The sequence below is a fragment of the Loxodonta africana genome, chromosome 6, assembly GCF_030014295.1.
Source record: "Loxodonta africana isolate mLoxAfr1 chromosome 6, mLoxAfr1.hap2, whole genome shotgun sequence".
Lineage (NCBI taxonomy): Eukaryota > Metazoa > Chordata > Mammalia > Proboscidea > Elephantidae > Loxodonta > Loxodonta africana.
Window position 1 is genome coordinate 26,749,335 of NC_087347.1, and position 139,841 is coordinate 26,889,175.

Genomic DNA, 139,841 nt, shown 5'->3' on the forward strand with positions numbered 1-139,841 from the left:
CCCGCCAAGAGCCAGGCTGGGAGCAGATGGAGCTGGCAAAGCGGAAAGCAAGCCAGGGCTGGGGCTCGGCAGGGACCGAGGAGAGAGCAGGCTGCCGGGTGATCATCCTCCAGGCCTAGGGTCCCTATTTTCTGGGCTTGCCGCTTGCACCCCACTTCCCGACCAGAGTCCTTCTCCTTTGCCTTTGGAAACCTGGCATCAAGAGCCTGAGCCAGGCCCAGTGAAGGGGAACAGGCAGGCATCAGCAGGGCAGGGGTGAAGGCGGGACCCAGGAGGCTGCAGCTCCTGGAGGTCCTGCCTCTGGAGCAAGAGGCTGAGGGGGTGGGAGGGGAGACTTACCAGGGCTCTGGATTCATTATTCATGAGCCCGGAGCAAGGACTCCAATTTAAATGCTAATGTGGGGCGGGGGGCCTGACTCAGCTGCCCCCCCTTCTGCCCCCACCAGCCCATGCACAAGCGAGAGTAGGTGCTGGCTCCAAGGTTCACGGGGTTTATTAGCGAAAAGGGAGGGAGGCCGGAGTCCCAGGGCCACCCACATTGCTCCCAGCCTTGTGCTGCTCCCGCCTGGCTTCCTTTGGGCCTTTCTGGACAGAAGACGGCCAGGCAGGCAGGCAGGAGCTGGAGAGGAGCAGGGAGGAGTGGGGAGGCCTTCCAGTGGACCCTCTCAGAGGATGATCTGGTTGGTGAAGCTGCGGCTGAGCTCCTTGTGTGGCAGAACAATCGAATTCAGGATGAGCACCTCGGCGGGGATACGGACACGGCAGCCTGCAGCAGGACCAGGGCACCCCAGGAGGTCATGAGAAGGGGAGCTGGGGGCCATGGCCATAGGGAGGCATCCCTCCCTACCCATCTGTGCCCTGGCCTTGTGCCCCCAATGACTCACATGGGGCCTGGCACGCAGCAGGCATTCAGCAAATGTTTGCTAAACAAATAAATACACACACTCTAGAACAAATGCTCCCACAGAGCATGGCCGGGACCTGTGGAAGTTTCTCCTGACCTCACAGCCCTGGGCCCCAGGAGGCTGTGCCCAGGGTGGTGACCATACCCAGGATGGTGATGGCTGGCAGCAGCTTCCCATCCTTGAAAAGGCTCTCGCTGTCCATGTGGGCTCGGGGGTCGTTGGGGTTGGGGTCATTAGGGGTGCCCTCCACGCGGGCCCAGCGCCCTACAGTGCTCCCCCAGCCCACGATGCTATGCAGCACGCATGTGTGCTCCTGCCAAACAGGACAGTGTGGGTGAAGGCGGTGCTGGGTGAAGAGCCAATGCAGGGTGAGGAGGGTGCAAGGGGATGCAGGGTGGGAGGCAGCAAGAACTGTGAGAGAAGAGGCCAGATGCAGGGCCGGTGGGATTCACCTTTCTGTGCCCTGGGGTGGATGCCCAGGCCCTCCCCTCAGCCTCCTGGGGAGCCACACCCTGCTGCATGCGCCCAGGTGCCTACCTGCAGCGTGGCTCCATGAAGGACAATGCACTCTCGAAGCCGTACACCCTCGCCCACTGTCACCCCCTCCCCAATGGAGACATTGGGCCCCAGCTGTGGAAAGGAGCACATATCATGAGCCTTGGAGGGACTTGAATCCAATCCCCACAACAGATAAGGGCGAAAGGAGCTGCTCAAGGTCCCACAGCAGGTTGTGACAAAGCAGAGAGGCTGGCACCGAGGGTTTAGGAGGTATCTGAAACCCCTATCCATCCTGACAGCCACCCTGACTCTTCTGGGGCTGGACCCACCACTTACCACAGCAGATGGGGCCACCTTAGCCGTTGGGTGGATGTAAACATTTCCTAGAAGCAGAAGAGAGGGCCTGGGGGCTAATACCCCAAACTGTATGCAGAGCGGGTGGGGCAGGGACTGAGACTTCAACCCTGGGATCAGAGTTGGGAGTCAAGGCTCAGAGGGCAGAGAAGGCTGGCTGGGGGCAAGGGGAAGCGCTACGGCAGGGTGGTACCTCGGATCCGTGGACCCCCTGGGGTGTGCTTGGCCAGCCGTTCTGGATGAGTGAACTGGTATCGGCCCAGATAGAGGCGGGAGGCATAGAGGGCTGAGCTGGGGGGCCACACAGTGGGGGAGGGCTCAGGGGCCAGCATGGCCTGTGCCCACCACTCCAAAGTCTCTTAGCCCTGGAAGAGCCCACCTCCCTTTTAGAGCCTTCTCCCTGCCACATACCCTGCAGACTTGATCTGGCTCCAGATGCCATCAGTGAGGTGCACGTATATCTGGCCCTGCCCGGCCAGTGCTGAGAACACATCCTGCTCCAACCGAATGGTGCCTGCCCCTGGCCAGAGGCCTGGAGAGTCCTCCCTGTTGGGAAGGAAGGACAGCCATTCCCCAGCTGAGTCCCAGCTTGTGGGGGGCAACCCAGTCTGACTGGGACAGGAATCAGAGGGGTCTCCCCATCTCCCTGGGCCCCTCCCCAAGACAGGTAAGACCCTGTCCGGAGGGGCGTGCCCATCCCAGTCCCTTCTACCACCCCCACGCACATCACTCCCTGTTATGGATTAAATTGTGTCCCCCTAAAATGTATTGTAATTCCCAACCTCTTTTTTTTTTTTTATGCCTGTAGTCATAATCTCATTTGGAATGGGTTGTCTTTGTTATGTTAGTGAGGCAGGATTAGTGTAGAGTGCATTTTGAGTCAATCTCTCAAGATATAAAAGATAGTAAACAACCATTCGAAAAGCAGAGATGAGGAAAGAGAGATGCTAGGTCACATGAAGATCGCCCAGGAGCAGACACTCAAAGAGACAAGGACCTTCCAGAGCCAGCAGAGAGAGAAAGCCTCCCTGTAGAGCCAACACCCTGAATTCAGACATCTAGCTTCCTAAACCGTGAGAAAATAAATTCCTTTTTGTTAAAGCCAACCACTTCTGGTATTTAGGTTATACCAGCATTAGAAAACTAAGACAGAATTTGGTGCCAGGAGAATGGGATGTTGCTCTAACAGATACCTCAAATGTGCAAGCAGTTTTGAAATTGGGTAATGGGGAGTTTTAAGGTACTGAATAGTAAAAGCCTAGACTGCCTCAAAGAGAATGTTGGTAGAATTTATGGACATCAAAGGCAATTCTGGTGAGGGCTCAGAAGGATGTGAGGAGAGCTATAGAGAAAAACTCTATTGTCTTAGAGAATACATATGGTGCCAGCAACAAAATGTGGCTAGAAATGTGGACACTAAATGTTACTTCTGGTGAAGCTTTAAAAGAAAATAATGGACATGTGATTGGACAATGGATGAAGGGCAATGCTTTTTATGCAGTGGCAAAGAACTTGTCTGAAGTATGTTCAAATGTTTGATAGGAGGTAGAACTTGTAAGTGATGAACTTGGATATATGGCTGATAAGATTTCTGACCAAGATCTTAAAGGGGCCATGTGGTTTCTCCTTGCCACTTACAGCAAAATGCGAAAGGAAAGACATGGACTTAAAAATGAACTGTGCAAAACGAAGACAGCACTTAAAGATTTGGAAAATTCTGTTGTACAAATTAAGGACACATGTCCTAGAATGTTCACCAAGCACACAGCTACACAATCTTTTGCTAAAGAGATTAAGTCTGTGACTGATCTATCCAACTACCACAGTAGAAAACCCATCAGCTTAGACTGAAGGGGACAGAAAAAGAACAAAACAAAAGGGAAGAAAGCTGTCTGCCTCTTGGAATCCTACACTCAGGAAACAGGTCAAAGGAGCTACATCTGTTGTCCTCCAAGAAAAGAAAAAGACCATCCCTAGAGCAGCTTGGAGGTCAGCAGAACTGTTGGAAGGAACACAGGAAGCAGGGCCTTCTTGGTTTCAAAGGGTGGGGCCATGGTCTCCTGGATCTCAAAGCGGGGGGCCACAGCCTTCTAGGTTTCAAAGAGTCCAAAGTGTGGGGCTACCATTAAAGTGTGCCAGGGGGATGGGGTCACCACTGCCATTCAAAGTTGAGGGAAAGGGGCTGCCATGCCCAAGAGGCAGAAGAATGGGGCCTGCCAGGGTTAAGGAAGTAGGGTTACCACTCAGATGGACAAGGAGAATGGGACCACCCAAAGCCAAGGGAGCAGAGATGTTATCCCTGTGGGCCTGGAAGGCAGAGCTGAAGCCCAGGGCCGAGGGGCCTCCTCCACCCAGAATCCAGAGGGTGTAGCCAACACCCAGAGTCTAGAGGGCAGGGCCATTGCTGACATCATCTCAGAGAACAGATGATTATTTTCGAGACTTGAGAACTAATGTAAATTGTTCTGCTGGGTTTTGGACTTGCTTGGTGCCCATGATCCCTTCTTTCCCTCCAATTTCTCCCATTTGTAATGGAAATGTCTACCTTGTGTCATTTCACCACAGAACTTTGGAAACAGATAATTTGTAATCTAGATTTCACAGGTTCACAGATGAAGAAGAATTTTGCCCCAGGATGGAATACGCCTAAAGTCTCACCCATATTTGATTTAGATGATTCAGAAGATGAGCTTTTGCACTTGGAGTTTATTTAAGACTTTTGGGATGATGTGATGGGGTCAATGTGTTTTGCATGTGGGAAGGACATGAATTTTTGAGGGCCAAAGGGTAGTATGCTACGGATTGAATTGCATCCCCCCAAAATATGTGTTGTAACTCCTAACCTCTATGCCTGTGGTTATAATCCCATTTGGAAATGGATTGTCTTTGTTAATGAGGCAGGAATGGTGTAGGGTATGTCTTGAGTCAATCTCTTGAGATATAAAGGAGATTAAACAAGATTCGAAAAGCAGAGATGAGGAAAGAGAGATGCCAAGTCACATGAAGATCGCCCAGGAGCAGAAGCTCAGAGACAAGGATCTTCTTCCAGAGTTGGCAAAGAAAGAAAGCCTTCCCCTAGAGCCAGCACCCTGAATTCGGACTTCTCTAGCTTTCTAAACCATGAAAAAATAAGTTTCTTCTTGTTAAAGCCACCCACTTGTGGTATTTCTGTTATAGCAGCACTAGATAACTATGACACCCCATCCCCCAGGCTGGGATCCCATCACGAGGGAGCCCCAGGTACTTACCTGCTTCCCACCCCTGTCCCATGTCCAGGAGCTGGACCAGACCTGGGTTCCCCCACTTTCACATTCCTCTCCCCCCATTCACTCCTCTCACCCTCAAGGTCACCCTCCCATCACTAGATGGAATGACATACAGACAGACTCACCCAAGAGCAAGGCAGCTGCTGAGGGCAGAGACAGTCACAGAGAGAGGGAGAGAGAGATGGTAGAGATGCCAGCCCCGCAGAAACAGAGACAGAGGCCAGGAGAAACGGAGAGAGAGCAGAGAAGTGGGTGGGAGTGAGAAGATGGCTCCGAACCGATGAGGTGGGAGATAGGGAGATGGGCTGGGGAAGCGAGGAAGGAAGGCAGGGGATGCAGAGAAGGGTACAGGCCATGGCCCAGGAGGACACCCCTGGGACTGAGCAGAGCTCTGGGGTGCCTCAGCCCGAGAGGACACACGCGTATGTCTGCACCCGAGCATGTGTGCGCCCGGGTGTGTCTTGCCGTCTGTTCCAAAAGATGTCTCTGGGATACTCAGGGCTTGAGAGAAATGGACCAGAAGGGGAGTGGGCAGGCAGTGACAGAAAAGGAACTGGAATGGATAAGGAAGAGGGACAGAATGAGGTTAGAAGGGGAGGGACAGGGGAGGCTCGGGCTGGAGATGACAAGTGGAGATAGGAGAAGGAGGAAGAAGGTGAGCAGGTTGAGACGGAGCCTGCAGAGACTGGGAGGAGAGGCATCTGTGTCTGGGGGTTCTTGGGGGTAATGGGGCCATGGGGCCTGCCTCACAGTTGCCCGTCCTGCTGATTACGCTGGAAGACATCCCGAAGGGGCTTCAGGGCTTCCGGGGAAAAGAGGTAGATGCCGCAGTTGATGATGTCACTGACAAATGTGCTGGGTTTCTCCACATAGTGCAGAACCTGAGGATAGGGTGGTGGGGTTTAAGAGAGGAAGGGACCACTGCCACAATCCCCTAGCAGGTTCTCTGATCACCGGCCCTCCCGCCCCTCCTCCCTTTGGCCAGAAGAGTCTTCCTAAAATACAGAGCATATCCACTACAGCCTGGCTTTAAACCCGTGGTGACTGCCCTTCATGTTCACCTTCAAGACTAAGTTCCCTCCCCGCCCCACCTCCCAGCACTCCCGGAACACAACTCCATGCCATTGCATGCTGCTCACTAAGCCTGGAATGCCCTTTCCCACCTCTTCATCTGGAAAACTTACCTTCTAAAACACTGTCACTCTCGGTGCCTGCCCAGAGTTAGCCATTCGGGCCTGGGTACCCCTGGGCCCTGGTCACACCTCACCTGTGTCTTTTGCAATGGTTGGTTTTTGACTCTGTTTCTCCCACTAGACTGAGGGTCCTGTGAGGCAGGGATTGTGTCCTTTTTGGCTCTGTTTCTCTCACACTTAGCTGATGCCTGGCACAAGACTTTAAAAACATGTATGTACGTATATGTGTGTATATATGTACGTATGTATATGTGTGTATGTTCATATATGTAAGTTTTACACTGAAGCATGGACAGATAAAGGGGTGTGTGGGAGTCAGACTCATTGGCAAGGAGTTTCACAGACAGGGACACAGACCCTCTGCCTTGTTGATCATACTCCCACCTCCATAATTGTGGAGGCACTAAGCTGTTTACAAGGAGCCCTGGTGGTGCAATGGTTAAGCACTCAGCAGCCAATCGAAAAGCCAGGGGTTTGAACCCATGAACAAACCCACCAGTGGCTCTGCAGGAGAAAAGACCTGTAAAGATTGCTGCTGCTGTTGTCTGCCACTGAGTTGATTCTGACTCACGGCGACCCTATATGACAGAGCAGAACCGCCCCCATAGGGTTTCCTAGGCTGTAATCTTTATGGGAGCAGATCGCCAGGTCTTTTCTCCTGAGAAGCAGCTGGTAGGTTCCAACTGCCGACCTTTTGGTTAGCAGCCAAGTGCTTAACCACTGTACTACCAGGGCTCCTTCTGTAAAAATTACAGCCTAGGAAACCTATGGAGAAGTTCTACTTTGTCACTTGGGGTCGATATAAGCTGGAATTCGACTCAATGGCACACAACAACATGCTGTTACCTGCCTCCGGTTCTTTGCACACATCGTTCCCTCTGCCTACAATACCTTCCTGTTCCCTTCATCATTTAGCCGAATCCAACTCAGCTTCTCCATGAAGCCCTCCCCATTCCCACCCAGGCAAGGCAAGGTTGCGCACTCTCCCCTCAGTGTGCCACATCTCTGAACATTAACTGTTATCCCTTCTCCCTTGCCAACCTCTCTGAGGACATCACTACTTAAAAGGACATAAGAGATGACTATGGAATCCCCAGGTGGTACAAACTGTTAACACGCTTCGTTGCTAACCAAAAGGTTGGAGGTTTGAGTTCGCCCAGAGGTGCCTTGGATGAGAGGCCTGGCAATCTACATCCGAACAATCAGCCATTGAAAATCCTATGGAGCACAGTTCTACTCTGCCACATACCAAGTCGCCATTAGTCGGAGTCGACTTGATGGCAACCAGTTAACTGGTAAGAGATGATCAAGACTGAGGGTTCCTTTCTGGGGCTCGTTTCATAGCATTCCACATTCTGTAGAGGCCAAGGGGTGGGAAGGACAATGACACACAGGGTAGGCCCCACCCAGCCCCCTCTCTGCTTTCACCTCATGTGTCTGTGGATTCTCAACGATGCAGCCATAGTTGAGGGATTGCGTCCTGTTAGCCTGAAAGGCAGACACGCCGGAGACAGTGACCCGCCTGCTCCAGGGCAGCGAGGCCTGTTTTCTCTTTCTTCCCTCACCTCTAGCACCTGGCACACAGCTCCCACTGACAGGCCTTCAGCAAGAGTGAGAACTGACAGCAGCCTTCCCCCTCCCTACACAGAACAGCCAAAGGGCTCAGGGCTGTCACTGAGACCTCCATTACCGCTGGGGCTTCCAGCATGTCTCCAACTCCCCAGGCTGCTCCTGCCTCCCTGACACTTTGCATCTCAGGAACCTCTCTGGGTCATTCCCCCACCCCCCAACCCTCCCAGCCCCCTCACCGTGGTGCCTAGGAGTAAGAATGGATGGGGCTGGCGTCTGTGGGCATCCAACATAGCACTCAAGGGGAAGTCAGAGCAGACATCAGCATTGAGAACGAAGAAGGCCTCAGGGCTTCCAGCCAGGATCTGGTCTCGGAAATGGTAGAGACCACCCCCCGTGCCCAGGGGAGCAAATTCCTGCAGGTACCTGTCCCCAGGGACCCCAGAGCCAGCTTGGTGAGATCAGAAGAGACACATAACAAGAGCCTGGTCACCTGTGCCTGCTCCCAGAGGGGCTCCTGCCCAAGCCAAACAGGAAGTGCAATATATTCAGGGATCCAGAGATGCCCAAATAAGAAATTCTCCTAGTGTACAAGGGTGAACTCTGGGAAGTGTTAACTCAATTTACTCTCGAGAACTCAGAGGTCTGGGGCACCCCTCCTGGTATGCATGTGCGTGCAAACACCTGATCGGAAGGTTAAACTCCTGCTGGGCAGCTTCTAGGAAGCGGGTGAGGGACTCATCAGGTTGGTAGAAGCCAATGAGCAGAATCTCCTGCATTCCAGGAACCTGAGGGCAGGGAAAGAAATTGGGAAGAAAAACATCTGATAGGAGGCAATTTTGGGCAAATCCTTGGTACTGGCTCAGAAGTCCAGAAGCCAGTTTTAGTCTCAGCTGTGAGGACCCTGGGCACTCACTTAATCACTCTGACCTATTTTATTCTCTTATTATTTCCCCCTCCCTCACCCACCTGGATTGGGGCTCCCATTGGAAAGATTCTGCCTATCAAGCTGCATTAAAGAACAATCCATTCATTGTGTTCCATTTTTATTATCTGCCAATCTGATCAGCACGAGGAAAGGGCAACCACTCACCACCAAGTGCCTGGCAACCAAGGAAACTGAGGCTCAGAAAGGTTGAGAAATTTGCTCAAGGCCTTACAGCAGGTATGTGGCAGAGCCTGGATTTGAACCCACGCTTGCCTGTCCCAACACCAGAAGCAATAAAGAAATGATATCCATGGTGAGCAAGGGGATGAGTTCTGTGCTTTATTATCTTTAAGGTTCCCCAGGCTATGGCTTTAGATTGATCCTCGTCAGATCTCACATTCCATAAAAATAGGAGTGAAATCTGAGCAGGAAGAGGCCAGATGAGAGAATAGATCAGGTGGAGAAAGCAGGGCAGCTACACTGCAGACCTCCAGGGGGCGCAACTCCTACTGTCATCTGTGAATGGTGGTCCCTGGAGTTAAGCCTAGTGGGAAGAGATCATGTTTGGAAAGGGGAAAATGCGGCGTGAAGGAGATGTACAGGAGAGGGGGTGCCTATGGGGTTACCTGGGCACAGGCCTCTATGTGGTGCTGGATCATAGGAACCCCTGCCACAGGGAACAGCGGTTTGGGCACCTCGAAAGACAAAGGCCTAAAGCGAGTCCCTGAGAGAGGAGAGAGAATATTTCAGTCTCCTGCTTCCCTCTGCCCTGCCCCACCACACCAACCACTCCAGTCCACCCCACCCCCAGCACCTACCATCCCTGATTTCTCACCCTTTTGGGGGCCTCCAATCAGGATCACAGCTTTGAGCATGATGGTGATCGCTACCTAAACCTCAAATCCCAACAGAGAAATCAGGCTCAGACCTCACACCCCAAACCCCAATTTACACTTAGCCCTCTCCCAGGGCGGTCAACCCAAAGTTCAGTATGGTACATCCCCGGACATACACCTCACAAATCCCACACACCTCAAATACCAACTGAGATTCCAGTCAACTCCCAAACCTCACTGATTCCTTCCAAAACTCACACCCCACAATTTGAACCCCAAAAGACTTCCTTCTGGCCACGAACTAATTGAGCAAACTCAGCCAAGACCCCTTCCTCAGACCCCAAGCCTCAGAAAAACTGAAGCCCCAAGCCCACCAACAGATCCCCAAATCTTGGTATCCCCATTCTAGACGTTAAACCCTGAATCCCAATAATGAACCCCGAATATTGAACCGCAAACCCTAAGTGAGCCCCAGATATTTAATTCAATCCTAAGAGTGAGCCCCAAGTACTGAACGCTGATCTGCACCTGAGGAACCCTAAGTTCTAGCGAAACCCCTCTAGATGACGAATCCTGAATCCTAAACTCTGACCTCCAGGAGATGAACGGCAAATCAAAAGACAAGTTCCCTGGCATCCCAAACACTGAACCTACCAACCTCCCAAGTCCCGATACTGACGATTGGTGCTGAGCATCCGGATTCGGTGGATTTATTGCCGACCCTCTGAACCCCAAAACTAACTCTGTTCAATAAACCCTGGCCCCGCGTAGCCGGGGTCATGGGATCAAAACTGGCGTAGACATGCCGGCCGGGGCCTCCAAGCCCATCCTCCCTCTAGGGGCCGTCCCCCACTCCCTACCCCTTTCACCACCCCACCATCAGCTTTCTTTACCACTAGCACCCTTTACTCCAGGTCTGCTGCCGGATTACTGATGGCTCCTTTGGCGCACGTGTCTTCTCGCAAATCGCGAGAACTTCTTCGCAGGGTCTGCCGGGAATTGTAGTTCTAAAGGTTTTTGTTTGTTTGTTTGTTTAATTCTAACCCTGGGAAACCTTGGTGGCGTAGTGGTTAACCCGCCAGGCGCTCTTTGGATACTCTATCGGGCAATTCTACTCTGTCCTATAGGGTCGCTGTGAGTCGGAATCGACTAGACGGCACTGGGTTTGGTTTTTCGGTTGGGTATTCTAACTCTGGAAACCCTGGCGTAGCGGTTAAGAGATCCGCCGCTAACCAAAAGGTCGGCTATTCGAATCCACCAGCCGCTCCTTTGAAACCCTAATGGGCCGTTCTCCTCTGTCCTCTAGGGTCGCTGTGAGTTGGAATCCACTCAATGACAACGGGTTTGGTTTTTTTTTTTTTTTTTTAACTCTCTGAGAAAGGATAAAAGTGGAATTTATGGGAGGATGCGGGGCGTGGCCAAAAGATCCAGGGGGCAGGTCTAGGTGAGAAGAGGGGTTGGGGCCTGAGAAGCCGAGGCTGGGACCTAACGTTAGCAGCAGCCCGAAGTGTCTGAGAGAGAGCTAGCGCAGGGGCAGCACTCCAAGTAGAGAACTAGGTCCCAGGGAGAAGCGGAGCTGGAAATGAGGGGGGGTGTGGCCAATGCCGAAGGGCCTGGGCCAGAGCGCGAATGGCCGCCAGGGGTGGGGCTGGAGCGATACGAACCGCGAGAAGGCGGAGTCACTGTTTCCACTGCCCACCCACCGGGAAGTGTAGGAGCAAGAGACAGTGGAGAAAGTCCGTCTCCGGTGTACTACCTGTAAAACGAAGCACTGGGGTACGCACTCTTCGAAACTCCCTCTGACCCCAACGTTCCGTGACCTTGGTGGGTATGGAATAATTGTGGGTGCAGGTGTTGGATCTGGGGAGAGGGAATGGCGACGCTAAAGAATAGAACAGACGAGGGGGTCAGAGGGAACAGCTTTATTAAACAAGACGAAGGAAGATTGTGGGTCCCACTCGCCCCTGGACTTGGAACCAGGGAGAGGTCTGCGGGACCCTTTCAGGCCACGTCCACGCGAGCGAAGCTCTGGTCCATGCCCAGGCTGTTCTCCACAAACACCTCATACTTGCCGCTGTCTTCCGGAGTGGCCCTGCGGATGGTCAGCGTCGTGGTGGTGCTGCCGATCTCGAAGAACACCCTGGGGGCAGGGCAGGGCCTTGGGTCAGCTTAAGGGTGCTCTGGGCCCGGATATTAACCAGCTGTGTTCATTTGCCTCTCCTTTGCCCCCCGTCCCACTCCCGCTGGGCTACTGGGCCCCGTCCCTGTCCAGGCCCCAATCTCAAGTCCCCGCCCTTGCCTGTCATCCTCCTCGATGTCCTCCCGTCCTTGCTCCACCCCACGTCTGGCGCAGGCTCGCCCATGATCTGCGCAGTCAGCGTCACCGTGGTGCCTGTGCGCGCCTTGGTGTTATCCGGTCCCTTTTGAATCTTCGCCGGGACTAGAGAAAAAGAAGGGGAACACGATACAGAAAGGGACCCGGAGGTGAGCCGGGGCAGGGGGCTCAACTTCTCCAGCCAATACCCGAACCCTAAAAACTAGCAGTCTGACCTGCATCTAAACTCGCAGCCGACAGGTCATTAACCTCTGGGGCTTTTCCTCCTCAACTGTTAAACGGGACTGATAATCCCTGCCCCTCCTACTGCAAAAGGTTGATTACAGAATCAGAGATACAGAGGGGAAAACTCGGAATCTCGGTTCACATCTCGTGGGGCCTTGGAAACAGCTCCCGGTCGTGGAAATTGCCCTGGATCAGGCGCCAGAAGACCAGGGCTTAACCCTGGCTCGGCCTCAGGCTCGCCTTGTGACCCTGGGGCCCTGCGATGGAGTGATCGAAGCCCACAGCGACGTCTCAGCTTGGAGGGGTCGGATCCCGAGGCAGAGAAGGACATGCACGGCGGGCACGGCGCTGCGCCCTGACCTGCGCTCCAGGCTCTGCCAGGGCTGGGCGGGCCACGACCCTATCCGGACTCGGGTAGGCCCAGCGGAGACGCGCGCGCTGGGCGGGGATGCGGTGCGCAGGGTGCGCCGGTACCTTCTACGAGGATGCGTGCCGAGTCGGAGCACTGGCCGAAGGGACTGGTTACGTTGATCTGTACTGGCCCAGGTCAGCCAGTTCTCCGTCACGCACCACCAAAGCCACTAGGTCAGGATCCTCGAAGACGTAGCGGTACTTGGGCCCGTCGCGTAGCTCCTTGCCGTCCTTGCTCCAGCGGATGAACGGGTCCGGGAAAGCCGAGATGCGGCAAGTCAGCTCGGCCGCGCTGCCCTCGATCAGTCTTTCAGAGGCTCCAGCACCCGCGGCGGCCCCTTCTCGCGCAGCTCCTTCCGGGACCTACGCACGGGCTAGGTCAGGGCCCAGAGCACCCCACCACATGACTCCCGCCCGCCTGCCGTCCGGTCCGCCCGGATATTGGACCCTCCCGACTCTTCAGCCCACCAGACCCCTAAATGGATGGGGGGAAGGGACTGCTCCTGGACTGTTATCATGAAATGATTCACTCTGGTCGGCCCCGCTTCACACGTCAATAACTGCTCTTCCCCAAGCCCAGTGACCCAAGGGTCCCTGCCACTGTGCCCATCCTCGTCTCCTCCTCCACCAATGCAGGAACATGCCTCTGCAGCTCCAATTCCCTTCTTCCTGAGGACTCCCTGGCTCCCCCTCACCTGTGGCCGCGGTAAGAGGCCTGGATGCGAATGGCCGCGCTCCGGACCTTGGGGTCCTTGATATCCAGGGTACAACCCGGGGGCGGGGCCGCAGGCGCTGGTTTTTTGGGAGGAGCTGCTTTGGACATCTGAGGAGCGGACAACAAATATGAGGACAGGCTGAGGGAGAGGCTCCGACCTTCAGCCCTGTCCCAGCCTTGTCAGAACTTCCTGAGGATGGGAGAGTTAGGGGCTGGTCTGGAGATCGGGACTCACCGTGGAGGGGCGACTTTGGGACTTGGGTTGACCGGCTGGGTAGCTGGCTGCACCGAGCCCTTCCGAATGGCACAGTGGGGCCGCGGGCAGGTGCTCAGCCCCGGGCCTCGGTTTTATACATCGCTCCCCTCCTTGCCTTGTTTGACGTGGTTGCGCTTAGCCCCCCCGGCACCCCAGCCCCAGCTCCCTGACCTATGCGGTCTCCTTATTTAGCCCAAGAACGCCTGCGATGCTGGTTCAGCCGCTGCAGCAGACCCGGGGGGGAAACTCGAGCGGCCTGGGGTGCATCGAACAGCTGCACAGCTGGACGCGGCCCCATCCCTTCCCAGGACGGGGGTATCCATCCCACTCGCGGGGGGCCAGGCACGGCCCCTAGCGGACAGGAGATTCAGGTCACTTCTGGGGCCACACTCAGGCCTGTTCCCGGGCAGTTGGACCACACGTGCTCCCGGGACACCGTCGGATAAGGGGGTGCGAGTGTTTGTCGGGTGTCCCTGAACGAAGCCTGAGTAACAGCAGAGTTCTCTGTCCTTATAGCCAATCACGGGAGGGCCACGTGGTTGTCAGGACCAATCGGGAAGCGCCTTACTTCCAGGGGAGTCATTTCCAGACTGTGCCCCCTGGCGGTAAATCGAGATAAACAGAGAAGGGACTGGAAAGGTTTTTAAGAAAGCCCTCTTCTCAGCTCCACTGCTCTCCCCGCCCCGCAACATGGCAGGGTCCCTGTAGATTAGCACTACTCCTACCAACGCTCCTCCTCTAGGTCACCCAGTCCTTGCTTGGGACATAAACTGGTGCTGGGGCATCAGACCTCGGGGCGAAGGGGCTCAATTAGCTCCCTTGGGGCTTACCTGGGGTCCAGTCTGCCAGGCCAGGGCACCGGGTGGGAGCAATGTTCCATTTATTGTCACTGCCCACTCGGATGTGGAGTTCTGTCACCTTTTGCTCAGAGCAATTTTGACATAGCTGTACTGACATAAATTACCTTCGCTACTCTGGGCTTGGAACAAGCAGTTCGACATGCCGTTTCCAATGGGGATAGGAAGAAAGCTGAAGATCAGAGGGGGGACAGGAGAGGAATTTTACCATTTATCGAGATATGAGTTTAGCCACCTCATTTTTATATGAAAATACTTGCAGTGAGGAGGGGATTAGAGATCCTCACAGGCAGGCTGTATATCTTCATCGATAAAATGACAGGTGGGCAAGGTGTCTGTCTGGTCCCTTCCAGCTGGCTTTAACATCCTGTTATTTTATGATGATGGGGCTTGCCCCTTCCCTGGGGTCCTGAGAAGCCAGAGAGGCTGAGCTAGGCTGGGAGGGAGGTTGGCTGCTTGGGCTGGAGCCAAGGGGCCCTCAACAATTAGCAGCATACAACAAGCCTACTCTTTCTGCTCCTGGTGGGAGGTTTGTTTCCTTTCCCCTTGAGGAGATCGAGTTTCCAAGGTGGGGAGGGGGAGGAAATAATCCCTCTGGGCACAGGGGGGCCTAGCTTTCCCCCCAGCCCTTCTCAGGACACAGCAGCTCAGTTCTAGGATCCAGAATTCTGTGGCACTGCGGGGGAGTGGCTAGAGTCGGGATGCCTTGACACCAACAGACACCCTAGTTTGCTGTGGGGACAAAGAAGCCCAGGCTGATGTGTTTTCTCAGCTCCAGGAAAATACTCGTCTGTGACCCCATGGCAGCAGACATGGTCAGTTGGAGCACTCACAGCTGCACTGGACAGCTGGTGCTCATGTGCCAACCTGGGTTCTAACATTGAAAGCAAGGGGTGGGGCCTGCTCTGGTTTCCTCTGCAGTGCTACATGCCACCTGCTCTTGCCAGTCATCATGATGAAACCTCCTTTTCTCCAGGGTCAGGACCAGAGCTGCCCTGTCTCCTGGGCAGAGTGAAGGTGGCTAGACCAGGATTGGGGTTTGGCCTGGTCTATTACTCTGGTCTGTGACTCAGCATCCCCCAAGGTGTGATGGGGGGACATGTGAAAGGAGGTGGGGGGTGCTACCAGAGTCTGGTTAGAGGGTTGGGGGGATTCAGTGGTTCTGGCAGGACCCCAGAAACTGCAGGAAGAGAAGCAGACTGGGAATAGAGGGGAGGGGCCAGCGGGGCTAGGGGAAGGTATGGAGGGTCCCAAGCTGCTAGCTGGTATGTGCCCAAAGGTGTGTGTGGCCAGGAGGCCTTGGCTTTCACTGGCCCAGAGAAGGCTGAAATGCCCATCCCAGGACTCAATGCCCCTCCACCCCCAGCCACCCCTTCCCAGAGACCACACATAGGTCCTGCTGCTTGCTGTTTTTATTCTCCTTGTGACAGACAGACAGCTACACAGGCAGCTGAATGGTTGGGGGGATAGGCAGGACAACATGGGCAATAGGGAAGGGAAAACTTCATAAAAGTCAATAAATAAATAAATATGAATGGGAAGAAGGTCAAAGGCCATGAAAGGGGTGGTGGAGACATCCCTGGGCCAGCACGGAGCTCCTGGACACGGGGACAGGAGACACCGCAGGCCTGAGTGGCCACTCCCCTCCAGCCTCTCTCCACCCTCCAGGCTGCCTACCCTCAGCCAGTCCTCTCTCCTCTCCTTCCCCCACCTTGATGCCCTTCCTCATGTCCTGCTCTGTGTGATTCCTGTCCCTGCTTCACTGATACCCACTCCTAGCCCATCGCCCTGACGCCCTGGCTCCCCTCCTCTACAGCCACTCCTGTGTTCTCCCCCCACGCACGGTCCCTCCTACCCCCAGAACCTTCGGAGAGGCTCCCCTTTCTCATTCCTCACCCTCTTTTCCTCTTCACTTCCCTGTACCCCTCTTGTCCCTCTTCCTGTTCCCACCCACACCCACCAGCCTGGCCAAGGGCTCTCCTGCTCCACCAAGGCTGGTGGCAGGCCCAAGCCCCTGGCCTCTGTCCCCCAGGTCCATGAGGTAATAGCCTGGCTGAATGTTGCTGCTGGTGGTGTCCGAAGCCCCGGGCCCATCCGGTGCAGTGTGGGCCCTGGAATGTCCCATAGCATAGCAGGAACTGAGTCAAAGCCTGAGGCTGGGCTGTGGTCCATGCCACTAGGAGCTGCCAGGGTAGGAGCGGAGCAGCACCTTGTGGCGGGTGGCGGCCTCAGCCCTGCGGCGCCGCTGCTCGCCCAGGAACTCCTTGAGCCGGTTGGTGGTGAAGGTGAGCGTCTGGCGGCGCAGCTTCATCAGGTAGGCGTCCTGCAGCCACGGATGAGCCAAGCAGTCCTGCAGGGAGGGCCGGTTCCTGCCCAGCCAAGCCAGGAGCAGTGAGCCAGGAAGGACAGCTCCCGGAGACCCATGTTCCAATCGTGAATTGACCCTGAGTGACCCATGTTCCAATCCTGAATTGACCCTGAGTGCGTGATCTCGGGCTACTCTCAGGCTCAGTTTCCCCATCTCTGAAATGGGGATGGTAATTCTGCCTATCTCATAGGTAGGCAGTGCAACCATCAGTAGTACTAGTAGTAAACCAGTTGCCATCAAGTTGATTCTGACTTATGGAGACCCCGTGTGTGTCAGGGTAGAATTGTACTTCACAGGGTTTTCAATGGTTGCCACCTTTCAGAAGTAGATAGCCATCCTGAGGTACCTCTGAATGGATTCGAACCGCCAACCTTTTGGTTTGGAGGCGAGCGCTTAACAGTTTGCACAACCCAGGGACTCCTAGTAGTAGCAGCGGCACGTCATTAGGGGCAAGGGAGGAGTGGGGGATCTTTGGGCAGGCGGTCTGAGGCCAGGGACAGGAAATGCTGGGGCCTGGCAGGTGTGAGGCCACTCACCAGGGATGCACCGAGAGGACCTTTCGCAGGAAGAGAGAGGCGCTCTGGGAGGTGTTGGGGTATAGCTGGAAGGCATCAAAGCGCCCCCCCACAATTCGAGCCTCTGTTTCCTGGGGGTCTGGCTCATAGAATGGAGAGCGTCCGCTAAGCCTGTTGTGGGAGACAGTTCAGTTGCACACATGGACCAAGGCCAACTCCCAGGCAAGGGGACATGAGTGTGGTGGCTCTGAGGGCCAAGTGCCCCCTGCCCCGGGGTGTGTAGGAAGCAGGAGCCGTGTGTGTGCATGTATGCATATATGTGTGTTGAGGGTGGGAGGAGGCTAGTCGGCAGAGGTGGGTCCTGGAGTCATGGTGCTGAAGAGAGGGCTGGGTAGGGCCCGGGGCACTCACATGATGTAGGTGAGCACGCCCACTCCCCAGATGTCTGTAGCAGAGCCGATCGGTTCTCCCTTCACCATCTCAGGAGCTGACAGGAAACAGAGGCCAATCTGACCCAGCTTCCTGGTGGCAGGGGAGCGGGGAGAGGCAAGGGGAGCCTCTGGGGGCCTGAGGAGCAGGGACAGTGCCCAGGTCACCAGACCATGGGTACCACCAGAACTGTAGGCCCTGGATACCAGTGGGCAGGACAGGAGCGGGGTGGCCCCCAGGGTCTCCCCCAGGGTAGCTGAGGAATGACCCCAGGCACTAAAAGGTGGGGACCCCAGGACTCCAGAGGAGCTGAGAACCAGGGTTACCAGCCCCCTTGGATCAGCTCTGAGGCAAGTGGCTATCACAGAGTGTGGTCAACACCCAGATTTCAAAAGCCTTTGAGTCAGCCTGACGGGTTCTACCCCAGGCCTGCCCTTTCCTAGTCAGCGGACCCTGCCTGGGCAATTAAAAAAAAAATTTTTTTTTTTCTCTTTCTCCAGCTTTGTCAAATTCCAGCTCCACCATTTATAACTCTCTGATGTTGGACAACCTACTTAACCTCACAGCACCTCTGTTGCTTCATCTGTAAAAAAACGAACAAAGCAGTCACCATCGAGTCGATTCTGACTCAGGCTGACCCCATGTGTGCAGAGTAGAACTGTGCTCCACAGGGTTTTCATGGCTGTGACCTTTCAGAAGCAGATCACCAGGCCTTTCTTATAAGGCACCTCAGGGTGGGCTCAAACCTCTAACGTTTCACAGTTAGCAGCCGAGCACACTGAGTGTTTACACCACCCAAGGACTCTTCATCTGTAAAAGGGGAGCAATATTATGCCAATCGCCGGGAATATCGTAAAGACCAATGACAAAAAATTCAGATAAAGGATTTAGCGCATTGCTTAGCATCTAGTAAGTGTTCAATACACGAATGAATGAGACCCCATCCCAGAGTGTATGTGGGTGAAGTGGGGGGACCCCTGGCTACTGTCCCTCTAGCAGCACATCAACCACCCCCCTCCCCGGATGGCAGCCTGGTCGCCTCACCCATGAACTCCAGCGTGCCCGTGCGGTGGCCCAGGGGCCGCAGGGCCTGGGGGTTGTAGGGCTGAGCGCTGCCAAAGTCCACAATCTTGAGGGCGTTGTCAGGGGCCAGCAGTAGGTTGTCTGGCTTGATGTCCAGGTGCAGTACATGGTGGCCATGGAGGTAGTCCAGGCCTTGGAGCAGCTGCACCACATAGGTGGCCACGTCGTCCTCTGAGTACCGGAACCTGGAGGGAGGCAGGTGACATCCCAGCACAGCTGGGGCCCAGCCTGGCCCGGCCCTGCCCACTCCCCAGGAGGGCCCCCGCTACCTGTCGCTGAGCCCACAGAGCAGCTCCCGGTTGCCACAGCTCTCAGCGATGAGCACTAGGTAACGTGGGGTGATGTAGGCCTCGTGCAGGGACATGAGCCGCTCGTGGTGCAGTGTCCGCAGCACCTCATACTCCTGCAGGACCCGCTGCTTGCCCTCGGCTGCATAGGGCACGATCTTGGCCACAAACGTCCGGCCTGTGGCATTCTCCCGGCATGCTCGCACTACGCCAAAGCGGCCCCTATATGGGGGAGGCACCAAGGCTCAGGAGAGAAGGGGACACCTGGGCCAAGAATGGCTCTGAGTGTGGGCTTGAGCTGACTCCTAGGAACCTGGGTTCAAATCCTAGCTCTGCCATGCTCTGGCTTTGTACCTTAGGCAAGTCCCATAGCCTCTCTAACCTCAGTTTTCCCATCTGTGAATGGGTAATGATAATTCAGTGTCTCCCTATCAGAGCTGTTGTGAAGATTAAATGAGATCACAGCTAAAGAGCTCAGTACAGTGCCTGGCACAGAATAAAGAGCTCCATCGTGCTAAGGACTCAGAATTCAGCACCTTCTTCCCCCAGCCCTGGCCAGGGCAGCCTGGCCTTCTCTCCTGTGTTCCCTACACTCCACCCCTCCCTCCCTGTGCCCCCCTCAGCCCTGCTTGCCTGGCCTTCTCTCCTGTGTTCCCTATTTTCTGCCCTTCCTCCCTTGTTCCCCCGCACGCACTGCCCCAGCCCTGCTTGCCTGGCCTTCTCCTCCAGGAAGGTGTAAGGTTTCTGAGGGGGGCCCTGTCGAAGTGTGGTACCCTCCGGCCTGCGAGAGCTGGGGGGACCACTCCCAGGGGAGCTGACCGCCTCCTTGCCTGGGCTGAAGCTCCTCGCAGTCACTTTGGTGAGCTCAGGAGGGGGCTCAGGGGCTGGGGGCTCGGGGGCTGGTGGTGCAGACACAAAGGAAGTCACCATGTACTGGGGAGTAGAGGAAGATGCGGGCTTAGCCCCTTGAGGGGTAGAGGCTGGGGCTGGGGTCCCAGTGTCAGGGACGGAAGACTTGGGCTCACCAGGCAGGACCTGGCCATTGGGTGGGGTGGGCTCTGCTGGCCGTGTAGCCAGCAGGCCCCTGTGCTTTCGTGGGGGGGTTTGGGGTGGTGGACCCACGGTCTTGAGTGAGGACAAGGCCTGGCTGGGGGGTTTGGGGGGAGATAAGGGGCTGAGAGAGGCTGCCTGGGGGCCTGGGGGAGCTGGGGTCGGGGGAGGCGATGGGGCCAGTGAGGTAGGAGAGTCAGAGTCAGGAGGCGGGGCCCTGGCTGGCCCTGAGGTAACAGGGGCATCTTGGAGAGCAGCTGGCGGCAGAGCTGAGGAATCTAAGTGATGAGAAAGAAAATCTTCACCTTGGCACCCAGGGCCAAATCGCAGGACTCCAAGGAGGGATGGCCCCGGGCGCAGGGTCCCCTTCCCTCTGACCTTGAGTGCCCCTGACGAGAACCTTCTCAGAAGGGTTGCTGAAGGGCCCCTGCCCGGCACGGTTGACACAGGCCACGCGGAACCTCACGGTCACACCAATGGGCAGGTGGGTCACGTTGTAGTAACAGTCAGGGATGCCCGAGCCCACGGGGTGCCAGGCCGACTCCCCTGCAGGCAGCATGAGGGAGGGGCTCAGGCCGCCGAAGGGGTGGCCAAGCTCTGGTGCAGTCTGTGAGGAGCCTGGGGAGGGGGCTTCTGCCTTGTGAGGGCACTTGTCTCCCCCGGTCTGCTGTCTCCCTGGGATTCTCCCTCTTCCTCCTGACCTGTCCCCTGCCCTCACCATCCACACGCCGCTCCAGGGTGTACGTGCAGGGTGCCCGGCTGTCTCCCGGCTTCCACAGCACCAGCGCTGTGTCCTGGTAGGTCTGGGGTACCTCGGGAGGCGTGAGCTTCCCTGGGATACCTGACACAAGGAGAAGAGTCCCAGTGAGCCCTATGCCCCCGCTTAGAGCCCAGCATCCCACACCCCATTACAACCCCCCCATCCCTGCTCACGGGCCACAGCCACAGTACAGGAGCTGGTGATGCTGCCCAGGGCATTGGTGGCTGAGCACTCATAGAGCCCTGAGTGCCTCTTGCCCACCCGGGGGATGCTCAGCAGCTGCCGTCCATCTTTGCAGGACACGATGACCACCGAGGGCTCAGACTGCAGGGACTGCTTGTCTGGGGGCAGGAGGAGCAGGAAGGGCTGCTGAATGAAGCGGCAAGGGGGTCCTCATCCAGGCCCCACCCCTAGAATAGCCCCTGAGCCTCGCCCCCCCCCCCGCCCCAAAGCATAGCCTGTCCTAACCCAAGGGCCTGGGAGCACGTGTCCAGCCCTCTCTGTATGGGAGCAATGGTCTTGGGCACCTACAGCATCTTTACCTTTCATCCAGGAGATGTGGGGTGCAGGGCAGGCCGCCGGCAGGCAGAGCAGAGTGGCTGCCTCTCCCTCCAGCAGCACCTGGTCCTTGAGTTTGATGTGGAAGACTGGGGGGAAGTCTGGAGGGAGAGCAGCGGTGGCGTGAGTGTGTGGAGACCCTGGCCCACTCACCAGTCAGCGAGGGAGGAGGAGCGTGAGGGCTGGCACGGCCCACAGGGAGCGGAGTGAATGGCTGTCTCTTTCCCGTGGGATGTGGGAAGTGGAAGCCCACGCCACGTCTTTAAGTATCTTCCTTGGAGACAGCATGAGTTTCCCAAGACTCACTGTGTGTGGAACTATCTTTTCCTTCCACTGACTACTGAAGCCACTCGGTACCTACCTCGTTTGTAAATTGCTCAGAGCAGGGAATGCTAAGTACAAGCTCTATAAACATTTGTTAAGAAAAACAAAACAAACAGGTATTGAAAAGCTATAATGGTTAAGATCCTGCAATGCCCCAGTGGTGTCACTAGGGGGGTGCAGCAGGTGCAGACTGTACCTGGTGACACTGTTGGAGGGGGTGACACCAAAATGACTGTCCATAAAAATATCCATGGAGTTAGTTATAACAACAAAAACATTTTTCATGAGCCCGGCTTACGTGTGTCCGTATACTTACAAGGCTAAAACTTCATTCTAATTTACTTTTTGAACCTTCTAATATACTCGACGGCACTGGGTTTAATATACTCTGGTGGTACAGTGGTTAAGAGCTCGGCTGCTAACCAAAAGGTTGGAGCTTGAATCCACCAGCCACTTCTTTGGAAACCCCATGGAGCAGTTCTACTCTGTCCTTACAGGGTTGCTAAGAGTCGGGATGCACTCGAAGGCAATGGGTTTGATGCACTTTGGTCGGAGCTGTCATTATTACCCTATTACAACGATGCCTTCAGCCACGTGGTTTCATCTGTATGTGCTCCAAGCAGGGCTATTGTTTTTGTTGCTGCCGGTTTTTAGAGACGCTGATTTTGTCAAATTTTCTGGTGTTTTAGCTACAATATGGTGGTAATTAGTACTTGTAAACCTGTATCAATACCTTTTTTTGAGACTGAAGTAGTAATTAAAGGAAAAGAAAAAGTGATATACAGGGATTACAGTTTACGAGTAACATTAGTACAAAAAACATTACTAAGGATTCTGTCTGGTCTGGTATGAGAGGAGACCCATGGGGGGGTGTGACAGCATGAACTACCTCACTGGGTGACACCAACCCTAGTGATGCCACTGCAATGCCCACTCCCTTTGGGGCACTGTGGGGGCAAGAGAGAGAAGCAGGAGGAGCAAGTGGTCTGAGCTGAGCTGAGATTCCACATAGACCACAGGAGATATCCAGTCTCAGAAGATCCAAAGTCAAGGGGCAGATCCCGGAAGGGCGTCAGCTTCCCCTCCCCCTCCTTCTCCTGGGGTCCACCGAGAGCTTCCTAGGTCTCCTCCACACTTCTTCCGGTCAACTAATGGGTGAGAGCTTTTTTGAAGAGACAAGAGACAATATCTGCATGACCCTGGATGAGTCATTTACGTTCTTAAAAGCACCATTTCTTGTCTGAAAATTAAGAGTGTTTTGAGAATTAAGGACACCCTGGTTGCAAGGTGGTTAAGAGCTACAGCTGCTAACCAAAATGTCGGCAGTTCAAATCCACCAGCTGCTCCTTGGAAACCCTATGGGGCAGTTCTACTTTGTCCTATAGGGTTGCTATGAGTTGGAATCGATTTGATGGCAATGAGTTTGGTTTGTTCGAATTAAAAGAGGCATGTAAAGTGCTTCGCATGTGTCTAGCATACAGTAAATACTAACAAATGTTAGACTTTATTGTTGTTGGAGCCTTGGTGGTGCAAAAGGTCGGCGGTTTGAATCCACCAGCTCCTCCTTGGAAACCCTATGGGGCAGTTCTCCTCTGTCCTACAGGGTCGCTATGAGTCGGAATGGATGCAATGGCAACATGTTTGGTGCTTTTGGTGACTGTTGCAAGAAGTCCTGGTGGTGCAATGGTTAAGCGCTTGGCTGCTAACCGAAAGTTTGGTGATTAGAACCACCCAGCAGTTCTGAAGAAAGACATAGATAGCAATCTGCTTCCCATAAGATTACAGCCTGGAAAACCCTATGGGGGCAATTATACTCTGTCACATAGGGTCACAATGAGTCGAAACGGACTCGACGGCACCTAACAACAACATCGTGGTTATTATTATCTCAGTAATATGCCCGGAGAGGAGCCAGATGTACAACCCTGAGAAAGGCTGTTTCAGCAGAGTGGAGAAGCCACCTTCCCAGCTGGCCAGTGGGCACCTGTGAGGGGCCGAGGAGGGGGCCAGGGTCTTTGCTTCAGTGCAGCTAGCCTGTGGCTCCTGAAGGCCTTGAGGATTTAAGTTCATGCCCCCTGGCAACATCCCTCTAGAAAAATCCCGGTCTTGTCCTGGCCACACAGAGGGAGAGAAGGATTTTTTCACCTGAGCTGAGAGAGCTGAGGAGGGGTGGGAACCCCTGAGAGCTCAACAGCTGCCTGCTGAAGAACCAGGAGGGCTGAGGGTGCAGACAAGCTTGGCAGGAGAGAACCGGGCAGCAGGAGTGGATGAACAGGACAGCAGCGCTCCTCCCACTGTACCCCAGTGTTCCCCAAGGAGGAGTCCCACACTGAGGCGCCAACAACATAAAGTGAACACAGTTTCCTCAATGGCAGCCTCCAGACCAAATGAAGGTACTGGGCGGGGGTTAAGAGAGGGAGGCGAGGCAAGAGGGTGAAAGGTGATGCCCAGCTCTGCCAGCTCCACCCCCATCCTCCCAGGGGCCAGACCTGCAGGGAGGAGGCAGAGGATGAGGTAAGGGGACACAGCCTCGGCAGGAAATCAGCTGTACCAGCAAAATGCACAGCCGGGAGGGAGGCCCCAGGTGGGCAGGGATCAGCTGTCCGCAGGCCTCCATCCTGGCTTCTCTCTCTTTTTCCTCCTTCTTCTCACACCCCCTCCCCCTCCAACTGGCCTTCCCTTCCTCCTCTTCACTCACCATAGACCCCACTGGCCTCTAGTGAGCTGCCCCAGCTCCCCTGGCCTTGGCTGGACACAGTCCCCTCAGGCCCAGCGGAGATGAGGCCAGAACCATTCTGAGGATTTTCCCAGGAACTGGGGAAGAACAGAACTGGTGACTTATAAAGATCCTCTACACCCTGGCCTGGGGCCTGATTCTTTCCTGCATGGGGGTGGAAAACCTGGCCCTTTGCCTGCAGGCCTCGAGTAAAGCCACCTTTTCAGGTGGGGATGGGGTGACCCGGGTGGAGAATCTCTCCCTCCCTGCAGCCTCAGGATGCTTGGGCAGCGCAACAGACCAAGGCAGACCCCAAGACCCTCAGCTCCCAGTGGAAAGCCCTGAAGGCTGCCCTCTGTGGGGAGGAGAGGAGCAGGGAGGGGCAGATGGGTGTTTGGGCTATAGAGAAACGGAGAACTGGACACAGCCCAGATGTGGGCCTGTAGGCTAGGGGAGAAAGCGCAAGCCTTTGGGTGCACCCTCAAGCATACATGGATTTCAGGGGAGGCTCTGGGGGTCGGGGAAGCCAGCCAAAGAAAGGTCTAAGTACAGTGTGTGGGAGCCACTTCTGGGGCCTGCTGCAGAGAGTCACACAGTCCACCTCTCAGGCTGCTCAGTCCTCTTACTAGCTCTATGACTTGGACAACTACTTAGCCTCTCTAAGCCTCTGTCTCCTCATCTGTAAAATGGGGATGATGATAATAGTCCTAAACAATGTAGGAGGATTGAATGAGACAGAGCTTATAAAGTGCTTAATACAGCAGTTGGCATTATCAAATAAACGGTAGCTGCAGTTATTGCGTTTTGGATTCCAGACCCCTTCCACCACAGCCTAGGCTCTGCAAGGTGGCCCATCTCCCCCGCCCCGCTTTGCCTTTACGGGTCAGAGGCTTCTCACCTCCCTGAGAGTGTGTATGTTGAGCGCGTGAGGCAGGGAGCGGGTGGGGTGGGGAGGGAGCACTCACCCTGCCTGGCCCCTATTACCTGACTCACTGCGCAAATACTGCTGACCCAAGTCCTCCCGGACACCGGCAGAGAGGTTTGGCTGGGATTGCCCCTTGTCCTTGCGCAGCCGAGAGAGGCCCCAGCGCAGGCGGCTCCGTCTTTCTCCTGGAGCTGTGAAGACCCGGGCCCAAAAGCACGAGTCCCGTCAGTACCAGGAAGCCCTCTGCCCCCTACGGTCCTCAACACAGAGAAGGCGGACAGTGGAAAAGAAGCTCCAGGCCCACCCCACCCCCCTCTATCCCAGCCTCCCACCCCTCCACTTCCGCCATTCCATCCTCAAGTCCCCCTAGCACCACGCCAGTCTCTTTTTGGTGCATATCCCCAGCCTTCTCCTCCCAGAGCCTCTTTCCAGCGCACCCTACCCTCTTCCCCATTCTGCACTCGTCAGCCCAGCCCTGCACCCTAGTCCCTTCACACTCTTCTTCCATCCTTCCTCACCCGAGGAGCCTGATGTGGCGCTGGCCTCGGAGCCCAGGGACTCTGCTGACGGCGTGGTGGCGCCGGCCTGGGCTGCCAGCTGGTTGTGCGGGAGGCCGAGGCGCCGCAGACTCTCGCCCTCGGACGTGGCCCTGCGCAGACGCCCGAATAGCGGCGTGCTGCGGCCCGACGCGCCGCCGGAGTCCTCGCTGCTGCCGCTGCGCTGCAACCGGCTCGACAGCCGCTCCAGCGTGGAGCTGAGCCGCCTGCGCACCACCAGTACCGGGGAGCCCCGCGCCGAGCTGCCGCCCTCCGAGCTCTCCCCGTCCCCGCCGCGGCTCTCCCAGGCCGGGTGGCGCTGCGCGGGCGGGGTCCGCCGCAGCCGCTGGGACAACGACAGCGAGAGGCGGCGGACTAGGCCGGGCTCCCCGGCAGCCCTGAGGTCCTGCACTGACCGCGAGCGCTCCGGCCGTCGCACCAGCTCCAACGGGGTTCCCGCAGGGCTGGGCCTGTACATGCCGTCGTCCTCCTCTGCCCCGCGGAATGGACCGCGCTCCTCCGAGCGCGAGCGACTCAGTAGCCGCAGCCCCCGCGACAGGGGCGACTCGCGGCTGCGCTTGAACTTGGCCTCGAACACAGCCTCTGACTCCAGGTTCTCGATGCTGCTGCCGAGGCAGCTGCCGGCCCTGCGGGGCACCGTGGGCACCCGGGCTTTCTCGGCCACCCCTGGGGGTGCCCCAGGTGATGGTACGCGCTTCTCGGGGGTTACGGGGGATGGGGAGGCCACTCTGGCGAACACGGCCGCGTGGGGTCTGGGCTCCTGAGAGGAACCTTGGGCATGGCCCGGCACCTGGAGCGACTGTATGATCTGGGCGTAGGGCGTGAGCGGCAGCGCCAGGCTTGGCAGGGCCGCCGGGGGCTGCGCAGGCCTAGGCGCCCGGACTGGTTCCGGCGCCGGCTCGGGGCCCCTCTCTTGGGCCTGCTGGGGCGCCAAAGGCTGCGGGGAGTCACTGGGTGTTGCGGTGGGGGGTTCTGCAGACTTTGGGACACTGGGCTTCGGGGCGCTGTGCCGCGCGGGGCTAGGCGGCTGGGCCTCGCTAAGGGCGGACAGGGAGGGGGACTCCTGCAGCTTACGGGCCCCGATGCGGGCCACGGGGATCTCGAGGGGCGCCCCAGCGCGGCGATGCCGGCCTCGGGGCTCCGCCTCCCCCTGCGAGAAGCTGCTGCTCTTCTGCAGGCCTCGCGCCTCGGGCGGGGGCTGGTGGAGGGGCGCCGCCTCGCTGGAGGCCGCCCGCGCCAGCCGGGGGTCTCGGGTGCGGCCGCCCAGGCTCTCCAACAGGGGGCCCCTGAGGCCACTGACCTTGCCGTCCTCAGGGCCTCCCCGCAGCAGCCGCTGGTGCAGGGCCTGCAGCCTCTGGGCATACTCGCCCTCCCCCAGGCCGCCCCGGGCCAGGCGCGTGGCCCCCGGGCTGGGGCTCCGGCGCTGCGGCAGCTCTACAGACGCCGCCTTGTGCAGGCCCCGGCCCGGTTCCCGCGGCCTGGCCTGGGGCAGGGCGCTCTCAGCCGAGCTGCCCCTCCGGAGCTCACCCCGTCGGGGGCTGGGCCCATCGGCGGGCTCCTGGCCTGGGGAGGGGAGGACCTGGGGGCTGGGGGTCTCCTGCTCCTCAGCGGGTATCTTCCCCTGCTCCTGCCAGTCCATGGGGGTGGCAGCCCCCGCCTCTGGGGTCCCCAGGGCCTCATCCTCAGTGGGAATGTCAGTGAGGGACACCCGGGAGCCTGAGAACTCCGGCTGCAGCGGGCGAGGTACTGAGGGCAGCTCCTCCAGCTCTTCTTCTTCTGAGTCCGAGGAGGATGACAGGCCCCCATTCGGGGGTGGGCGTCTGGGCACAGCCACCCACACCCGCTCTGGGGGGGCCCGTAGCAGCTCAGGGATGGGGCGCAACACCAGGTGGCACTTGTAGCTGATCTGGGAGCGCTGGAGACAGGGCAGTCGAGTCAGGCCTGGGGGATCCCTGGAGCAGGATTGACCCACCCAGGTCCACTCAGGCTCAGACCTAACCCCAGAGGGGAAGCTGGGAATGGGGGGTGGGCGGGGAAGCGGAGAGCTAGATGAGCAGAAGGTGAGGGCACAGGAAGGCAGGGTTAGAGAGAGGCCTAGAGAATGAGAAAGTGCAAGGGGCAGAGGCAGGGCCTGAGCCAAACTCACCTGCCACCTGCGCCGGGAGAGGAACAGCTTCAGGTGATCAGTGCTCACCTCTGCACCCTTTGCCTGTGTCTGCAAACCCGGGAAAGAGGGCATGAGGAAAAGCCCTCAGTCACCCTAACCCCTCAAGGTTTGACAATGGAGAGACGGAGTCCATGGGAGGGGCAGTGGGTGGAGCGCCATGAAGCCTGGGATCCTGGGGGTCCCCTTCCCCTTGGTCTGTCACAACAACTCCCATAGTCAAGGAACCCACTGGTGGCAAAATCCCCTGAACCTGAGTGCAGAAGCAGAAAACCAGTGGCTCCCAGGGGCCAGCTTCTGGCCCCCACAGGGAGCTTGCACCAGGGCTCCAGGCCCTGTCCCAGAATACTGGGTGCCCTAGAAGGCCTGTGCCCTGGGCTTTGGGTGCCAGCAAACCTCTTAGGCCTCTGGCCTGGGTCCCAGCTCCCCAGCTCACAGCCTGTCTCCTAGGACCAGAGGCCCAGCCACGAGGAGCCTTGGCTTTGGCAGTCCAGACCAGGACAGATGCCTCCCTCAGCCACCACCCAGGCTTTTCCTTTCGGACTGAGAGGAGGCTCTTACTCCAAGGACTGATGCCAGAATGACTTTGCCCTTCAGTCAACTGAGCACAAGGCTCAGTGGAAAGTTCATTCAGTCCCTCTTTGGACTCAATTTACTGAACTCCCGGTGTCCTGGCTCCGGGTCCCACAATGCTGGAGTTTGCAGAGGAGCAATGAGAACCTTGCCCACCAGGAGGCGCTCATAACCAACCCACCAACCACTGTGCATGGGACCAGTGCAGGACAGAGGTGGGCACACAAGACTCAGGAGAGTCAGGGGAACCTAATGAGGGCCCCCAGGATGAGGTCTGGGGCAAGATCCTAGTCTAGACTCTGCAATTTGTAGTTTACGATACCCAGCTCAACCAATGATTTGAACCTCAGCTTCCTTACCAACAAAATGGGAATAATACGTTCCTTTGCAGAGCTGTTGGGAGACTAATACATCGGTGTGTATAAAATGCCTGTCATGGTCTCTGCATATTGTAGGCACTAAATAAATGGAGCTGTTAATAATAGTCTCTCTCCCTCCACTCCTTGTACCACCCACTTTATGGGATGGACTCACTTTGAACCAAGGATGTTCTAGGGTCTCCTCTGCAGTAGGCCTCCTGTAAAGGGATGAGGATTAAGAAGGAGCCAGAAGAGTTTTATCATGCATTCATTCATTCATGCAGTCTGTCAGTCCATAAATGTTTGCAAAAATATGGCCTCTAAGGAGTGGGAGAGTGGATGTCTAAGGGGTAGAGGGAGGGGGATGCTGCAGTGGGGTGCTCCTCAGGGCCTCTACTCACAGCTGGTCCCGCACCAGCACTTTGATGAGGAAGCCCCGGGCCTCCCTGCTTAGGCTCAGGAATGTTGTCTCCTCAAAGGCCACGTTGTAGTTTCGGATGTTCATCAATGTTGTCCGATCATTTTCCCCAACAAATGGGGAGATTCCCGTCAGACTGCAGGGGAGAGGGCTGTTGTGAGAGCTGGGCAGGGGCTTGGGCTGAGGCAGAGGTAAAGTGGGGTGCCAATGTGTGGACAGAGTTGGGGACAGGTGGAGATCCTGGGTAGAGGGGAGGCTGAGCAAGAAGCCAAAGCTTTCAGACCCTTGCCTGTCCTGTCCCCACCCCCGACCGTGGGTGGGCTGGGAGGCAGCACTACCCTTAGCCCTGGGCAACCAGCCGTGCATGGCCTCTCCATGAGGCAAGGAGTCTGCAGGCCAAGGGGTTTTGCCCACCCTGAGCCCAAGGACCCCTGTGCTTCTAGACCATGTTCTGGACACTCAGGGCCTTGTAATTTCCTGCCCAGATGGCACTGAGCCTGCACAGGCCTCTTTCCATCCATCCTCCCAAGTGTACACCAGTGTGCCCACCCGTAGGCCTGAGGGGTGGCTGTTCATGGGGCTGACAGAGCTTGGACATGCAGACTGGGGTGTCCACACTCATGCACTGAGGAAGAAGCAGAGGTAGGGGTGGAAGAGAAGGGGGTGGTTGCAGGCCACAATGGCACTCTTGCCCCAGGCCCTGCAAATGTTAGGGGCGAGCTTGTGAGGAGGCTGCTATAGGACTGGGGCCCTGAGTGCAGAGGGTCCTTACCAGAGGAAGGCCACGACGCCCACAGGCCTGTGGGAAAAGAGAACAGGTGAGTAAGAGAAGAGCCCACCTCCCGATAGAGGTGAGCCGTTGTTTGCTGCCGCTAGCCTGAAGGAGACGTGGCCTCCCTGTGAGCAGTGAGTGGACAAGGAGCCCAGGGATGCCTCCTTCATTGAGGACCCTGGATTCAGAGGTCCAGACATGCCTTGAAGAGTCAAGGGCCACAGCAGGGCCAGCCCAGGAAGCCCGGAGGAGTCTCGGGGCCCCTGGGGCCATGCCTTTCTCACTGCCGGAGATGTGGCAGCTGCAGAAAGGGAGGCCAGCCCCCCAAGGCCCAGCACCCAGGGGAGACAAAGAGCCAGGGACTGACAGGGCTGAGGCACTGGCTGGTCAGGGGGTCATATGGGCAGGAGACCCCGAGGGCAATGCCATCACTGGCTATCTGAGGAGAAGAACCTGGGCTCAGTAAAGCTCTTCTCTGGCAGCAAGCAAGTCCCCAGCATAGTGCTGAGGGCAGCTGCCTTGGCCCGCCCCAGTGGCCAGCATGCCAGTGTTACCAGATGTCAGTGACTCCGGACACGGGGGTCTGGTTGACAATCTCAGGGGCCACAAACTCAGGTGTGCCGTATTGGCAGTACTGGGGCTCTCCCGGAGTCAGCTCCTGAGCATTCCCAAAGTCACAGATGCGCACCTGCTCTTCACCCTCGGCACCGTCCCAGACCAGCAGGTTCTCGGGCTACAGGACATAAGGCAGTGAATGGGACCTAAGTGAAGAGGATGCCCAGTGGCCTGGCTCCCACAGGGGGCTGTCCGATCCCTGTTCCCACCTGCACCTCACCTTGACATCCAGGTGCAGCACATGGCTCTGGTGCAGGTAGCATATTCCCTCTAGCACCTGCCGCATGAAGGTCCGGATCTGTGAAAACAGGCAGTTCAGAGTCCATGGGGATAGTGGGGTGCTATGTTTGATCACCCTCAGAGATGTGACAAGAGGCCGGGCCACGCCTCTGGAGTGACCCTCAGATGGCTGGTGGCAGGGGTTGAAACATAGGTTTGGGGTTGCTGAGATCCAGGGGCACCAGGTACAGCTGCACAGGTTGGACACAGCATAATTCTATAGCAGGACCACTTGCATTGTAATGAATAGACCTGTGCAGTATATAACCTATGCAGCCTTACACGGCAGGAGTACAGAGAGGCTGAAAGGGCATGAATACGCTCCTTCTGGGAGAAATGTTTGGGCAATATCTACTTGAAGAAGACTGGGAAACAACAGAGTTAGAGGCTGCGGTGAGTCTGCTGAGGTTTACAGAGGGCAATGCAAGCCCCAGATAGATAGGGTTCTGGTCTGATCAGGAGCGGGGGACTCTGTTGCCTGCCTAACAGTGCTCTCCACCCCCACCCCTGGCCTCCTCGTGGGCACAGACGGCCTTCCCAGGACCCACCCATTGGTGCTGAGAACTCAGGTGGGTGAAGGCTGGTGCCAGCCTGGTCCCTGCCTCCTACCGCCCTCACCTCAGACTCACACACCACGGGTTTCCTGGCCATTCGCTCCAGCAGCTCCTCTGTGCAGCTATGTCACAGATCAAGGAGAACACTGACCAGTGCTGACTGCCTGACCTGCCCCTGGGAGTGCCCTCCACCCCCTGTTCTCAGTGTCCTGGCTCAGGACAGGGCTTGCCTTCCCTTCCAGCACATCTGATACCAGCCACAGACTATCTTTACCCTCCCCTGTTATCTGGGTACAGAGATGGGACAACCTGGCTCAAACACACTGAGGGATCTTGGGTAAACCACTTAACCTTTCTGAGCCTAGGTTCCCTCAGGTATAAAACTGGGATACCATCTCCTCTCCTGCCCACCTTGCAAAGTATTTTATAGGGATCAAATTAGAGCAGACTTTTGTTGACTGTGTACAGAACTTCTTGACTCTATTTGAAAATGGCTCAGAAGGTCAATGAAATGCAGTCATTTTGCTGAGGCTTGGTTTGAGCAGTGCAGACTGGGAGGCTGGTGTGCAGGACATGGTCACCCTGGCGGTGGGTGTGACAAGCTCACCGCCAGCAGCCTTACTTCAAGTGCCTTTGTTTTACAGTAGTTCTTATGAAAGAATAAAAGCTGTTCTTTTTATGAGAAGAGCCTCCCAAATAAAGTATTGACGCTCATATACTCTCTCTGTATATTTGTTGCCATTGAGTCGATTCCAACTCATAGCGACCCTATAGGACAGAGCAGAACTGGCCCATGCGGTTTCCAAGGAACGCCTGGTAGATTTGACCTGCTGACCTTTTTGTTAGCAGCTGTAGTTCTTAACCAATACACCACCAGGGTTTCCACTGATGCTTGTAGGGTCACTTAAATGTTCAGATACACTGTACTGTATTTTGTGATGGAAATCATATGCCATCTGTTAACTGCAACCTCAGGCAAATTACTAAGCCTTTTCATACCTCAGTTTCATCATCTGTAAAGTGGGGATAAGAATATTCCACGAGGTATGTGTATACGGGAATCCCTGGGTGGTGCAAAGGCTACGCGTTCAACTGCTAACCAAAAGGTTGGAGGTTAGAACCCAGCCCGAGGCACCTCGAAAGAAAGTCCCGGTAATCTGCTTCCTAAAGGTCACAGCCTTAAAAAGTCTACAGAGTTCTACTCTACACACATGGGGTTGCCATGAGTCAGAATCAACTGGATGGCCAAAGGTTTTGGGTTTTAGGGGGACATGAGGATTAAATGGGTTAATATCTGTAAAACTCTCAGAACACTGCCAGACACGTAGTAAGTGCTAAGCAAATTTAAGCTAAAAAAAAAAAAAAGACTAAAAGATGCTGGTCTTCACGTAGTCTCCAGACTTATCCCTCACAATTGTCAATGGGACAACTTTACAAACTGGAAAATATGTTGCCAACAAGGCATGTGTCCCCCCACCCCAGTCATCATCCATCCCAGGATACAGCTCGGTGACAATGACCAGTCCTCGGCGCCTCTCGAAGGCCTCATGGAAGTAGATGATACAGTCATGCTGTAGCCGGGCCAGCAGCCGGGCCTCCCGCCGTGCTGATGCCTTTGGCTTGGCCTGGCTGGGGATGAACTTGGCTGCAAACTCCAGGCCAGAGCTACGCTCCACCACGCGGCGCAGGTAGGAGAAAGCACCCCTGGGCGACACAGGTAGGGGAACAGGAACAGGGCTCCGCTGTCACTGCAGACCTGGCTCTCCACCCCCTCCTATCCCTTCATCCCAGACCCAGTCCTCAGACACCACGTCCCCTCCTTGCCCCACACCTTCCAATCTCCTGGTGGATGTCATAAAAGTCACTAAGCCTCCTTCCTCGCTGCTCCTCGTCTTCCCCAGTCCCCTCGACCTCCATAGCTGTTGGAACTGGGGAAAAGATGTTCTGGTGTTAGGTGGGGAGGGCAAGGAAGGGACGAGACTGGAACAGGTGGGGACAGGTAAGGGAGATGGAAGAGGAACAAAGTATTAGGGGTGCAAGGAGGGATACAGGGCCGGAGGATGCAGTGGCTGTGATGTGAGGGACTGAATAGGGCCCCGCCAGATCCCTAGGGGTCCTCTCCTCAAGCCCAGCACACCTGGAAGCACAGCCAGCTCTGCCTTGCAGGAGACCTCACCCGCCAGGTTGCGGGCAGTGCAGGTGTAGACACCTCCATCCTGGGCCCCGGTGCTGAGCACCACCAAGGAGCACTCGTTCTCCTCGTACACGAAGCTCACATGGCTGCTCTCCGCCAGCAGCTCCTCGTCCTGAGGAGCTGGGTGTTACCTCCAGCCCCAGCCTGGCTTCACCTCCACTGAGCCCCAGCCTCTCCTGTCCCTCAGGGCCAGAAACCTCCCTACCCCAGGTCCACCCTTATCTCCATTGAGGGCCCAGCACCCCAGGACCCAAAATCAGCTCTACTCATATCTCCCACTAATAGCCTCATTAGTTCTCTGGTCCCCCAATCCTCCACCAGAGTCACATCACACCCCAGTTCCACGTCTTCCTCCCAACTATTGCTTTGGCAACCCCTTTCCTCTTCTCTGCTCCAGCTCCCCCAGGGCCTCCCAGGAACCCCCTTCATGCCCAGGGATTCCCCCATCCTCTGCCCTCAGCCTCCCGGCCAGCCCCAGTAATCACCCCCTGACCTTGTACCACATGACATCCGGCAGGGGTTTCCCTTCGACCACCACAGCAAAGCGAGCAGTCTCCCCAGCCCCCACCTCCATGTCTTCCATGATAGACTCAAACCTCGGGGCCTCTGAAACACGAAGGGACAGGGTGGGTGCAGAAGGGCTGAAAAGGGGGTGTCACAAAGGCTTGCCTCCTTAGCCCCTCCCCAAACTCCCTCAGTAACTGGCTCAGTGTGAACCCCACCTCCTAGAACCCCACCACTGGGGCTCTCCACCTCAGCCCCTGAGACGCCAGAGTTTCTTGTCTGGATCAAGCGCTCTCCCCATAAATCTGAACCTGACGTTTTCCAAATCTCAGAAAACCTAAGTCAGAGGATGCAGGATTGCTTTGCTTGGTTTGACCCTCAGTGTTTATCTGTCGGCTTTAAAACTACGAGATTTTCGTACACAAAAGAAATCCTGGATTTCTGGCCTCTTGAAAATTCAGGACTGGCCCTCCTGTGCTAGCTTCCCTCATTACATCAATCACAGCGCTAAGTGGCTCAACACTGCCCCCTGTGTGCAGTTGCCCTTCCTCACATTCCTGCCAGCGGCTTCACTCAGACTTTGCCTATATTTGGCCCCTGAGGCAGTTCTGTCTTGCCCCCATGGGACCATCTCTGTCTTAAAGTTTTTCTCTTTGAAACTTACTTAAATGTTTAGGAGGCCTTCTATCATCTGGAAGATGGCAAGATGAACAAACAGGTAACCCATGAGTATTAAGCAAAAACTTAGATGCTGATTTTCAATTTCGGTTCTCCCACTTGTGGCTGTGATTTATTCTTTGCGCATATCACATGGTCATATTATTTCCTGGTACAGCAGCTTCTAATTCTCATGATGGGATTGAATACATATTCAAATATGTTTTCTGAGGAAGCCAATGACTTCCAGGCGCCCCCATCCAGAAGAGGGTGGGAATGACCAGGAGGAGGAGCAGAGGGCACCGGGTATGGACCACCGCCTACCACAGGCACACAGCTCACTTTTATAGTGAGGGGGAGGGCATCCTGGAGGTGGGAGAGATGCTATGGTGGGTGGATGTGGAGAAGGGCCATTCTACTGGTCCTGCCTTGGTGGTGGGTTGGGGTGAGGTGCAGGGAGATGTAGGTACCAGCCCCAGGCCTGTCCTAGCACTGCCGGGTGGACAGGCAGTCTCCCTGTTACTGTCCCAGCTGGGCCAGGCTGCAGGGTTCTAGGTGGCCAGGGCTGCCCCAAACCCAAGGACTCCTCTTGCATGTGGGAGAAAAGATGGGTCCTGCATATGGTGCTGTCAAGGGGGGAGGTGAAAACTGGGCAAGACACACCAGAGAAAGCCTCGTGTAATCACAGGGGTGAGGAGGAGCCAGGCAAGGGGAAAGACACAGAAAAGGGAGACCAGGACCCAGAGGACTCGGGGCTCTACCTCATCCTACCATCCTCACAGCAGAGCCGGTAGGGTCCCCCATCTCTTCCTCACACACCTTACTGCTAATTCTCTTCCACTTTAAAGAGCTCCCCCTCTAGGAAGGAGTGCTGGACGGCATCCCCACCTACATTCAGCTGGCTCAGGACCCTGGCCCCCCATTCTGCCTGGTGGGGGTCTATGAAGATCAAAGCACACGAAGCTTCTAGTGAGCGCGAACAGTTGTGTTTTTTTTTTTAAACACCAGAAAATGTACGCTTACACATGGTAAGATTGTATGTGCTAACTAAAATGTCACTTTCTTTGCATTTGTTTGGGATTGTATCTACTCAGCAGGTAACACTGTTTAACTCATGCTGATCTGAAATTCTAATTGGCAGTTACATATGTCTGGAGTTAATTAACAAATTGGAAAACAAAAACAATTACTCTTGAATACATGCTACAGTTTGGGAGACTACATCTTTAAAGTTAAGGAGGAGAAATTATAAAAAGGTTGGGAGGTTCTATCAAACAGGCTTCTGAAAACGGGCGGCCAGGATACTCAGAGCTGGGAGTCTGGTGATAAGGTGCCCTCATTTGGGCTTTTGTTTGTTTTCAGAATCAGCTTGGTCTCCCTCTGCTTATTATATTTGAGATACTATTTCCTGTTGGGTTTAACACAGGAGCTAAGAGCACTTACTGGCTTTGGAATCAGGTATCTGAGCTTGAATCCCAGCTCCTGTACTCACTAGGTTATGTGACCTCGGGCCAGTTAGCACTCTCTGTAAAATGGGAATAAAAACTGACTCCACCTCACAGGGTTGATGTAAATATTAAATGATGTGATACATGTAAAGTACATGTTATATTCTCAGTAAATATCTTACTAGTATTATTACCAGTGTTGGTGTGATTATAACCATTGGATGGACTGGTCTTGGAGGGAGGACATAAAACTGGTTTTCCAGCAGGGACAGGCAGGTGTGTGCACCTGGGGGTGTGAGGAGAGGGTTGGAGGCCTTGGAGGGAAAAGAGGGAAGAAGGCCCACCTCACCCACCTGCCAGCTCCAGGGTGACCGAGCAGGCCTGTGTGCCATGGCGGTTGCGGGCTGTGCAGGTAAGGGGTCCCAAGTCCCGGCGGCTCACCCGGCAGATCCGAAGACAGTACTGATCGTCATCTGGCTGGCTCAGCTCGTACACACCTGCTCGTGCCTCCAGGAGGGCCCCTCTCCGGCTGAGGAACAGGTGACAGGGAGGTCACCCAGGATGAAGCCGCAGGGAGGTCAGCCAGCTGGAGCTGGGCTGCTACAGCAGGAAATAGTGCGTGCAGAGCGGGGCCCACCTCCTCCAGACGACCTGGGCCTCCACATGGTTGAAGGTGATGGTGACGCTGGTAGGCTGCCCCTCCACCACATATACAACGTCCGGCTTGTCCAGAATGGTGGGGGCCTCCTCCAGGGGTGGGCCTGGGAGGAGGACAGCTTAGGCTCTTGCTGGACTGGATGTAGGACCTTAGCTCCCAATCACCAGGCCAGCTCCATTTGTGCAGATGACACTGAGGCTCAGAGGGGTTTAGGAAGTTGTCTAGGGCACACAGCTAGGAAGCGGCAGGGCTGGGATTGGAACCCAGAGCCTCAGTGTTGCCCACTTGAGTCAGGTTGCTTTTCAGGAGTAACAAGGAAACCCACTGATAGGCTGGGGTCCCACCCAGCCACTCTGTTCCTGCCATAGCTGTCACGTCCAGACCAGCCTGGGCCAGCACAGGGGCCTGTGGGCCTCCACCACAGGACCAAGATCCTTGCCCATAGGAATACCCAGGCTCACCATGCTCTAGCAGCCGCGCAGGCTCGGAGGGGGGTGAGGGCTTGCTGCTGCTCTTGCCACTGGTGCTGAGGACCCGGAAGACATGCTGAATGCCTTTACGCAGCCCCATGGCTGCCCATCCAGGCTCCCGCAGGCCCTTGGCCAGTGCTGTCCACTGGTCTGAGCCCAGCACCTGATGCTGCACTGTGTACGTCAGGGAATCCGGGTCTGCCAGGGGGAGGTGGCTGCTAGAGGCTGGCATGGCTGAGGTGGTGATCCCCACCCTAATTCAGGTGGCCTAGGACCCTGGAACTTATCAGTCTGTTCTGAACCTGCCTGTTTCTCCTGTTGCTCCCTGTCTGCCCTTCCCCAATCACAAGCCTGGCCAGGCTTAGGACCCACAATATGCCAGGCATGGGGTTCAGTTATAAGCATGGAGACTTGCTACCTTAGGTAGGGAAACTGAGGCATGGAATAGGAAGAGAGAGGGCATCCCCAGGATCACGATCCAGACACCCAGTCCCTCAGAGAGCCCTCAGAAGAGAAGGGAACACGGTGGCACCCCATGCCTCCTCTCATCCACCGTGGAGGGAGATGGGACAAAGCTGCCTCCTGGCTGTGCTCCCAGCACTTGGTCCACTCGGCCCCAGCCCATACCTTCTCAGGGCCTTGTCCTGCCTCTCCTGCTTCCCACTATGCCTACTGTCTGAGCCTGCCCCGTCCACACCTCCCTCCCCACCCCACAGCCCTGGGTGGCCCTGACCTACCGATGGCCATGTCTAGACTCCTGGGGGGGTTCCATGTGAGTGTGATCATCCTCCCGGTCACAGCCACCACCTGCGGGGCACCATCTGGAGGACCTGGAACCACATCTGAAAGCCACAGGTTGGACATCCACTGGGTCCTTTAGAACCCAAGGCTATGCAGGATCACCAAGCCTCTGGGGCAGGGGGGCTGGGGCCCAGGGACACAGCCACAGGGGCAGGGACAAGGCCAATTGGCTCCCCAGGGGACTGCCACCCACTTTCTCTTCTAGAAGGGAATGGAGCTGATGTGCAGGCTCTGCCCACGTCCAGCTCTACCCCACCCTTGGCTGGTTAGAGCCGGAGGCTGGGCCTGTGGACACAGCTAACCAGGTGCTTGTCTCACCTGTGACATAGAGGTGGGCGTAGCAGGCAGCCTTGCCCAGCTTGTTGGCGATGACGCTTTTGTAGACACCGGCATGCTGGGGCCCCACAGCGGGGAACACCAAGCGATGTACATCCCTGTCTGGTGGGGGAGGGACAGTGACACCGGGCCTGAGCTGGAAGGATACTTACAGGGGTGGTCCACCCCACACCTGATCCCTCACCCCTACCCACTGCAGGTGGGAGGCGAGGGGAAAAGGGTAGGGCAAGCAGCAAGAAGTGTGTCCATGGTTCAGCAAATCCTGGGTGCAGGCACTCCAGGACTGGCTTCTAAGTCAAGACCAGCAGCCCTGGCCCCTCTGGTGGCACTATCTGCCTGTTCCTCTAGTACTTTATGTCCAGCAACTTACCATCTTCCTCCTATACTGGTCCACCCTCTGTAGGTTCCTAACCTGTCCACTGTCACCCTCATCTCCCCATCTCTGGGGTTTCAACCTCCATGTCAAAGTTCTGACAAGGCTTTATTCCTAAGGCCCCCTCCCTCGGGCCCCTCTTCTCCATGCCCACTGCCATCACCTATCTCCAGCCAGAGCCTTATGGTAGCCTTCTGCCAGTGTCGTCTACGCTCTGTCCATGGCAGATCTGGACAAACAAATCATCTTAGAAGAAACACAGCTAGAATGCTCCTTCGAAGGGAGGATGGTGAGACTTCGACTCATTTACTTTGGACATGTCATCAGGAAAGACCAATCGCTAGAAAAGGACATCACGTTTGGTAAAGCAGGGGGTCAGCAAAAACAAGGGAAATCCTCAGTGAGATAGAATGACACAATAGCCACAGCAATGGACTCAAACATACCAAAGATCATGAAGATGGCACAGGATCAGGCAACGCTTCGTTCTGCTTTACATAAGGTCACCACTAGTCAGAGGTGACTCAACAACTAACAACAACATAGCAGACAGGGAGGCATCCAAAGACCTCAGCTCAAACTTCCTTCCAGCCACATCACCTGCTACCTTCCCCCACCCCACTACCATGTTTTGACCCTGACAAACCATCAGGTCCCCGGACAAGCCAGGTGAGCCCCACCTCCAGGTCTTTGCTCACAAAATTCCTCCCTTCTCAAACACTCTCTTCTTACTTAATGCCTTCTCCTTCAAGACATAGTTTAAGTAAGTGCTGGCCCTGCGGAGGCTCCCCTGACATGTCCCCAGCCCCCTCTCCACTCCTGTCCCCAACTCTTTCCCTAGAACTCCTAGTCCTTTTGCCTGCACCTTTGCTGGGCACCAGGCCCAGGCTGCTTTGGGTGTACCTTCTCTCTACTTGTATATGTCATAGCTCTTAGACAGGGTTGACTTTGTTCCTGTCAGCTTGCCCCGCCAGGCCCAGCAACCTGACGCCTTGCATGCAGTAAGTGCCAAATACATGTTATAAATTAAGAGTTGTTTGCTCTTAAGCTCCTGCTATCTTCCCAGTCTATGCCAGGTACCTGACAGGCATTTTTTTCCCCCAAATCCTTACAACAACCCTGCAAAATTATCCCCATTTTAGCAATGAGGTCAGAGATATTAACTGACTTGCCCAAGGTCACAGAACTAATAAATGATGTCGCTATGGCTTCAGTTTGGTTCCATCTGATTCTAAAGCTCTTCCCCTACATCGTGCTCCCTGAGTGATGATAACGTACTGCCTCTGGCAGGGACGTGAAGCCTCCAACTCGTCAGAGTTGTCCCCAAACACCCCTCCCTTCTCTCTGCAGTTATCTCCGCATGGAACAGTCACCCATTCGTTTATCTCTGCTGACACTATTTATAAGAAAAAGAAGCCAAGGGCTGCCAATGACCCTAGATAGAGCGAGAAGCAGAGACGCCAGCTCAGATGCTGACAGAGACGCCCACCCAGGGCCTCAGAGCAGATCAGGAGACAGGGAGGCTACGGCTGGGGAAAGGCAGCCATGGGAGAGGGCTGAGCGGAAGGGTCAGGCCGTGGGGGTAGCACTGGAGGTGGGGTGGGGAGAGCAAGGCATGGAGACAGAGAGCCTCCTGGTTAGCATGTGGCTGCCAGAGTCAGACAGACAGTCCTTGCTTGCCTTTGGGCAAGTCCCGTACCCTCTTGAGCCTCAGTTTCCGCATTTGTAAGGGGGATGATAGCACCTGTCTTACAGGTCTGTGGTGAAGTTAAGACCATCCACATTCGGTCTTTAGCCCTGGCACTTTAGAAAGCACGTAACAAAGGTGAGATTTTTGCCACATTGCAGCCGTACGAGGCCAAGCAGTGCGTACGAGAGGGTCACCGTGTGGGCACTGTGCTATGGGGGCGGGGGGTCAGTAAACCCTCTCATTCGAGACTCAGATTCCTTCAGGAATGGAGCTGAGATACTCCCATGAGCAAATATCCCAGGCTGAGAGAACAAACACATTCCTCTGAGTTTTCCCCCAGCTCTTTCTTCTATATTTGTTATTTATCAACCCTGGACAGAATATTCTCTGATATAGTGCTGGAAGATGAACTCCCTAGGTTGGAAGGCACTCAAAACACACAGTGGCTGCAACAACAAACGTGAGCTTACCAAACAATGATCATGAAGATGGCACCGGACCAGGCAACATTTTGTTCCTTTAGACATAATGCTGCCATGAGTCGGAGCTGACTCGACGGCACCTAACAAGAACAACCCCAGACCAAGCATCCTTTTGGCGCCAGACATTGCCCGCACTGACCTTTCCAATGACGTTCCTCCAGGAAGGAGTGCTGCTTTATCAACAATAAGGAAAATGGGAGCAACAACATCAACACCACCAACAACGAGAGTTCAAATGTGCTGAGTTCTAGCTCTTGGCCAGGCATTGCTGCAAGTGCTTGATGTATATTAACCGATTTCATTCTTCTAAGAACCCTACTACAGACAAGAAAACTGAGACCCAGAGAGGTTCTGTAACTGGCTGGTCCAGAGCAAACTGTACTGCCTGTCCAGTAAGTGCTAAAGGGGCCGCCAAGGTCAGGTGGTGATTGTCCTCTGCTCTGGCCTTCCCTTCGCAGACAGGAGCAATAGTGGCCTGAGGAGGGAGGCAGTGACCTCAGCCCCTCTGGGCTCCCTGATTCCAGGTGTCCCATCCCTGACCTGGTAGAGAAGGAGGCCCTGCAGGTCCCAAGGCAGGCCTGGAGGGGGAGGAGAGGCGGGGCACTGCAAACACAGGCCCTCAAGGCACGTACACTGTGTCATGCGCCGGTCCTCACTGCTCTGGATGCGGTGGCCGTTGTGGAACCAGCTGATGGTGGGGTAGGGCAGGCCGGTCACCTGACACTCCAACAGGGCCTCCTTGGCCAGTCCCACCTCCAGGTCCTGCAGTGGCCGCAGGAAATCAGGAATGGACAGCCGCTCCAGCTCAGCCTGCTCCGGCTCCTCGGGGATGGATGGCATCTTCTCCAGCTTCGAGCTGCAAGAGCCGCATGCTGCCTAGAGGCTGGGGCTGTGCCTCCCACCCCGGGCCAGGCACTCAGAGGTGGGCCCAGCAGCCCCCAGGGGTCTGAGGAGGTACCTGGGCCCCGAGGCAGCTGTCCGTGGCTCCTCCACATACAGCTGGGCTGAGCAGTGGGCCTGGCCGTGGGTGTTGGTGGCACTGACCTCGTACAGCCCCTCATCCTCGCTGCCCACGTGGGTGATGTGCAGCGAGTGCAGACCCCCGTCCTGCCGCAGTCGCAGGTTCTCATTCTCCTCCACCGGGCGGCCTGGGTAGGGACAGAGGGCAGGATGAGAAGCAGGCACAGCCTCTGAGCGCACCCTGCCCCAGCCTGGGTCCTCAGGGGTCCCCCAACATTTGCAGGGGGTCATACCAAAGTGAGTCCAGGAGACAGAGGGGGGCGGGGTGCCACTGATCTTGCAGTCGAAGCGGGCTGCACGGCCCTCCAACACCTCCATGTCCTCCAGTAGCCGCGTGAACAGGGGTGCCAGTGAGGGCCGCACCGTTAGCCGGGCGCTGCATGTCAGCTCATCTGGGGACGCAAGGGGTTGGCACTGGAACAGGAAGGCCAGGGAGCCCCAGGCACCCCAACCCACAGGCCTGTGCTAAGGCTGGGCAGGAGAGGGAGATGGACCAGGAGCTAGAGTCTGGGCAATAAGGCAGTGGGCAGAGGGCCAAAGACTGGGCCTTCTCAGCAGGGTGAAGGCCAGCGAGGGTGGGCAGCAGGCTTCTGCAGTGGGCTGGGGAGATAGATGGAGCCCTGAGCCTAGCCCCTGCTCCTCCCTCGTCACCTCACTTTGTCTACCCAGGATGAAACACAGCCCAGCTCTAAGAGAGGCTCCTAGAAGCCAAGTCCGCTCCCTCCCCCATGTTCCTTCCCCGCGCCCCCCCATCAACTCCCAGGGAGTGCCTGGGTCGTGCCCACACCCCTCCTGCCTACCTCAGACCTGGACATGTGCCCCTTTGTCCTACTCTATGGCCCTGCTAAAAGTCTCCTGTGCTCATCACCACAACCTGGGGAGACAGGTGTCATTATCTCTGCTCTTAATGAGGATGACCAGGAAGTCAGAGATGCTATTAATAATAACAATAGCTGATGTCTATTAGGTGCCACCCTTTGCCAGGGGCTGTGCTGTGTCCTTTACATACATTAACTCGTTAATCCTGCCCATCACCCTATAAGGTAAGGGTAATTATCGTGATCCCTCTTTACGGATGAGATGAATAGTCTGAAGCTCAGAGAGACGAAGTGACTTGTCCAAAGTCACAGGGCTTGTAGATGGCGGGACAAAAACTTGAACTCAAGTCCAGATTTGTTTCCTACACCTCAGCAGACTTGGCCCTAAGTGTGACAGGTATGATGGAAAGTGATTGCCACGTTATTGGTTAGTTGCAGCTGAGTCGATTCTGACTGATGGCAACCCCATGTGTGCAGGGTAGAACTGCTCCATAGGGTTTTCAAAGCTGTGACCTTTCAGAAGATCGCCAGGTCTGTCTTCCAAGGCTCCTCTGGGTGGGTTCGAACCACTGACCTTTAGGCTAGTAGTCGAACACTTAACCATTTGCACCACCCAGGGACTCCATGCCTTCCACGTTAATTTTATCCACATCCTACAAGGTGGCTGGGCTGTACCATCTCCCCTCCCCGACTGCACTTCCCCCAGGAAATGGGGTCCTGTTTCCGGGGCATGCCGTTCTGCACCCAGCTCGCCTCCCTCGGGCTGTCTGGTGGGCAGCCAAAGCAGCCTGGGTGGGAGGTTACCTTTGGCCGTGCTGAGCTTGCAGGTGTAGACGCCACTGTCGTCCTCATGCACGGAGGTGAGCAGCAACTTGCACTTCCGGCCGTCGAAATGCATCTTGCATTTGAGCAGCGCAGGCTGCAGCAGGCGGCCTCGGCACAGCCAGTCCACCTCCACGTCAGTGGGGCCCGCCACCAGGCACTCAAACAGCGCCATCTCCCCGGCCCCCACATCCACGTCCTGTAGGGGGGCCAGCACGGCCAGGGACCGGCTTTCAGGGTGTGCTGGGGGGAGAATGGCCACAGGTGGCACGCACAGAGACACACAGGACAAGGAAGACACACACATGCACACACAGAGAGACAGACACAGAGAGAGAGATGCATTTTGTTTCCCTGGAAACAGGGAAAGCCCGCCCATCTAGCCAGGATGGCAAGAGACTCCCAGGCCTGACTTCAAGATAGCCACCCACATTGGGCCATGGAGGGCAAACTCTTGGGAAGTGAGAGCGAAATTGAGAGAGGGGAACCGTAGAGGCCACGCACGTGGTGGCAGAGACGGCGGCGGCGGGCGGGGGGAAAAACACACAGCACACCAGCTGGGTACAAACTGGACTTTATTTGAGCTAAGAAATAGGGGTTTCCAAATATCCCCATACCCACTCCAGCAGCCCACCCCACTACCCTGTGCCAAGCTTGGCTACTCTCTCATCCCCAGACAGAGTCTCCCCAGCCCTGACAGTGAACAAGGGAGTCCAACCTACACCTCTAAACCTGCCAGGGCCTGGGAGGATGCTGGGCCAGGGCGTGGCCAGGTCCCCTCAGCACCCCAGGGCCCTGGGGCCTCTGGGTTTTGATCTCTTGTAGAATACAAAGTGTTGTGCCATTTGAAACCTGTTTCTGGAATGGTGAGAGCCCCTGCTCCCCTCTTCTGGAATGGTCAATGTCCTGCCCCCCTCTTCTGGAATGGTCAGTACCCCACTCCCTTCCCATGAGCCCCTGCCCCTCTGGATCCCTCCATCCTGTGGACACCTTGCCTGCCCCTGTCCCCCTCTGTCTCACATGGGCTGCCTCTGAGGCATCCTTTCCTGACTGTCACAGACACACAGACAGACAAACGGATAGACGGACAGTGGCCTGTAGCAGCGGCAGCACATGCGTTCGCTTGGTGCTCCCCTGGGGGGGAGAGACTAGGGGGGTCTTGATACCCCTCGTGGCTGCCCCTTCCCATCACTCAGTCCATCTGGGGGCCTCCTGGCCTGCCCAGCCATATGTCCACTTGGGGAGGGTGGGTCCAGGGGGCCCATGGGCTATCCCAGGGGCTTCATGGGGTCGGGAGGGGAGAGGAGGCTGGGACAGGGTCCGGGCCGGCGGGCCGGCTGGGTCTGTGGGCAGGAGGCAGTGAAACACAGCGAGGTCCGAGGTGCCTGAGACAGGGGCGCAGCTCGGAGGGTAGCGGGGGGAGCGCAGGCGGCCCCCTGAGCTCACTCGCCTGTGTACAGACAAAAACCTCAGTCAGCAAGCGGCAGGTTAGTGCACACGCACACACGCACAGGCACGCAGACCTGGCTAGGGCCCCTGGATGAGAGCTGCCTCAAACTGCCACGTGGCACTGTCACTTCTGTCCCCCAGATCAGCCCTTTGGTGGGGGGGGCACCAGCCAGAGACTGGGTGTCTGGGGTTCCTGGGCAGGCAGAGACCCTGAGCAACCAGGGGAGAGGCATTCACGGGTGTCGGGAGCACCCCAAAGCCCGGGGATGTCAGGAGGAATCCCAAGAGATAGAAGCACTGAGACACTGGTTAACATGGAGAAGCAAGGCAGAGGCAGGCCCTGCAGGGGACAAGCAGGCCAGGGGTGGGGGCTGGGGGGGTGCTGAAGAACTTAGAGACCAAGGAGGTGGCAACGCAGGAATGGAGGCAAGTGGTTTGGAGGCAAGCAGTTTTAGGTGGAGCCTGGTAGACAGGACCAGAACGTTAGGATTCCACCAGGTTCCTGGGGTATCTCCCAAAGCTCTCAGAGCTGGCCCCAGCCAGGCATGAAGGGACAGAGCCTCGTGGGAGGCAGGGATGGACAATGGCTGTGTGCAGAGCTGAGGAGGTTCTCAGCGCGGAGCCATCCATAGGGAAGAGTGAGATGGGAGGCAAGGCAAATAGCCACCCCCTGGGGAGAAGACTCCATCGCCCTGGGGGGCAGCCTGGTTAGGTCCTATCATCCCACTGCCTGAGAGGCTCCCATCCTTATGTCCCCTGATCCTGGGGCCCATCCCTCTCTACATTCCATGGCTCTGCTTAGCCTGGTACCCCTGAGATGTACCATGCCCAAGTTACCCCAAAAGCCCCTCCGAACGGGTCCAGCCACCAGACTCTCCCCACTGCTGCCCCCCAAACCATAATAGCTCTGTACAGCAATGGGTGGGGAAGGGGGTGGGGGGGAAGAGGTGTGAGGAGAGGCCTGGGCAGCTATGGGGCTGGGGGAGAGCAGGGTGACAAGGCTTAGAAGGCTGTGGAGGGAGGACGGTGGTGGCAGGAAGCAGGGTCTCTGGCTAATGTCTGGGGTAAGAACGATCAGGCAGAGGGCAGTACTCTAAGTACTAAGCACGCAGTACTATTTGCTGTGTGGCCTCGGGCAAGTCACTTCCCCTCTCTGGGCCTCAGTTTACCTGACTACAATATAAGGAGGTGGACTTGGGGATCTCTAAGGTCCTTTCAGTCTGGCATCCCCTGAGGTTGTGTGAGAGTTGGAAGTAGGGGCAAGGAGGCGGCAGGGGCCAGGGTGGGGCTGCGCTGAGTGTGAAGGACTCACCTCTGACCTCCAGGCGGGCCTCGCACTGCCGGGCTCCATACTCATTGACTGCTTTGCAAGTGTAGAAGCCAGCGTCACCCCGCTCAGCCGCCAGGATCCGTAGCCGGCACAGCCCACCCTCTGCCTCCTCCGCAAAGCGTCGTTGATCTGGGCGCACAGGCTGCCGGTTTCTCAGCCTGCCAGAGGGGCAAGACCTCAGTGTGGGCCCAGGGCCCGACCTGCCCTCACAGAAAGGTAGGGCTCCAGAACCATGCAGACCTTCCTTCTCCTGCATTGTCTGCCCCCCACCCCCAAACTGTCCCACTCTGACCACTGACAACTCCTGGGTTACAGGGCTAGGGTGTCCTCTGACTCTGCTGTCCCCCATCCAGGAGCTACCAGACCAGCTGTGCCCACCTGGACCTCTCCCTTCTTGGAACCCTACTGCACTTAGAGACATTTCCTCCTATCTTTATTTATTTATAACTGGTAGATGGGATTCCCACTTCCCAAAAGGGGTATGAAATAACTTAGAACGTTTATTAAAAAAAAATCACACTGAGAACCAAAAGATCAATTAAAAATGGAAAACAGAACCCAACTCAATAAAAAATGAGTGAGCTCAGTAATGGATGTCCCAGGGCCCGGGGATAAGCCAGGCGCTGCGGCTGAGATTCACATTTAACTCTGGGCTTCTGGCAGCTCAGCGAAAAATTGTGATTGTGCCTAGCCCTGGGCTGGGTACAGAGCAGGCCTCAAGACATTCCTCTGTCAACTGATGGGGGAAGGGGGTGGGCACCCTTCTGCAGGAGGGGGAAGACTGCTGGCAATTCATCCCAAGTGAACAGAAATCAGCCATTTGGCATCCAAACCCCTTCTCCAGAAAGGGACGTGCTAAACGAGCTGCAAAGGCCAGGGCAAGGGGCAGGGCGTGCTGGGAGGAGGCCACTGTGTAGCTGAGTGACCACCCCCCCTGCAACAGTCAGGGCAGTCTTTGGGAAGTATATAAGGGTCCACTCCCTTCCATCACCCATTTTCACCCAAAATCTAGCCTCAGGGGGACAAGCCTGGTGAGGGGAGGCTGGTGGGTGGGGGTGAGGGGAGGCTGGTGGGTGGGGGTGAGGGTAGTACTCACCAGGAGACCACAGGCTTGGGCTCCCCCTGCACTCGGATGCTCATGGTGACATCCTGGCCTTCTCTTACAGACTGATCCATGAGTGAGACCTGAAGGGGGACCCCAAAGTGTCAGGGACCCAGCAGGGCACAGCCTCAGGCTCCATGGGGGCTGGGGGATCTGGGACAGAGGCCTCTCCCATGCCCAGTCTGATGGAGGTGAGTGCACTATAACAACGATTAACTTGCAAAGCCCCAGGCCATGCTGGAGCTTGGGTCTCAAGGACAAGGGGGCACACAAAGGCATGGGGATCCCCGGGGGTCTGACCTTGAAGGTGGGGGGCGCCTTGGAGCCAGTGTCGGAGGATCGGTGGTTCTGGCTGGGACTGAGCTTCATGGTGGGGGTGGAGGGCCAGGTCTCCCCAGGCTCTGGGAACTCCTCTGGGGGGCTCAGGTACTCCTCGTCAGAGGTGATGGGGCTGCTGAAAGGGGATGAGGACCCACCTGGAGGAGACACAGTGGCTTAGAGAGATGTCGGGGGTAGGGGGACTGAGAAAGCTGGATCAATTGGTCCTAGAGTACTACACAGGATACCTGCCTGCCTCCACCTCCTGGGGCTCCCTTTTACTTGCCATGTGACCTGGATCCCCCAGCTTCCTCTCCCTGAGCCTCCCAGACTCTCCTAGCACTGACCCTCCTGATGCTCCTGGCTGGTGAAAGTGGAGGGAATGGCCAGAGGGAAAGGGCTCGGGCAGTAGAGGGGCTGCTTCTCAGCCTTGTGGGAGACTGGGAATTCCAGTGGAGCAGGGGACCTACATTCCTGGAGTGAATGAGGGGCCCAAACTATCAGCTCCAGGCTCCTAATGCAGGTGGCTCAGGTCTCTGGAACCTCAGAGTGTCACAGCCAGGGCACCTGTTTCTTGGGTGAGCTGGGCCTGGTACAGGGGCACACACACCTCAGAGAAGCCCCATCCTGACCACGGTGCCAAGGCCAATGAGGCGGCACTGTCCCGCCTGCCCTTCCCCCTCTCCCTTCTCAGCTTCCTGCCCCAGATATCCCAGGGGCACCCGATGGCCCCAGCCCTAGAGCACAGACCCCAAAACTCCCAGGGGACAGGAAAGCAGAGTTTGAGCCATCCACAGAGAAGGACAGCTCAGCCTGAGGACAAGGAGGGGGGCACCAGCGTCCGCCCTGGGGGAGGGGTATCCCCCGGGCCCTGACGCCCTCCCTTGCGACTGGCCAAGGGCCCAGGCTTGCAGAGCTGGCTCCTCTCCAACTGCCAAATACAGACATGAATCCTTCACAGCCCCCTAGCCCCTCCTCCTGGTTCCCCCACCCCAAACCCCTATGGCCCGGCCCCCAGCAGGCTGCACCCCAACTCACCCTGAGACTGCATGCGGACCCCAGCCTGCGCCTGTCCGAAGGCTCTGACCTGGCCCCTGGCCCTCCTGCTGCCTGCCCACTGCCCACCCCGTCCCGGCTCCCCAGGGACAGGAGCCTGCCTACCCAGCCCCACGCCCTGCTTCTCGGCTGACCCTGCTGAGGCGCCACACCAAAGGGGCTTGGGGGAGGGGCAGGAGCCTGAGGAGGGGGAGGCGGAGCGGCGGGAGGCTGGGTGGAAGGCAGCTGGCGAGGAAGGTGGTGCTGCTGAGACCACAGGCAGCCAGGCCCTGGCGAGGAGGGGAGGGACGGGGAGGGGCAGGGGCAGCCGGCTGTATTTAGCCACCCTGATCATTCTCAAGCCACTGGATCTGCCTTTTCTCTCCTTACAGCTCTGGACCCTGACAATAACAAAGCCCCCTTAGTGGCATCTCGGCTCAGGGTGCAGGGGCCTTGGTCCCTGAGGCATTCAAGATGTCTACCCTGGCCCATTAGTTTCAATATGTACCACCAAGGGAGGTACCAGTGACCCTTCTGATGCCCCTTGCCCTGACCAAACCACCAAGATGCCTGCTCTGGAAATGATCTGAGTCTCCAGTTCTACAGAGCCAGGCCGTGCCCTGTGTTCTCCAGGGCTGAGTGTCAGAGAACAGTCGTGACCTTCAGCCTCCTTTCCAGAGTTGCCTCCCTCAACCTGAGGGGGCCCTGACAGAAAAGCCCAGAATCCCACCTCTGTTTCCCTATTCCTGCCATGGTCAATTTGGCCCAGCTGCCACCCCAGGGCACTAAGCCTGTACCCAACCCTCCTACAAGCGCACCTGTTGGCAACTTGTCCCTCACCCCATCAGCTCCAACCAGGGCCAACAGTCATGAGAGGGTGCTGCTTCCCTCAGAAGACCCCTCACAATTAGCACCCACTTGTATTTTGTATTTGGGTCAGGGAAAGCAGCTTGGAAGCACAGCAAGAGAGAAGGGGAGTGGTCACATGTCCTTCTCCCTCCTCCTATCACCTCCACCCGCCAGGGCTACATTCCCAAGCTCTGACCTGTGTTTCCAGCATTGTCAGTGAAGGAGGGGTGGGGCCAGGCAGAGGAGGCAGGCCCACTGCTCGGCCTAGCTGTCTTGAGGTGGGGGTGGGGGCGGGGGTGGGGGTGGGGGGTCAGAAAGGTACTTCGTAATCATCTACTAGAGTCTGGGCACCCAGCTGAAACCGAGAGCACAGGTTGTACCCTGGAGGTGGGTGTCCTCCCTGCCCCTTGTGGAGCCTGGAGTCCTGCTCCAGGGTCACCTCCAGGTGGGTAGTGCTGAGGGGGCTTGCCAGCCCAGGGAGTGAGCCAAGAGTGAGATTAAAGGTGGTTTGGGCAAGGTTTTCGGGGGGTTTTGGAGACCCCTGGTGGTGGCTGGGGGAATAGCATTCTGGGTGCATCCAGCTACCAAGGGAGCTGAGGTCCTCAAGTCCCATAAAGAAGGGGCTGTCAGAGCAGTCCAGGCAGGAGCCTCACAGCCCAGAGGGCATGGAACTCTGTACCCCAACACTGCATGGGGACCCCCATCGCTGGCTTCCAGAGGCTTCCTAGCCTCCACACCAGGCTCTCGTGTCCACTCCCCACCTCCAAGCTCTCACTGTGGGAAACACAGTTACGACAGCCAGGGAGGGGGAACAGGTGCCCACCTAAACCTAACCTGCATTTATACCCAACCAGCCCGTGACCAACTCACCATGTAAGCACTTCCCCCTCACACTCACACCCCCACCCCCCCCCACACTCACCGGTTAGCCCAAAAGTGGGTGGTTCAAACCCACCCAGAGACACCTTGAAAGAAAGGCCTGGCTATCTACTTCTGAAAAATCAGCTATGACTAACCCTGTGGAGCACAGGTCCACTCTGACACACACGGAGTTGCCATGAGTCGGAACTGACTTGACAGCAACTGGTCTGGCCCTTTCAACACTGCTCTCAGGTAAAACTTGCTTCATAAAAATAGTGACGTTGGGGAGCCCACAGCTGGGGAGAGCCTCCTTGCCCTGACCAGTGGATTCAGCTCAGTAAAGCTCCTAGCATCCTCTGAGGCGTCCTCACGTCGAACAACTAGTACATGAAAAGCAACACGCAAGCCACTTCGGCCAGGGGTTCTCGGATTGGTTTCTGAATCCCCCACCTCAGGATCACCTGGGAGCTTGTTTAAAATATGGATTCCTGGGCCTTATTCTGACCTCAGAAGTAGGTTTCCTAAATTGGGGGTCAGGGAACTGTATCTTAAAAGGTGTCTCAAGTGATTCTTATGCACATGAAAGTTTAGGGATCACTGTTGATCCTCATGGGTGGGGGACAACCCAATGAGGCTGTCCCATTGAGTCCCATCTCACTTGGCCATTACACTTTGGAGCAAGGGTTTGAACCTACGAGGCTTGACCCCCACAGCCCGCGTGCTTCCCACTGCACCACACGGATGCTTACCTTGAGCAAGGTCTGCAACTCTATGACAGTGGTTCTCAACTCTCGTTGTGCATCAGAATCACCTGTAGGGCTTGTTAAAACAGTGTTTGCTGGGTCCCACTCCCAGAGTTTCTGACTCATTAGGTCTGGGGTGGGGCTGATAATTTGCATTTCTAACATATTCTCAAGGTGATAAGATGAGGATGCTGCAGGATGCTGACCACCGCTCCGTGGTCTCCTCTGCCATCCCACTTCCATTCGTAGGCAGAGCCTCTTACTCTTTGCAGCAGAGTGTCCCATCCAGCCTCTGAGTGATTACCCACGTTGTTCCCACAGCCACAGGAACGTTGGGAAAGTCACAGACATCTCTACCATCCGCTGCCACCTCACACATAGCCGCTGACTATCCAGGAGGGCCTAGAGCTACGGCCACAAGGGCTACAGAGTGGGCAGGCACAGCTCTGTCCTCAGAACTGACTACAAAAGCGAACAGAAAAGATAAGGTCGAAAGAGAGGAGGAAATAAGGCCCATGGCGGTTCTGTGGCTCAGGGAAGAAGAAAGAACTGGAGGGAAGAGGTGGTATTAGAACTAGAGTTTGGTTTAAGAAGGGAAAAGAGAAAAGCATTCCAGGCAGAGGAAACTGTATAAGCAAATGTTCAGAAGCAAAAAAAAAAAAAGCATGTTTGGGTGTGCACGTGCGCGTGCGCGTCCATGTGTACCCGTGCACAGTGGCTCCATCTGTCTGGCTACAGAGCTGGATGAAGAAGTAAGAAGTGGAACATAACAGTGTTAAAGCAGGTGCCTCCTCCTGCTTCAACTGCCTCTGGCCACCCTGGGGTCATCCTCAGCCCTCAGGCACCTCGGGCCCTATCAGTCCAGATGGTGGAGGCCAATTTCAGGAGGGTGGCCTTTACTCTGCAGGTCAAGGGGCATGCCTTAAAGTTTTTGAAGGGACACTAGCAGGCTGAGGACCAGCAGCATTCACATGGGGCTGGCAGTTCACACCCTGCCATCCATGTGCACTGTAGGTTCTCTGTAGGTAACGTCTTAAATGTCCCTGTGAGGATTCCACCGGGGACATGAGGAAAGAGCGTACAGGCCAGCTAAGAGAAAAAACAAAAGCCAAACCCACGGCTATCGAGTCGATTTCAACTCTTAAAGAGGAAAACTTCTCCATAAGGTTTTCTTGGATGTAACCTTTATGGAAGATCTCAGGCCTTTCTTCCACAGCACTGCTGGGTGGATTCAAACTGCCAACATTTAGGTTAGTAGTCAAGTGTAAACTGTTTGTACCGCCCAGGCCAGCGGGTGGGTGGAAATTTCTACAGCATGCTGTCATGTGTATTGTCCCCTGGGAAAGGAGAATAGTTGTGCTGAGAATGTTTTAGTTTCGGTTTAAAATGTACAAGGAATTAGAGAGAATTTGACAGGGTCAGGTTGACCTGGAGAGGAAAGGACTTAACTTCCTATATGCTCCATGTTAGATAACGCATTTGCACCAACAGTAAACTGGGTCTCTGGTTTCCTGAGAGGTTGTGAGGGACAACCTCCATTCCCAGGGAGACAGCCCATCAGGGCAGACCTGCTTCTGGTGGACAGGAGTGGGGAGGGAGGGCTGGGTTCTGGTCAAGAAGTCGATACTGCTTGTTCAGATGTTGTCCGAACCCCAGTCAAGGATGGACAACACGGGCCGAGTGGCATTCCAAGATCCCCTCCTCCAGTGGCAGCCACTGCCACCACAAGGAGGACCTCTAACCTGGCAGCAGCCGGTGCTGGGACAGGGGCAGGAGAAGAGGGGCAGATGCTGTTGCCATAAGCATCTTCCTTTCCTTTGTGTTTGTGATCCCCAATAAACAGCCTCTTTTCCTTTATGAGTCCGTGGGTGATGCAAACAGCTAATTGCCTGACTACTAACCGAAAGGTTGGCGGTTCAACCCCCCTACTCAGAAGTGCCTCGAAAGAAAAGCCTGGAGATCTGCTCCCAAAAGGTCACAGCCTTGAAAACCCTATGGAGCACAGTTCTACTCTGCAACATATGAGGTCACTATGAGTCGGAATCTACTTGATGGCAACTGGTTTTTGCATTTTTGTTTGTTTCCTTTGACAATGTTGATCATGTGAGAGGGACCAGGTTTGGTAAGACGTGTCTCAGGCCATCCCCACAGATGCTCACAAATCTTAAGGCGTAGGTAGCACAGGAGTCCTGATGATCTTCACCTTACAGACGAGAACACAGTGACCAGCTGCCATAAATGATGATGAGGCCAAGGTCTCAGCTAGCAAATGCTAGAACCTTTGGCTCAAGTATATGAGGGGAAGACTGGAGACAGTAAGTAAGATGAAAGCGGAGTGCCTTCTACCTCCCCCTTCCTCCTGATAAGCACCCAGAGGGCCTCCAATCAGAGCCCACGAGGTGGCAGGTAAGCCAAGTGTGCCCACACGAGGCAGGCAAAGAAAGCAGGACCACAGCCGTGACAGCGGTGGGGAGTCAACAGAGGACCCATCCCCAGGGGCCTGTGGACAGTCTCTGCCTCCTCCTCCCGGCAAGCTCACTAACACAATTCTACTGTAACACTGAACTTGCTCAAGTAGCTGGAAAGGGGACAGTGGAGCGCAGTGGTTAGCAGTGTGGGCTTCGGAGATCCAGCGGCAGGGCTTCAAATCACGGCTCCAGCCTTCAACTGGCCCTATGCTTCTAGAGCTGAGCATCCCAGTAGGGTGGGCTCTAGGTATCTGAGACCATTTAAAGGTATATTAATTAAAAAATGAAATAAAAAAATTCAGTTGCATTAGCCACATTTTAAGGGCTCAATAGCCACATGTGGCTAAGGGCTACCACATCTGGACAGTGTACCTATAGCACATTTCCTTCATCGCAGAAAGTTCTATTGATCAGTGCTGTTCTAGACAATTCACTTCAGCTTTCCAAGTCTCTGCTTCCTCATCTGCTGTTGTTGTTAGTTGTCATCGAGTTAATTCCGACTCATGGCGGCCCCATGTGTGCAGAACAGACCAGCTCCATAGAGTTTTCAAGGCTGTGACCTTTCAGAAGCAGATTGCCAGGCCTGTCTTCTGAGGCACCTCTGGGTGGATTTGAACTGCCAACCTTTCGGCTAGTAGTCAAGTGCTTAACTGTTTGCGCCACTCAGAGACTCCTTCCTCATCTGTAACACAGGCATAATGATAGAACCTACTTCACGGAACTGGATTAAATGTGAGAACCCATCGATGCTGGGCCTGGTACACAGGAAGCACTCAGTAATGGTAGCTACTCACGTTATTTTCATCTTTCATCCACACTAAGCTTATTAGTTTCATGTGTGAAAATTTCCACCATCCTAAATCACACGTTGTTTATAACATTACTAGACAGATTGTAGATGTTCTATAAAGGCTGCTGGCCTTGTGCTAACTCCAGGTCACTTCACTCTCCACGTTTCTGTTTTCCCATCTGTAAAATGGGACTATCATCACCTGTCATATGTCCCTCCTAGGAACATATACGGTGTGATACAGCTCAAATAACGGAAGGGATGTCAAAGGGTTTGGAAACAGTATCTGGCCCTCTCTAAACAGAAGAGACTGTTTAGAGGGATGAAGTGCCTGGCACCCGGTCGGTACTCAATAAATGCTTGTGTGATGAATGTAGAGAGCTGCCTAGAATGCTCAGCTCGTTAAGCATAAGGACACTTCTTACACTCCCCAACCACCCACCCAATACAGGCACCCTTTGGGAGTTATTCAGTAGGGTAAGGAGGGGTGGGGGTGGTGGGGTGGTGGGTGGGGCTACAGGAGCTGGTGAGGCTCAAACCCTGCCCACACAGAACCCACCCCTCCAAATCACAGTCACATTCCCTAGTTACCCATTCTCTGGTTTCCATGGCTGCCAATAGGAATTGAGCTCAGTGGGCTCCAAAAGCAGGTCCTGTTCAGGTGGGCACCATAAGAGGGCGCTGGGCAGCCAGCCCTGGTTACCATGGCACTGGGTTGGGGGCAGTGGGAAGCAAGAAGGGGAGGTGGCTTCACACAGGCCTCTTCCACAGGACACCACACACTCCCTCCTTTGACTTTCTCCCCACCTGCCCACAGCCGCACTGCCAGACAAATCCCCTAGCCTGGGACCCCTCCCTCCCCAAACATCTGTGCCATCCACTGGTTCCACCCACTCCCGCTGCTCTCTGGGTCCACTGGCTCCCGTCCAGCCACTCTGGACCAAACAGTGCCTTGTAGGGTAAGAAACACAGAGCCAAAGCCGAGTTTGGCCCTGCATGCTTGCCCTCAGGCCCTGGGGCCTACAAGCCAGCCTGACTTACGGGGGCTAATGCCATGAAGCCTTTCTGGCTCCCCAGGGTGGATGAGGCACAGAGATACGTGATGCGCTAGGGACACAGGGGCTGGGAAATACGCAGGGTCTGGGGGCTGTGGGCCTTGCCAGGGCAGGATTGGACCCCCAAGGAGCAGAAGTCTGAAGAGCAGAGAAGGAAAAGGCAGCTTCCCAGGGCCTCGTGGAAACTCGCACTCCTGTGCGCAACATCACCCCTTAATAACGCTAACAACCAACATTTGTCTACAGCTTTGCAGTTCATAAAGCACGTTCACCTTCATCCATGAGGATGGTATAATTATCTCGGCTTTACAACTGAGGAAACTGAAGCGCAGGGAGCCTCTCCACGGACACACAGAACTCCCGGTCAAGTGCAGACAGCTGCCTTGTCCCAGTCCTCCTTCCCGACCTTAAAAGGCTTCCAAATGGCCCTGTGCCAGCATTTGGGCACTCCCTCCACCCCGTCCCTGGCCAAATCTCAGCCCAAGCCAGGTATCGACTGGAGTCCTGGAACCAGGCCTGGGCCCCCAAAGGGGAGCCGGGAGCTGAGTCAGAGGCCAGATCCCAGAGGTGATGGAAGGACGGAAGCACACTGTGGAGGGATGGGTATGATTCAGTGTCATGGCAGGGGTGAGAAGGAGAGAGCCTAGATCATGGGCACCTGAGAGAGGGGAGTGAGCTGAGGAAGATGAAGACCTTCAGTTCCTCAAAGCTGTAATGGTGGCATCAAAAGGATCTAATTTAGGACTGGGACTTGGATCAGACACACAAAGAACTCCCTTATCACGAAGGTGATGAGGCCCTGAGACCAGAGCAGACAGGCCCTGTCACCTTGTCTTCTGAGGTGCTTATCAAAAGGAAGGAACAGAACAGTTTGTGCTGTTCCCCCTCCTGGCATGTCCTGCCCCCCATCCCCCCAGGTCTAAGTCCCAGCCTCCTCGGGGGCCCAGAGAAAGTCTCAGCTTCTGTAGGAATGCTTCCTTGATGCATCTCCCTCTGTACCTCCCAGAACACTGCTCCCCTGTGCTCAGCCCTGGCTTCATCTGCCCAGCATGGTCTTCTGACCTGGGTTTGGTCACCCAACTGTCATAGCCTTGAGGATTGAGTCTGGGTATTTTGCTACGAGCCCTCACCTGCTGCCACCTCCCTGCCCCCACCCCACAGCCCGGGGTCCAGCAAACTGAATGAGTCGAACTGGCCACGCGCACTGATACAGGTCCAGCCCTGCTCTGAACCAGAAAGAAACTGGGCTTAAACCCAAAGGAAGTAGTCCGACACCAAGTAAGGGCTTTCATAAAAATAGAAAGCAAGGCAGCCTCAGCCACAGCCACCTCCTGACAGCAGCTCTCAGTTGGACCCTCTTCAGGACTTTGGGTTTAACAGAAGGATCAGGTGGGGGGTTGAAGGCATCTCTTTTTACCGGGTGGGCTTGGCCTAGAGAGGAAATGACCCCCAGAAGGCACCTGGTGGCTCACAAGTCCTGTGAGCTGACTGTTTTTCTCAAGGACAATCTGCTCTTCCCACAGGACCCTGTCACAGAAATGCCATGGGAGGACAGCATTTAGTGGACGTGGATGACAAATCTCACTCACTTCAGGAATTGGCCAGCCTGGTGTCTGCCTGGGGAATTTGGCCCCTGCCCTGAGGCCATTTAAAATGCTTTCAGCAGAGCAGCTGACCTCAGAGGGCAGACTGAGCAGACTGGTTGAGAGTCTGAGGTCTAGGCTGAGAGAGAGAAGGGAGCTGGGCCCACAGCCTCAGCACCACTCCAGACGGTTACTGCTCCCCCCCACCTAGCCCTGGCTTGACGGGCTCCCTACCAGGTCTCACAGCCAGTGCGGCTGCACAGCTGGCCTGGCCCAGCTCGTTGGTGGCGGTGGCCGTGTAGTTCCCAGCATCAGCCGCCCAGGCCTCCCTGAGCAGCAGGGTGTGCCGCTCGCCTTCCGCCCGGATGAGAAGGCGGCCATCACTTCGCAGCGCGGACCCATCCTTCTGCCAAGACACTGTGGAGAAGTAGCAGGAGAACCAGCTGGCCACAGCCCACAGGGGCCTGTTGGGGACAATCTCCTCCCCACACACACATCCCACAGTAGCCCAATATACTGTTTCCCACCCCAGGGAATTCTGAGGAATCTCCCCGCACTCACAGAAGCCCAGGCCTGCCCTCGCCTCTCTCAGAGGATTCTGGGAACTCGCCCCCCTTTCTCTCTCTCTCTCTCTCTCTCTCACACACACAGGATTCAGGCCAGATACCATGGAAGAACAATCTCCCCTTCTCCCTTACGTCTCCCTCAGAGGATGCTGGGGAAAATGGGGAGATAATCTCCTCCTCCCTGTCTCGCATGTCCCCCTACCTCAGCCTCAGCCTGGCTGCAGCCCTGGCGCTCACCTTGGGGCGGGGGGTTGGCGGTGATGATACACTTGAGCAGGACATCTGCCCCCGGTTCCACCACCATATTCTGCAGGGGGATCTCAAACACAGGGGCCTCCAGGGGCTCTTCTCCGGCGGACACATAGGAGTCATCCGAAGACTCTGACAGAAACACAGGTTATAGGGTAAGGGGACATGGTCCTTGTGGGGATGACTGGGGGAGAGAGTGTCATCAGCTCCTCATCCTAGAGAACCAAATCCAGAGAGTGGGACTTCCACAAGGCCAGGGTGAGTGAAGGAGGGGTTCTCTCCTGAATGTCTTGTGACAGGGAAGAAGGAAAGCAGAACCGGGATTCTCCAACAGGGCAAGGTAGCTATGACTCCATGTTAGCTTGGCTGCTCCTCAACTTCAGCCACAATTAGAATGTCAGTTTCTAGAGACAAGCAGAGACTATGCTGTATAAGTCTTAATATAAATCAGTCAACATGCAGATATACCAGACCCTGTGCAAGGCACAAAAGGAACCCTGGTGTCATAGTGGTTAATCACTCAGCTGCTAATCAAAAGGTCAACAGTTTAAACCCACCAGCACCTCCACAGGGGAAAGATTTGGGAGCCTGCTCCCTTAAAGATTACAGCTTTGGAAACCCTATGGGGCAGTTCCACTCTATCCTACAGGGTTGCTATGAGTCAGAATCGATTCGATGGCAACAGATTTTTTTTTTTTTTAGTACAAGTCACTCTGAGGGTCACAAGAGTTTACAAGTTTCCAAAACTTACAATCTGTCTGAGAAAAAAGACAAGAAAGAGAGGATAAGCTAACAGCAACCCAAGACTTAAGCAAGAATACTGCAGTAGTGTCACAGGGCAACATGTGATGAACTGTCAAATTAGTGATGTGGGCAAGATGCCAATGGATTCAAAAGGAGCGGCAGGTGGGGTACACAGTGGTCTGAGAGGCCTTATGAAGACTGGCTTTGATTTCCTCCATTCACCCAATAGTAACACTGCACTGATTGCACACCAGGCACTGTATGGGATGGGCGCCAGGGAGATGACAGGAAATAAGACTTAGGCCCTGCTTACAGGAAGCACATTTGCTCAGGAAGACAATAAAATGCCACTGTCATGTATCTCTGGTATTTGTCAACTCTGACATTCTATAAAGTAGTGTAGGTAGTAAAAGCAGTGAGAATCCAAATTCTGCCACTTCTTAGCTATGTAACTTTGGGCAAACTTGATAATTTCTCCAAACCTCAGTTTTGTTATCTGTAAAATGGAGCCAATGCCAACCCAAAATTGGCTGTATTGCAAAACTGGCATACAGATTAAGGTAACATTCCTAAGTGCCTAGCTAACACAATGCCTTGTACGTGGCTGTGTGTATGTGCAATTACGGTTGTTAGTTGGCCAATGGACTTAAAGGAAAAATAAAATAATTTCAATGAAAAGAAAATACAAGATGGTAAGTGCAATGGAAGAGATACTGACAGGGCTTCAGGGGACCAATGGGTAGCAGCATCTAGCCTGGGAAGCTGCAGAGAGTGGGGCCATGTCAGGGATGGCTTCCTCTGCCTCTGAGGGAGGTGAAATAGGTGCCAAGATGAAGGTTCAAGATGAGTAACAGTTGGCAAGGGGCAGGGCATTCCGGCTATTCACCCATGGGAAGGGTGGGAGACAACACATAGGCTGGCATGTATAGAGACCACAGATACAGGTACACAAGGACAGGACAGAGGAGACTACAGGTGGCAGATAGGCCAAGGATAGGCCAGGGTATGGCTGGGGATGAGAAGGGGATCACAGGGCAGAGCTGCTGGCCCAAAGCTTGCCTGTAACAGGGACCTGACAAATGATTTATTGAGACTGGTTATTATCTCATCTCCCACAGACAAGCTGGGGTGTGGAGGGGCTCCATAAATTCCTACCAGTGTCTCATCCACACATGGTCCTTGGCCCAACAGCCTAACAGGCCACTGGACCCAGGGGACCTGTGGCAAGCATCTGGGCACGGTCTTCGCTTCTCAGCCTCACGCCAACTCCTTCAAAACACTCGCACACTGCCTCACCAGCAGGCAGGTTCTAACACAACCCTTCACTCAAAGTGGAACCTGCATCCAGGCCTTCCCCTGTAAAAGGTACCCTCAGTGGGGGGAGGAGGAGGGATGCTCCTACAGAGTAGTCTCAGTCTCGGCCTCCAGGACCCCCCTCCCCAGGTCTCAGAACATTCCCAGCCCTCCCTGAGACCTTACCGAGCTCAGGCGAGGTGGGCCGGGCCCAGCGACCTTTGCCCTGGCTGCGGGCTCCTCGGCGGTCCCAAGCCCCCCACGGCCCATCCTCTTCTGGCCCTCTGCGCAGCCTCTTCTCAGCCTCAGGCCCTGACCTGTTCTTCTCCAAGGTCTGGGGCGCTGCAACGCCCTCCTGGCACGACGTGGCCCAGGGCAGGAAGCGAACGGCCTGCGCCGGAGGCTCCCGCTTCCGACCCGAAGGGGCTTTCGTCCTGACCTCGGGGGGCTCTGGGGCGGCGGGTGGCACAGGGCTCCGACACTCTTGGATGGCTCTGCCCCGGGTCAGCGGGAACTGGTCCCGGCGCCTAACCTCCTGCTGCGGCCCTTCCCCCGGCTCTGTCCTGGGCCCGCGGCTCCGGGGCCTCGCCGGCTCGTCCCCCGGCCTGCCCGCGACGCTCGAAGGGGGCGGCGGGGAGGCGGCAGGGCTCTGGGCGCCCGGGGTTTTGGGCGTGGAGGGCTGAGAAAAGAGCGGGGGCTCGCCGGGCTCCCGCGGGGACGGGGCGCGCTGTAGCGTGGCGCGCAGAGACTCGTGTGAGCGCACCAGCTCGTCCCGCGACGCCGAGCGGCGGATGCGGCCCAGCTCCTGGGCGAAGCGCAGCTCGAGGTCGGAGGCCGGGCTGCGCTGCCGCGTGCGCTCGTCCAGTGAGGCGGCCTTCTGCTGGAATAGGCGGCGCCGCTCCGCCACGCTGCCCCGCGGCACCCGCAGCTCCTCCTGCGAGTCTCCGGGGCTGCCCCACGGCGCAACGCCTTCGGATTTGGGCTGCTCCAGCGAGCGAGCCTTGCGCAGGGGCACCCAGGGCCGCAGCGGCGCCGGCGGCGAGTCGCTGCGCTCCAGGCTGCGCCGGCGCTCCTCGAAGAACTGCAGCTTGTCCAGGATGCGGGAGCCGGCGCGCACCAGCCTCGGCGAGCGGCCCAGAGCGGACAGGCGGCCCGAGGCCTCGCTCAGGGGCGTCTGCGGCCGGGACTCCGCTGTGCCAGCCAGCGAGGGCCCCGATGACTTGGACTTTCTTCCCCGCTTCTCCTCGGTGGTGGCGTCTTCGGGCAGCACCGGCTCCTGACTGCGCCGGTGGGGCGACGTGGGGGGCACCGGGGGCTGGACGCTGGGTCCCGGCGGGGGCCGCTTCCCCACCCGAGGGGACGGCGGGGGGAGCAGCGCGGACTTGGAGGGAGGCGGCAGGGCCGGGCGACGCGGGGCTTCGCTGGCTGGCTGAGGCTGAAGGTCCGGCTCCTCCCTGAGCAATCCGCTCTGAGGGACGCTGCTGCAGAACCAAGACCGGGAGAAGATTTAGGGGAACTCTCCTCCTAGACCCTCAGCTCGTGGCAGGAACTGAGCAGTGGGGCATGCTGGGCAGGCTTGTGGGTGACATGGGCCAGACCCCCCTCCCCGTACCCCCGAGAGGAGAGCACAGCCAGAGCAGGTGCTGGGGAGAGAGGCTGGAGGCTCTGGCACCAGAAGATTGGGTTAGCACTGGGTCCAGGTACAGACTCAGCCCCAGGGGCCCTGGCCAGCCCCTCCCCCCAGCCGCCGGAAGCTGGGAAACAGAACTAAGCATGGAGGTGAGAAAAGCATGAGGCTTGGACCCAAAGAATGAAGTGGGGAAGGAAGCATGGAGGGTGGGGTGGGGAGGGGCCCTCTCAGGAACGCAACTCCCCCTCATTCCTGCCCCCAGCTGGCCCCCACACCCTTGCCCATCCTCAGAGGACACACCCCCTTCACGGTGGCCCCAAGAAAAGCAGCAACTGCCTCTTCCACCAGGCCCCAGCCTTCAGGGAGCAATGCCCCCAACCCTGTGATTGCCTAGTACTTACAAAGAACTTTGAGCTCCCTATGGTCAGTCTAAGGAGCCCTGGTGGCACAGTGGTTAAACACTAGGCTGCTAACCAAAAGGTCGGTGGTTCGAACCCACCAGCCACTCTGCAGGAGAAAAGATGTGGCAGTCTGTTTCCATAAAGATTCACAGCCTTGGAAACCCTATGGGGCAATTCTACTCTGTTCTATAGGGTTGTTATGAGTTGTAATCAACAGCAATGGGTTTTTTAGTTTATGATCAATCTGTCCCCAGTATAGGCTTTTGACCTTGCCCTGGCCCTGGGAAAGGTCCCTTGAGCCCTTGGAAACCCTCCTGAGAACCACAGAAGCTTCCCAAAGGAGTCTGCTCAGAAATTACCAAGTGGGCCTGAACGGGGCATGGAAGGAGAGGAGGCAGGAAGGAGCTGGTCAGCCCAGAGGACTCCTCTCACCTACGTAGCTGCCCAAAAGCTAGGCCTCAGTTTCCCCTGTCTGGGTCCTTGAGAGGCACAGCAAACATAGAAAATTATCAAGAAAAGGAATCTGAAAACTATTAGCATCATACCTGGCACATAAAAAAAAAAAATCCACTGCTGCACATTACAGAGAGCTTAATAAATGCTTGTGAAATGGCTCATGGTGTGTGCCAGGCATATATTATCTCAAATGCATTGCGTTATTTAATCCTCACAGCGATCTTTTGAGATAGGAACTACTATTATCCCATTTACAGATAAAGAAACTAAGGCTTAAAGAGGTTAAGTGCCTTACCAAAGTGACACAGCTAGGAAATAGTTGGTGCTAGGACTGAATTATTGAAACCCAAGTAGTTTGACTCCTGAGCCCTTCCTTGTTCCCTCCAAAATCTCTGGGTTTCTGGGGGCACAGAGGGAGGACAAATAGGGTATTGCTCATGAGCAGAAGTTCTAGGGGTACCTGAGTGTGACGATATTTTAGCCTACCTGGGCAGCGCCTCACACCATAGACCCCACCTCTGACTGGCTGGGGGTGGTAGCAACACAGAGGACCCAGGGAGCAAAACCTCAGCCAGCTATCTGTGGAAGGCAGAATCTCCCCTGGGGGAGGGGCAGGAACCGGTGAAGCATGGAGAGAAATTCGGGACAGTATACGAGAGGCCTCCTTGTGCTGGCAGCTCAGAGCTCCAGGCCAGCCTCTGTACCACAGACATCACTAAGGAAATGGGTTCCTCAGAAGTTGCCATAGCAACTCCGAGCTCAGCTGGGGCCTGGTAAAGAAAGGCAGGGAAGGAAAAGGCAAGTCCAGGGCACAGGGACGCCTGGTTAATGCCAACATGATAAGCCAAGGGACCCTCCCCCACCCCTGGCCTGGACCTGTCCCCTGCCCATCCCTGGCCACTTCATCCGCCCTCAAAACAGCTCTCTTTCCGTGAGATAGGTCCCTTCTTTCTTCTCCATGATGGTAGCTCCCACACGCACCCATACCCATCACAAATCAGGCTCCCTTTCAGCTCCCCAAATACCCCCAATACCTCTATCATCAGCCACTCCCTCTTCTGCTATAGCGCTCCCTCCTGTTATCTGCCAGCCCCCCAAACCTCCAAAAATGGCTCCAGTGCTTCACTCCAACACCTCCGCTCAGTGCCACCTCTGTCAGGACAACCCTGAACTCCCCCACCACCACCCCCCCGCAGGCATTTCCCACAAGGGCTTCACTTGCCTCCTGTCTCCATCTCTCCAAGCCTTCTACCTCCATCCACCCCCTTGTCTCCATCCCCTCCCTCCCCCAGCCCCCTGCCCACTCCCCCACAAACCCCACAACCTCCTCCTGCTTCCCTGGCCCCTCGCCCTGTCTGCCCCCTGACCACCTCACTGGCGTCTCTCTCCTGGTTGCTCTCCTGCTCTCCCAGGAGCTGCCGTTCAGAAAGGTTCCGTTCCTCCCAGAAAAAGGCCCACATGGGAACAGGAATGTGCAGAGAGATGCAAAGGCAGCAGCTGCTGAGACAGCAGGCACGGAGGGGGCCCCCAAGGGGGGGGTGGGAATCCTGGGGACAACTGGAGCCTGAATGGGCGAGGCGGGAGAGGGCCCCGGGGAAACTGGAGAGCTTGGAGGAGGAGGAAGAGACAGAGGGGTCTACAAGACAGTGGCGATGGCATGGTGAGCCAGGACGGGTGGGGGCAGGAGGATGTGGGTGGTGATGGAATGGACGCAAGGAGGACGGAGTGATGTGGGAAGACACAGAGTGGAGGCAGTGGGTGTGGAGAGTGACAAAGGGATGCACGTGGGGGTCTGGGCAGTGCAGGGCTGAGGGGGGTGGAGGCTGATGGGGCAGTGCAGGACAGCGTGGTGAGGTGGGACAGTGCAGGCCACAGTGAGGCCGTTACTTACACGTGGATCGAGAGCGCCCGTCCTCTGTACAGACTGAATGCGCTGCCGTACAGGTCACTGGCCACCGAAAGGCTATCCTCTGACCCCCAGCTTGCGCCCACCAGATTAGCTCGAGATGCCCGCACCAGCGGCTCCACCCCCAGGTGCCGTGGCCCGGCCCCGGCTGCCTGTGCTTGCCTTGGGCTGCCCGGGAGGCGGTGGGTGCCACCGCCACTGCCCGCTTCCTGCTCCAGGACCGTCTGCCCGCTGCCCCACCAGCTCACTTGCTCCTCAGAGGTGCCTGTCACGGAGGTCGGGGGTGTGTCCAGGGAGGTGCCCACCAGCGTGTCAGAGCCCCCTAGGGAAAGGAGCACCGTGAGGCCAAGGCACCTCTTGTGGGAAGCCCACCTGCCTGTTCATTTAGCATCCCAAATAGCTCACCTGTGGGGGTGCTGAAGGCCCCGTCATCCCGAAGCTCCAGGCGCTGGGTCCCTTGCACGTCGCTGATGTCATCCTCACCCGTCTCCGAGTCTGGAGAAGAAGGGGTCTGTGTGGGCAGGGCCCTCCTTCCTCTGACACCAACTCTTCCCTCTGTCGCCTCCTGCCTCCCCCACTGCAGGCTCCATCTTACCACTGGTAAGGCTCCCAGCCCCCTGCCTTCTTCCCTGTTTTGCTCTCCCCACCCCCTGCCATCCTGTGCTACCATGCCTGTGCCCTGGCTCCACCTCTGGGACCTTGGCTACGCACTCTTGCCTTCTTGGGGCCCTCGAGGCCACCGTCCCCACTCCCAACCACTTAATGGATTACCAGGGCCTCCTCATGTCCCATTGCTCCCCTTGTCAGTGATACCTTAAGTCCCTGTGTGGCCCCCAAATAACAAAGGTCTAGGTTCCAAGGCCCTAACTCCTGGGCTCCAGTACCCCAGGACCAAAGGGGAGTCACCTCAGAGTCGTACTGCCAGCGCACTTGACCAGCCGCAGGGCCAGCCTGTCCTCAACCCCAAACCAGCTGAAACGCATCAGGGTGCAGCTGAGGCAGGGTGAGGAGAGGCCAGGGCGAGGCGGGGGACAGGGGAGTGGAGGACGAGGGCAGGAGCCAGTTTCCTACCGTAACTTTGCTTTCTGCAGGAGCGGAAAACTTCGCTTCCATAGGAGCAGCAGGAGAGAGACATGGACAGACTGTTATCAGAGCGTTTGTGGGGTAGGGCATGGTGGGCAGGCAGGACAGAGGAGGCACGAAGGTACCCAGTGCCCAGAGATGCCCTATGGGGATGGAGCAGTGGGGGAACACCTGGGATGGGCACGGTGTCACTCATTCTCTAACTGCCTGAGGCTCGCCCTGTGCCCAGCACTGGGGAGCTCACATGCCTTGGCTGGTTAGTCCAACTGCACCCTTGGCACTCCCTGGTGCTCCCACTGGCCATGCATGCACACGCGTGCGCGCACACACACACACACACACACTCCCGCTAGCACCAGCCCAGTTATAGACCCCAGTCCTCCCATTAAGGACCAAGCTCACCCTCTATTACCATATTTGCATTGCCTCTGACTCCTTGCAAAGCAACCCCCCATCTGCCTGCATCATGATGTGACAGGCACCCTCCTCAGGTCCCTCTCTTCTGCTGAATGATCCTCAAACATGCCCAGTGCTTAGGCTAGGTGCAAAGTTTCCTGGGTGTATTTTCCACTTTCCCAGAGTCAGGTTCTGTGCCTCAGTTTCCCTATGGGCGCCATGATGAGCAGGAGCTAAAGCAAGGCAGTGAGCTCCTCCCCACTCGGCCCCTCATATGGAGAACAGTGAGTCCAGGCCCATGGTGAGGTGTGCTAGTGACCCACCCCATTGCTAAGCCCTCTCTGGACTGCAGGGCACAGGGGGCTTTCTTGGGTGGGTGGGTAGGTGACTGTGTGTGTGTGGGTGGGGGTCCCATATCTTATGGGTTGTCTTCAGGGCCTTGATGCCTCATTAAGGGACAGGGACCAAGAGGAGGCGTGGGCATGAGCTAGCAAAGGGACGGCCACGGTCCACGCACCATGGGTGAGTCGGCCAAAAGCCCGGCGGGAGTGGCCGGTTTTCTGAAAGAGAAAAGCCAGAATGAATTGTTGAGGGGGAGGCTCATCCTTGACATCCCTGTACCTCCTGTCCACACTTGCTACATCAAGCAGCAACTCCTTCTAGGGGCCAGTCGGGGGGAGGGTGGACAGAGACCCAGGGAGCCAGCTTCCCCTGTGGGGAATGTCCCCAGTCTGCCTTCCCATTGAGCCAAGGAGCTAGAGCTCCAGGCTACTCAGCTTATCTCTCCGAGGGAGCAGGAGAAGAAGGAGGGATAGGAGAGCAAGGGACTCCGAGGCTGGACAGAGGCTCACAGGGCTAGGACAGGGCAATACTCCCAGCGACCGAGGATAGGAGACAAGGTAATCAGGATGCTGGGAAAGATGAGATGGGGGGGTGTTTAGGATGACTGGGAGATGTGAGGAGGAGGGCACAGATTCCCACGTGAGTGGGGGAGGGCGGATACGTGGGAGAGGCGTCAAGAGGGCAGGGGTGGGGTGATGGGGGCAGAGGGCAAGGTCCCCCAAAGGGACAGAGCCTCACAAGTGCAGGAAGGAGGCTCAGGTTTGTTGAGGACAGGGCAGGGCTTGGGGAATTTCCCGAGCTCAGCGCAGATTCGTGCGTGTTGCTTGGGAAGATGGAAGGCTCCTGAGTGGGGGGCTGGGGCCAGCCGGACGGGGGGCTGGGGCCGGGGTTGGGCAGAGGCGAGGAAAGACGAGGTGGCCAAGGAGCAAGTGGGGGCTCCACGCCAAGGGCTGCGGAGGGGGGCTCTCGGGGGGTCGCGAGGGCTGTAGGCGAAGATTGTCTGCCCAGCAGCGCCGGGAGGGCCTGCGCTTTTCGGACGCAGCGCGGTGCCCCAGGAACGCGCCCGGCCCGCAGCCCAGTGGGGCTGGGGTGGGGCCGGCGCGGCTCCCCGCGCCCCCTCCCCGGGCCCAGCGGGTGACCCGCCCTCCCCCCGGCCGCTCGGCCCTCCCGGCCCCTCCCGGCGCCGCCCGCCCCCGGAGCCCTCACCTGGAAACGCTTCTTCACCCACAGCTTCTTCATGGCGGGGGAGGGGGCCGAGCCGGCGGCCGGGCGCGGAGGGGACGGCGGGGGCGGGCGGAGTCGGAGGCGGGGCCGGGGGCGCGGGGAGCTGGCGGGCGGTGCCGGTGGCGGAGGGAGCTCCGGCCGCGGAGCCGGGCGGGGGGAGGCGGCGGCGACGGTGGTGCCCAGGACCCGCCCCTCCCCCGCCGGGGCTGCACCTCACCGGGCGCCCCTTCCTTTTCTGCTCCCCGCGTCCCCGGAGGCGCAGCTCACCTGCCCTTCAGCACAACCACCACTCACCTCCCTACGCTGAGAGCCCCGCACCCCTACCCCACATCTGCCTCCTGGGCCCTGGGCACATAGGGAAACTGAGGCACAGAAAGGGGTGCAGTGGCCCGAAGTTCAGGCCACGCTCTCATTGACAGCCCAATGCGTCCTCCTCGCCATCCCCGTCCCGGTCCCACAGGGCCGTTCTGGAAGGTCAGCAGCATCTCGACTTGCTCACTCCACAAACATGCGCACACGCACACCGTGCCAGGCAGCACCCAACTCGCGACAACCCCAGAACGCTGCAGGACATTAGCGCCGGTGAAGGTGGAGGTGGGGGGTACTTAGGTCAGGCACAGGTTCAGGGTCCATAGGGGGAGAGGCTCCGTGTTGACAGGAGCCCAGACCATGAAATCCCAGCCTCCTCAGGAAAGTCAGTGAGGGCCCTAGAGATTCTAGGCCGTAGTTACTCAGCCCCTGCCCCCAGCGCACACACAAGCTAAGATGCCCAGAGGTACACCTATTACTCACACATTCGACCCCCCTTCTCCCTCAAAGGCGCGCACACTCACCACACTTTTTTTGTGCTCCCCATACAACCCCATGCACATGCTTTGCACACACAATTCTACCCCCCCAACACAATCATTATATAACTACCATTTCTTTAGGACTGATTAAGTGTTTTTACAAATGTTACCTCATTCACAACAACTTCATGAGCATCCCCAAACCCATTTAAATGACTAAGTGACTGAGGCTCAGAGAAAGTCACAAAGGTTCTGTGACTCCGTGGTCTGAGTTCCCATCCCAGCATGCACAGGTAGTGCCAATCCTGGTTTCTGAACTGTGACTATGTAGTAATTACTGCTAGTACTTAATGTATGCTTAGTATGCACCAGGCATTTAATCCTCACAAAAAGGTGGGGAGACCGAGGCACAGAGAGGTCACTTACCCAAGGTCACACAGCCAATAACTGGGGAGCTAGGATTCTAACCCAGGCACTCTGGGTTATGGACCACTGTGTTATAATGTCTCACATGCTGATTGGTGAGTGGATCTCCCTGACTTTATTTATTTAAAGCTTTGGTCTAAAAGAAATACAAGAGCAGACTACTGAGTTCTGTGTGTCCTGCACAAAGTTTTGGGTGGGCCAGTATGCCACAGTTCAGCCACTGACAACAGCATCTCACTTGTTTACAGTTCCCACTCGGCACCTGAAGTTGAGTTTGTGAAGCCTGTATTTTAAAGTTTAATGTCATGTCTTATACACTCTGGGTACACACAGGAGGCCCTATCTCCAAGACCCCCAGAGGCAAATGTCACAAGTACAGACTAACACACAGGGATGTGCACTGAGAGGGTACACATGTGTGTTCACGCCAGCTCCAGCCAGGGGACCCAGGACACCCACAGGCACCTTCCCCGCCCACCCCTAGACACGCCCATCACAGATGGGGGAGCTGAGTGGGGAGGGGGGTAACTCGAGCCCCTGTTCCCCAGGAGAATTGGAGGGGCTGGCACATTCCGTAGCAAAAATAACCAATGGGCAGCGGGCGTGAGTGACGGGACAGCTGGGCTGAGGAGGGGCCGCAGGATTCTGTGTTCCGCCCTGGGCCTGCACTGCTCACCCCTGCAAGGCTGGCCTGGGGCATGTTCTCAGGGTGGGCCTCCCAAACTGCCCATCTTTCCCCTAAGGGTGAATGGCTGTGCCCCCTTGCCAGTGCTCCAAACCCAGACTTTCCAGTTTCTGCACTGCCACCATTTCCCCTCAACCAGAGAAAACCCCAAGCCCTCACACCCTGCCTCATCTCTCCCACAGACCCTCCTCTGAGCCAGATGCACCCACTTTTCCCTCCCCCTGCCACCGGTATCCTCTCTTCCTGCCCTCATTTAGGTTCTGCCTTCCCTCCCCTTGCTTACTCTGTTCTATGTTTCTGCTGTTGTTGTGTGCTGTTTAGTCAATTCTGACTCAGCACCTTATAGGACAGAGAGTAGAACTGCCCCATAGGGTTTCCTAGTGAGCAGATCACCAGGTCTTTTCTCCTGCAGAACTGCTGGGTGGGTTTAAACTGCCCACCTTTCAGTAAGCAGCCAAGAGCTTAACCATTGCTCCACCAGGGCTCCTTTCTAGTTTTTTGCTATATATTCTTTACTTATTTATCATGTTTATTGCATACTGTCTGTCTCCCCTCACTCGAATGTAATCTCCAGGAGAACAGGAATTTTGGTTTGTTTCGGGGGATTTTTTTCCCCACTGCTATAGGGTCACTGTGAGTCAGAATCAACTCAACAGCAACGGATTTGGGTTTTTTTTTTTTGGTGGGGGGGATATATCCCAGAAGCCCTGGTGGTACTGTGGTTAAGAGGTCGGCAGTTTGAATCCACCAGCTGCTCCTTGGCAACCCTATGGGGCAGTTGGAATTGACTCAATTGCAATGGGTTTGGTTTTAGGGTTTTTTTGGACGTAGCTCAAGCATCTAGAACAGTGGCAGGACATAGTAGGCACTGAATAAATACGGGAAGGCATAGCATAGATGGAGGTGGAGGGGATGGTAGCGGTCAGGAGAGTGAAGAGTAAATCATCTTGGACAGCTCCATTCATCTGGCCCTCCTCCTTCTAGGCCCAGACCTGGAGGTTTTTCTAAGAAACACCTGGAGAAGTAGCACTTGGAATGACCATCTCCCCATTGCACTCAAGATCTTCCTGGAAGGGCCTGTCTCAGCTTCAGGAAAGGGTCTCCTTTGGACTTTGGAGCCTCTCTGCTCTCCTCTCTCCTCCCTCACAGGGGTCTTCACTCTTCCCATACTGGCCCCTCCTCCTCTCCCCGCATTGGGACTTGGGATGCCACTGGTCACCAGACAACTGAATGGGTGATGACACTCTGTCTATATCCATTCCAAACTTCATACTAATTTCTTCCTGGTTTTTCATCCACACATTACAAATTCTGGGTGAAAAAGATGATAACCACAGAATATTCCTCAGCACAGGTCCTGCGATAGTCCCCACTTTCCCTTGGCTAAATTGGCTCTCTCTCTCTCTCTCTAACCTATCCTTCTGTGCCTTCAATCCCCAGGATTGTTCATGACCTTCTGTTGACCTTTGACCCCTGTGATTGACAGCTGAGTCTTCCAGAACCTGGCTATGGAACCTCCAACCAACCAACATGGTGAGCATCATCAACTTGCTCCTTCTCTCAGCTGTGCCTCCTTACCGAGGCCCTTTAGTGCGGGCCTCCTGCTCCAGCCCCAGACACCGCAAACTTTGAGGGTGGTGCTTGCTCTGGTCACTTGATTTGCACGTGGCTCCTCAGCCTCAGCAGGTGCAAGTGGGAGCCTGTTGTCTTGAAAGAAAAGCATTCCCGCCTATCCTGAGACTGGACCAGGAGATGGATTTGAGGATTCTGACAGGCGAGAGGTCATTATGATAACAGCTGCTTGCTTAGTCTTCCCATGCCCTTTCTGCCCTGAGGGGACCGTGTGGACCCAGACCCAGGGACCTGGCTTTCAGTGCTGACACTGCCATCTCACTAGCCATGTGACCTTGGGCACATTTCCTCTTTGAGCCACAGTTTTCTTACATGTGTAATGGTCATAATGTAATCCAGGGCTTAGGAGGTTAAACTGCTAAATGTGACCGGGTAAAAGAAAGTACTTTACACGTGTTAAGGATTCTACAAGTATCCTGCATTTCCCCGTCTTCACCTCCTGTTTCCTCCTTTCCTCACTTCTACACCTCACGTGACTCCACCCTGTTTCCTATCCTCCACACTCTCCAGTCTGCAGCCCACCCGACTCTTCAGGGCCCCAGCCTCCAAAGCCATGCCAATATTCCTCCATCCTTGAGCTAACATCTCAGGCCTATGAAGTGCCAGGAGCCAGACAGCAGTCCCAGCCAGGAAACTGCCTCCTTCCCTCTGCAGCCAGGCCCTTGTTTGGCCACTGGCTTCCTCGAGTACACTGAAGTCCTCCTGCTGTTGATTACAACCAAGAAAGCTTTCCATGAGTAACTGAGCAATGCTGAGCTGCTTCTCCAGCTGCCCTGGCCATGACCTGTCACCAGGCAGGGGCTGGGGAAAGGGAGGCACTAGGAGGGAGAGGAAAGCGGACCCTCTGGTGAGTACCCCAGCATCACCGAAGTGAAGCCCCGCCCTCCCCCAGACCATGTGGGAGGGGCATTCTGGTTAAACACAGGGTTCTCTGTGGTGAGACAGACCAAGGCTTCCACCTCCACTCTGCCACCTTCTATCTGTACAACTGTTGTTGACAGTTGCCGTGGAGTTGATTCCGACTCATGGTGACCCCACATGTGCACAGTAGAACTGTGTTCCATAGGGTTTTCAAGGCTGTGAGCTTTCAGAAGCAAATCACCAGGCCTGTATTCCCAGGTGCCTCCAGGTGGGTTTGAACTGCCAACCTTTTGGCTAGTAGTTGAGCACTTAATCATTTGTGCTACCCAGGGACCCTTTGTGCAGCTAAGACAAGTCATTTAATCCCTCTGAGCCTCAGTTTCCTCAGAGTTGCCATGGGTCTTAAATGATATATCAAAGGATAGTAAGTGCAGACGTATTGCCTACCACCTAGCTGAACAGTAGTTATTAGTATTATTATTATAAATTACTATTAAGAATTATTATCAATTAATAACAAGACAGTTCTTGGGGTAAAGATTTCAGGGGTAGGAAAAAGTTCTCAAATGTGGCTTGCCACAACTCAACCTTTTTCCCACTCACTGTTGGCCCAAATCACAAAAAGCCCCTAATCCAGCCCACAGCTCCCCAAGTCTTTCAAGCCTGCTGTTCTAGCAGGGCAGCTCGGCTTGGAGACTGTCTCCTTAGCCTCTGTCTAGGTGCCCAGCCAGGATTCAGCTCTGCCGACCATGCCACCCACATTACAGATGGGCTGTGGAAACTGCCCTGCTGGGGGGCTCTAGCATCCCACCACTCTCCCCACTTTGGGAGACCAGGGCAGGCCAGGAGGCTCTCATCCTCAGAAGGCCAGGCCTGGGCCCATCTTGTAGCAACTGCTCCCCACACACTGGACAGCTCCCCTTTTCCTCCCCCTCTTTCACCTTCCTCCTGAACTTCTTGAGTAGTAAAAGTCACCCAGAGTCCAAACTAGCAGGACCGGGTTCTCAGTTCTGGGACAGCCATAACTGGCTGTATGTCTTTAGGCAGGCCTCCTTCCCCTCTGGGCCACAGTTTCCTCATGTGTAAAGGAAGTGTTTGGAGCAGTGGTTCTCTGTAATGCTTTCCATCTTTTAATAAACATTATGACCACCACTTCCCTTCTCAGCCCTTCCCTTCCCTAATCTCTCTATTCATATTCTCATCAACCTGCCTCTCTTACCCTTAGATTTATGCTCTATTTTCAGAACCCTTTGTCTCTGAGGGGTCCAGAGCTACCAGTACCAGTTGCCACTGTGTGTCAGAATAGAACTGTGTTCCACAGGGTTTGCAATGGTTGATTTTTTGGGGAGTAGATCTCCAGGCCTTTCTTCCGAGGTGCCTCTGAGTGGATTCAAACTTCCAATGTTTCAATGTCCCTGAGAGGCCCAGAGCTAAGATCCCCAAAAAGTTCATTCCTTTCCCAGATCAGAGCTCTACCAGGATGTACTCCACCCCCTGACCCCACTCCCAGACTGGGGAAGTCTGTGCCTGGCCAAGTGCTGGGCCAACCAGGAGAAACCAACCTTGCCCTTCCCTGACCCTTTCTGTCCCATCTTTACAAAGATTCCTTGCCACAGGGATCTAAGGAACCAGTCACTGGAGATTCTAGGAGGTGGGCAGGGCGGGCTAAGGGGAGAGAGGAGATGCTACCAGAGGGAGCAGGGCCGCTGCTCCATCTCCTTACCTGGTGCACCCTAGGGCCTCCTTTCACCTCCAGCTGCTGATGTCCTCCTTTTCAGTGCCTCTTCCCAGCCCACAAGGAGTTACCCCTAAACGGCCCGACCTAGTTGGAGTGAGAAGTCCCTCTTCTCAGCAGCTACCTGGGGATGATTTTCTGGATAACTTGAAAATGCCCAGGACAGACTCAATGGCACCTCAGCTCTTTGCCAGCTCCCCCAACTGCAGCTTAACCTAAAACCAAGCTCACTGTCATCAAGTCAACTCCAACTCCTAGGAACACTATAGGACAAAGTAGAACTGCCCCAAAGGGTTTCCAAGGCTGTGAATTTTTACAGGAGCAGACTGCCACATCTTCCTCCTGCGGAGTGGCTGCTGGTGGCCAAGCACTTAATCACTGCGCCACCAGGGCTCCTTCAACTACACCTTCTGCCTCAGATTTCTGTTTCCCAAGACTCTCTCTTTGGCCGAGAGAAGAACCCTTTGGCTGGCTTAGGGGCTGAGGAAACAAGAAAAGAAGACCAAAAACAGACCCAAGTAGAAATGGCTCTGGCCTGGCACCTATGCCAGCTCCAGCAGGACCGTAAGTACAGGTCCCAGGCTCATGCCCCTCCTCTTCTGCCTCAGACCATCACTGTCCCTTCAAAAACAAGCCTGCAACTCTAACCCCACATGCTCAGGGACCCAAGTGCCAGCCCTGAGCATCCCTCTTCTGCACCCTCCAAACATCTCTGGAACCTCAGGTAGACATAGTTCATGGGCTTCCCACACCAACCCCACAAGCCCTCATCCCTCCTCTGCTTGTCCCACCATAACCCAGCCCGGACCCCTCCACAGCCTATCTCCACCCCCCATATGCGGGCATGTGGCTCCTCAAACACCCTGCTCCATACATGCCCACAGAGACCCTAAGCCCAGCTCCTCCCGATGCCCTGGACCCTGTTCCCACCTGTGACCCCACTGGCCACTTCCAGCCAGCCTGCTGCTGACCACACCAACCCTGACACTGTGATGGACTGCCAGTGAATCCAGCCCCCAACATCCCAGCCTGATTAGTGATCTTAACTTTAAAGTATTTAAGCTGAAGAAGACAACTGTCCCCTAGGAGGCTTCTCTCTGCAGGGAACTTGAGGGCTTCTGCCATGGACTTCCCAGAGAGACCTGAGTAGGGCTGGGGCTGAGTGGGGCTGGGGCTTTACATGACTCTAACCTGTCATGGGGAGCCTATCTACCTGAGACTCCCTTCTCTGCACTGCCCTCTTGGTCTGCACTTGTGGATCAGAACAGCCAGAAGCCAGGGTACCTGGAAGAAGGCAGGACGAACGGTGCCTCCCCAAAGTGGCCAGGGCCCCCTCCTTACCTGGGTGCACCCCACCCCCAGGCTGTGCCCCCAACTCTCCATTACCTCCAACTTCCAGCACTGTGACAACAGCCTCACAGGAGGCCTCGCCCCGCGCGTTCTGGGCCCTGCAGCTGTACACGCCGGCGTCCCTTGGCCCGCAGCTCCGCAGCCACAGGCAGCTGGGCTCCGGGGCCGGCGGGGTCAGGAGTAGTTGCCCGTCCCGGAACCAGCTAAGGCTAGGCTTGGGCGTCCCGCTCACCGCCACCCGCAGCCGTACGTCGCTGCCCGCGAGCACCGCTGCGTTTTTCAAGGGCAGGAGGAAGACTGGCGCCCCGGGTGCAGTCGCAGGGGCCCCTCCGCCGGCCCCCACCTTGGCCCTCTTTGGGGGCACCCCGGGGCTGGGGGGTGCCCTCGTGCCCGCGTCCTCGCCTCGCGTGCCCCGGGCTTTCTGCATAGCTTCTGCAAGCTGGACTGGGGGTTACGCTGGAACCTGGCAGCCACGGGGACACCCGGGGGATGGTGCCCTGAGAGATGAGTCCAGGGGGGCCGGCGCCCTGCAATCCTGCCGCCCGCCCGCCTTCGGCCTGTGCTACCCAGAAGGTCACCAGGGCGGCCGGTGGTTGAGCCTCGGGGGCTATTTTTAGGCCCCCCGGCTCGGGTTTCGAGGAGCTGTGGAGGGAGGGGGCAGCAGAGGAGGGGACTTGGACTCCGCTCTGCTCCTTCCCTCCCTCCAGGAGCCCCCATCGCCCGCCTTGGCTTAAACGGGTCCCTGGGGGTCTTTTTCCAAGCCCCCTCCCCCTCTTGGTGCGCCTGCCCCCCAGGCAGCCCACTCAGGCAGTCGGGTTACCCCCTGAGCTCAATCCTATTTTCCTTCCTCCTTCTTCTTAGGGCCCTAAGTCCCAGCCTCATACGCTGGAGAGAGGAGGAGGTAAGTGACCAGGGTGGGAGAGGAGCTGGAGAAACAAGTGGGGAGGCAAGCCCACGTGGAGGTGAGCAAACAGTTTGGGAAGAGGGCCTCCCCCTGCGCCTCCAGGACTGACAGCTTGGTGAACACTAAGACCAGGAGTGGGGACTCAGGTGGATTCGGGCTCCAGCTGGGCGACACCTTAACCTTTCTCAAACTTCATGTCCTCATCTGTAAAAATGGGTGGCTGAATAGGGTTTCAACAGGCTGAGGAGAATGGAAGGACATTCCAGTAGAGGAAACAGCATAAAGAAAATCAGAGCATGATGCATCCAGAGAATCAGGAGTTTGGAGTAACTGAATTACAGGTGCAAATGGTAAAGCGCTTGGCTCCTAAATGAAAGGTTAGCGGTAGAATCCACCCAGAGGTGCCTTGGAAGAAAGGCCTGGGGATCGGCTTCTACTTCTGAAAATTCACAGCCATTGAAAACCTTATGCACAGTTCTACTCTGAAACACATGGGATCACCATGAGTCAGAATCAACTTGGTGGCAACTAGTTTGAGGTTTGTGTGTGTGTGTGCATATGTGGTGGGGTGAGGAGTCCCTGGGTAGTGCAAACGGTGAATGCATTTGGCTGCTAACCGAAAGGTTGGAGGTTCTAGTCCACCAAGACATGCCTAGGAAGAAAAGCCTGGCAATCTACTTCCCAAAAAATCAGCCGTTGAAAATCTTATGGAGTATAGTTCTACTCTGACACACGTGAGGTCGCCATGAGTCAGAATCAACTCTACAGGAACTGGTTTGGTTTGTGGTAGGGTAAATAGAGGAAAGGGAGGTAGGGCCTGACCCAGGGGGCTTTTCTTGTTTTGTCTCTACCCTAAAGGCAGTGGGCACCACCACAGTGTGTTAAGAAGAGGAATAACATGGTTGTAGCTGTGTTTTAGAAAGATCTCTCTGGTGGCCACAGTGTGATGGATAGACTGGAGACTGGAGGCCAAAGAGAATGTTCTCAAAGTATGGTACCTGTTAAAAGTACAGATTCCCAGGCCCCACTGCACAGATGCTGGTTCATTAGGGGAGAGGAGGGAAAACAGGGAGGGTTCAGGAATCTCCACATTTAACAAGCAGCCCAGGTGACTCTGATGCACCTGAGGGTTGCACTTTGAGAAACATCAAGATAGAACAATACCAATTTTAAAAGTCCAGGTGAGATCTTCGTGGTGGAATGGTTTTGTAACATGACTGTGGTGGTGGTCACATGAATCTACACATGATAGAATGTGATAGAATTACACAGAACTAAGTGCACATGCACACATACTAATGAGTGCATGGAAACCTGGTGAAATCTGAACAAGGTGGAGCCTGTGTCAATGTCCATTTCCTGGTCATGGTATTGTACTAGACTATAGTTATGCAAGTTACTACCATTGGTGGAAGCTGGGTGAAGGGTAAACAGGCTCTTTCTGTATTATTTCTTACAATTGCATGTGAATCTACGATTATCTCAAAATTAGAAAATTGGAAAGTTCAAGTGAAAGACCCAGACCTGACCTTGAGCCCTGAGGGATGATGCCCAGGGCCAGGAGATGAGAAGTGCTGAGAGGAGCCAAAGGAGGAGCCATGAGTCGTTTGGACATAGAGAAGGGTACTCTTAATCTTGTCTCCTGGTCCACAACCCTCAGTCTCAGAGAAGCCAAAGCGTATGTGTATATGGAGAAGGCACAGAAGAAACTATTTAAACACTGAATTAAGTCCATAGAGATCAGAGCTTTAAGGGTTGGTTTGAATCTTTTTGTAGTTTGCATACATTAAAGCTCACTCTTTGTGATATACAGTTCTGTGGGTTTGGATAACTGCATAGAATCACGTCTTCACTACCCCAAGACGATACGGAGCAGTTCCATCACCCTAAACATTTGCCTATTCATCCCCGTTGTAGCCAATCACACTCCCCTCCGCCAACCCCTGGCAACCACTGTGATAAATTTTAACAGGTAAAAATATAGGAGAAGCATTGCAAACAGCTGCAGCATCAATGGCAAAGAAGCACTACTTTTTAATAAACTAATGACCCAAAGCCACCAAGCACTAACAACTGACCTGGAAAGCAGCAAGTACTGTAAATGCTGGCCGATTAATTGGTTGAATAAATGAACTGTGATCCTGGGCAATTCATTTAACATCTCTAAGCCTCAGTTTGCTCATCTATCAAATGGGGGTAACCTACTTAGGGCCTATTCATTCATTCAATAATTTTGAGTTCCTTCTATGTGCCTGGCACTATTCTAGGCACTAGGGATACAGCAGTGAACAAAACAGACAAGGATTCCTGTCTCCTTGCTGCTTACATTCTAGAAGGGAGACAAATAAATATAAATAAATAAGGAAGCCATAAAGATCGCTAGAAGGTGATAAGCACTATGGAGAAGAATCAAGCAGGGTAAAGGGGGTGGAAGTGTGGTGAGGGACTGCACTTTTGAATAAGTTGGTTGGAGCTGACCTTCCTGGGAGCATTTGAGCCAGCCTTGAAGAGGTGAGGAAGCAGGAAGCAAACCACACAGACTTCTAGGGGAGAACCACTTCAGGCAGAGGTGGGATTATGCCTGGTGGGCTCCGAGAAGAGCCAGAAAGCCATGGAGATCTGGTGGGAGTCAGGAGGAGAATGGCGAAGATGAGGTCAGCCAGGTAGCAGGGGCCAGGTCACCTAACATTTTGTAGTCCATGGTGCGTTTATTCTGAGTAAGACGGGAAGTCATTTCAGAAGGTTCTGAGCAGAAGAATTACATGATCTGACTTACGTTGTTGTGGTGGCATTAAATTATTATATTAAATATTAAAATGAATATTAACAATTTAAAAGGGCCTGGCACAGAGCCTGGAACATCTCATGCTCCGAAAATCCATACTGGGGCATTCACTGATGTGCACACAGCAGGCTGCAGGCCTCTCGGGGAGGGCACAGGCCCGTGCAAGCCGCTGGCACCCTCTTCTGGAGGAGCCCGCACCAGCTGCAACACCCAGAAGCCAGCAGGCCCTGGACTGTCGCTCAAGGCAGCTGGCTACAAGGCGCTGTCAGTCCCTCAGCCTGGGCCCCACAGTGCCCTGCGGCCTGGCACTGGTTTGGGTGTGTGTGCTGCCAGCCTGCTTGTCTTTCGATCACAAGCCTGTGGTGTCATGGAAAGAGATCTGGGCTCCAGAGGCCAAGCAGCCTGGGTTTGGGTCCTCTTCTGCCATAGACCTGCTGCGTGACCTGAGCAGGGTGCCCCACCTCTCTGGGCCATGGAGAGTTTCCTCGGAGTCATACTGATGTGCTGTGGCTGGCACATGGTAGGAACTCACTAAAAGTTTGTTGAGGCAGTGAATGAAATGGGAGCCATCAGCTCTACCTTATGAATATTAAATTGAGAGAAAAGTAAGTAAAAAGTAGCCTGGTGAGTATTCATTCAATAAATATTTAATTCTTTAAATATTTAATGAGCACCTACTATGTGCCAAAGTTCCAGGTGGTGCAAATGGTTCGCTCTCAGCTACTAACCAAAAGGTTGTTGGTTCAAAGCCACTCAGCAGTGCTGAAGAAGAAGTCCTAGTACTCTACCTCCATAAGATTACAGCTATTGAAAACCATATTGAATGCAGTTCTGCTCTGAAATGCATGGGGTCACCCGCCCTGAGTCAAATTAACTTGGCAGCAAAGGGTTTGGTTTGTGTTTGTTTGTTTTCCTTTATTTTGTACCAGGCACCTAACAACAGCAACAAACCAGGTACTTTTCCAGGCACCAGGGGTGGAGTAGCGAACAAAAGAGATAAAAACCCTTGCCTTTGGGTAGTTGACAATTTAGGTGTCCAGTCAATGGTCGTTAATGTATTATTTGCATGTATGCCCTGGACAGGCTGAGGTAAGAGGAAACAGAAGGGGAGGAACAAGGAAGGAATTGTTCCAAGGGGCAGTAGATAGATGGGAGCCAGAGTGGACAGACGGGCTTGGAAAGTGCCCTCTGAGCCCTCAGTTCCCAACTTAGGGGCATTTCTGCCTCCACAGTCCTTCCTGTTCCACCCCCTCATTTGGGGTCTGAGCTGGTCTGGGCCTGGTCCCTTGGGGCCAGTGGGAAGTGAGTCAGCCCTCTTTGAGCCACCTTTTCTCCTGATATTCTGTCTTGAGGAAAGGACACCAGGGTGTCCTGTGGAGCAGAGAGAAGTTTGCCCATGGAGGGGATGTATGGGTGTATTGGGGGCTGGGAGCTTTGATGGTCTGGTTGTGTGCGTGTGGCCATATAAGACCCAGATCTTTTTTGGTTTGTTTTTATCCGTTGTCTTTGGGCTCCACATCCACCTCCCCAGATTCCTGGTAAGCCCAGTTTCCAAGAAGGCAGACAAAGCAGAGGGCTTAGAAGGAGAATTTCTAGTTCCGGGGAGGCTCTGCCCAGAGCATGCTTCCCCCAGGGGACACAGGGTAGGTCTGGGTCTTCTAGCTTCTCTGAGGACAAGTGGTGAGAGTCACAGGGGACACATGTGTACTGGAGAAGGAAGGACTCTCTGTCAGAGCTGTCCCCAGCTGGAAGGGCCTACCATGGAAGTAGTGAGTTCTCTGACACCAGAGACATGGAAGCTGAGCTCGGTGACTGCTTGTCAAGGATGCTGGGGATGAGGCTGGGAGGGAATTTCTGCAGCGTGAGGCTCATTGTCTGGGGTGACTTCAGAGGTCTGATTCCGAGAGTCGAAGATCCCTACACTCCTTCCAGTTTAGTGACTAGTCTGTACCTAAGCTTTTCTCTGAAGGGCGGGGATTCCTCCAAAGCCTTCCCTGACTTTTTTTTACCTTTGTGGGGGAGATGAGTGCACTTAACTCACTCAGGGGAAAGGAGGAGCCAAGAGGCTCCGGAAACAACTCACACACACACACACACACCTCTTATACACCTGGGTCCAGCTCCACCCAGCAGGTGTTTCCCTCACAGAGAGGCTAACTCAAACCCCAGGGACCCCAACAGGCTCAAGTATAAGAGGGGATAGAAGCCCCTCACCCAGCCCTCCTAGTGTGAAGACACTGGAAATGCTGCTTCCGGTTTCTTTCTTGTAAGGGCTGTTGGAGTTTCTCTACAGGTTGATTGGGGCCTGCAGGCTTCGCTCCACTGGGACACTGAGGGGGAAAGAAATGACCATGAGTCATTGGTGGCAGAGGATAGGGACCTGGGGTGTGGCCTCTGGCTCCTTCCAAGGCAGAGGCAAAAAATAGCTTGGAGAAAGAGCCTTCCTACCGGGAGGGATGTACACAACTGAGACGAGGGGCAACTTGTGATCAAGGGCCACATAAAAGGGGAGAGAGACGCCTTTTGGAAGTTTCTGAAAAAGTCAGTTTGGAATGTCAGACTAGGGACCTTAAGACTAAAACTTTATTAGGTTTATTTCACCTACAGACTGCCTGAGTTTATCTTCGTGATTTCTGTCCTCTTCCCATCTCCTTCAGAATCTGTGAGGAGAGGCTTGAAGGTTGAGGCTTACAAAGATCCATCAAGCTTCCTAAAACTTTGATCCATCTGGAATTTAACTTTTGGAAACAGTGAAAAGGGATACAGTCTTCATCTTCGCCTTACCCTATAGTTACCCAGTTGCCCCCAAGCTATACGTTGAGAACCTTTCCCCAATGATTTGAAATGCCTTCTTTAATATATACTAGGGTCCTATCTGTTTTGGGGTCTATTGTATATTTCCTCTTCATTAACAAATCTATTTTAATTATTACAGCCTCAGAGTCTAAATGATTTAGTCTATATCTTCTTTTTTCCCGTATGTCCTATGCCATCCTCTCAGAAAACTAGTGCTGTTTTCAAATCTTCCCGAAGTTTCCCACTGGTATTTTAACTGAGATTACATTGTGTTGAAATGATAGATTTCTGCAGGAAGAATTGGCATCTTTTAGAGGGTGAGCCTTCTTATCCAAGAACCAGATAGATCTTCTCATTTTTCCTAACATTATTTTTCCTGACTTGCCCTTTCGGCAAAAATGTTAGGTTTAACGGATGGAGGCTGTAAGCGCCTTTGGGAAGGGGGTCAGGGAGCCGTACTTCAGAGTCAGTCTGTGGGGAGCAGTGGCATCTTTTTAAAAGGGAGCAGGTGGTGTCCCTGGGCCCTACTGATGGGAAGGTGGGCAGGGGGAGCAGCCCAGGAATTGGGGCCTTACAGAAGGTATTTGTGGTTCCCCAACAAAAGCTCCCCCACCCAGTGATACCCCGCCACCCCCCCACCACCATGTTACACACATACAGCAAGGCCAGGGGCTCTAGGACTAAGAGGGTGTGAGACTTTGGCAACAGCCTGGCTGGGCAGGAGCGGAGCACACAGTCCATCCCCGTGATATCTCTTAGGGCCCTGGGGCCCCCCAGGAGACTAGGCAGTCAAGACAGCAGGGGGCGTGCTAGGCTTGTGCTTCTCTTTTTATTGCTTCTGTCCAGAGCCCGGCAGCAGGGGAGGGGCAGGCATGGGCAGCAGGTGCCCTCCCACTGCCTGAGACCGCTCTCCGCCTCTCTCTCCTCTCCTCTCCTCTCCAGCATCTCACCCACCCTCTCTCCTTCTGCTTCTCCTGCTCCCACATCCGGCACCTTCGGGGGGTCCCTCTTGCAGGCCCTGCTTTTTAAGTCCACTCTGGGCAAGGATAGGAAGGGGGAAGGGAGAGGGACTACGGGGACAGCTTCAACCCCCCAATCTCCACAGGGGGCAAGTCCCCTTGATTACCTGCCTGGCTTCCTGAGGAGGCCTCCCCTCCCCCCAGGCTGGGGAAGATGAGGGTCCACAGGGCTCAATCCTGACCCTGTGGTGTCCCAACACCTGTTCAGGAGCCCTCTCCAAAGCCAGAGGCTAGAGCCTGAGGTGATGGAGGTGGGGGGGGCAGGGCCACCACTCTCGCCTTGGCTCCATCCCTGCCTGGCCCAGGACACTAATCAGAGCAGGGCCGCCGCCCCAAGAGGCGTGAAGGGAGGGCAGCCAGGCTCACTCACTCCAACATCCAGGACTCAAAATGGCTGGGGTCAGCAGAGGTGGTTGGGGCATGCCCTGTGGCTGGGCAGGGTCTGGCCATGTCCCCTGTGGGGACCATGGGGGTAGGGGGGTGAGGAGGGATCAGAAGCTGTGAGGGGAAGGCTGTGGCTGGGTGTGGCATCCTAGGATGACAGGAGGCTGGCTTCAGGAGGCAGTGAGGACAGGCAAGGGCGGTCTCTGGTGGCAGAGGGGTCTCTGGCTTTAGAGCACCTCGTGTTGCTGCTGTGTGGCCTCACTGACGACCTAGAGGAAGAGAAGCCAGTCTAGCCCTGGAGCTTCCAGCCCTGTGCTGGCTCTCACCCCACAGCAGCAGGACCCCTCCCCCCTCCCTAGGGTGGGGGAAGGCACCTGGCTGACAATCCCCCCGGATGCACCCCATACTCCCCCAAAGGGTAAGGGGACTAGGCAGACACTCACCTCCCCATCCCGGGTCTCAATGGTCTTGATCATCACTGTCTTCTTGGTATGGACCTCGGAGCCCCTTTGCTCAGGACTTGTTTCTGTAACAGATCCACCTAGAGCTCAACCTGAGTCCTAGGAGGAACCAGCGCTGCCTACCCAGTCCCTGTCTCATCTGGCACAGCTCAGGCAGCCTCCCACCCCCTTCAAGATGGGCCTGTTACTTCTTCAACTAGCCTTTATCACCTGTCACTGAGCCCACATCCAGCAGGTGGCTTTGCAGACTTCAGGTCAGTCCCATGGCTGAGATGGGCTCAGGAGCTAACAGATTTGCTCCAGGTACAGGCTGGTTCATCCACAACCCCATGCCTCCTTGAGCCCGCTCCACCTCTGTGCTCTAGGGGAGCCCTGCCTGCCTTTGAACCCAGAACTCCCCTCCCCAAGACTGTCAGGGGCTACAAAGCTCAGTCTCAAGATACTCTTTTGAGGAATCTTAGAGTATCCAGCCCCTAAAGAGTCAGGATAAGCAACTTGATGTCTTAATGAAAGAGACGACCAGAAGTCAGTCAGTGATTTGCTGTGCCAGTGGCCAGCCACTTGCCCCTCTGTGCCTCAGTTTCCTCATCTGTGAAAGGGTAACAACAATAGCTGCCCTGTCAAGGCCACAGAGCTGTTGGTATGAAAAAGCATGAAGCAGTTTTAAACGCAAGACTCACATTTTGTGTTGGTATAAGCTACTAACTGAAAAGAGAGGCTCTGAGTTTTATAAAAAAAAGGGAGGGTCAAATTTAGGTCCTGGATATTATGAGTTTGGTGTTTATGAATCTCCTTAGCGAACAATGAGCCTGTGATGAACGTTGTAGCTCGGCAGAGCACAGCATGTATTTTTTCCTGATGGAAATGAACATCGAAGATATAAAAGGTTTGATCTAGGAAAGGCGAAGCTGCCAAGGACTCCAGCGTGCCTTTCCTAATGTATCATTACAGCGTGTTTTTCTGCTCTCTGGGGTTGGAAAGCCACTCGATCTGCATATTACTAATGTCAGAAGTGGCAGAGTGCCCTAACACCTCGTTCTTTTCATTGTTTGGCTTTGCTGAGGTTTAGCTTCATTTTTTAAAACGTGCCTCTTGCTCCATCAAACTGGAGGTGTTCAACAAGCAGCCAGGGGGGGAACGGGGGCACTTGGCAACATGCCAACAGACAACGGGTAGGGGTGCCTCCCAGCCCAGGGAAAGTGATTCTAGATGGTCTTGCTGCCAGGTCCTCAAGAACACCCTGTGCCTTTGGAGTATGGGATGCAAAACAAGGGCTGATTCCTGTTGCCCAATACTCCCAGAAGGCAAATAAAAATAAGAGCTCTCTGTTAGCAGGTGCCTCATCTGCCTCTGTTGTTGTTCTTGTTGTTAGTTGCTGTCAAGTTGATTCTGACTCATGAAGACCCTATGTATTACAGAGTAGAACTGCTCTGTAGGGTTTCGTTGGGTGTAATCTTAATGCAAGCAGATCACCAGGCCTTTCTTCCAAAGTTCTGCTGGGTGGATTTGAACTGCCAACCTTTAGGTTAGCAGTTGAGTGCAAACCGTTTGCACCACCCAGGGGCCACATCTGCCTCTGCATATTGCATATTATATGTGGTTGAGATATTACATATTCCTCACCCACCCATAGTTGGGGCCCCAATTTTCTCCCCCAGGCCCCAGCCCTGTCCCTGTCCCCATGGTTCCATCCTCCCCTCCTGGCTGGCCTTGGGCAGTATGTATACCGAAGTCCTTCCCCTGTTACCCCAGCCTCTCCATCCCAGCACACACTCACCTCGGAAGTTGAGAGCAGAGAAGGTCTGGATAGGGAGGTTGATCCTGAAAGGGGAGAGACAAAGCCCTGAAAGGGTTAGGGACTCTCCCATCTCTCCCTGTCACCACCCATTAGGGCTCTCCCTAAACACCATCCTCAGCCGTCCCAGTCTCAACACTCCCATTGCTGACACTGCTGAGAGGATAGGGTCAAAAGTCAACTCCAGCTGTCCTGGGAACTGTCCCTTCTGGAAGGATCACACATTCCATCTCTGACCTGCTGGCATGATGCCAGGACCCCCGACCCCACTGCACCCTCCAGTTCATCAGGATTTCCCTCTTGCTCCTGGCTTTGCAGAATGTATTAACAGCAGCTGTGGGTGACATCCATTATGATACCAACCCTCCTGCCAGACTGGGAACCTCTGGCCTACCATGTGAAGGCAAGTTCCAGGAGCTGATGCCCTCATTTATGCCTACAAAAAACCTGGTTGCCGTCAAGTCAATTCCGACTCATGGCGTCCCTAAGTATATCAGAGTAGAGCTGTCCTCATAGGGTTTTCAAGGGCTGATCTTTCAGAAGTAGACCACCAGTGGGTTTAGACCGCCAAGGCTTTCTTCCAAAGTGCCTCTGGGTGGACTCAAACCTCCAACCTTTCCGTTAGCAGCCAAGCACATTATCCTGTTTGTATCACCCAGGACTCCCTATTTATGCCTAGTGCTACAAAAACGCACCTTAAAAGGTCATCATACAGAGATGTTATTCTACAAGATGTGCAATCTCTCTTTATGTGTGAGCCTGTGTGTAAACATGTCTGCTGATTTTTTTCACTTCGAATATTATCATTTTATAAGTATCAAGAGGCACCATTTTTTGGAGTACTTGGCCTGTTTTAAATTGAGGTTAAACTTACATACAGTGAAATTCAGATCTTGAGTGTACATTTCAATGAGTTTTGGTAAATCTCTACATCCATATGACTACCACTCCCAGTCAAGATATAGAAAATTCCTATCACCCCAGACAGTTCCCTTGTGTCCCCTTCTGGTCGTATGCTGTTTTCTGTGTCTAGAGGTGAACTGCTCCAAGCATGTCATTGTGTGTCTTTTCCTATAAGCATGTGTGCATGTGTGTTTGTGTGTGTGCCCAAGGAGCACATGTCTCTTCACCCCCTCTCTTAGCCTATCCAAGTACAAGGCTTCCTGCCTCTCTCCATCTCTGTCTCTATCTGCCCCCTCCCTTTTCCCTTCTCACTCTACTCCCATCTCTCCCTTGACTGACACTAATGTCTTTTTACGGGATGCCAAATATGGCTTTTATGCCAGTGGTTCTTAATTCTGAAGGTAGATGAGAGAATACTTACATTTCTCTTTTTATAAAAGCTATTAATTAATTTGCCTTTTGCCCAGGTGGCCCTGGCTAATTTTCTGCAATTAGTGGATCAGTGGCCTCTTGCAGAAATGTGTCCCCAGGTCTTGTGGAAGTGGTCCTGAGCCCCCAAGGGCAGGAACGGCCCCCCCCAGCATGCCCAGGGCCCCACCCCTCCCCCTGCCTGGCCCCTCACCGGCTCTCCTCGCCCTCCAGCAGCTTCCTGTAGGTGGCAATCTCCACATCCAGAGCCATCTTGACGTTCAGCAGGTCCTGGTACTCGCGCAGGTGGCGGGCCATCTCATCCTTGAGGTGCCGGATCTCCTCCTCCAGCCGGGCAATGTTGTCCTGATAGCCGCTGGCCTCACTGGCAAAGCGGTCCTCCAGCTCCCGCATCTGCCTCATCAGAGAATCGTTCTGCAGGGGAGAGAGACTCAGGTCAAGGACAGGCTGTCTAGGGAGGAGGACACAAGGGGCCCAGGATGGAGAGAGACAGAATCTTGGGGCTTGTGCACCTCAAGGTGGTCAGGTCCAGGAGTCGTCAAATCCCTCTCAGCCAGGGAACCCTGAGCTCAAATGAAGTCTTACATGGACATTCAGGGAATAGAACAGATTTAGGGAGAGCATCTATGTTCAGAGTCCCCTTCTCAACAGAGGGAGACGCCCTCAGGAACCCTGATTCCTTAGAGCCCAGCTGGGAATCCACCTGTGTTAACCCCTGTTGTTGCAGACTTGAGGAAATGGGGGCTCAGAGATGGTAGTGATGGGCTCAAGGTCACGGAAAGGGAGGGCAGGAGCAGCAGGCAGGAAGGGGTTGGGCCAGGCAAAGTAGGAGGGGACTCACAGTGCCCTTGAGGGCGTCAATCTCGCAGGTGTAGGACTGGATCTGGTGTCGGTACTCCATCATCTCCTGCTTGGCCTGGCGCAGTGCGTCGTTGTTCTTGTTGGCTGCCTGGGTCAGGTCAGACACCTAAGGGCAGAGAGAGGGGTCCGGAGACGAGAAGGATGCAGGGGTACGTAGGGGTAAAGAATGTGGAGGCTCTGGGGCCACCTTCCTCCCCAGAGATGGAGCCAGCGGTGGCACCTCCAAACTGGGATGGAGGGGGACAGAGGTACCAGAGTCCCTGGGCCAGGCCACCCACCTTTGACTTATACCACTCCTCAGCTTCAGAGATGTTCTTGGCTGCGATGGTCTCATACTGAGCCCGGATGTCCCTGAGGGCAGCGGTGAGGTCTGGCTTGGACATGTCCATCTCCACCTGGACCTGCTGCTCCTGAAGCTGGGCCTGCAGCTCACGAATCTCCTGCAGGGCGTGGCTAGGGTTCAGTCCCCCACCAGGCTCTCACACTGCCCAGCACCACCCCTACTTCCCACCTGCTTCCCGGTGGCCCAAGGAATTAGGACAGAGGGCCAAGGGCATACCTCTTCGTGCACTTTCTTGAGGAACGCTATCTCCTCGTTGAGAGACTCGATTCTGCGCTCCAGGTCAATGCGAGATAGAGTGGCTGCATCCACGTCCTGGGAGAGGCCGAGAACGGGGCAGTGTCACTGATCATCCAGGCAGGGTAGAAGGAGATAAGGGCCACAGCGGGAGGGACAGAGGGGGCAGGCTGGCATGGGAGGGGGCGTGAAGGGAGCTCACCGCTCGGAAGGCAGCCAAATTGTTCTCTGCTTCTTCTTTCAGCTGGATCTCCTCTTGCAGCCTGGCAGGGACAGACAGGCAGAAGGACAGACAGTCAGTGGGGGATAATGCAGGCGGGGGAGAGGACTGGCTGGAGGCTGCCCAGAGAGTGTACTCAGGACAGAGGGAGGAGGCCTGACTGCCGGGCAAGGAGACAGGAGGCTCAGAAGGAGAGTGGCAGAGGTGCTGCCCCACCCAGGGAGGGTGGGAGAGTGGCCCAGTCTCTGCCCTGGGGCCACACCCTTGAAGTCTATGTCCTCACCAGACTGTGACCTCCCTGGGGTTAGGAACTGTGTCTATTTTATCCACCTCTTTGTTCCTGGTTGCCAGCCCTAGGCTGCCGCATGTAGGCGTTCAATTAATATTTGTGACCTGGGAGGCCAGGGGGTGATTCTGCTAGCTTGTCAGAGGCAGTGCCCTCAGTACCTGCTTCATAATTGCTGCCTTTTTGTCCTGGACCCTGGTGGGGCCTACCTCGCTGGTCTTCTCAAGTTTTCTTCTGGCTGCAGCCCCCTACCCACTTCCCCCTCCTCCCTCTGGTTTATCCCATGCACCTTGTGAAATGGCACAGCCTCATCCAGGCACAGGGGCCAGGCTCCCCTCCACCTCCTTCTCAAGGGCCCCATCACAAATGAGCTGAGAGCTCCTGCTTGGATTTCCTCCTACACTTTCCAGGGCAGCAGCTGCCCTGCCCAGCCTATCCTGGAGTTCTTGCCTCCCATCACCTCCCTTCTTCCTCAGCACTGCAGTACAGCCTCCTCCAGACCTCATCCACCTCTCTGCCTGACCCCATCAAGATCACCCTGGCACTTCAGATGCTTGTTCAAGGGGCTGCCCAACAGGGTGCCCAGGCTCGCAAAGTCTCCCTTGTCCACCCCATGATCTCCCCAAGAAAACTCCTCATTTGCAGGGTGGGAGCAGAGGGGAGAGACCTGGGGCCCATAGGTAGGCGATGCTCTCCGCATGGGGCAGGAGAGGAGCCCCAGGGCCTGGGAGATGGTGTGTGCTGACAGTTGAGAACCCCCTTAAGTTGTCAACTCAACACCTATTACAGGATGGTTAATAACCCTTTCATGACTGCCCGCTTTACTCCCTCCCAGGCCTGCCTCAGGCGCGCTGCCCTCACTTGGCCTTGAGCCGCTGCAGGTCGTCGAGGAGGTTGTCGCGTTCGACGTCGACGCGCGCGCGCTGGTTGGTCAGCACCTCCACCTGGCGCCGCAGCTCGCGCAGCTCCTCCTCGTAGAGCTCGGCCACGCGCGTGGGTTCACGGCCCTTGAGCCGGTTCACTTCCGCCGCGAGCGCCGCGTTCTGCTGCTCCAGGAAGCGCACTTTCTCGATGTAGTTGGCGAAGCGGTCATTGAGCTCCTGCAGCTCCACCTTCTCGTTGGTGCGCGTGGTCAGGAACTCCTGGTTGACGGCGTCGGCCAGCGAGAAGTCCAGCAGCTCCCCCGCACTGTACGAGGGGGTCCGGCTCGCGCCCACCCGGCTGGCCCGCAGCGACCCCAGCCCCCCAGCCCCGCCCGACGTGCGCGACACCTGGTAGACGCGCGACGTCACCGAGCTCGAGGAGCCCTTGGTGCCGAAGCCCGCGCGCGGGAACACGGGCGAGCTCAGCGGGGAGCCGAGCGGGAAGGCCGACCCGCCGCCGAAGGTGCGGCGGTAGGAAGACACGCGCTGGCTGGAGGAGTAGGCCTGGCTCATGGTAGCGGCGGGCTGCGAGGCTGGGAGGCTGCCGGAGAGTGGCTGCGGCGAGGGGAGACAGGGCCCCCGGCCTTCCGCACTATTTGTATCCCTCCTGACATCAGTCCCCGCGCCCCTCCCCTGACAGCTGCAGGATCCCGCTGTCCTGCCAGGAAAGGGCGGCCGCTGGCCGTGGGGGCGGGGAGGCCAGCTCCCCCGCAGAGGCCTGCGCCCCCAGCTGGCTGGCTGGTGGGGGGCCTCTGAGGGGTGCGCGAGAGAGGCCCATCCACCCAGGAGGGCCAAAGGTAGCAGGCCTGCCTGCCGGTGCCTCACCAGCACGGCCTGGCTGGAACCGCCAGGGGGGCCCCTGTCAGCCCTCCAGTGCCTGCCTTGCCTTGGGGGTGGTCAGGGGAGAACCCTGGGTGGAGTCTACCATTTAGTTTGAGGGTCCCATTTTGCTCTAAGGAGAGACTTGGGGTCATTTCCTGAAGGGACAAGGCCTGTTCCCATGAAAGGCCCCAGACTACTTTGTTTCTAAAGATTAGCAAGAAGTTGCAGAGAGAGGTTTGGGAGGGCTCAGGCAAAGAACAGGGGTCTACCAGGAAGGCCCTGTGTTTGGGGGTCTCTAGGCAGGGAGGTTGGGAGGGTGTTGAGCCAGCAGAGAGCCATGCTCCCAGAAAGCCTAATAGGAACCTCAGCCCTGCCTGCCCACTTATGTCCACTGGCACCTGGGTTCTAGCACTAGGCCTCAGTTTCCCACTGAACTGGTGTATACCACCACATACACAACACACAACATCCATGGATGAGGGCGGGGCCTCAAGGTTATAAACAACAGGATGCTTTCCAGAAGGAGGGTCTGGTGTGCTTTCAGTTCCCAGTTTGCATGTATACTCCCACCCCCACACCACTAACTTCCCTGGCTCCTGTCTCCTTGGGTGCCCCCCAGCCCCCTCTCTGATTCATCCCCCTACTCACACCACCCACACCCACACACACCAGGGATTTGTGTTTTGTCAGGAGCTGCATGTCAACCCAGCCATCTCCCTGGCAGCAACAGCTGCCAACCCAAAATACCAGAGCTGGTATTTATAGAGGAGAATGCATCCGTCCGGGAAACAAGCACACAGAAGGGGAGCAAGCTGGGGGTGGGGGCTGGCTACCTGAGGTGGCATGGGTGTCAGAGTGGTCGAGGGAAGGCTTGGGGTGCCAGGGCCCAATCACTTCCGGCTCCCTTCTCTTAATGCCCCAGGCCCCAGCGGGCAGGGAGTCCCAAAGAGTGTGGCCATTACTTCATAACCCCCTCAGTACAAGGTGTTCCCTGACCCTTAGGGATGCCCACACTTCTCCAGGAACACTGGCTGTGTCTCTGCACCTCCACCTGGCACACTACAGGCCCCTCTTAGGACTGACCCTTTTGGAATGCAAACCGTGGAAACAGAGCACTGGATTGGGAGCCCATAGCTGGTCCTACCCCAACTCTGCCATCACCAACAAGTGAAGTCCTTCACTTTCCTAAGCCTCAGTGTCCTCATCTATTAAATGAGGATGGTCAGCTTTACCATTCCTATCTTATGGGGCTTTAGAGGTTCAGGTAATGATAATGCAAATAATAACATGTACTGAGCACCTGGAGTCCCCGGGTAATGCAAACATTTAAGGCATTTGGCTACTAACTGAAAAGTTGGAGAGTCAAGTCTAACCAGAGGCACCTGGAAAGGCCTGGCAATCTACTTCGGAAAAATCAGCCATTAAAAACCCTATGGAGCACAGTTCTACTCTGACACACACAGGGTCACCATGAGTTGGGATCAACTCCATGGTATCTGGTTGCTGATTATTGAACACCTACTGTGTGCCACTCTGCTAAGTGCTCGACATACCCACGGTCCCCAAGTCTCCAACAACCCTATGAGGTAGGAACTAGTATCATTCCTACTTTATAGCTGAGGAAGCTGAGAGAGTCTGACTCCAGGGTGGTGCTTTGCCCTTGGGGCAGTTGTGAATGTCCTAGATGAACTGTAAGGGCGTCATTATTGTCGTCTTTTTAAAGTCCTTTCTCATTAAGTGTCTAATTTTTATCCATGAGACAAGCTTATGAGGTGGGTGGGGAGTTCCAAATATTCTTATCCAGTCTTCGAGCTGTTATGTTCTGGTTATGTTTGTGTCTCATCTCCCAAACTAGATCCTATGCTCCTGGAGGATCTTGGAGGCTGCCTGGATCCTTAACACATCCCAGGCAGCAGAGTCATTGTCGTTCAAAGTAGCCTGAAAGTTTTCTTTATCATCTACTTATTTTGGGAACAAATGCTGTACCCCTTTCTTCCCCCAACAGGACTGGCCATGTGACTCAGATCCCAGTTAGTCTTTTTACTGCATCTCTCTGACTTCAGCGATTGGCTCAAGGGATGGGCCTGGGCCTGAGCAGAGCCAATCAGAGACCTTCCCTGGAATTTATAGATGGAATTGGGACTTCTAAACTGGAGCCTGCATCAGCCATGTTTCCTGCTCCCTGGGGAGACCTTTCTGCAGTAGGAGGAAAGAGAGGTCAACATACAAGGAGAAGCAGAGACACCTGGAGAAGGTGAGAAAACCGGAGCAGGAAGTCCTCAATTCCAGCCCCTGGGCCTCTGGTTCCTGCAGCTCTTCCCTTGATTCCGGGAGTTTCCCAGCATCCTTCTTGGCTTTGGGGCCAAAAAACTCTCCTTTTTTTTCCTTAAGGTCCTTTGTGATGGGTTTCTGTTACTTGCAGCCAAAAGAATCCTGACTAATCTACTTTTGGAGACGGTACACCCATTTCCAAGGAGCCCTGAGATGACTCAGTGATTAAGTGCAGGACTGGTAACTGAAAGGTCAGCGGTTCGAACCTACCAGCCACTCCTTGGGAGAAAGATGTGGTAATCTGCTTCTGTAAAGATTACAGCCTTGGAAACCCTATGGGGCAGTTGTACTCTGTCCTACAGGGTCAATAGGAGTTGGAATCTACAGGACAGCAATGGGTTATACCCACTTCCATGATGCTTCGGAGGGCAGAACATTTCTGGGGCTCCTTTCTGTGAATGGTCCCCAGACCATATGAGGAAATTGGCCTTCAGACCAGCCCAAAGCTGGTTCCTTGGTAAAATGAGACAGAAAAAAAAAATACATAAACAATGCCATTTATTCTCTAGTCAAAATAAACATCTAGCGACTTGGCTCCAAACCACTTGGGGCTCCTTCCAAAAGTCAGTTCCACCCCTAGGATTTGCTACCATGGAGGGCAGCAAAACACCACCCCCAGGCTTGGAAAGCAGGTGAAAGAGGAGCCTCCAAAACATGTCCTAAGCTGGGCAGCATCGCTGGAATAACAGCCTCCTAAGGGGACTACTTAGAATTGGACATGCTAAAAATAATAATAATTTATCTGGTTGGGTAAAGTACATGATAAAAAATTCAAGAGGCACAAAAAGGTATAAAGTGAAAAGTGAGTTTCCCTCCCACTCTTGACACCCAGCCACACCCCTCTTCAAAGACAATAGTTTGGGTTGTTTGGTTTTTTTCCTTCTTCCAGAGATAGTTTATGCATAAACAAACATGTTATATATAAAACACCCCTTCTCACTTTTTTTTTTTTTTAACACTTACACACTATTCTGAGCTAAGGTTTTAATATATACCTTGAAGATTGTTCCATTTTAGTGCAATGACAGTTGAGTCATTCTTTTTAATATGTTCATTTATATTTCACTGTATAGATTTGCCATAATTTATTTGGCCAGTTCCTTACTGAGAGGTATTTATGTTGTTTCCAGTCTTTTGCGATTATAAACAACACTGCTGTGAACATCCTCGGGACACACTTTTGGATATATAAATGTTAGTAAGTTATTTCTGTTGTTTATTTTAATAGAACAGTAACATTATTTTGTGATCATATCTCTTACTTTAGCAATTGATACTAGAAATGGGAAGGTTCGCTGAGACAGACCCTTTCATTCAGTGTTTGTTAGAAAACGGTACAATGTATAAATTTGTATGTGTGGCATGGTACCCTGCACAGTGGGCGTCCTCAAGAAATTTTGTGGAATTAAGGAAGGAAGTTGGTCCTGCTCTCTGCTAGAAATTTTCCCAGATTACCTGGACCTTATAGAGTCTTAGAAGCTTGAGGTTGTACGTAACATCACAGGTCGTGGAGGTTGACCAGTCCCATGCTCCCACCTCTCTGTTAAGGGACTCCAGCAAGCACTTGTCCAGCTTGGAACCTTCTAGTACCTGGGAACTTGCTGTCTCAAGGCAGCCCACTCCATTCCACAGGGAATCATTGAGGCCTAACATGTCTCCATCGAGGGACAGTGGACAGCTCTGCTGGCAGAAAATGTGTCCGTATATTTGAAGCCCTGAGGTAGTTAGTTCAGGGAAGGGAGAGAAGCTGGGAATGGTAGAACAGGTGACATTTCCAAAAGGTATGAGTTCTACCCTCCACCAAGAGCCAAAGCTGATGACCCAAGCATGGCAGTAGGGGTGGGGTGGGGTGGTCAACCAGAGGCCATTTAGGATCTGGGTGCTCATACTAGGGCTTCACTGACTAACCATCTATGCAAGTCTCATTTCCTCTCTGGCCCTGAAGTGACCCAGGAATAAAAGAAGGGACCAGGCCGGGTCATCTCCAAGGTCCCCTCAGGTTTGATGTTCTGGGCCGAGTGATGGGAACAGTGAGCCCTTCCTGGGGACTCACTCCCTGGTATCCCTCTGCCTCCCTGCTGCCAGAGCCCCTCCCCCAAGCAGCATCTCCCAAGCTCCCCCAGCATCTACCTTCCCCTCAGCTGTAGCAGCTGCTAAACCTCCACAGGCCACAGAGGCGCCTTGAGTGACTGTAAAAGGGAAGGAATGTCTTCCTGATATCACGAGGGAGGCTGGAGAATTGGGGGGCCCAGCAGGAACTGTGGCACGTCAGGATTCTCCCTGAAACTCATCCCTCCTGGGCTGCACCCCTCCTCCCCTCATCGTGCCAGGCCCAGCCAGCAACCCTCCCCCACCTTCAGCCACCTTCTGTGTCTAATTGGTGTAAGATCTCTGGGCCATATTCTTCCTTGGCCAGCTTTCCCCATGCCCTGTCCCCAGGCCCCCTCTTAGACCCTTTCCTTCACTAGCACCCCCACCCCAGGGCTCATAAATCTCTCCTCTGCCACCTCCTCCTCACTCCAACACCCTGACCTAGCTTTGTCTCAGGGGAGGGCCCCACCGCCCCGGCTCTGGCCCCCTCCTGCCCTAGCTCCTTTTACAGACATGGAGTGCTGTGGGTTTTCTGCCAAAGTAGGAGAAGTCCGAGGCTAATCTCACCTCCAGCCCAGCCTGCAACTTCTCCAACCAAATAGATCATTGGGGCGGGGGGGGGGGCGGGGGGCGGAGGGCGGAGGGCGGAGGGGTGGCAAGGAGGGTGGGGGAGAGGAGGTTAGCAGGAGAAGGAAGCTGAGAATCAAGGGGAGAAGCTAAAGAGATGGTGATGGTGAAAATACTTTGTGAACTCTAAGAACCAAGTAAATTTCAGGTGTTCTTCCCATCACTAACAAATGGGAGGGAGGCAGAAGATTGGGACAAAAGCTGAGGGAAGGGGAGGAGGCTTTGGTAGTGTTAAGGGAAGGTCCCAGGGGAAGGCATCCTAATGTGTTGGGAGCAAGCCGGTGTCTGGGAGGCCGGAGTCCTAAGGCCAGCTCTGGGATGAGCCATGTGACATGGGACTGGTAACATCCCCTCTCTGGGTCTCAGTTTTTCCTTGCTGAAAATGAGAGGGGCCTGTGGGCAGTCTCTGTGCTCACCCCAAACCAATACCAAACCCTTTGCCATTGAGGCGATCCCTGCTCATGACAACCCCACATGTTACAGAATAGAACTGCTCCATAGGGTTTTCTGGCTGTTATCTTTACAGAAGCAGACCGCCAGGCCTTTCTTCTGTGGTGTTGCTGGATGGGTTTGAACTGCCAACCTTTCAGTTAATAGCTGAGAGCAAACCATTTGTGCCACCAGGGACCTGTGCTCACCTCAGACCCCCAGAATAGGTCCAGTCCCACCACACGTTGATGAGACATGGATACGTCGGCCAGCAGAAATTGCATCAACTTCCTTCTTAGACACTGAGGTTCTCCCCATGCCAGCTTCCTCCCCATGGCCAGTCCCTTTTCTCTGCCTTCTCTCCACACTATGACCCTCAGAGTCTCCTTTACTGTCTGAGCAGTTAAGTCCTCCCAGCAAAACAAAAGCATCCTCTTCCCCATCCCTGGCCCTTGCCCAGTCTCAGAGCCTCAGTTGCCCAATCCTCAGTGACAACACAGCTCTCCCCTCACCACATTTGGCCACCTCCCCACAATTCCCAGCAGTCTGTAAGGGATACCCCAGAACTTCTTCCCTCAGCCCCCTGCTCTCCAAATCCCACCGAGTCCAGAAGAGACAAGCCTGAGGCAGAGGAGTTGCCTTTCCCAACGCAGACGTGCACGCTTCCCCCCGCTGAAACCCTGAAGGAGGGAAGGAGAAAGCTCTCCTTGTCCAGCCCCTGGGATATCTGGTGTTGAGGGCAGAAGGAGGCAGAGGTGTCTGAGAACACTGGGCAGGGGCGAAGATGGGAAGAAGGGTGTCAGGATGAATCGAGAGCAGCCTGGACATTTTAGGATGGCTGACTTGGAGAAAGCACTCTGTAGGCTCCTTCACCTACACACTGACTCACTTCACTCTCGAGGCCTAACTTTAATCCCTCCTGGTGCTCCTACTTTCTTTCTTAGACCTTAACCTAGATGGACAGAAGCAACTTCCTCCCTTCCCTGGAATTCTGTCAGCTTCTAGTGCCATCACTCAGCCCTTTTTTCTCCCTGATTCATCCCCATTCCTTTCATCTTTCCTCATTGGCTTTTTTGGTTTCAGCTCTTCCAGTATGGTCATCTCCCCAGTCCTGGGCCCTCTCCAGGTTTCCTACATCCCTCTGAGGCTATAGAGCATTTTAAACAGGGCCTGAGCAGGCTGGCAATGACCTCACATGGCCACTATGCACAGTTGTTATTTATAGCCTTATAGGCTCATCCTCCTCTTCCTCCAACCGGCTGAGTCACAGTCAGCTTGGGGGCCACTCAGACCCCAGGGACTTCTCTGCCCCTTCTCTGCCACCACAGTGTCATGAGTTATTCTGGTTGCTGAGTGGGATGCTTTATTCTCTGAACCATCAAATTACACAAAATAAGTCTTCAGTTCTTGAGGTTGCCCCTTCTTGGGCCCTCTGTGTTTTTATAGCTCCAGGCTCTTCATCCTTTTATCTTATCATAAGTGTCCACATAGCCAGCCAATCACCTACGTGCCATTAGACTTTGCAACGGTATGCGCAAGGGGAGGAACTTTGGGAGCAGCTGCTGGGCTACTGCCTGGGTTCAAATCCTGGATCTACCACTCTTGGGTGAGTTACTTCACTTCTCTGAGCCTCAGTTTCCTCATCTGCAAAATGAAGACAATAACAGCATAGGGTTACTGGGAAGATCAAATGAGAAACTGTTCGTGAGGCACTTAGCACAGTGCCTGGCACACAGTGCCTGGCACACAGTGAGCACTCAGGAAGTGCTAGCCGTTACTACTATTTTATCCCCTTTTGATTGATACAAGAGAAGTTCAGAGACTTGCTTGAGGTCATCAGGTACAAGGTCAAGATTCATAGCCAGGATTGCCTGACTCCAAAATTCTCTCTTCCCATGGGCTATGCTGCCTCTGATAATAATGTAAGGACTACTTATTGAGGAGCCCGGGTGATAAAGTGGTTAAGTACTTGGCTGGTAACTAAATGGTCAGCAGTTCGAACTCAGCAGCTGCTCGGTGGGAGGACAATGTGACAGTCTGCTTCCATAAAGATTACAGCCTTGGGAACCCTATGGGGCAGTTCTACTCTGTCCTATAGAGTCACGATGAGTTGGGATCCACTTGAAGTCAATGGTTGTTTGTTTTTGAACTACTTATTAAGCACCTCCTGTATACCAAGCATGCTACTGGACACATGCTATACAAAATCACCGTATCTCCAATCTTCATGACATTGTGCAATAACTGCTATTATCCCCATTTTATAGCTGTGGATACTAGGCTCAGAGAGGTTATGTAAGTTCTCTAATATCACACAGCAAGTAAAAAGCAGAGGCTGGATTTGAACCCTAGTCAGTGGCCCCTGGAGGCCCTGCTCCTTTCTCTGTGGTCTCTAAGACCTTGCCACAGAAGGACTTGGGGGCATAGCCCTGGGTCTTTCCCCTTTCAACTCAGCTCCATCTGGGGTTCTCCACTGAAAAGCCCTTGTCTGGTAGTGGGCAAGCCCCTCCCAACATGCTGCTCTACTGCTCACCCTGACCCCATTCCCCTCGAGAGAGGGAGCTGGATTTGGAGCTGGGAAGGTTGTCTGGGAGTCTGGCCTTCATCACACAGGAACGGGGCGGGGGGGGGGGCGGGGGGAGCATTGATGATGTCCTCTCTGGGGAATAAAGAGGCCTGTGGGGGGCGCTCTGCCCTGTGCCACTCTCAAGCCAGCCAGGCTCTGGGGCTCCTCTGCTGGCTGGAGCGGCTCCCCCAGTGCACCCTAGCCCCAGACTGCCCCCCACCGGCCTTCGCCTTCGAGCCGACTGCTGCGGAGGGAGGGGTGGCGCGGTGGAGCAGCATCAACACTTCTGTCCTGGAGAGGCTGCCTGGAGGACTGAGCTGGGAGCTAGGTTTGATCCGAAGACCTAGCGGTTCGAAAGGGACTCTGGAGTCCGCTGCTGGCTCCTGGAGATTTTAGTGCCCCAGCTCCTGAGCCCCATAGCCTCCGAGAGACCCCAGATGCCCTCCCCTTCCCACTCACAGAGCCCAGCAGTTTCCTGAAAACAGCGCCCAGGGCTTTTTTCTTCCCATCCACAGTGGTCTGAACTAATACGCCTCAAAAGTCCCAAACTGCCCTCCTGACGCCCCCTCCCTATCCAGCCTCAAAGAGATGGGCCAGGCTTTTCCTCTGCCCTCCCCCAGGCTCCCCAACCACCCTGGGTACCGGAATAGACCACTGACCGCCCGCCCTTGGGGCTGGGAGGGGCCCCAGGCGGTGCTGCCACTCAGGCGGGGGGAGGGGGATGGGAAGAGAGGCGGGGCAAGTGGGGGCTGGGACTGTAGGGGGTTCCCAGGCCTCAAGCGTCTCCATGTGGTACAAAGAGCTCCTCGCCAACAGCCTACAAACGACAGTGCCCCCCACTTCCCAGCCAGCACAAGGCGCGGAGCTCCAACCACCCTCCCAGGATGGGGCTCAGGCTGAGTCTCTGCCCCTGACTTCTTACTCCCTCCCGCCTCGGTCTCTGCTCCCACCGCCCCCCCCCGCCCCCGCCAACCTGTCCCTCTTCTAGACTCTGCCCCTCCCCGATCTCAACCCTTCTAATTCTGGGTCTCAGCCCCCACCCCTCCCCCAAGCTCCATTTGAGGTTGCCCTTGCTCGGTGACCCCGCATTCCAGCCTTACTGGGGTCAGGAGGGCTTCCTGCCGGGAGGCTGGGATCCCTACCCCCACCCTTAGCTCCTGGGCGGCCTCTCCAGGCCTTTCAGCTGCTGGCCCGTTGCAGTTCCCTTCTGGACACCTCCCCCAGCCCCAGGCCCGATTTAGCTCCTTTAATCCGCCCTGTAATACAATCCGGCCATTTCCTGAGCACACAATGCGCTTCCCAAAGGCCTGTGCCTGGACAGGGTCCGGGGCAGGGTGGTCTCAGCTCTTCCCTGGGCTGGAGCACCCCCCACCCTGTCCCAGGCTCTCCTGCTATACCCTCTTCTTTTCCCCACCCCTAGGAGGCCCCGAGGAGCTCCGGCTCAGCAGGCCTGTGTCGTCTGACCTCCCCAGGTCCCTAGACCTGAGTCAGTACAGACTCCACTTTGGGCTTTCCCACCTCCAGGTCCTTGCTCCTGCTGTTCCTTCTGCCTGGAACACCCTCACTCCCACAATGCATTTCTCTCAGCGGACCGCCTACCCCTCCCCCTCTCAAGCCCCCTCCAGGCCTGATCTTCACAATTCTTCCCTTCTCTGCGTCCTGAGCGCAGTGAAGTGGTTCAGATCACAGACACTGGAATTAGGCCACCTGTGAACCTTAACCCCAGCTGGGCCTCCTATTAGTTGTGTGACCTTGGGCAAGTTGCTTCCCTTGGTCTCCGTTTCTTCATCTGTAAATGGGGATCGTGATAGTGCATACCTTATAGGGTCGCTATGAGGTTTAAGAAGTTACTTTCTGTAAAGTGCTTAGAACATTTCTCGGTACACATTTCTTTGAACAGCTTCATTCTGGCTGGAACCTCTGCTCAGAATTTGCATTTCTAACTAACTCCCAAGGCTGCTAATGCTGCTGATTAGGGACCAATTCTGAGACTCACTAGTACCAAAACAAACAAACAAACCCATTGCATCGAGCTGATTTCGAGTAGAACTGTCCGAAGGGTTTCCAAGGAGTGACTGGTGGATTCGAACGGCCGACCGTTTTGGTTGGCAGCCGAGCTTTTAACCACTGAGACACCAGGGCTCCCCTAGTAGAGCGGTGGTTCTCAAAATTTATTACACCCAAGAATCACCTGGGGATCTTATTAAAATGTAGATTTTGATTCAGTACATCTGACTCAGAAGGGCTGGAAATGCAAATTCCCAGCAGGGGTCTGAACCAGAAGGAACTGTTTGGAAACCCGGGTACCTAGTGTTATTTAAATGCTAAATAAAACTATCTTGTCCTGCCTTGTATTACAATTGCTTTATTTCCTGTAATGTACAACGCCATGAACTGCGAGACACTTCATTTATTCAATAACATTTCTGGGAAAAAAAGGAACATTACCGTATAAAATTCACAAATTGTTAGCAATCTTCCAATTTCAGAGATGTGTAAATTGTTCAGTAACAGTATCTGCGAAGCGTGTGCATCCCCCTTCTATTCAGAGAGCCGCCTGCTCAGCTGCATGTGCCCAGGACAGTACGTTTATCGTTCATGATCAGTGCCCAAGGGCTTACGTTCAAGTCCTGATTCTGAATTTTATTTAGCTGAGAGACCTTAGGTAAGTTTTGACTTCTTCAAGCCTCGGTTTTTCCTGAATAGCCAAAATAATTCACCACAATTGTAGTGAATATTAAACAAGATAATATATATAAGGTGTTTTGCACTATATGGGATATTCAGTACACGGGAGCTATCATTATTGTGATTTTAAACGTTTGTTTTGTTGAATTGAATCACGGCTCTCCAAACACATGGAAGTGGAGGAGAGCTGGTATTTCATGTTCGCAGTGCCCTCCAGTGGCGGTAAGAGAAAACTGCAGGCTTCCTGATGACTTGGGGAGTCCCTGCTTGAAAGTCCAGAAGTAATTCACCACTCCCAACCCCATGCCAGGCTTATCCAACTGTCTTGGAATTCTTCACATTACCTTTCCTATTAAAGAGGACTCGTTATTGTTGTTAGTCTGTTCCGACTCACAGCGACCCGACCCACAATAGAATGAAACACTGCCCGGTCCTGCGCCATCCTCAAAATCGTCCCTACGCTTGAACTCATTGTTGCAGCCACTGTGTCAGTCCATCTTGTTGAGGGTCTTCCTCTCTTTCGCTGGTCCTCTCCCAAGCATGATGTCCTTCTCCCAAGACTGGTCCCTCCTGATAACATGTCCCAAGTACATGAGCCAAAGTCTCCCAATCTTCACTTCTAAGGAGCATTCTTGCTGTACTTCTCCCAAGAGAGATTTGTTCATTTTTCTGGCAGTCCATAGTATACTCAATATTCTTTAACACCATAATTCAAAGGCCTCAATTCTTCTTCGGTCTTCCTTATTCATTATCCAGCTTTTGCATGCATATGAGGCTATTGAAAATACCATGGCTTAGGTCAAGCATACTTCAGTCCTCAAGGTGACATCTTTGCTTTTTAAGACTTTAAAGAGGTCTTTTGCAACAGATTTGCCCAATGCAATATATCATTTGATTTTCTGACTGCTGCTTCCATGGGCATTGTGGATCCAAGAAAAAATGAAATCCTTGACAACTTCAATCTTTTCTCCGTTTATCATGATATTGCTTATTGGTCCAGTTGTGGGGATTTTTGTTTTCTTTATGTTGAAGTATAATCCATAATGAAGGCTGTGGTCTTTGATCTTCATCACCAAGTACTTAAAGTCCTCTTCACTTTCAGCAAGCAAGGTTGTGTCATCTGCATAATGCAGGTTGTTAATGAGTCTTCCTCCAATCCTGATGCCCCGTTCTTCTTCATATAGTCCAGCTTCTTTGATTATTTGCTCAGCAGACAGATTGAATAGGCATGGTGAAAGGATACAACACCAGGGTGCGTCTTTTCTTATTTTAAACCACGGAGTATCCCCTTGTTGTGTTTGAACAACTGCCTCTTGGTGTATATACAGGTTCCTCAAGAGCATAATTAAGTGTTCTGTAATTCCCATTCTTCACAATGTTACCCATAATTTGTTATGATCCCCACAGTTGAATGCCTTTGCATAGTCAATAAAACACAGCTAAACATCTTTCTGGTATTCTCTGCTTTCAGCCAAGAGCCATCTGACATCAGCACAATATCCCTTGTTCCATATCCTCTTCTAAATCTGGCTTGAATTTCTGGCAGTATCCTGTTGATGTACTGCTGCAACCATTTTTGAATTATCTTCAGCAAAATTTTACTTGTATGTGATATTAATGATATTGTTCAATAATTTCTGCATTCTGTTGGATCACTTTTCTTTGGAATGGGCTCAGACATGGATCTCTTCCAGTCAGTTGGCCAGGAAGCTGTCTTCCACGTTTCCTGGTGTAGAAGAGTGGGCACCTCCAGTGCTGCATCCTTTGTTGAAACATCTCAACTGGTATTCCGTCAATTCCTGGAGCCTTGCGTTTCGCCAATGCCTTCAGTGCAGCTTGGACTTCTTTCTTCTGTACCGTCTGTTCTTGATCATATGCTCCCTGCTGAAATGGTTGAATGTCAACTAATTCTTTTTTGTACACTCACTCTGTGTAATCCTTTCATCTTTTTTAGATGCTTCCTGCATTGTTTAATATTTTCCTCATAGAATCTTTCAGCATTGCAACTCGAGGCTTGATTTTTTTTTCCCCTAGTTCATTCAGCTTGAGAAAGGCCAAATATGTTTTTCCCTTTTGGTTTTCTAACTCCAGGTCTTTGCACATTTCATTATAATACTTTACTTTGTCTTCCTGAATCGTCCTTTCAAATCTTCTGTTCAGCTCTTTTACTTCATTATTTCTTCCATTTGCTTTGGCTGCTCTATGTTTCAGAGTCTCTTCTGACAACCATTTTGGTCTTTTCTTTCTTTCCCGTCTTTTTAGTGACCTTTTGCTTTCTTCATGTATGATGTCCTTGATGTCTTCCCCAAAACGTGTCTGGTCTTTGGTCATTAGTATTCATTACATCAAATCTATTCTTGAGGTGGTCTCCAAATTCAGGTGGGATATATATTCAAGTCATTCCCAGCATCAATGATCGAATGATAGAATTTTGCAAGACCAACGACTTCTTCATTGCAAATACCTTCTTTCACCAACATAAACGGCGACTATACACCTTTTTTTTTTTTAATACACATGGACCTCGCCAGATGGAACACACAGAAATCAAATTGACTACATCTGTGGAAAGAAACGATGGAAAAGCTCAATATCATCAGTCAGAACAAGGCCAGGGGCCGACTGTGGAACAGACCATCAATTGCTCATATGCACGTTCAAGCTGACACTGAAGAAAATCGAAGCAAGCCCACGAGAGCCAAAATATGACCTTGAGTATATCCCACCTGAATTTAGAGACCATCTCAAGAATAGATTTGATGCATTGAACACTAGTGACCGAAGACCAGAAGCATTGTGGCATGACATCAAGGACATCATCCATGAAGAAAGCAAGAGGTCACTGAAAAGACAGGAAAGAAAGAAAAGACCAAGATGTATGTCAGAGGAGACTCTGAAACTTGCTCTTGAGTGTCGAGCAGCTAAAGCAAAAGGAAGAATTGATGAAGGAAAAGAGCTGAACGGAAGATTTCAAAGGGCCTCTAGAGAAGACAAAGTAAAGTATTATAATGACATGTGCAAAGAACTGGAGATGGAAAACCAAAAGGGAAGAACATGCTCGGCATTTCTCAAGGTGAAAAAACTGAAGAAAAAATTCAAGCCTCGAGTTGCAATAGTGAAGGATTCCATGGGGAAAATATTAAACGACGCAGGAAGCATCAAAAGAAGGTGGAAGGAATACACAGAGTCATTATACCAAAAAGAATTAGTCGATATTCAACCATTTCAAGAGATGGCATATGATCAGGAACTGATGGTACTGAAGGAAGAAGTCCAAGCTACTCTGAAGGCACTGGCGAAAAACAAAGCTCCAGGAATTGATGGAATATCAATTGAGATGTTTCAACAAACAGAATCAGTGCTGGAGGTGCTCACTCATCTATGCCAAGAAATATGGAAGAAAGCTTCCTGGCCAACTGACTGGAAGAGATCCATATTTATGCCTATTCCCAAGAAAGGTGATCCAACCGAATGTGGAAATTATAGAACAATATCATTAATATCACACGCAAGCAAAATTTTGCTGAAGATCATTCAAAAACGGCTGCAGCAGTATATCAACAGAACTGCCAGAAATTCAGGCCGGTTTCAGAAGAGGACGTGGAACCAGGGATATCATTGCTGATGTCAGATGGATCCTGGCTGAAAGCAGAGAATACCAGAAGGATGTTTACCTGTGTTTTATTGACTATGCAAAGGCGGTCAACTGTGTGGATCATAACAAACTGTGGATAACTCTGTGAAGAATGGGAATTCAAGAACACTTAATTCTGCTCATGGGGAACCTTTATATAGACCGAGAGGCAGTTGTCTGGACAGAACAAGGGGGTACTGATTGGTTTAAAGTCAGGAAAGGTGTGCGTCAGGGTTGTATTCTTTCACCATACCTATTTAATCTGTATGTTGAGCAAATAATACGAGAAGCTGGACTATATGAAGAAGAACAGGGCATCAAGATTGGAGGAAGACTCATTAACACCTGCATTATGCAGATGACACAACCTTGCTTGCTGAAAGTGAAGAGGACTTGAAGCACTTACTAATGAAGATCAAAGACCACAGCCTTCAGTATGGATTACACCTCAACATAAAGAAAACAAAAATCCTCACAACTGGACCAATGAGCAACATCATGATAAACGGAGAAAAGATTGAAGTTGTCAAGGATTTCATTTTCCTGGGATCCACAATCAACACCCATGGAAGCAGCAGTCAAGAAATCAAAAGACGCATTGCATTGGGCAAATCTGCTGCAAAGGACCTCTTCAAAGTGTTGAAGAGCAAAGATGTCACCCTGAAGACTAAGGCGTGCCTGACCCAAGCCAGGGTATTTTCAATCGCATCATATGCATGTGAAAGCTGGACAGTGAATAAGGAAGACCAAAGAAGAGTTGACACCTTTGAATTGTGGTGTTGGCAAAGAATATTGAATATACCATGGACCTCCAGAAGAACGAACAAATCTGTCTTGGAAGAAGTGCGGCCAGAATGCTCCTTAGAGGCAAGGATGGCGAGACTGCGTCTTACATACTTTGGACATGTTGTCAGGAGGGATCAGTCCCTGGAGAAGGACATCATGCTTGGCAGAGTACAGGGTCAGCAGAAAAGAGGAAGACCTTCGACGAGATGTGGATTGACACAGTGGCTGCAACAATGAGCTCAAGCATAACAACAATTGTAAGGATGGCGCAGGACCGGGCAGTGTTTCATTCTGTTGTGCGTGGGGTCTCTATGAGTCGGAATCGACTCGACGGCACCTAACAACAACATATACTCAAGGTGGTACTTTGACTGTCCGTGGCCTTGTTTTAATTTTCTTCAGCTTCAACTTGAACTTGCATACAAGCAATTGATGGTCTGTTCGGCAGCCAGCCCCTGGGCTTGTTCTGATTGATGGTATTGAACTTCTCCATCGTCTCTTTCCACAGATGAAGTTGATTTGATTCCTGTGAATTCCATCAGGTGAAGTCCACGTTGTTGAACAAAGGTATTCGCGATGAAGAAATCGTTGATCTTGCAAAATTCTATCATGCGATCTCTGGAGTCATTTCTGTCACCAAGGCCATATTTTCCAACTATAGATTCTTCTTCTTTGTTTCTGACTTTTGCTTTCAAATCACCGGTAATTATCAATGCATCTTGATTGCACATTCAATCACTTTCAGACTGCAGAAGTTGGTAAAAATTTTCAATTTCTTCATCTTTGGCCTTAGTGGTTGGTTTGCCAATTTGAATAACTGTTATATTAACTCCCTTATCACTGACAGTGTTGTACTTAAGGATAGATCTTGAAATGTTCTTTTGGACGACAGATATGATGCTATTTCTCTTCAATTTGTCATTCCCAGCATAGGAGCATATGACTGTCTGATTCAAAATGGCGAATACCAGAACTTAAGGGACTTTTAAAAAGCACCTAATAGGATAAGAGGCTAGGAGGTAAGAGCTTAATCCCAGGAAGGCTACAGTCTGGGCATACACAGTCTCTCAGAACCATGTGGGTGGACCCAGGGCCTCCCCAGTGGGAGGCAGCATGGGGGAATGTTATCAGTTCTCCTCTGACCATGACATTCTGGAGTTTAGCCTTGGGGAGACCCCTCTTGCTGCCCACATCCCAAAATCTAGCATAAACAAGTTTAGCTCACACTCCAAGAGTCTGCATCTGTGCTTCAATAAAATTCATCATTTGTTCAGTGAAGCACTCCTTTGCTCATTCATTCATTCACTCACTCATCAATATTTATGGAACATTTGCTGTGTGCCAAGCCTCACGTCCTCAGTGCTGGGGTTTAGAAAGATTAATCCAACACAGACAGACACCAAGGGGTTGTTCACAATGTCCCAGACACCACATGCAGAGTTAATCCCTGTGTTTGAGTGTTTACAGCTTCTCTGTGTGGCTGAGGAGGAGGGCACAGGCAAAGAAATGAGCATAATATCCGCACTGCCTGATTTCCCCTGAGGAAATGTGTCCATGGTAAAAACTTTCCCTGGCCAGGTTTTGGGGCTGCCTCCTAACAACTAATTCTGGTCTGATGTCCTCCTGGGCTATACTGCTCCTTGGAGAAATCCTCCCCCTCTCACTGACCAAACTCCCAGCTCCCTCTGCACTGGGGGCCCAGATCTCCCTTCCCCACCACTTCCCTTTGCCCAAGCCCCAGGGCAGAGCGTCAGGAAGGGGTGATATGTTTTTAACTCACCCTTGCAATGGATGACCTGGGGGTAAGGATTCTACTTACCCAGTACTTAGCATCTAAATGCAACTCACAGGCCGCCTCCAGGCGATTCCCATTGGCCAGGACTGAGATGAAGGAACCTTACTTTACTTATTGCATAGAAGGGTAGCTGAAGGTGCCAGGGCCTGTCTTTTTGGAAGCTGCCAAGAGGGGAAGGAAGAAGCAGGACAGTCTCGGTTATAGCTGTGCACATTGTTGCTGGGCCTCTGCTGCCCCCTTGAGTTCCCCCAAGATCAAACTTCCCAAACGTACCACATCCTGGCTTGCTCCTAACTATCACGTTTCCGCAGGATTCTTCTTAGCCGCAGTAGGCACAAGCTCCTTCTGTCCTGGGGTCGTTGCACCTGCAGCTCCCTCTGCCAAGAATGCTTTTCCTCCAGCCCACCCTCATGCCAGGAGTCCCTGGGTAGCACAAAAGATTAAGCGTTCAACTAGTAGCCAAAAGATTGGTCGTTCAAACTAACCCAGAGGCGCCTTGGAAGACAGGCATGGAGATCTGTTTCCAGAAGGTCTCAGCCTTGAAAACACTATGGAGCGGTTCTGCTCTGCACACATGGGGTCTCCAAGAGGTGGAATCGACTGGATGGCTACTGAAAACAACAACAGCACCCTCCTCCCAAATGTTCGTTCCTCAAAAGAAGGATTCCCTAGCCCGCCGAAGCCATTATATTAAATTAGCGCCCCATGTTCCGATAGTTTCCAGCTCCCTTCCTGGGTAGCATTTTCAGCAATTTGTACTTACAGACTTATATTTGATTACTGCCCATCGCCAGCATTAGTCTGTACACTCCACCAAGGGCAGGGACTGGGTCTGTTTTACCCCCACCGTATTCACAGAACCTAGAACAAGGTCTGGTACATACTAACCAGATGCCACCGAGTCAGTTCCAACTCATGGTGGTGACCCCATACCTGTCAGAGCAGAACCGTGCTTCATAGGGTTTTCAATAGCTCCTTTTCAAAAGTAGATTGCCAGACCTTTCTTCTGAGGCACCTCTGGGTGGACTCTAACCTCCAGCCTTTCAGTTAGCAGCCAAACACATTACCTGTTTGTACCATCCTGGGACTCCTTGGCACGTACTAGGGGCTCAGTAAATATCAATGGAATGAGTGAATGAATGAGTGAATAGTATTATCTCCTCCTGGAAAGCCTTCCCTGACACTTGCTTCTTGAAATGCTACCCTCATCCTGGTTCTCCTCCTGCCTCTTTGGCAGATACTCCTTCGCAGGCCTCTCTAGACCCCAAGAATACAGGTGAATAGGACCCAGTTCTCTCCCTCCTCCTGGAGGGTACTGCCCAAACTCAGGGCTTCAGACAGTTCCTCTGCCAGGACAGCCCCAAGCCTCTTGGCCTTTTTCTCTGTCCTCTCTGCTGGGCACCCCTCCTTAGCTGCAAACTGAGTGTCCCACTGTCCTCCCAAACACAGCCCATCACACACCTCCCAGTATCTTCTCTCTCATCCCCAGTTTCCATCAGCTCTCACCCCAGATTTCCAAGGCTACCCCCTCCACACCCCTCCAGTCCTCTTGATTCCTAGACCAGCACGCCCAATAGAGATATAATGGGAGCCACAGATGTAGTTTTCAATGTTCTAGTAGCCACATTTTAAAAAGGTAAAAAAAAACATGAAATGAATTTTTTTTTCTTATTGTGCTTTAGGTGAATGTTTACTGCTCAAGTTAATTTCTCATTCAAAAAGGTATACACATATTATGTGAAATTAATTTTTATAACAGTTTATTTAGAAAAATTAATTTTTATAACATAGTTTATTTAGAAACCCTGTTTATTTGGAAACCCTGGTGGCCTAGCGGTTAAGTGCTATGGCTGCTAACCAAAGGGTTGGCAGTTCAAATCCACCAGGCACTCCTTGGAAACTCTACAGGGCAGTTCTACTCTGTCCTGTAGGGTCGCTATGAGTCGGAATCGACTCGACGGCCCTGGGTTTGGTTTGGTTTTTGGTGTATTTAACTCAATATATCCCAAATATTACCACTTCAACATGCAGCCAATATAAAAAAAAATTTGTTGAGTGTTTTTTTGGGTAATCCGATGTGCCCATTATTTTATACTTACAGCACATCACCGTTTAAACTAACCACATTTCAAGTGCTCAAGAGCCACTTGTGACTTGTGGCTTCTGTACTGGATAGGGCAGCTCTAGCACCTTCTTTCACTACTTAGCATACAGGGTGTTGCATGTGTGGTTCACCATCTCATCCCCATGCACCCTGTCTCTCCAGGAAGATCAGAAACCCCTTGGGGGCTGAGTCCTCCTTTTACTCATCCCTGTCTCTCCCACGGCATTTTAAAACTATGCCCATACCCAGGCAGCCCTCAAAGCATGATTGTTGATGGGAGTGAATGCCGGGGATTGATTTTTCTGGTTCAGTTATGGCTGTAAATGCTGTTTTATAGATTGCTTCTATACAAGCACCCTGCTGCAATGTTAGCAGAAACAAGCAGCCGGGGCTGTCAGCAAAGGCAGAGGCCTCAGGGCAGATGGGGAAATCCTGGCAGACAAGATACCATTTCTCTTGCTTAAGAGCCTGTCATTCCCACGGCTGGCTCCTTCTGCAACCCCAATCCCCGTCAGACCGTGGATCCAGCCCTTGTCAGGGTGCATTATACAGAGGCTGTATCTCCAGCATCCCACTGCCAGGCTGGGAGCTCCTCAGGTGTATCAAAGGAGTTATTCAAGTCGACAAGAGCCTGGCCCACAATAGGTGCAGAAAGCATATTTGTTGAATGGATAAAAGAATGGGTGACTGGAGCCTCTTGATCACATAGTCATTTACCCAGCAATCTCTATTGAGCACTTATCCTGTGTCAGGCAGTGTGCTAGGCACTGGGGATTCAGTAGGAGACAAGACAGACATGGGCTGTGCCCTCACGGAGCTAGCACTTGAGGGAAGCTGTGGGGGCAACAGATAATAAACAAGTTGTGGTTGTTAGCTGCTGTCGAATCAGCCCTGATTCATGGCAACCCCGTGCACAAGATCAGACCGTTGTGATCCATAGGGTTTTTATTGGTTGTTACTTGGAAGGAGATCACCAGGCCTTTCTTCCTAGTGTGTTTCAGTCTGGAAGTCTGCTGACTTCAGCATCGTAGAATGATAGCAACGCACAAGCCTCCACTGACAGACAGGTGGTGGTTGCAAATGAGGGGCACTGGCCGGGAATCAAACTGGGTTTCTTTTTTCCTCACGGAAGGCAAGACTTCTGGCACTGAACTACCACCACTCCCAGGAATAAATAGACACAAATAGAACAATTAGCATATTGACTGGCAGGAAGGAGAAAGAGAAAGAGAAAGAGAAAGAGGGAAGAGTTCATCAAAGTAAGGAAGAAGGCTGCATCCATTGCCTCCAGGAATACAGGACACTCCTCCCCACCCCCACCACCACCCAGGCTGGGGTCCTCACCTGGAGCCTCACCACAGGAAGTTAGCCTGAGGCCCAGGTGCAGTGAAGACATCCTGATTCCACTTGCACTGATGATGTATGTCATAAGGGGGTCCGCGAGTGGGGAGCCCCCTGAGAACCCTGGAAGCTGGGGCAGAGGGGCACGAGGCAGGGGAAAGAGCCAGCTGTGCCCACTCTGCTCACGACAGACCCGGCCTTGGAAGGAGGCAGGCGGGTCACCATGGCGCTCAGCCTCTCCGTCACTGCCATTCCCAACAGCCGGCTCGCTGGCTACCATGAGGTAACCCCGGGCCTGTCTCTAGTTCTCCCTGGTGGTGGGGGCACAGCCAGTGCAGATGCAACTACCTGTCCCTCAGCTCAAACCTTCTGTGAGCCATGCATTGCCTTAGGCATTGTGGGGGGACAGAAAGACGAGTGAGACACGGTTCCTGCCCTCAAGTGGGAAACGAATTCGACCCTGAGCAAGGGAAGTGGCCGAACAGGGCAATCCTCATCATTATTATCTTGGCTAACTTTTCAGGAGCAGTGTGTGTGGGTTTAATCATTAAACGCCCCTATCTGGTTCCCCAGCTTCTCTTCCTGTTGTCGACAACATGGTAGCGAGCTCAAGGGCAGCCCACTGACTGACACAACTTTTTTTGAGAATCTACATTAGTGTTTCTCAGGGTGTGCTGTAGAAAGCAGTATTACTTGCCAAAAGCCAAAAAACCAAACCCACTGCCGCCGAGTCGATTCCGATTCATAGCAGCCTTATTACTTGCAGCACATGTTAAAATTATAGATCCCCAGGCCTCAGCCCAAAGCTTCCAAATTAGAATCTTTAGGTGTGGAGCCCATGAATCTGCGTTGCACAAAGCACTCCAGGTAATTCCTACCTGAAGCACTGTCCTAGAGTTTAAACACCCACCAGTTTCCAACCCTCAAGACTGGCTGATCAGGGTGGGTCCATCTCTCTGTTCTAAATGGGTGTCGACTTTTATATTTTTATTACTGATGAAAGGCCATAATTCATTGGCCACTGATGGCCAGCTGTTAGCTTGGAAGGAGTCAGAGGCCACATGAAAACAAGAGTCTCTATCTTTTCGATCCATCTATAAAATGCTTACCTGAACAGACACTGTTTAAAGGCTATTAAAATACCAGACACAGAGTAACCCAGGCCCTGGAACTTTATAGACATATTTACTCAAACGCAAGTGCTTTCAAAGAGTAAATAAAAGGGAAGCAAAAATGAGCAAGCACCCCTAGAAATACGAACTCAAAATACACAGCCCTCTCACTAAAATAAACAAGACAAATCCAGCCAGGATTAAATGACCTCTACTCAGACAGGCTCAGAGCCAGAAATACCCCATCATGGATCCCGGAGGAAGGAGAGGAGAGGGCTGCCCCCACCAGCTGGGGGAGTGTGCCAGGAGCACCGTTCCTAGCAGAGGTCAGGGTCAGGCCTGGAAGGGGAGGCATGACCCCTGGATGCTGAGAGTGCACCCAGGACCTCATTCCCTGGCAGCCTGCCACAGCCTGAAAATCCCCATCGTTAAAGATTAACAAGTATGTCCTAAAAGACCTCTAATAGAATGCAGGTTTCCTCCAGATATATCACCTCAAGTTACTACGTGTTCATTCATTCATTTAGCAAACATTTATTAGCACCTACTGTGTGTCAGGCCCTGTGCCAGCCACTGCAGATATGGGGACGAGTTAAGGCATAGAGTTGCCCTCCAGTTGCTCACAGGCTAATATAAGAGTTCGTAATATGAGATAATAGCTAACATTTACTGCTGTTTCTTGTTGGCTGACATGAAGTAGGCCCTCAACTCATGGTGACCCCTTGCACAACGGGATGGAATGAAACACTGCCTGATCTTCCACCATCCCCATGATTGGTTGAAGATCAGACTGTTGTGATCCACAGGGTTTCCACTGACTGATTTTCAGAAGCAGATCGTCAGGCCTTTCTTCCTAGTCCATCTTAGTCTAGAAACTCCACTGAAACTTATTTAACTCCCCAAAACCAAACCCAATGCCATTAAGTCGATTCCGACTCATGGTGATCCTATAGGGTTTCCAAGGCTGTAATCATTATGGAAGCGGACAACCACATTGGCTGGTGGGTTCAGACTGCTGACCTTTCAGTTAGCAGCTAAGTGCTCAACCTCTGTGCCACCAGAGCTCCCAGAGACTTACTTCATATTTAACAAACACAGAGATTAACACCTACGTGCATTACTTTATTTAATCTTTGTAGCATTATAAGGTTATTATGTTACCTTTCCCTTTTTACAGATGAGAAAACTAAGGCTCAAAGTCAGTGGTGTGTCGGCAAAAGTTTAACAACTGGCTCTCTGAAAAAAAGGCCCTCATCTGTAGTCTTTGCCAATTTCTGTAGTGTAAAGCACTCACAGGATGGTTTCAAGTTATCAACCTGACATCACTGAATAAGGGAGTTGGGAGGATGGGAGTGTGAGCTGACTCTAGCACACCCCTACTGTGTGGCCCCTCAGCTAATAAATGGGGGAGCCAGGATTTGAATTTAGATCTATCTGATTTCCTAGTCCACGCTCATAACCACTTTGTTGTACCATCAATTATTGCACTAGGTCATTGGCATTTGAGAGAGAGATATTTTAAGACCTATGTGAAGTGCCAGTTTTACAGTCCTTCATAAAACTTCCAAGGTTAATAACCACGCTTGCCTTTACCTTTGTGTTTTCATCACCAACAGGAGCAGTTGGTTTTCTTTTGAGGGCCACTTTTAAGGACTGTTTTTTATTTATATATTCACAGGGGGTTGCAAAAATAGTACAGAGAGGCCCATGTACCCTTCACTCAATTTCTCCCAAAGGCTGCATTTTATATAACTATAATATATAACTATATCAAATTATATCAAAACCAGGACACTGACATTGGTAAAATGTGTGTATAGTTCTATGCAATTTTATCTAGGGCTTAGAAAATACGGAAACTGTGGTGGCGTAGTGGTTAAGAGCTATGTCTGCTAACCAAAAGGTTGGCAGTTCGAATCTACCAGGCTCTCCTTGGATACTCTATGGGGCAGTTCTACTCTGTCCTATAGGGTCACTATGAGTTGAAACTGACTCGCTTACAATGGGTTTGGTTTTTTGGTTTTTAGTAAATAAAAATACAGGAAACAATTAAAATTTGTTTTTAGTATTAGTATAGTATAAGCATGGCCCAGGAGTCTCTGGGTGGCACAGCTGAGGGCTCAACTACCAGCCAAAATGTTGTTGGTTGGAATCCACCCAGAGGCGCCTCAGAAGACACGCCTGACGTTCTGCTTCCAAAAAGGCCTTAAAAACCCTACGGAGCAGCTCTGCTCTGTACACATGGGGTTGCCATGAGTCAAAATTGACTCGATGGCAACTAACAATAACAACAAGGCCCATGAAGTATTTGGGACATATTTATACTAAAAATTATTCATTGTTTATCTGCAATGAAAATTTAACTGGATGCCCTGTATTTTATGTGGCAACTTTAATTTTATCACGTTTAGATTCCTGTAACCACCACCACAATCAAGATACAGAACTATTCCATCAAACCCCCCATCTCCATCCCTAGCCCATGGCAACCATTAATCTGTTCTCCATCTCGATAATTTCGTCATTTTGAGAATGCAATATAAATGGAACCATACACTATGTGACCTTTTGAGACTGGCTTTTTTTCACTCAGCATAACGCCTGGGAGAGCCATCCAAGTTGTTGCATTTATTAATATTTTGTTCTTCTTATTGCTGGGTAGTAATCCATGAGGGCCATTTTTCACAAAGAATAATTTTTTCCTTCATTCGTTCAATAAATATTTATTATATATCTACTATCTGCCAGGCACTGAGGATCACATCAGCAAAGTAAAAACCTAGTACATGTCATCGACCTTCAGGTTACTCTGAGTTCACCAATACTGAGACTTCTTCCTGTAGAACCCAAGACAGGAGATGATACTGTGCCAGGAGGGAAGGGCAGAGGACCCAGCACCTCCCTCAAGAGATACTAGGGCAGGCTTTGTGAAAGAACTAGGACTTAAAGGATGTGCCAATGAATCAGAACTGGGGTATGAAAGAAAGAAAAAGGTCAAGGATGGCACCAAGTATTTTGGTCTCTAAACTGAAAGGACAGGGTTACCATTTACTTAGACGGGGAGGAATGTAATGTAGCAGGTTTGGGAAAACCTGGAGTTCATATTAAACATATTATATTTGAGATAGCTATTAGCCTCACAAGGAGACCGGTGGCACAGTGGTTAAGCAGCTTGGTTGCTAACCGAAAGGTTGGTGTTGGAATCCACCAGCTGCTCTGCAGTAGAAAGACAGCGGAGTCTGCTTCTTTAAAGGTTACAGCCTTGCAAACCATGTGGGGCAATTCTGTTTTATCCTATAGGGTCAGTATGGGTCGACATCGACTCGACAGCAATGGCTTTGTTATTACACCCACATGTGGGGATTTTGAGTACACAGTTGGATATGTGAGACTATAGTTCAGAAGAGATGTCTAGGCTAGAGATATATAAATTTGGGGACTGTCAGGGTGTAGATGCAACAGAAGGCAGAAATTATTGAACAATATCATTAATATCACACACGAGTAAAATTTTGCTGGAGATCATTCAAAAACATTTGCAACAGTACATTGACAGGGAACTGCCAGAAATTCAAGCCAGATTCAGAAGAGGATGTGGAACAAGGAATGTTATTGCTGATGGCAGATGGATCTTGGCTGAAAGCACAGAATACCAGAAAGATGTTTACCTGTGTTTTATTGACTACGCAAAGGCATTCGACTGTGTGGATCATAACAAATTATAGATAACGTTATGAAGAATGGCAATTCCAGAGCACTTAATTGTGCTCATGCAGAACCTGTATATAGATCAAGAGGCAGCTGTTCAAACACAACAAGGGGATACTGCATGGTTTAAAACCAGGTAAGATGTACATCAGGGTTGTATCCTTTTACCATACTTATTCAATCTGTATACTGAGCAAATAATCAGAGAAGCTGGATTCTGTGAAGAAGAACATGGCATCAGGATTGGAGGAAGACTCATTAAGAACCTGCGATAAGCAGATCAAACAACTTTGCTTGCAGAAAATGAAGAGGACTTAAAGCACTTGCTGATGAAGATCAAAGACTACAGACTTCAGTATGGATTACACCTTAACATTAAAAAAAAAAAAAAACACTGCCATTGAGTCAATCCCAACTCATAGTGACCCTATAGGACAGAATAGAACTGCCCTATAGGATTTCCAAGGAGCAGCAGGTGGATTTGAACCGCCAACCTTTTGGTTAGTAGCCAACCTCCTCCTCACAACTGGACCAATAAGTGACATCATGATAAATGGAGAAAAGATTGAAGTTTCAAGGATTTCATTTTACTTGGACCCACAATCAACACCCATGGAAGCAGCAGTCAGAAAATCAAAAGACACGTTGCATTGGGCAAACCTGCTGCAAGAGACCTCTTTAAAGTGTTAAAAAGCAAAGACATCACTTTGAGGACTAAGGTACTCCTGACCCAAGCCATGGCACTTTTAATCCCCTTGTATGCATGTGAAAGCTGGACAATGAATAAAGAGGACAGAAGAAGAACTGATACCTTTGAACTATTGTTTGGTGAATAATATTGACTATACCAGAAGAACAAATCTGTCTTGGAAGAGTACAGCCAGAATGCTCTTCATGTGCAAGGACCGCAAGACTTCGTCTCACATACTTTGGATATATCAGGAGGAACCATCCCCGGGGAAGGACATCAGGATTGGTAGAGGGTCAGCAAAAAAGAGGAAGACCCAACCCACCTGGAGCAAAGGAAAATGAAGAACACCAAGGCCACACGACAACTAAGAGCCCAAGAGACAGAAAAGGCCACATGAACCAGAGACCTACATCATCCTGAGACCAGAAGAACTAGTTGGTGCCTGGCCACAAACGATGACTGCCCTGACAGGGAGCACAGCAGAGGACCCCTGAGGGAGCAGGAGATCAGTGGGATACAGACCCCAAATTCTAATAAAAAGACCAAACTTAATGGTCTGACTGAGACTAGAGGAATCCCGGCGGCCATGGTCCCCAGGCCTTCTGTTGGCACAGGACAGGAACCATCCCCGAAGACAACTCATCAGACATGAAAGGGACTGGTCAGCAGGTGGGAAAGAGACGCTGATGAAGAGTGAGCTAATTATATCAGGTGGACACTTGAGATTGTGTTGGCAACTCTTGTCTGGAGGGGGGATGGGAGGATAGAGAGAGAGAGAAGCCGGCAAAATTGTCACGAAAGGAGAGACTGAAAGGGCTGACTCAAGAAGGGGAGAGCAAGTGGGAGTAGGGAGTGAGATGTATGTAAACTTATATGTGACAGACTGATTGGATTTGTAAACGTTCACTTGAAGCTTAATAAAAGTTAATAAAAAAAAAAAAAGAGGAAGACCCTCAACAAGATGGATTGACACAGTGACTGCAACAATGGACTCAAGCAAACAACAATTGTGAGGTTGGTGCAGGACCAAGCAGTGTTTGTTTCTGTTGTACCAAGGTGGCTATGAGTCGGAACCGACAACACAGCTCCTAACAACAACAGATGCTATTGGGAGTGATTACAACGATAGAACACATGATTTGTGCTGAGTAGGAAGGAAATGAAGACAAGGAGAGTGAGAACCAGGGAAAAAGGAAGATCAATAGTTCGTAGTACTTACGTATGTGAAGAATTAATGAAGTTGGGTTCCTTTTCCTGCAAGTTTCCCTACCTCATCCCCAGTTTTTATTTACTGTTTAAAAAGTCAACATCGAAAGAAGCATCTAGAAAATCCATCCACGTCCCCGTCCATGCACAGGCACAATGTCCATATCAGAGGGTGATACAGCTTTATGTGTGTTTTTGAGCTCAGTGTTATTTTACGCTGGCTTTCAGGTGAAATGCCAGACGACAGATGCTACTAATTCAATCAGGGTACAGACGAAGATGAAAATCATGGTCGCAGAAAGGACTTAAAGATTGTCTTTCCACTTTTAAAATTTCCTTATTTAATTTAGGGTTTAAAAGTAGGTAATGCATGTATGTAGAAAAAAAAAATCAAGAAGTGAAAAAGGATTTACAGGAAAAAGGAAGCGTCCCATCCACTCCAGTCCCTTCCCAGAGGTAATCAGTTACCATTTTCTTGTGGTTCCTGACAGACATATTTCAAACATGTAAGAACATATATGTGCATGCCTGTATGTAGCAAGCATTCAATAAATGTTAGCAGTTATTTTTAAAAAAGAATATATGTGTGTGTGTGTATGTCACAGGAGATATATGTGGCAGTTTGCTTCTGCAAAGATTACAGCCTTGGAAACCCTATGGGGCAGTTGTACTCTGTCCTGTAGGGTTGCTATGAGCTGGAGTCAACTCGGTGGCGATGGGTTTTTGATGTATATATGTATGCATATGTGTATATATAAAAAAATAAATAAGCATATACATATATTAGGGGGCCGTGGTGGCACAAAGAGTTAAGTGCTTGGCTGCTAACCAAAAGGTTGGTGGTTCAAACCACCTAGCAGCTCTGCATTAGAAACATGGGGTCGCTATTAGTGGAGCTGGAATCAACTCGATGGCACCGAACAACAAAAACATATTTTTTTTACATATAAATGGCAACATACCACAACTGCTGGCTGTTTTATACCTTCTGTACCTTGTCTTTTTCTAAGTATTATCTTTTTTTTTAAGTGGCACAGATGGTTTTCTTTTTTTTAATTGTGCTTTAGGTAAAAGTTAATTTCTCACACAAAAATTTATACACGTATTCTTATGCGACACTAGTTGCAATTCCTACAATGTGACAGCACACTCCCCCTTTCTACCCTGGGTTTCCCATGTCCCTCCAAACAGCTCCTATCCCTTTCTGCCTTCTCATTCTGCCTCTGGACGGGAGCCACCCATTTGGTCTCGTGTATCTTCTTCATCTAAGAAGCACACTCATCACAAGTATTATTTTACATTTTATAGTCCAGTCCAATCTTTTGTCTTAAGAGTGGGCCTCGGGCATGGTTTTAGTTCTGGGTTAACAAAGCATCCGGGTGCCATGGCTTCCGGGGTTCCTCCAGTCTCAGTCAGACCATTAAGTCTGGTCTTTTTACGTGAATTTGAGTTCTGCACTACACTTTTCTCCTGCTTCTTCAGGGACTGTCTGTTGTGTTCCCTGTCAGGGTGGTCATTGATGGTAGCCAGGCACCATCCAGTTCTTCGATCTCAGGATGATGGAGTCTCTGGTTTATGTGGCCCTTTTATCTCTTAGACTAATATTTTCCTTGTGTCTTTGGTGTTCTTCATTCTCCTTTGCTCCAAGTGGGTTGGGACCAATTGATGCATCTTAGATGGCCACTCACAAGCTTTTATGACCCCAGATGCCACTCACCAAAGTGGGGTGCAGAACATTTTCTTAATAAACTTTGTTATGCTAAGTGACCTAGATGTCTCTCAAACCCATGGTCCCCAGACTTAGTATTACATCTTAGGAATTGTTTCCTATCAGTATTTATAGAGACGCCTCATTCTTTTTAACCACACAAAGTACTTTTTAAATCTCCCCCCAAAACATCCTGTTGCCATTGAGTTGATTCCGACTCATAGTGACCCTACAGACAGAGTAGAACTGCCCCATAGGGTTTCCAAGGCTGTAATCTTGGAAGACAGCTACCTGGCCAACTGACTAGAAGAGATCCATATTTGTGCCCATTCCAAAGAAAGACAATCCAACAGAATGCAGAAATTATCAAAAAATATCATTAATGTCACACACAAGTAAAATTTTGCTGAAGATCATTCAAAAATGGTTGCAGCTATACATTGACAGGGAACTGCCAGAAATCCAAGCTGGATTCAGAAGAGGTTGTGGAAGGAGAGTTATCATTGCTGATGTCAGATGGATCTTGGCTGAAGGCAGAGAATACCAGAAAGATGTTTACCTGTGTTTTATTGACTATGCAAAGGCATTCAACTGTGTGGATCATAACAAATTATGGATGACATTGTGAAGAATGGGAATTCCGGAATGCTTAATTGTGTTCATGCAAAACCTGTACATAGACCAAGAGGCAGTTGTTTAAACAGAACAAGGGGATACTGCGTGGTTTGAAGTCAGGAAAGATGTGCATCAGGGTTGTATCCTTTTACCATACTTACTCAATCTGTATGCTGAGCAAATAATCTGAGAAGCTGCACTATATAAGAAGAAGGCGGCATCAGTATTGGAGCAAGACTCACTAGCAATCTGTGATATGCAGATGACACAACCTTGCTTGCTGAAAGCAAGGAGGACTTGAAGCACTTGCTGGTGGAGATGAGACTACAGCCTTCAGTGTGGATTACACTTCAACATAAAGAAAACAAAAATCCTCATTTGGACTAATAAGCAACATCAGAATAAATGGAGAAAATATTGAAGTTGTCAAGGATTTCATTTTACTTGGATCCACAATCAATGCCCATGGAAGCGGCAGTCAAGAAAACAAACGACTTATTCCATTGGGCAAATCTGCTGCAAAAGACTTCTTTGAAGTGTGTTAAAAAGCAAATATTTCACCTTGAGGACTAAGGTTCACTTGATCCAAGCCATGGTATTTTCAATCCCCTCATATGCCCGTGAAAGCTGAACAATAAATAAAGAAGACTGAAGTACAACTGATGCCTTTGAACTATGGTATTGGCAAAGAATATTGAATATACCATGGACTGCCAGAAGAACAAACAAATCCCTCCTAGAAGTACAGCCAGAAGGCGCCTTAGAAGGGAGGATGGTGAAACTTCTTTCACGCACTTTTGACACGTCATCAGGAGGGACCAGTCCTGGAAGAAAGACATCATACCTGGTAAAGTAAAGGGTCAGCGAAAAAGAGGGAGACCTTCGATGAGATGCACTAACGTAGTGGCTGCAACAATGCATACATAGCAATGATTGTGAGAATGGCACTGGACCGGGCAGTGTTTCATTGTGTTTTATGTGCAGTCCGAACTGACTGTTGTTGTTGTTAGGTGCTGTCCAGTTGGTTCCAACTCATAGCGACCCTAGGTACAATAGAAGGAAACACTGCCCGGTCCTGTGCCATTCTCACAATCCTTGTTATGCTTGAGCCCGTTGTTGCAGCCACTGTGTCAATCCCCCTCGTTGAGGGTCTTCCTCTTTTTCACTGACCCTCGACTTACCAAGCATGATGTCCTTCTCCAGGGACTGATTCCTCCTGATAATATCCAAAGTATGTGAGATGTTTCGCTACCCTTGCTTCTAAGGAGCATTCTGGTTGTACTTCTTCCTAGACAGATTTATTCATTCTTTTGGCAGTCCATGGTATATTCAATATTCTTCACCAACATCACAATTCAAAGGCATCAATTCCTCTTCAGTCTTCCTTATTCATTGTCCAGCTTTCACATGCATATGAGGCAAGTGAAAACATCGTGGCTTGGGTCAGCGCACCTTAGTCTTCAAGGTGACATCTCTGCTTTTCAACACTTAAAAGAGGCTTTTTGCAGGAGATTTGCCCAGTGCAATGTGTCTTTTGATTTCTTGACTGCTGTTTCCATGAGTGTTGATTGTGAATCCAAGGAAAATGAAATCCAGAAGGCACTTAACAACAACAATAACAATCTTTAGGAAAGACTGCTGGAGCGGCTGGCGGGTTCCAACAGCAGACCTTTTGTTAGCATCCAAGAACTTAACCACTGCAACACCAGGCACCTTCCCTATAAATTTAAAAAAACAAAAAATGTTGCTGTCAAATCGATTCAGGCTCATAGCAACCCTGTGGGACATAGCAGAACTGCCCCACAGGGTTTCCAAAGAGCCGTTGGTGGATGGAACTGCTGATATTTTGGTTAGCAATGTAGCTCTTAACCGCTGCACCAATTATAATCTCCACCCACAAATCACTTACCTCAAAGCATTCTGGGATTTGTAGTCTTAATCAGTTGAGTCTTACGGAAAACATGGCACGGGCAGAAGTGTGTTAGAAACTAAATTGTCCCTCCAGCAACACTGTAAAAAGAAAAATTGTACCTTGTTATGTAAGTTCCTATCATTATACCTGAAGGAGGCTGGTGGCACAGTGGGTAAGCACTAGGTTGCTAATCGGAAGGTTGTTGATTGGAACCCACCAGCCCTCTGAGGGAGAAAGATGGGGCAGTCAGTAAAAATTTGTAGCCCTGGAAACCTTATGGGGCAGTTTTATTTCAGAATCGACTAGATGGCAACAGGTATCATAATACCCAGAAGCAAACTATTTATTTAAATAACTGAGTATTTAAATAACCAGGAAAAAAAAATCTTTTTTTTTTTTTTTAAATAACCAGGATATCTACCAGCAATGAGATAACCTAGGGCTATCTCGGCATCAGGAAATCAAGATCTGATTCAGCCCCTCATTGACCCCACTTTAGTGACAGGGCAGGTCACACACACACGCGCACACACACGCATGCACACACACAAACACCTTCTCTTCCTTACAGCATTGCTTTGATCTTCTCTATCCTAAATCACTCTTGACAACTATGTGATAAATTACTACTTAGGAAGCTGCTCTGATAAACTGATTGATCAGAAAGGACATGTATATCAAATCAGTTCACACTCAAGTGTGCTTAACTGATAGATGTATCAAAACACAAGGTTTCTCATTTTAATATTTGCTAAACCAAAAAGATAAATCAATAACATAACATTGTAAACACTTGTTAAGGGCTAGTGGGGAAGATTTTCCCAAGAGGTTGAGGGGGAGACTGATTATCAGAAACTTTTTTTATACAGTCAAAGCCCCCGCTTTGGTCCTCCCACACCCACCCCACGCCCAATACCATTCCTTTATGTGGAGGTGACCACTGTCCTTCCAAACTTGTTTCCAAACATTTAAAAACAAAAAAACCAAACCCATGGCCGTCAAATTGATTCCAACTCATAGCAACCCTACAGGACAGGGTAGAACTGCCTCACAGAGTTTCCAAGGAGTGCCTGGTGGATTTGAACTGTCCGCCTTTTGATTAGCAGCCGTGGCACTTAACCACTATACCACCAGGGTTTCCAAACATTTATATATATATACATATATGTATATAAAATATAGAAATCTAGCCCATCATGTCAGTTTTATGTAAATGTGCCTGCCCTGTAAATATAATTCAGGAAATTGCTTTTTTCCACTCAACAGTATATCTGGAATGTTTTCTATGACAATACATAAAGATCAACCTCACATTATATTTTACTGCCACATGGTACTGTAATGTGCTGCATCTCAACGTTAGTGCGCATTCAAATCATTTAGGGATTGTGTTAACATGCAGATTCTGACTCTGTAGGTCTGGGGTGAGCCCTGAGGTTCTGCGTCTCTCAAAAGCTCCCAGGTGTTGCTGATGCTGTTGGTCAAGTAGATCACACTTTGAGTACCTAGGATGGCAGCATAGGAGTGCCTCCTGTGTGCTGGTGCCAACTTGTACCAGCTCATGAGAGCTGACTGTCAAATTTTCAGGGATTTTGTGAACTGCTCATTAAACATGGCCATCAATAAAAACTGAACTACATAACAGCGGTTTAAGAAACATTCAAGGGAGGCAGGGCCAAGACGGCAGAGTAGTCAGAAGCTTCCGGTGAGGTGATCCTTCTTAGAACAAAGACCCAAATAAACAAGTGAAACAATTATATTTATGATAAGCTAGAAGCCCTGTACATCAAAGGCAAAGTTAGAAAACAGACTGACCTGCAGGGGGTGGGAGAGATGGTTCAGAAGTGGAGAGGAGTTGCTGGATCCTCAGGCACCATTCCTGGGGGTGACTGTGGTAGGCTGGTGGTAGCATTCTGCCGCAGTTTCCTCAGGTAAAGACAGCCAGCTGCACAGCCTACTCACACCTCTGGAACCAGAGAAGAACGGCACTTTTAGCAAAAGCTAAGTACTTGCGTATATTTTACTGTGCCCCCAGCCCCCAAGCCGGCTCCAGTGGCTATTGCTTTCCCTGGGCCTGATATAGGCTCTGCTGAGCATGCTGAGCCATTCCCCCAGCCTTGGAGAAGGAATAAATTCACAATTGGGGGAACAGATAATCTGCCAGCTCCACTAACCTGGGAAGCTCAGGACAGATGCAGCTTCTGTCCAAGCATAAACAGTCCGTGGACTTTGAATACCTTTCCCCCCTGTATGGGCCTGTGTAGGCCTATTTCAGGAGAATAGGCCCTTGTTGGCAGGCTGCAACTGTTTCAGCTGTGCGGTGGAGAGGTTGGTATCTGATGTTTGACACTGCTTTGCCTATTAAACAGGGTCCTTTTTTTACCTACCCACATCACAGGCCTAAGGACTGGTCGCTCCACTCATGTCACCCAGCCACCCGTGACAGGGGTCCAAGGATAACTGGTACCTCCCAGTCCTTACAACCAAAAGCACTGGGTGCCCATGATCTGTCTGCAGAACCCACCCACCTGTGCACTCTAGGGAACAGGTACACACTTTCCTCACAGACATTCCGGGAATGGTTGTCTGCCCCATGCTTTGTTCAGAGCGTGACCCCCTGCTGCAACCAGATACCTGTACCTACACCAATTACCCTGCCCTTCTAAGACTGTAGGACAGAGCCTGTACCACACGCTTGATGACCAACTACCTGGACACCTGAGCTGAATCCATACAAGAAAAGTGAATGTACTCCTAGGCTCATATACCTGATAACAGCTGTAGCCATCTGGTGACAGGACATTAGAGCTTCAAAGACAAAAATAATCAAGCTAGCTCACTCAAGCAACCTAGGTAGGCATATCAAAACAAAACAAAGCAAGAAGCTAAGATACAGTAAGCAAACATAAAGTAAACTAATACAATAACTTATGGATGGCTCGGAGACAACAGTCAATATCAACTCGCATAAAGAAGCAGACCATGATTGCTTCAACAAGCTCTTAAAACAAAGAATAAAGGGATCTTCTGGTTGAAGGTGCATTCCTGGAATAACTACATGCAGAATACAAAAGATTAACATACAGAATACTTCAAGACATCAGGAAGGAGATCAGGAAATATGCAGAACAAGCCAAGGAACACACAAATTAAGCAGTTGAAGAAATTAAAAAGGTTATTCAAGAACATAATGAAAAATTTAATAAGCTGCAAGAATCCACAGGGAGACAGCAATCAGAAATTCAGAAGATTAACATTAAAATTACAGAATTAGACAACTCAATAGAAAGTCAGAAGAGTAGAACTGTGGAAGTGGAAGGCAGAATGAGTGAGATTGAAGATAAAACACTTGGCACCAATATATTTGAAGAAAAATCAGATAAAAGAATTAAAAAAAATGAAGAAACCTTAAGAAACATGTGGGACTCTATCAAGAGAAATAACCTATGAGTGATTGGAGTACCAGAACAGGGACGGATAACAGAAAATACAGAGAGAATTGTTGAAGATTTGTTGGCATAAAACTTGCCTGATATAATGAAAGATGAGAAGATATCTATCCAAGATGCTCATCGAACTCCACATAAGGTAGATGTTAAGAGAAAGTCACCAAGACATATTATAATCAAACTTGCCAAAACCAAAGATAAGGAGAGAATTTTAAGAGTGGCTAAGAATAAATGAAAAGTCTCTTACAAAGAAGAGTCAATAAGAATAAGCTCGGACTACTTGGCAGAAACCATGTAGGCAAGAAGGCAACAGGATGACTTATATAAAGCATTAAAGGAGAAAAACTGCCAGCCAAGAATCATATATCCAGTAAAACTGTTCCTCATATATGAAATTAGGACATTTCCAGATAAACAGAAGTTAAGGGAATTTGTAAAAACCAAACCAAAACTACAAGAAATACTAAAGGGAGTTCTCTGGTTAGAAAATCAATAATATCAGATATCAACCCAAGACTAGAACACAGGACAGAGCAACCAGATGTCAACCCAGAGAGGGAAATCACAAAAATAAATCAAGATAAAAACCTGCTCAAAACAGGGAAACAGCGGTGTCATTATGTAACAGAAGACAACATTAAAACAATAAAGAGGAGCTAAGAAATGAAGTCACAGATCTTTCATATGGAGAGGAACACAAGGCGATATAAAGAAATAAAAGTTAGGTTTAAACTTAGGAAAATAGGGGTAAATATTAAGGTAACCACAAAGGAGACTAACAACCCTGCTCATCAAAATAAAATACAAGAAAAAAATAGAGACTCAGCAGAAACAAAATCAACAACAACGAATAAGAGGAAAAGATAATATATAAAGATAAATTACTCAGCACAAAAAATTAAGTGGGAAAAAGAAACTGTCAACAACACACAAAAAAAGACATCAAAATGACAGCACTAAACTCATACCAATTCATAATTACGCTGAATGTAAATGGACTAATGTACCAATAAAGAGACAGACAGTGGCAGAATGCTGCCTACAAGAGACACACCTTAGACTTAGAGAAACAAACAAACTAAAACTCAAAGGATGGAAAAAAAATATCAAGCAAACAACAATCAAAAAAGAGCAGGAGTGGCAATATTAATTTCTGACAAAATAGACTTTAAAGCTAAATCCACCACAAAAGATAAGGAATGACACTACATAATGATTAAAGGAACAATCTACCAGGAGGATATAACCATATTAAATATTTATGCACCCAATGGCAGGGCTGCAAGATATATAAAACAAACTCTAAAAGCATTGAAAAGTGAGATAGACAGCTCCACAGTTATAGTAGGAGACTTCAACACACCACTTTCAGTGAAGGACAGGACGTCCAGAAAGAAGCTCAATAAAGATATGGAAGATCTAAATGCCACAATCAATCAACTTGACCTCATAGACATACACAGAACACTCCACCCAGCAGCAGCCAAGTATACTTTCTTTTCTAGTGCACATGGAACATTCTCTAGAATAGACCACATATTAGGTCATAAAGCAAGCCTTAGCAGAATCCAAAACATCGAAATATTACAAAGCATCTTCTCTGACCATAAGGCTGTAAAGTAGAAATCAATAACAGGAAAAGCAGGGAAAAGAAATCAAACACTTGGAAACTGAACAATACCCTGCTCAAAAATGACTGGGTTATAGAAGACATTAAGGATGGGACAAAGAAATTCATAGAATCCAATGAGAATGAAAACACTTCCTATCAGAACTGTTGGGACAAAGCGAAAGCAGTGCTCTGAGGTCAATTTATATCAATAAATGCGCACATCCAAAAAGAAGAAAGAGCCAAAATCAAAGAATTATCCCTACAACTTGAACAAACAGAAAGAGAGCAACAAAAGAAATCCTCAGGCACTAGAAGAAAGCAAATAATAAAAATTAGAGCAGAATTAAATGAAATAGAGAACAGAAAAACAATTGAAAGAGTTAACAAGACCCAAACCTGATTCTTTGAAAAAATTAACAAAATTGATAAACCATTGGCCAAACTGATAAAAGAAAAACAGGAAAGGAAGCAAATAACCCGAATAAGAAATGAGATGGGCGATATCACAACAGACCCAACTGAAATTAAAAGAATCATACCAGATTACTATGAAAAATTGTACCCTAACAAATTTGAAAACCTAGAAGACATAAATCTATCCACATATGAGCAGCTGATATTTGACAAAGGCCCAAAGTCAGTTAAATGGGGAAAAGACAATCTCTTTAACAAATGGTGCTGACATAACTGGATATACATCTGCAAAAAAATGAAACAAGACCCATACCTCACACCATGCGTGAAAACCAACTCAAAATGGATCAAATACCTAAATAAAAAATTTAAAATGATAAAGATCATGGAAGAAAAAATGGGGACAACGCTAGGAGCCCTAATACATGGCATAAACAGTATACAAAATATTATTAACAATGCACAAACACCAGAAGAGAAAGAAGATAACTGGGAGCTCCTAAAAATCAAACACCTATGCTCATCCAAAGACTTCACCAAAAGAGTAAAAAGATTACCTACAGACTAGGAAAAAGTTTTTAGGTATGACATTTCAGATCAGCATCTAATCTCTAAAATCTACATGATACTGCAAAAACTCAACTACAGAAAGACAAATAACTGAATTAAAAAATGGGCAAAGGATATGAACAGACACTTCGATCCAAACAGCTAACAGATACATGAGAAAATGCTCATGATCATTAGCCATGACAGAAATGCACATCAAAACTACAATGAGATTCTATCTCATTCCAACAAGGCTGGCATTAATCCAAAAAACACAAAATAATCAATGTTGGAGAGGTTGTGGAGAGACTGTTTTAGATTCCCACTGCTGGTGGGAATCTAAAACAGTACATCCACTTTGGAAATCGATTTGGTGCTTCCGTAAAAAGTTATATTCCACTCATTGGAATATATCCTAGAGAAGTAAGAGCCTTTACACGAACAGATATATGCACACTCATGTTCATTGCAGCACTGTTTATAATAGCAAAAAATAGAAGCAACCCAGGTGCCCATCAACAGATGAATGGATAAATAAATTATGGTATATTCATACAATGGAATACTATGCATTGATAAAGAACAATGATGAATCCGTGAAACATTTCATAACATGGAGGAATCTGGAAGGCATTATGCTGAGTGAAATTAGTCAGTTGCAAAAGGACAAATATTGTAGGAGACCACTGTTATAAGAACTCGAAGAATAGTTTAAACAGAGAAGAAAATATTCTTTGATGGTTAAGAGAGTGGGGAGGGAGGGAGAGAGAGGAGTATTCACTAATTAGTAGACAAGAACTATTTTAGGTGAAGGGAAAGACAACACACAATACAGGAAAGGTCAGCACAACTGGACTAAACCAAAAGCAAAGAAGTTTCCTCGAAGGCCAGCATAGCAGGGGCGAGGGTTTGCGGTCCATGGTTTCCGGGGACATCTAGGTCAATTGGCATAATAAAATCTATTAAGAAAGCATTCTGAGACCCACTTTGGAGAGTGGCGTCTGGGGTCTTAACTCTAGCAAGCAGACATCTAAGAGGCATCGATTGGTCTCAACCCACCTGGAGCAAAGGATAACGAAGAACACCAAAGACACAAGGTAATTATGAGCACAAGAGACAGAAAGGGCCACATAAACCAGAGACTACATCAGCCTGACACTAGAAGAACTAGATGGTGTCCGGCTACACCTGATGACTACCCTGACAGGGAACACAACAGAGAACCCCTGAGGGAGCGGGAGAGCAGTGGGATGCAGACCTCAAATTCTCATAAAAAGACCAGACTTAATGGTCTGACTGAAACTAGAAGGACCCCGGAGGTCAGGGTCCCTAGACCTTCTGTTAGCCCAAGATATGAACTATTCCCAAAGCCAACACTTCAGACAGGGATTGGACTGGACTATGGGACAGAAAATAATACAGGTGAGGAGTGAGCTTCTTGGATCAAGTAGACACATAAGACTATGTGGGCAGCTTCTGCCTGCAGGGGAGATGCGAGGGCAGAGGGGGTCATAAGCTGGTCGAATGGACATGAAAATAGGCCGTGAAGGGAAGGAGTGTGCTGTCTCAGTAGAGGGAGATCAACTAGGAGTATATGTTAACCGCGAATCGTGGATTCAAGCCACCTGCCACAAAGCCAATACTGAGACAGGAGGAGGTAAGTAGCCAGAAGGCTTTATTGAACACCGGTATTCAATAGACCAAAAGACCAAAACCAAACCCATTGCCGTCGAGTTGATTCCGACTCATAGCGACCCCATAGGATAGAGTAGAACTGCCCCATAGAGTTTCCAAGGAGCGCCTGGCAGATTTGAACTGCCGACCTTTAGGTTAGCAGCCGTTACTTAACCAGTACGCCACCAGGGTTTCCATTCAAGGGACAGAGGGGATTAAATCTCTCCCAAATTCTAATTCTAAAGAGCTAGCGGGAGAGTTTTATAGGGCGAAGGTGGGGGTTACCTAATGTTTTTGAGCATGTAGCCCACAGATGATCTTATACATCACAAAACAACTACAAGAAACTCTTTATTAAACTAAGGATATGTATGTCAGACATCTGGACTCTAATCTGTATGTTTGTAACAGGCTGAAAAAACTCACATAAGAATCTCTCAGCTAGTGGAACTGTTTTGCCAAGTCCACTCTGGCTGAGATAGGGAGCAAGAAAGAAAATTGCAGATTAAAAATGTCAGGCAGCTTTTCTAGCTGCCATCTTCTAGGCTGAAGGCCATTTCTCAAGAGAACAAAGAAGAGAAGAGAGACCAAGGCCCCAGGAGCTGAAAGAGCTCCATACCCCTTTGGAAGAGACCAGTGCAGCTGGTGCAATTAAAAAAAGTTTAGGGATTACTTAGAGCATCATTATGGCGTCAGTTATGTCAAGCTCTCAATCACCCATTGTGAACAGGAGAAAACATGTTGTAAGGTATTACGGTGTTTTTTATGTTAAGGGTGGAACAGGTTGCTCAGTTCTATCTTGAACAGAACCTGCGCCATTTTCTAAAGACTAGAGATTAATCACAGCTTATACAGCTATACTAAAACAAACTAGAAAACATATTCCATCTACTTTAATATTAAAACACTAAAAAAATGCATTTTCTCTACTTCATATATAGTAAGGTGTATATAAATTTTTGTATGAGAGACTGACTTGATTTGTAAACTTTCACTTAAAGCACAATAAAAATTTTTTTAAAAACTCATGAAAAGTTTTAAAGACAGAAAAAATCAATCTTTGATGGTTACTAGGGAGGGGATGGGTGGGAAGGGGAAAACACTAACTAGTCAATAGATAAGTGGTAACTTTGGTGAATGGTAAGACAGCACACAATACTGGGGAAGTCAGCGCAACTTGACCAAGGCAAGGTCATGGACGCTCCATAGATACACGCAAACTCCCTGAGGGACCAAATTACTGGGCTGAGGTCTGGGGACCATCGTGTAGGGGGACATCTAGCTCAATTGGCATAACCGTTTATAAAGAAAACATCCTATTTTGGTGAGTAGCGTCACGTGTCTTAAAGGCTTGTGAGCAGCCATCTAAGATATTCCATTGGTTCCACCTCATTTGGATCAAGGGAGAATGAAGAAAACTAAAGATACAAAGGCAAGATTAGTCCAAAGGACTAATGGGCCACAACTACCTCAGCTTCTACCAGATTGAGCCCAGCACAACTAGATGGTGCCGGCTACCACCACTGACTGCTCTGACAGGTATCACAATAGAGGGTCCCGGGCAGAGCTGGAGAAAAATGTAGAACAAAATTCTGACTCAAGAAAACAGACTAGATTTACTGGTCTGACAGAGACTGGAGAAGCCCTAAGAATATGGCCCCCGGGAACCCTGTTAACTCAATACTGAAGTCACCCCTGAAGTCCACCCTTCAGCCAAAGATTAGACAGGCCCATGAAACAAAACGAGATTAAATGTGCACACCAGCTCAGAGGCAAGGACGAGAAGGCAGGAGGGAATAAGAAAGGTGGTAATAGGGAACCCATGGTCGAGAAGGGGAGAGTGTTCACATGTTGTTGGTTTGGCAGCCAATGTCACTAAACAATATGTGCATTAATTGTTTAATGAGAAACTAATTTGCTCTGTAAATTTTCATCTAAAGCACAAAATACATAAATTAAAAAAAAAGAAATACTCAAAAATGATCACTTCCTAATTATTTACTGTATTTTAGAATCTATGCTCTTGAGGTTATTTATATCTCTTGTGTCTATATGGTAGAAATCTATATAATGTTCCTGCTGTTTTTGTGATTTATAAGAATGGATGTTCAATTTATGAAGCATTTACTTTCCCTTTCTAAGTTATGCATTCTGATGATGTTTGCGTTTCTCACATGAACATGTACTCTTTTGTAGTTAAAGGGAACATTAAAATGTTGTCTTTAAGTTAAGCCCTCCTTCCCTTAAACAAGGCCCTAGCGGTGTAGTGATTAAGAGCTTGGCTGCTAAACAAAAGGTAGGAGTTCAAATCCACCAGCTGCTCCTTGGAAACCCTATGGGGCAGTTCTACTTGATCCTATAGGGTCGCTGTGGGTTGGAATCGACTTGACAGCAACAGGGTCCCTAATACATTGTATTCCTTCCTGTTTTAGTCCCTATCACTGTCCTCCTTGAATGTGCTCCTCCCTAGGAGCCAGTCTCTGGCTCTCAGGGGACAAAAATATTCTCTCCAGGCCCCACTCAGCACTGAACTTTATACAAAATAACATTTCATTAAATGGTTAGGGAATTCCAAGTATTTAACCCATCCCCTAGTGTGTGTATTCTTGAAAACTCTCCTGCAGTGTCTACTACTTGAAGCTAGGGCCACAGGGCCTTTCCAAAAACTCCCCACTCCCCACCACTCCCACCCCAGGAACATAAAGCTGATGGCTCCATAGATTTTCATCCTTGGAATGTTGATTACACTGCATGTGGCTGGGGCCACTAATAGTCCTGATCAGAATCTATGGCTAGGCAGGTGCACCGGGTTTAAAAAATTGCTGTTTACCGCTATTGACACAGGAATATTGGAATTGCCTCAAAGAGCACATGGAACTGTTTTTCTTTGTCATTAACTTCTCTGTCCCGCAGGGACCTCCTGTGTACATAATATTTTGTTGTTGTTAGTTGCTGTCCAGGTGATACCAACTCGTGGTGACCCTATGTGTGCATGGTAGAACAGCTCCATAGGGTTTTTAAGCCCGTGACCTTTCAGAAGCAGATCACCAGTCCCGTCTCCCCAGGAGCCTCTGGGTAGACTCGAAATACCAACCTTTAAGGCTAGTAGCCTAGCGCCTAACCGTTTGTGCCACTCAGGGACTCTTAACATAAATACTTAGCAGGGTGTATAGAAAAAGACCCAGAAAATATCTGAGAGAAGCCTATAGCGGTTGTCGCGGGTCTCTGAAATCAAATCAGTTGGGTCCAAACGATACCGCTGCCACTGACTACCACAGGTAGGTTACTTTTCCCTATATTTCAGTTTCTTCATATATAAAATGAGACGGTGAAAGTACAAAGTTGATAGAGCAGTTCTGAAGATTAAACGAGATAATAAGCTTTATCACGAAGTTAAAGCTCACCGTGAGCGCTCCAAGAACCTTAGCCGCGTTGCGGTTATTATCTCAAGGGTGGCGGTGGAGAGAGGCTGAGAGCACTTTGTACAGTACGCCTCTCGCCCAGGGCCAGGCGGGCGGCTCGCGGCTGTCCTAGCACCTCCTGGGCGACAGAGGGCGCCCGCTCACGGCGACGGTGCGAGGGGCGGGGCGGACGCGGAGCCAGCGCTGAAGCCGGCCGGCAGACGCGGCCCCAAGCGCTGGGCCATGCAGGTAGGTGGCGCCGTCTGGCTCAGCTTGAGTCTCCGTCCCAGAACCAACCCTGCGCCCGCCCCAGCCCACGATCAGCCCTGCGCGGAGGTGGGGGGTGCGTCCTGCCGAAACCGAAAGCCCCGCCCCGAGTGACCCGACCTTCCGGGGGTGACAAGGGGTCCGCTGCGAGAGACCGGTAGGTTGCGGGGCGGTGGGTGCCTTGGGGAGCGGAGCTGGGGGCTCCAGGATGGGAGGCGCACGGCTCAGAGTTAGGGGCCCGCTGAGGAGCTGGAGTTCGGGACCGAGACCAGGATTTCCTAGCTGGCGGGGAGGGGAAGTGGAACTTAGGGAGCCGGGCCAAACCTCAGACTGGGGGCGAGCCATCCTGGAGGAGCTCGGCCGGGAGCGCGGTGGGGCTGTGAGATTGGCTGGAGTAGTTCGGCCTGGGATCTGGGGCTTTCGGTGGAGAAGAAGCAGAAGCAGAGTTCTCAGCCTTGGACCGGTTTCGTCTCAGGGTGGTGATAGGGGTCCTAGAAGTCTGGATAAAAGGTCAGAGGTCCCAGATCTCTTAGGAGTCTATGCCCCGCTCCTCTAGGTGGCCATGACCGGCAGAGCCCGCAAAGAGGCGGTGCAGGCCGCGGCCCGGGAACTCCTCAAGTTCGTGAACCGGAGCCCCTCACCTTTCCATGGTAAGTGACCAGGGCAGGGAAGGAGAGAGGGCCCGGTCGTGGCCCCCACCTGCTTCCATAGCTGTGAGAGCGTTCTTTCCCTACAGCTGTGGCTGAGTGCCGCAGCCGCCTCCTCCAGGCTGGCTTCCAGGAACTCAAGGAGACCGACAGCTGGGATATCAAACCCGAGAGCAAGGTACGTGGGGTCGGGGCAGAGAGGCAGGGCAGTCAGGCAGAGGCTCAAAGTCCTGTGTGCCACTAGGCTAATCCTGCTCCCCTCCCCCAGTACTTTCTGACCAGGAACTCTTCCACCATCATCGCCTTTGCTGTGGGGGGCCAGTATGTTCCTGGCAATGGCTTCAGTCTCATTGGTGCCCACACGGACAGCCCCTGCCTCCGGGTAAGGAACTGGGCTGAGGGTGCTGGGATAGGGATGTCAGGAGGACTATATGACAGAACAGAGCCAGGAGGCACAAATTAGGGGGCTGTATTTCCCGGAGTCCCAGGGTGGTACGGGTGGTTGTGCACTGGGCTGCTAACCAAAAGATTGGCAATTTGAACTCCTGCACTGGTGCCTCGGAAGAAAGGCCTGGTGCTTTACTTTAGAAAGTTCACAGCCTTTGGAAACCCTATGGAGTACAGTTCTAGCTTGACAGCCAAGGGGTCGCCATGAGAATCCACTCAATGGCAACTACTTTTTTTTTTTTTTTTTTTTTGGTTCCCTAGAGCAGGGGGAAGGTAAACTTGTTGCCTCTCCTCCATACTTTGTGCCTTTCATCTGGCACTAATATTTTGCTCTGTTCCTTAACTTGTTCATCATCTAAGTTCATCTCCAACAGGAAACTGAACTTCTGGAAGACAGGGTCCAGTGTCTTGCCCTCTGCGTCAGGGGAGCTCAGCCCAGTGGGTGACATAAGCACATCTCATCATTCCGCCTTCTCTGAGTTTCCCTTCCCCATCTCCATGCTCAGGTGAAACGCCGGTCTCGCCGTAGCCAAGTGGGCTTCCACCAGGTGGGAGTGGAGACCTATGGTGGTGGGATCTGGAGCACTTGGTTCGACCGTGACCTGACCTTGGCTGGACGCGTCATCGTTAAGGTGGGAAACAGGGGACCTAAAGATTGACGGTCACCCTCCTTCAGGGTACCCACTAGAAGTCTCCTGGGAAAGAGGGTAGACCCTCCCGGGGAGAGGGGACCAGAGAACTGCGTTATTTAGTCTCAGTGAAGTGGGGGCTCTCACCAACCAGGGTGGCACATGCCCTGTGCTGACCTGCCTGGCTGGCCACAGTGCCCCACCTCAGGCCGGCTGGAGCAGCGGCTGGTGCATGTGGACCGGCCCATTCTCCGCATCCCACACCTGGCTATCCATCTGCAGAGAAACGTCAATGAAAACTTTGGGCCCAACACGGAGATGCACCTGTGAGACGGGCTGGCTGTGGTGGCTGGAGGGGCAGGGCATGGCACCATGCGGTGGCTGGGCTCTGGGTGGGACCTGGGAGGCCACTACCTAATGGTGGCTGTGGTCAAGTTCTCCTACTCTTGGGTCCCATTGATGCCCAAGGATGTTCTGCCATTTTGGGAGCGAGCTGGGAGTCGAAGGGCAAGGGCGGTTCCCCATCAGGAGACATCTGAGTGCAGGGGTGCCCCACTCGGCTATGCCCACCAGCCCTCCCTATGCGCCCCTCTCACATGTCTCTCCACAGAGTCCCCATTCTTGCCACAGCCATCCAGGAGGAGCTGGAGAAGGGGACTCCTGAGCCAGGCCCTCTAAATGCTGCGGTAGGAGCAGCCCTTGTGATGGGGAGGTGGTGGGCAGAGGAGTCCCTTCAGAAGGGGAGAGGAGGGGAGCAGTGGACCCTCCTCCCAGCACCCTTCTGTCCTACAGGATGACCGGCACCACTCAGTCCTCATGTCCCTGCTCTGCACCCATGTGGGGCTGAGCCCTGAGGACATCGTGGAGATGGAGCTCTGCCTTGCAGACACCCAGCCTGCGGTGAGGAACGGTGCAGGGACTGTGGGTGGGTGTGGGTGGGGCCCCCGGGACCCCAGCCCAGCCCAGCATGGCCCCTGGAGCACTCATTTAGCCTGCCAGTTACCTAAATACTCTCAGCCATGTTCTCCCAGTTATGACCACCCACCTCCTCCAGGGCCCCAAGCCCCTCCAAGCCCATTGCCACGGAGTCAATTCCGACTCATAGCGACCCTATAGGACAGAGTAGAACTGCCTCATAGAGTTTCCAAGGAGCGCCTGGTGGATTCAAAGTGCCGACTTTTTTGGTTAGCAGCCATAGCACTTAACCACCAGGGCAGTGGTTCTCAAATAGGAAGGTTCCCCACCCCAGACCAGCTGCCTTGACTCTCAGGGGGCAGAGCCTGGAGATTGGCCTTTTTCCAGATTCCCCAGGCATTTCAGCTGCAGGGAGTCCCTGTCCACGCTTTGACCCACACTGGCTCCGAACCTCTGAGGGCAAAAGGCCTGGGTGTGGCCCCCTTTTTCTGGAGCCTGTCCTTGTGTCTCTCCCAGTTTCCAGTAGTCGGAAATTGCCAAGGCTTTTGATGTGGCGCAAATGGTTTGTGCTCAACTACCAACCTAAAGATTAGCAGTTCGAACCCACCCAGTGGTGCTGTGGAAGAAAGGCCTGGTGTTATGCTTCCATAACGATTACAGCCAGGAAACCCTAGGAAGCGGTTCTACTCTGTAACTCACGGAGTCGCTGTGAGTCAGAACTGACTTGATGGCAACGGGTTTGGCTTGATTTTGGGTTTGTTCTGTTTGAATATGTACTACGTTTCTGTTTCTTGGTTATCGTCCTCCATTTATTTCCCTGGCTTTACTTTGTGACCATTCAGCCCCTCTGTTTTCCTGCCCCACAGGCACTGGTCAAGAGCTCTAGGCCTCCACCCTCCCACCATCCCTCACCTCCAGCCCAGGCCATTCTCCACTCTCAGCTCAGCCCTGCCCTGCAGGGACAATAGTGCCCTAATCCAGGGGTCATGAAGAGGTTGCCCAAGAAAGCAAGAGGGCTTGCTCAGGTTCAGGCCCTCGGAACAGGAAGAGGCAGGGGAGTGGGGGTTGACTGCCCTGTCTCTGTAGGTCCTGGGGGGCGCCTATGAGGAGTTCATCTTCGCGCCTCGGTTGGACAATCTGCACAGCTGCTTCTGTGCTCTGCAGGTGAGGTGTGGGCACCCCAGGCAGCAGGGAGAGGCAGAGTCGTGGGAGTGACTAAAGGGCTGCTGGCCACCCTGTCTGCTGGTGCTGGGTGGATCGTGGGAAGGGGCTTAAATACTGCAGCCTCAGCATCACTACCCTTGGCCCCTGCCCTGTACTGGCTTGGGGTTAGGGGCCCAGGTCAGGGAAGGCTGAGAAGTTTAGGGCACGGCTGTGTCTGGCCCTAACCCTGCCCTTGCTGCTTTTCCTTTAACCATCTGTGCTTCCAGGCAAAGGCCTGCAGTACCACCTTATCGTCCCAGAGGGCAGTATCACTCAGCTCCTTCTGCTTCCCTCTCTAGTCTTAAGGCCACCCAGCCTTCTCTATTCCTTCAGACCTCAGTGGGGTAGTCTCCTTTCTTCCTTGTCACCTTGATTCTCTACCCTGTTTTCACCCCAAGTCAGTTTCTTCTCTCCCTTTGCCTTGCCCCTCCCTCTGCCCTTTTCTACCTCTCCTTCCCTGCCTGTTCTATTGTTGGAGACGGACTTTGGGGTGTAAATGGAAGAACCAGAGCCAGACCTGGGATCTGCACCTGCTTCTGTACCCAGCTAGCCAGTCATGTGGCCTTGATGGAGTCATGGTCACCCCTTCAGACCTCAGTGCTTTAAGTGAGGCCAGTTTGTTACATGGTCTCCACAGTCCTTTTGGCTTTTGGATTCTCAGCTCTTTCCCTCCATCTTCACATCCTCCTCTTGCCTTTTGCATGGAAAGGTGTGGGAGAAGAACACCCGAAGGATGGTGTCTCCCGTCCCAATTGAAAAGGCTCTCCAGCATGCTGCTCACCGGGCAGTGCCCTAAGAGACGAGCTGCTGAAGGCCCAAGCCCACTTCATCCTGGCCATGGTGCTAGAAGGCCGGTAGGGTTGTCTGAGCCTCCGAGGTGTCGGTGTGCTGAGTTACCAGGGAAGCAGGGGTGATGGTGACACTCTCGTTTCCCTCCCTGAGCCAGGCCTTGATCGATTCCTGCGCAGCCCCTGCCTCCCTGGCCACGGAGCCCCATGTGCGCATGATTGCACTCTATGACAATGAAGAGGTATGTGGAGGGCTCCGGGAGGGGACCCCTCGGCTCCAGCCAGCTTGTGCCAGGCACCCTCCATGGTCCAGGGCTACCCTGGGAGCCCTGCAGGTGGGGGAGACACTGCCTGGGCTCTCCCAGCACTGGGGATTCCCTCTGGCTCAGTGTATATCTGTTTTTAGTGTGACCATGTTTCTTATCTTTCTCCTTTTGTCACATTTTGAGCTCCTCAAGGACAGGGCCAGTGCCTGGTTCATCCTTGTGGCCCCGGGACTCAGCACACAGCAGGTTCTCCTTCTTCACGCTTGTGTTAGGGTCCAGTCTTAGACACTATAATAGAGATTCCAAAATACATTGGCTTGAACAGATAGTTTCCTCTTGTGTAATTACACAGGCCAGAATTAGCAGTTCAGGATAGGTCTCTGCTATCCGTAACACGTGGCTTTTATCTTGGGATCCAGGGTGGCTGTTCGAGCTCTTGCCATCATGTCTGCACTGAGTTAGGAAGAGGGAAAAGGGCAAAGGAGGAGAGTACAGCCGTGCCTTTCAAGGACATGGTCCACAAATCCCATCCATCACTGCATACAACCCATTGGCCATGTTTAGCTGCAAGGGAGGCGGAGTGTGTGGTCTCCAGCTGGGTGGTTATGTGCTTAGCTACAACTAAGTTCTAACAGTTAGCAGTCTCTGTCATATGCCTAAAAGAAAAGTGACCAGTGCAGTGTGGAACCTGTGCCAAGCCCCAGGGGTGAGGGTTAGTGGAGAAGGAAGGAGGTTGGGTGTAGGAAACTAACCAGTAAATGCAATTTTGCCCCAGAAGTGACTCTGAATTACTTAGGCCGCAGCCTCCCATCAAAGTTTCTGTGATGACACAGGTCCAGGCTCCTGGAGTTGGGGAGGTTGATCATAACTCGGCTCACCCCCCATCCAGTGACTCAGTAGGATCCTGGCCTCTCAGCTACAGCTCAGGCACCTCACCCCAGACCCCAAGAGTCAGCTGTTTGCTGTTACCAGGTGGGGTCTGAGAGCGCCCAGGGAGCACAGTCACTGCTGACGGAGCTGGTGCTGCGGCGGATCTCAGCCTCGCCCCAGCGCCTGACTACCTTCGAGGAAGCCATACCCAAGTCCTACATGATCAGTGCTGACATGGCCCACGCGGTACACCCCAACTACCTGTGAGTCAGACACCATGCCAGACACGCAATCCTCACACAGCCAGGGACCCAGCATAACCACCTTCAGGCTCTGCCCTGGCCTGGGCCCTAGCCTCTTCTCTTCTTCTTCTTTCTCAGTCTGCCAGGAGGTTCAGTGGGGACCTCCTGTTGGCTGCTCCAAGGCCCAACTTGTCAAAGTTATGTAATCACTAGCCATGGTATATTGAGTAGGCTTCATTTCATAGACTGATGTTCATCTGTTGCTAGATGCTGCCTGGAACGCAGTGTTTAGAATGACCCTGTGGTCCAGTTGGACTGGGCAAGAAAAAATCCTGTGATCCATTAGGGATGTCTGTCATGGGAGGGGTGGTGGGCGTTGGCAGGCCTGGCTCCTGTTTGCCATCCCTGCTCTTAACTGTCCTGCAGAGACAAGCATGAGGAGAACCATCGGCCCTTATTCCACAAGGTGAGATGCTCCTCTTCTTCTCAGGGACTTGGAGGCCTGGCTGGTTCTGAGCCCCATCTCGTTTCCTCTGGGTTTGCCACCCAACTCTGCCTCATCTTTTATTCTGGTTTTCCTCCCTTCAGGGCCCTGTGATCAAGGTGAACAGCAAGCAGCGCTACGCCTCGAATGCGATTTCTGAGGCCCTGATCCGAGAGGTGGCCAACAATGTTGGGG

The 139,841-nt window shown here is 52.5% G+C and overlaps 5 protein-coding genes across 9 annotated transcripts in view; 1 reads left to right on the top strand and 4 right to left on the bottom strand.

Annotated features, from left to right (window-relative positions):
- Positions 1 to 477: 477 nt before the first annotated feature.
- Positions 478 to 10,764, bottom strand: GMPPA (GDP-mannose pyrophosphorylase A). Of its 5 annotated transcripts, none has more exons than XM_010601785.3 (13): positions 10,443 to 10,764; positions 9,549 to 9,609; positions 9,340 to 9,437; positions 8,470 to 8,573; positions 8,025 to 8,211; positions 7,645 to 7,704; positions 5,774 to 5,904; positions 2,169 to 2,303; positions 1,951 to 2,048; positions 1,740 to 1,786; positions 1,443 to 1,535; positions 1,050 to 1,218; positions 478 to 766 (listed from the first exon to the last, which is right to left on the bottom strand). In XM_010601785.3, the coding sequence occupies exons 2-13, from the start codon at positions 9,586 to 9,588 to the stop codon at positions 666 to 668; spliced, it is 1,263 nt and encodes a 420-aa protein (XP_010600087.1). In that variant the 5' UTR covers positions 9,589 to 9,609; positions 10,443 to 10,764; the 3' UTR covers positions 478 to 665. The 5 variants fall into 5 exon arrangements, with proteins under 5 accessions (XP_010600087.1, XP_010600097.1, XP_023396975.1 ...); XM_010601795.3 differs by having other exon boundaries at positions 9,532 to 9,609; XM_023541207.2 differs by lacking the exon at positions 10,443 to 10,764 and adding an exon at positions 10,208 to 10,426.
- Positions 10,765 to 10,888: 124 nt separating this feature from the next.
- Positions 10,889 to 14,201, bottom strand: SPEGNB (SPEG neighbor). Its single transcript, XM_010601802.3, is given in 7 exon segments — positions 10,889 to 11,689; positions 11,849 to 11,870; positions 11,873 to 11,989; positions 12,584 to 12,643; positions 12,646 to 12,825; positions 12,828 to 12,883; positions 13,216 to 14,201. Coding segments are annotated over 7 exon segments (702 nt in total). The 5' UTR covers positions 13,344 to 14,201; the 3' UTR covers positions 10,889 to 11,550.
- A 2,885-nt stretch (positions 14,202 to 17,086) lies between these two features.
- On the bottom strand, positions 17,087 to 65,705 carry SPEG (striated muscle enriched protein kinase). The gene is made up of 39 exons (XM_064286654.1): positions 65,161 to 65,705; positions 64,741 to 65,077; positions 60,549 to 61,843; positions 58,314 to 58,457; positions 57,745 to 57,927; positions 48,109 to 48,284; positions 47,803 to 47,891; positions 46,689 to 46,864; positions 43,910 to 44,170; positions 42,521 to 42,679; positions 42,226 to 42,415; positions 41,900 to 42,123; positions 38,705 to 38,824; positions 38,323 to 38,427; positions 37,577 to 37,783; positions 37,095 to 37,218; positions 36,811 to 36,986; positions 34,342 to 34,454; positions 33,792 to 33,960; positions 33,486 to 33,582; positions 33,158 to 33,358; positions 31,719 to 31,776; positions 31,042 to 31,119; positions 30,761 to 30,939; positions 30,207 to 30,233; positions 29,418 to 29,570; positions 29,192 to 29,234; positions 28,067 to 28,135; positions 25,882 to 27,835; positions 25,423 to 25,554; positions 21,383 to 21,499; positions 21,014 to 21,181; positions 20,799 to 20,921; positions 20,459 to 20,626; positions 19,743 to 20,358; positions 19,013 to 19,252; positions 18,705 to 18,928; positions 17,643 to 17,718; positions 17,087 to 17,402 (listed from the first exon to the last, which is right to left on the bottom strand). The coding sequence occupies exons 1-39, from the start codon at positions 65,423 to 65,425 to the stop codon at positions 17,249 to 17,251; spliced, it is 9,390 nt and encodes a 3,129-aa protein (XP_064142724.1). The 5' UTR covers positions 65,426 to 65,705; the 3' UTR covers positions 17,087 to 17,248.
- Positions 65,706 to 83,280: 17,575 nt separating this feature from the next.
- Positions 83,281 to 90,177, bottom strand: DES (desmin). The gene is made up of 9 exons (XM_003406048.3): positions 89,562 to 90,177; positions 88,397 to 88,457; positions 88,177 to 88,272; positions 87,896 to 88,057; positions 87,598 to 87,723; positions 86,950 to 87,170; positions 85,407 to 85,450; positions 83,612 to 83,694; positions 83,281 to 83,437 (listed from the first exon to the last, which is right to left on the bottom strand). Exons 1-9 carry the CDS (start codon positions 90,134 to 90,136, stop codon positions 83,396 to 83,398), a joined length of 1,410 nt encoding a protein of 469 aa, XP_003406096.1. The 5' UTR covers positions 90,137 to 90,177; the 3' UTR covers positions 83,281 to 83,395.
- A 43,004-nt stretch (positions 90,178 to 133,181) lies between these two features.
- The window catches only part of DNPEP (aspartyl aminopeptidase), an 11,106-nt gene continuing 4,446 nt past the window's right edge, over positions 133,182 to 139,841 (top strand). Inside the window, exons 1-13 of the mRNA XM_003406049.4 lie at positions 133,182 to 133,312; positions 133,712 to 133,805; positions 133,892 to 133,980; positions 134,071 to 134,184; positions 134,756 to 134,881; positions 135,074 to 135,204; positions 135,489 to 135,564; positions 135,671 to 135,778; positions 136,880 to 136,957; positions 137,943 to 138,026; positions 139,023 to 139,183; positions 139,589 to 139,628; positions 139,751 to 139,841. The exon at positions 139,751 to 139,841 is cut by the window's right edge and continues 11 nt beyond it. Coding sequence (XP_003406097.1) covers positions 133,718 to 133,805; positions 133,892 to 133,980; positions 134,071 to 134,184; positions 134,756 to 134,881; positions 135,074 to 135,204; positions 135,489 to 135,564; positions 135,671 to 135,778; positions 136,880 to 136,957; positions 137,943 to 138,026; positions 139,023 to 139,183; positions 139,589 to 139,628; positions 139,751 to 139,841 — 1,186 coding nt within the window. The 5' untranslated portion in view covers positions 133,182 to 133,312; positions 133,712 to 133,717. The remainder of the gene's footprint in view (positions 133,313 to 133,711; positions 133,806 to 133,891; positions 133,981 to 134,070; positions 134,185 to 134,755; positions 134,882 to 135,073; positions 135,205 to 135,488; positions 135,565 to 135,670; positions 135,779 to 136,879; positions 136,958 to 137,942; positions 138,027 to 139,022; positions 139,184 to 139,588; positions 139,629 to 139,750) is intronic.

What these genes read in the sequence shown, in the direction of transcription:
- DES (XM_003406048.3), bottom strand. Translation starts at nt 90,136, where the DNA reads ATGAGCCAGGCCTACTCCTCCAGCCAGCGCGTGTCTTCCTACCGCCGC. An exon ending in AGGAGTGGTATAAGTCAAAG is followed by an intron (nt 87,724 to 87,895) that starts GTGGGTGGCCTG and finishes CTCTGCCCTTAG; the next exon opens with GTGTCTGACCTGACCCAGGC. An exon ending in CTCTGCTCTCAACTTCCGAG is followed by an intron (nt 83,695 to 85,406) that starts GTGAGTGTGTGC and finishes GATCTGTTACAG; the next exon opens with AAACAAGTCCTGAGCAAAGG.
- GMPPA (XM_010601785.3), bottom strand. Translation starts at nt 9,588, where the DNA reads ATGCTCAAAGCTGTGATCCTGATTGGAGGCCCCCAAAAGG. An exon ending in GAGTTTAACCTTCCGATCAG is followed by an intron (nt 8,212 to 8,469) that starts GTGTTTGCACGC and finishes CCCTGGGGACAG; the next exon opens with GTACCTGCAGGAATTTGCTC. An exon ending in AGAATCCACAGACACATGAG is followed by an intron (nt 5,905 to 7,644) that starts GTGAAAGCAGAG and finishes CCCTATCCTCAG; the next exon opens with GTTCTGCACTATGTGGAGAA.
- SPEG (XM_064286654.1), bottom strand. Translation starts at nt 65,425, where the DNA reads ATGGTAGCACAGGATGGCAGGGGGTGGGGAGAGCAAAACAGGGAAGAA. An exon ending in CGCCCACCTCTATGTCACAG is followed by an intron (nt 38,428 to 38,704) that starts GTGAGACAAGCA and finishes TGTGGCTTTCAG; the next exon opens with ATGTGGTTCCAGGTCCTCCA. An exon ending in TTCCTGGAGGAGAAGGCCAG is followed by an intron (nt 19,253 to 19,742) that starts GCAAGCAGGGCT and finishes TCCCCCATATAG; the next exon opens with GGGCCGCTTTGGCGTAGTGC.